We start from the raw sequence: 144,179 nt of genomic DNA, 5'->3' as shown, positions 1-144,179 counted from the left end.
AAAAAAAAATTATTAGGACATCTGGACCTTGAATAATTGATTCACCCCCTCTCTTAGTTATTCCAAAGAATTTCTAACAATTGGTATTAGAGCTATCTATTGATTGAACTAGTTTGAAGGTACTAGTAGCATAAAGATCAAGATGTCTAAGAGAGAAGTTCCCAAGCTCAATAGAGACAACTTCACTGCATGAAAAATTCTAACATAGTTGCACCTTGGAGGAATAGGTGACCATGCACAAACCTCAATTATAGTAGAACATGTTGATCTAACTAGTGTGTGTACTATTGAAGATATGGAAAAAAAGAAAGATGTGGGATGCCTTGTTAACTATTGATGGAGGAGATAAAAATATCCAAAGAGCCAAGGCAAAGAGTCTCAGAGGTAAATTTGATGATATGAGAATGGAAGAAGGTGAGAATGTTGCTCAATATGTTTTTAGAATAAAAGAGGTTGTAAGTGTAATAAGAAGTTCCATCAGTCATTTAGATGATGATACTATTCTAAGAAAAGTCTTAAGAACTTTACTACCTGTCTATGCTATTAGACTCTTAGAAATCCAAGAATTAAGATGTATTCCAAGGAACAAACTAACTCTTGAAGGTCTAGTAGGAAGATTTACTACTTTTGAGTTATCCAACTTTGACAACTACAAACTTGAAAGTCTTGAATCTTTTTTCAAGGCCAAACTATTATTGAAAGACACTGAAGAAGTGAAACCAAAGAAGAAGAAGAGAAAGATAAAATATGCATCTAGTGACAGCAACACAGATGAAGAAGATGTTGAATAATTGGAAGCATTGCTAGCTAGAAGGTTTCACAAAGGCAAAGATAATTTCAAAATTAAGTTGCCTATCATTTGTTTTAATTGTAATGAAGTTGGCCATATTATAGCAAGATGTACACAAAAGAAGAACTATAGAGAAGGGAACAAGTACAAAAATAGAAGAGAAGATAATAGTCGAGATTATAAAGATAAAGGCAAGAAGTGCTACATTGTTGAAGAAGATGATTCAAATGAACATGATGATGAGGTGGTCTATGTTGCAATGAAGTATGAGTCTATTAAAGATGAGGCAATTGCAGTTGTGACCTATGTGAACAAAAACAATAGATGGATCATTAATAGTGGATGCTCACATTGCATGACAGGAGACAAAAGTAAGTTTGTCGCCTTAACTCAGTATGATGGAAATAGTGTTAGATTTGGAAATGATGCTCCATGTCTAATAAAAGGAAAAGGTTCCATCAAGCTTACAAAAAATATCTTATGTGATAATGCATATTATGTTGAAGGAATGAATTACAATTTGTTGAGTGTGTCATGGTTGAGAAATGTAGGATGCAAAGTAGAGTTTGGAATCAAAATTGCCAAGATATATGACACAAATGGAAATCTGATAGGAAAAAGAGACTAAACTAGAAGTAATCTATTTTACCTAGATAAATAGGATGTTGCCTGTCTTAGTGTAAAATTTTATGATGTATGGTTATGACATAAAAGGCTATGTCATGTCAACTTTGATAATTTGATCAACATCAATAACCAGAAGAAAGTAAGAGGTTTGCCTAAACTAAAGAAGCCTAACAATGTAATGTGCAAACAATGCTAGCTAGGCAAGATGACCAAGTCAAGTTTCAAAAGTGAAACCTATACTTCTAAAGAAGTATTAAAGATTGTTCATACTGAGTTGTGTGGACCCGTAGAAGTACAAAGTTACAAAAGAGATAGATACATAATTTTGTTTGTGGATGACTACTCTAGAATGATGAGTGTCATGTTTCTAAAGAAAAATTATGACACCTTTCAAATGTTTAAGTGGTTTTTGGCAAGAGTTGAAAAATAAATAGGTAAGAGTTTGAAATGTTTAAGGTCAAACAGAGGAGGAGAGTTCACATCAAGAGAATTTGAAGTATTTTGCAATGATAAAGGAATCAAAAGGTAGACTTCTACACCAAGAACTCCTCCAAAGAATGGAATAGTAGAAAGGAGAAATAGATTAGTGATGGATTGTTCTAGAACACTCTTGATGATGAAGAATGTTTCTCTAAAGTACTAGAGAGAAGCTGTTAGTACAATTATCTATACCCTAAATCAAAAGAAAGGTACAAATGCAACACTTTTTGAATTATGGTATGGTCACTCACCTAATGTGAAACATTTCAAAGTATTTGGTAGCAAATGCCTATATTCTTAAGGATTCTAGAAATGGTAAATTTGATGCAAAAAGTGATCAAGGCATATTCCTTGGTTACTCCACAAGAAGGCATAGAAGTGTTTAAATACTAACACTAACAAAATTGTGAAAAGTTCAAATGTAAATTTTGATGAATACATAGAAGTTCATGATGATGAATCCATAAAAATACTAGAGGAATACAAATCATTTGTATACTTTATGAGGGAATGATTGCTGAAGAAGAATCTGCCAACCAAGTGGAGATCCGATAACAAGTTTCAATAACTACCGAATCACAACCAGTCAGTGCATAACAAAATTTAGGAGCCAAGTTGCATTTGGATGCCAAGTTGCTAAATGAGGATAATATTCTAATTTGAAGTTAGTACACATGAAAGAGATGCTAATTTACTTGAAAGAAATACACATAGCAACTTAGAAGCAGAAAGGCCAAATGTCAAAACAAGGACTAAACCAAGATTATCCAAGTATGTTCGAAGACACCACCCTACTGAACAAATCATTGGAAATAAAGATGCTAGACTAATGACAAGGAATAGACTAAGGAATAAGACATATCTACTAAGAAAATCATAACCCAAACTAGTGAAAGATGCTTTAGAAAATGATGATTGGTACAAGGTCATGAAAGAAGAAATTGAATAGATAGAGAAAAAAAAACTTCGAGTCTAGTTCCAAGATGAGCTAATAAAAATGTGATTGGTACTAAGTGGGTGTTCAGGAAAAAATAAAATGAAAATGGTGAGATCACAAGGAACAAAGCAAGACTAGTTTGCAAAGGATATGCACAAGAAGAAGGAATAGACTATGGGGAAACATTTGCCCCTATTGCAAGGATGGAGGGAGTAAGAACACTACATGCATATGTTGCCTACAAAGGATACAAGGTCTACCAAATGGATGTTAAGTTTGCATTTCTGAATGGCATATTGGATGAAGAAGTCTACATAAAATAGCCATAAGGATTTGTGGATGACAACAACAAGGATATGGTGTGTAAACTACATAAAGCACTTTATGGTTTGAAGCAAGCACCAAATGCATGGTATGAGAGGCTTCACAAGTATCTTGTGAAGATTGGATTTGAGAGAACTAATGATAATAGCAATTTGTACATCAAAATAGAAAAAGGGAAAGACATACTTTTCTCTAAAATATTTGTTGATGATATAATATTTTGGTGGAAAATATGCTCTATGCAAGAATTTTGCTAACCAAATGAAGCATGAGTTTGAGATGTCAATGTTTGGTAAAATCAAGTTCTTTGTTGGCCTACAAGTTTATCAATTGAAGTATGGCATATTTGTTACCCAGTCAAAGTACATCAAGGAGATACCAAAAACATTTGGACTGGAAGATTCAAAACCAATGTGTACACCCATGATATTAGGACATAAATTATCAAAGAATGATGAATTAGCTGAAGTGAATTAGACACTATATAGGTCAATGATTGGTAAGTTATAATATGTTGTACATAGCAAACCTGATATTGCATTGTCTATTGGAATAATTGCAAGATTTTTTGCAAACCGAAGAGAAAATTATCTTATGGCAGTCAAAAGGATAATGAGGTATTTAAAAGGAACAAATGACTTTGGCTTATAGTACAAGAAGAATGAAAAGTTTGAATCAAGAGCTTACACTGATGCAGATTGGGGAGGAAATATAGATGACAAAAAAAGCACCAGTGGAGGAGCACTCTTTTTAGGCAAAAAACTAGTGACATGGACTAGCAAAAAGAAAAGTTGCACCTCACAATCCATAGCTAAAGCAGAATATGTTGTTGCTGCCATAAACTATACAAACATTGTATGGATCAAGCATCTACTAAAAGCTATGCGAGAAGAGATAAAAAAAAACCTATGATACTTTATTGTGACAATACTAGTGCCATCAACATTTCAAATAATCTTGTGATGCATGCAAAAACAAAGCACATTGCAATTAAGTATCATTATGTAAGAGAGCAAGTGGAAGACATAGAGGTAAAGATGGAGTATGCCAATTCAAAAGATAAAATTGCTGACATCTTCACAAAACTATTATCTAAAGATGCATATGAATACCTGAGAGGTAAATTGGGGGTGATACCCCTATCAAATGCTACTTAAGAAACATGGGGACTGCCCTACAACAAATGGGTTGATTGTTGAATCACATAAATTGATGCAAAGGATATTACTTTAGGTATTACCTAAAGTAATCAAAGTGCTAAAATATCAAATTAGTCGCAAGCAAGGTGATAGAGGGAGAAAGAAGAAGTCACTGCAAGTTATATATCTACATATTAAGATGTTATATCTTTGGCATTATTGTCGAAGAGGGAGAAATTGCAAAAATTGATCAAATCTACAGAGTCAAAGGAACAATAAAAGAAGAGAGGGAGAAATAGCGAGAAGTTGATCACAAGATGAAGAGAAAAAGAAGAAATAAAGGGATAAATTACAAAAATTGATCAGGATATGAAATAGCAAAATTGAAGCTCAACTCTAATCAAAGAAAATGAAAAGAGAAATCAAAGAAGCTAAGAGGGAGTAGATCAAAAACTCAGAGGGAGTTAGTAGAAACAAGTCCAAGATGATAGATCAAAGAAGGGGAAAAGAGATGGTGTATCAACAAAAGAGATAATTACACTAATACTTTGAAAGAGGGACCTATAAGAAAAGAAATCTAGAGGGAGTCATAAGAAGCTGGAAACTATTGATAGAAAGAATGGTGAATAGAAAGAACAAGATTACTTTTTGGCATTTGCCTTACTATTTTAACCTAGTTAGCCTTGGTTACACAAAATGCTTAGGTGACTTGGTTGATTAGTTTGGTTTTTCATCAATGCCAAAGAGGGAGATTGTTAAAATCTGATTAAAAAGATCATTGTTGAGAAAGGGAGATTGTTGAAGAAGAATGTTTTCAATCATTGTTTTGTCACTGATGTTAGACCTGCAATTTTCTAGAGAGACAATTTCTTATAAGATCCAAGTACTATGACTTAGTTGATTGTTGAAGAGGATTTAATCAATAAGATGTAACAATAGTAACTAGAGGAAAGACTGAGTTATGATTATGTAATGAGTACAAGGATCAATTAATACAATGGTGAAATGATGTATTGATAATCTACTTGAAGGTACAAAGGTTAGATACACTTAGAAACTTTAGAAGGAAAAGTTATAAAAAAACTGTCTGCAAAGCTCAACTAAATTCAATAGTGGGTGTTGAGAAAAGTTAGTTCATGCCGAGCAAAAAATTAGTTGGTGCTGAGAAAGTTTAGGTGCTAAGCCAAAAAAAATATAATAGGTTATGAGCATCAGTAAAACTTAGTTAATGCCAAGTAAATTTTTTGTTGATGTCGAGCTATGTAGTATGTACCGAGCATCAGAAGGTTAATAGTGCCGAATTGCACATTATTTGAAAAGTCAAAGATTCACCAAATCTGAGCTAATAATTTTGATATCTTGAATTTTGCAAACTAGGTGGAAGATAAGGACAATGAGCTGGTGGTACAGAATTTGAGGTTAACCATTTTTAGCAATTTCGAGTGGATTCTACATGAAGTTTCTAGAAGAAACTAGATAAGGGGTAGATACATTGCATCTTACCTAATTCATTCAAACCCTAATTTGGAAGAGGGAAAATAAAGCAGGAAAAGTATTCTAATTTCCTATTAAAAGGAATGACTTGTCAAGAAGTACATGGGTTGTGTGTTAGAGTGTGTGGTGTCAAGGAGAAGACATTGAGAAGAAAGAATAGAGTATAGAGACTCTACTTCATCAAGTAACCATAAAAATGATTGCATTGGTACAACAAGAAAGAAGGCTTAAGGAGATAGAAGCTTGAAAGGAGAACAAGTTATTAGAGATGTAGAGACTGAAAGCCAAGCAAAAATTTGAACTGAATTAAGATCTAAAATTTGCAAGATATGTTGTAAGTTGTATTAGATCAAAAGCCCTTATTGTTACTCTGTAGCAATTGTATCAGTTAGGGAAAAATCTTGTAGACTAATGTTGACTTAACAATCATTAAAAAATTCTTTAATAGGGTGGCATTCCATGTGAATGACCTAAAGTCCTTTAATTGGGCTCACTTCTAATAGTGTGATTGAAATCCCTTAACCAAGTCACATTTAATAGTGTGCGTTGTAACCTTTAATAGGGTTGGCCTTTCATGGGGCATCACTTTAGAGGAGTGAGAATGGAGTAGCATGTTACTGGTGGTTTTTCCTAAATTGGGTTTCCACATAAATCACTATGTTTTTGATAAGAAAAATAGGTTTTAAGGGATCCTAAAACCCATAAGTTTTACATAAACAAGGCTGATAATAAGCCAAAGAAGCCTAGCCAAAACAGAGGTCCAACAACTGAAAAAAGACCAAAAGGCCCAGCCCAAAACAAAGGCCCACAGAAAGGCTAGAAAATAAAAAAACTAAAATAGACTACAGAAAGCCTGTCGAAAAGCCAAAAGCCAGGGAGACAAAAAGACAAAAGAAAAAAGACAAGAAAACTAGTCTTCAGTTATCTTCTCCATTTCCTGCACAGTCTGAGCTACCTTGATTATCTTTTGCTACTCCTTTGCCATTTGATCCTGGACCTTCTCAATGCCTTGATCCATACTATTGAGAGTACTGATTATGGCCTTGTCATCATCCGACTTGGCCTTATCCCTGTTCTGTCCTCCCTCCTCCTCTAGCAAGCCCCTATCCTTAAGTTTATTAGCAAGGGATTGCATGTTGTCATTCATTGAACTCAGGAGAGAAATCATCTAACTTGCCAGGTTGTGGTTATAGTTTTCAATATTTCTTATTCTCCTTTCATTTAAGCTTTCTCTATTTTCCTGATCCTCCTGGCTGTCATTACCTATCTTATTCTTAATACTTTCCATTTGGGATACCCTTTCTCTAACTTCCTCCAGCTCATGGAAGAGCCATTTGATTGATCTAAAGTTGTCAATCATACTACTACGGGCATTATTCAAAAGGTTCATTCCAGTCTCCCTTGCGTTGTCCGAGATGGCTAGGATAGATGGGTCTATGAGGTCATTGAGCCTAGGCTACTCCAGGTTGTCCACCATCCAAGGTTTCATAGCTTCCCTAAAAATCCCCATAGTATCAGTCCTCACATTGAAATTTTTCAAAGCCTTTATCCTATTTTTGACCTACACTTCCCCCTTGTTCTCGCCAATGATGACATTCACTTTTTCCTCCGAAGGAGGCTGAGACTGGATAGGGGAGAGGGGAAGAGGAATAACATCTATCCTCTGATTTCTAGTCTCCTCAACTCTCACAACCTCCCTCTTCCATTCTTTCCTAGGTTTATCTTCTTCCACCTCCTCCTTCGACACTTTGTCAGAATCTTCCGTATCCATTTCCTCCTCCTCCTCAGCATAATCCTCTTTTGCATGAGCTTGTTCGTGATCCCTAGGGCTTTTCCTGCTAGGAGTTGTAGTAGTGGACAGTTTCCTAGCTTGACCTTTTTTCTTCTTTCCTGAGGAAACATTCTGCTCCTCTGAGCTAATGCTCTCAATGTCATCAGAGTTAGAAGAAAAGTTGGAACTGCCTTCGTCAACATCCTCAACATGAGGATGGTTCTTGCATATAGACTAAGCTTTGAAATGGTCATGGATGAGGAGCAATAATCCCTCATGCAAAGCAAGGGTTAACAATGGCTTTCTTCTTGAAACTAGAGATTTCCTTGTTCATAGAAGTGAGAAGGTAAAAGGGTATGGAAATTCTTTTCTTATGGCGAAAATGATTTAAAATCAAAAAATGGTGAGTTCTGACCCGATCAAACCTAGGGTCTAGGGTAACATAATCAATGAGGGCATATAAAACATACCTCCATAACTTCTTTATAGTCTCCATCACATAGAAAGACTCTTTCTTTTCCAGCTTGTTCATCTCTGCAGAATTTTTCAGGAACTCCTTAACTACATTGGATGAAAGTTTCTTGTCCCTATAGAATTTGAAACCCTCCATAGGGATACCAGTGACCTCCACAACCACCTCCTCTATGATTTGGAAGGAAACCCCATTCACCTTGACTTTGTCATTGTTCTATGAGTTCACCATGTTGTTGGTGACCTCAGGGTCAAAACCATGGAGTTTCTCAAAAAAATTTGCAACTCCGCCCTTTTCCAATTTTTTCCAGACTTTGCCCATATTCTTCAACTTCTCTACTTCACCTGCCGGCTCCTTTCTGCTCCATTCTCCAGTCATGATGTTCATTTTTTCTTCAACAATTATCATGAGCCCCAATCTCTGCAAATTTTTTCCAGCCAAGATTTTGGCTCTGTTTCTATTATTGAGTTCGTGATCGTTCGCCTCTCTGATACAATAGTGAGTGAAAATGATAATGATCCTCCAAACATGTCAAAAAGATGAAGAAAATCCCTTGATAATATGAAAACCAAGAAACATATTATTGCTCATACCAACATCCATTCTTTCTTTATTAAACATGATTACAGTTAGATTGACCCGTACTTCCATGGATTTTCTCCAGCTCGATTAGTGACTTAGCTTACATTAGAATATCTTTTCTAGAATGCCAGATCATCTCTTTATCTACTCCCACCCCTTTGTTAGCAAACCAGTCAGCAACTGGGTTTGCCTCTCTAAATGCATGAGTAACGTGGACCTTCTCAAATTTTGTGAGAGTGGCACATGTCTCATCAATTATATTTGCAATTGACCACGAGGGAGGGGAGATACCATTAATATTGTTAACTATGTTTTTGGAGTCCCCTTCAAGCCAAAGTTTGGAAACTCTAGCTTGAAAAGCCAGCTTAACCACACTGCACGTGGCTCTGGCTTCAGCCAAATGGTTGGTCTGGGTTCCAAGTGGGAGAGCAAAGGCCACAATACCCTCCCCAAAAATATTTCTTATAATTCCACCACTTCCAAAGGGGCTAGGGTTTCCTTTAGAAGTGCCATTGAAGTTGTCTTTTGACCATCCTTTCGAGGGTAGAATCCATCTGGCATCCTATCTTTTGGGATCCCTGTCTTTTTATTTGACCGTCTTCCTATCCCCTATATCAACTTCTCCCTCCTTCATCACTTGAAGGTTTTCTTTTGTGTTTTTCAAAATCTTCCTTCCCAGAATTATAGCCAACTCCCACTCTATCCCTAAAGATTCTATTGTTCCTTTCCTTCCAGATACTCCAGCTGAAGTGAGGCAAAAACTAGGCATAATTATCCTGTCGGCTTGCAATTTTACAGAGGCTTTTCCAGTGACTGAAAAAGTTGATGAGGTTATCTAGCCAACACTAGAGAATCTCCATATCTTGATTAAGAGAATTCCACACCTCCCTAGCAAAGTCACATTGAATGAAGATATGATTTCCCAAATCAGACTGGTTTTTACAGAGCGGGCATCTGTTGGGCATAACATGGCCTCTCTTCATGAGGTTATCTTGCATTAGAATTTTGTTCTGAAGGGCTAGCCAATAAAATATGTTGATCTTAGGAGTGAGACCCCAAGGGGGTTTCTCCTTTAAACCCCAGAGAGAGTTGTAGCTAGAAGCAATAGAATAACTTCCATTGGGATTATCCCTCCAGATCATCTCATCCTTATTATTACTAGGGATCAAAGCATTAAGCATAGTCATTATTGGTTTCAAGTCCTCAGAAATGAGGGAAAGGTCTCTCCATTCCTGACCAACCCTATAATTTCTTACTTTAAACCCATATAGCTCCGTGCATTCTTGCACCCATCTCTCAAAAATTGGGTTGCTAGAAAGTGGGCTTTGACATAACCACCTGTCAGACCAAAACTGAATATCCTCCCCATTGCCTAGTTTCCAAGAGACCCTAGCCTTAGCCAAGTCCCTGGCCTTTAGGATACCATTCCAAATAGTTGACCCTTTAGGGATGTCCTCATTGAATAAATTAAAATGGAGAGAGGGTCTTCTGAGGTATTTATTTTCCAGAATGTCTCTCCATTCACCAGTGTTATTGATGATACGTCAGATTTGTTTTGCAAGAAGCACCTTATTGAGATGGGTAAGCTTTTTGATGCCCAGACCTCCATACCTCTTGGGGAGGTAGACCTTCTCCTAGGTAGCAAGAGGGTACCCTTTCTTTCCTTCTAGTCCGGTCCATAGAAAGTCTCTTTGGATTTTCTCCATTTTCTCTGCAAATTTCACAGGAATTCCAAAAAGGCTCAAAGCATAAATGGGAAGGTTTTGAAGAGTGGATTTGACTAGTTGACATTTCCCAGCCTGGCTGAGAGAGGCACCCTTCCATCCAACTATCTTCTTGTTGAATCTGTACAGAATACCATTCCAGAAAGAGTAAGGGGGAGAAGAGCCCAAGGGACTCCAAGATAGGATGAAGGGAGAGAGCCCACCCCACAACCAAGGATTCTGGTAATTTTCCTTTGTCTTACTTCAAGGGTGTTAACAAAGAAGGTCGATCTTTTGTTCCAATTAATCAGCTAACTAGTCCCTCTGGAGTAAGTATCAAGAACCTCTTTCAAAGTCTTAGCTTCTTTCACAGAAGCTTCCCGCCCCATAATAGTGTCATCCGAAAATTGCTGGTGAGTGAAGGGGTCATTTCTCAAAGAAGGCTTAATCCCTATAAGACTTCCATTAGACTTTTTACATTCAATAAGCCTCCCAATGCAGTCAGCTAAAATAATGAAGAGGATAGGTGATAGGGGGTCTCCCTGCCTGAGACATCTAGAAGTTTTGAAGAACTCAGAGGGAGCTCCATTAATCAGAACAATAAGAGAGATGGTAGACACCAATTGAGAAATGAGGTTACACACTTTATTGTCAAAACCAAAGGCCTAAAGGACCTTTCCAAGAAAGGACCAATCCACCCGATCATAGGCTTTTGAAAGATCCAGTTTGAGCAACATTCCTTCCTGCTTGGAAGCTTCTAAAGAATGAATAACCTCATAAACCATCAGCACCGAGTCCAAGATTTGTCTCCCAGGAACAAAGCCCGATTGTTGCTATGAAATTATCAGATGCAAGATTTTAAGCATTCTGGAAGTGAGAACTTTAGAGATAATCTTGTAGAAAGAGTTGCACAAACTGATGGGCCTGAATTGGTCAAAAGAGTCAGCCCCTGGGGATTTAGGGATGAGAACCAAGAAGGTAGAATTAATCTCTTTAAGAATACTTCTAGCTCTGAAGAACTCTTGAACGGCCTTTACCACATCCCCCATAACCACCGACTAGTACATTTGGAAGAAAAAGGTGGGAAATCCATCCAGACCAATTGATTTATCACCAAGTAGGGAGAAAAGGGCCTCTCTAACTTCCAACGCATTAGGAATAGCATAGAGAAGATTATTATGGTGGGGTTAAATAATCTGAGGAATACAAGAGGTGATATCCTCTTGATCCACCTTGGAAAGTAGGGGGTCCTTAGAGAGAAGAGAAGAGAAGAAGGAGATCACTTCAGCCAAGATAACAAAATCTTCAGACAACACCACCTACCCCTTCCTGATTCCAGAGATCCTATTGTTAGCCCTATGTTTTAGGGTGGAGAGATGAAAGAACTTTGTGTTCTGATCTCCATCCTTAAGCCAATAGATCTGAGATTTTTTCCTCTAGAAATTTTCCTCCCTATTGATGATGTTATGAAGATCAGACAGGATCAACAACTTAGCCTCCCTGTTACTCTCATTGTAGAACCAGAATCAGTATGCAAAGAACATTAACAAATGAAGTAAACATTCACAAACCAAAAACTAAATTCACATATATGCTTAGACTAAGAAAGAAAATAAGAAGTGCAAACCTCACAAGAGAAAACACTCCATGCTTTCTTGATTCTGTAGATGTGTCCTTTTGCTGTGGATGTATGCTCAAGATGCTCAAAAGCTTCTTCAATGGAGATGGGTAATGGCAAATTGGTAGCTTTGTGAGCTCTCAATTTGGCATTATAAGGGTATGGTTGATGACTTTGGTTCTCAAAATAGCATGGTAACTTTAGCTCAAAGATTGTTGATGAAATGGCTTGGGATGGGATTCAATTTATAGGCTAAGGGGTAGAGGGATGGAGGGCTTAGATGCAAGGATGGATGAAGGCTTAAGGAGGGCTAAGATGCACTCAAAGGGGAGCACATGGATTGTGCTTTTTTAGCACCAATGGGAAGGTGACACTTGTCACAAGGAGGATGAGTGTGAGAGGGTAGGGTTAAGAGTTGGTTAAAGTCATGATGAGTGGGGTTGAGTATGTAAGAGGGATGTAAGAGGAATGAGTGTGGAAGAGGGAAGAGTGTGGAAGATGGGTGTAAGAGTCATGAATGGGCTTGTAAGAGTCTTTATGTTTTGTAAGAGCACTCATGACTTAGTGGTTGGGTTTTTTGAGGGAAGGCTTTGGTTTGGTTTAGGAAAGTCTTAAACTTGTTTAAGGAATGTGACAACATTAGGGGGTGGATTAGGCTTGGTTTTAGGATTAGATTAGGGATGTTAGAGATGTGCAAGTGGATGGCATTAATGAGGGTGGGTGAGTTAGTGGCTAAGCTTGGTTAGCATGGGTGGATGGGGTGGATTAGGCTAAATGGAGGATTAGAGATAGGTTAGGGGTTTTTGAATTTGAGGATTTCATTTATCAAATAGATTTATTTGATAAATGGGGATTTTTGGAATTAGATAGAAGAATAGGATTTAATTGATAAATAATAGATTATTTGATTTATCAATTAGGACTATAGATGATTAATTAAATTAATCAACTAGGGGATGACAAAGGATTAATTAAATAGAAATTTAATTAATAATGCCTTTTTAGATAACTAAATAGGATTACTAAAATAGTGTAATCAAATTTAGGTGTCTACACTCATTATATCCTTCCTTCTGAATACTATCTTGGATGACAGATAGATTGTCTGGCAACTCCTCCTTGTCATGGAATATATGGCCAAAATAAGACTTGTTCCAAATTTTTACCATCCTGTTCACATTTCTAAGCTTTTTGGTGACTCTAGACATGGCTAAGCCATCAACACCAATCCCCCACCATCTTTTAACATAAATCACTATGTTATATGTGTTGATATCTCATGTTTTATTACTACATATTGATTTATCAGTAACATGAAAGTTTAAGTGATTAAGGTTGAATGCATGAATAGTGAAAAAAAAATTATTGGGACATCTGGACCTTGAATAACTCATTCACCCCCCCTCTTAGTTATTCTAAAGAATTTCTAACAAGAATATCAAAATATTTGATTGATATTGATACTAGCATTTTGAAATCAATGCTTGACAAGATTAGCAAGCATACTTGTCAAATAAAAATTAATCATGTCTAGAGATTATTCTTTGAAGAATTAAATATTGCAAGTCAATGCCAATTATTTGGTGAAATGATGAAGAATTTGAAATTTAGGCCAATCATGAAGATTCTTGGGCTAAGAATGATGGATGATTCAAATGAAAAAAAATATTGTAAATAATATAATGAGTGCATATTAAAAAGTGGATTCTAAATCATGCACCAAATATAGTAATGTCAAAAGACACATACTTACATTGAAAATAGTAAGTACTCAAATAAAGAACGCTTGACTCATGAGAAAGATAAGAAAATCATTGAAAATCAGTAGAGGTACTCTAAGGAGAGCCATGGTAAGGCATGAGAGATTGGAAGATCCAACAAAAATGAGTTATGGACATTTTGCAGTAGACTACTACAAAAGGATAAAGAAATTAGTGAAGCTTTGAAATCATTGATTGAAGATTTTTGGACAAATAACATGTGGGTTTCCCTTAATCAAAGAAATGTTGTAGGAAGAAGGATTGGTAGCCGAAATCACAATCCACATGTGAAACATTTTTGGATTCAACTTAGGCACATTTTTTTGCAAAATTTATTGGTATGTATCCTCAAATTTGAATAAGTCAAATATTTATTGAGATGGGTAAACTTTTTTATGTGAAGATAAATCACGCATGCACAAATTTTTGTTGTAGGATACATATTGAATTTTTTAACCATTTTGATGTTTTTAGGCATACATGTGTGTTTTCACATTCTAAATTTCTTTTGTAGGATTGTTACATGAATGAGCCACCTAGATCTTTAAGGGAATTCATATCCAACATTTTATGTGAAATAGGGGATGATAAATTGTTTTACAAGACATCATGCTTAGATGGTACATGCTTATTTTTTGGTTCTTTGTAGTTTTAATCAACTTGTGAACATATGGATAGTACACATGTAATTGGAAATGAAGTAGTAGATCATGAAAAATATAAGACAATAAAATATTCTCTAAAAGATGGAAAATAGGGTAAGAGATGTGATTTAGTCATTAAAGATTCCAATGTATGAGGTCATGAAGATTTTTTATGAAAATATTATATATGAGTATGTAAGGCACACACGTATGTTAGAAATAGATAATATTGAGTGGGGGAGTGAATTAGTATTCTAGAAAATTTTGCCAACAACTAAATATTGTTAATTACTTTATAACTTGCATATGAAAGTAAACCAACAATGTTGAACAATAAATATAACCATACACATAAAAACTCATTACACCATTATTTGTGTTGGTACACATATAGATCTAGTATTTAAAATTTTAGTTACATCTTGAACATCTTTGAACTAAGTTCAGAAGTGGTTTGAAGTAGTTCAAAGTGGTTTAATGTGTTAAAGTAGGTTTAAGTGGTTTATTCTAAGACATCTCAGTTCGAGGTTCAATCTAGTTTAGATCAAGAGCTCTAATTCAAGGTTGAACCAAATTGCATATTCTTTATCTAAATTGTGTGGTTTAATTTATGTAGTAGGAACTCCCAAGTTCTAGATCCAAGTTTAGATGTTCAATCCACCGGTAGTAGCTAAAAAGGGTACAATATCATTTATCACTCAAGAAATGGTTAATAAAGATTCATTGGGCTTATAATACCTAGTCAGTAGATCCAAAGTGTTTCTAATGGGCTCATGGTGGTTCATTTATTTCAACATGAGGGCATATCAGATTTTAGACCACATTAATAATATTAAGTTTGGCTTAGTATTGACTCAATTTAGTGGGCACTTAGAATTCACTAGCAAGTTTTTTTTATGAGTTACTTTTAAAAATGTCTTAGCCACTAAGAAGCTAAGAGAGGTCATGTCCTATAGTTCCTTTTTATATAATGAAATCCCATATCTTTCCAAATCTTGATTAAATCATGTAAAAATTTATATGTACAAATGACTTAAAGTATCATTCACAATGCTCAAAGAAACTTAGTCATTCTATAATAAAGTTCAAATAGGATTATAGAAAACAATTTAATGATTGAAGTAGCGTATGAAAGAAGAATGTGTCCCATATTTTTCTGAAATATCAGTAATAGATTTGAACCTCGTGGATGCATATAGGAATTCTTTTAGTTGGTTTATCAAATAGGTCAAGTAATACAAATGGTCTCTCATGGCTTTGAAGGTACCTAGTTTGAGCTTTGTATCGAGACATGTGCAATGGAAATAGTTGATGTCATGTATAGTGGTAGCATCCTCTACATTTTAGGAGCATATTTGCAATCTAGCATAGAATGAGATGAACCCACAAAGCTTGAAGGCAGAAAACCATTTAGCCAAATGTCTAGATATTAGGTTGCAAAAAGAAAATTCTTTATTTTATGTAAAACTTACCAAGATACATTGAATTCATATTTTGTGATCAACTATTGCATGCTCGAGCCCATCTAAAGCTCCAAGTAGTTCTAAAAGATCAATTAAATGATAATATATAGGAAATTTGATGCATTGATGATGGTCACATCATATAGGGGATACATATCATGATTAGGTAGCTTCAAGTTATGTCTTTTTAAGAATTATTGTGCCTAATCCCAATGCAAAGGAAAGGATCTCAAACAGTATAATGACAAGCACTGAAAAACTATTTAATAGAATGTTAGGCTTGGACAAGAATAGAGATATAGATATAGAGAAATGTTCAAAGGTGACACTATTTGCATGATATGCATAAAGAGGTAAAATCTCATGTTGATTACATGGTTGAAGAAGCACACAAATAATTTAACAAAATGATTGAAGATAGATTGCACTCAGAGCATGTAGATCATCTCTACACATGATCAATAAGCATTAAGCATTCAATGAATTTTTAGGATTCATCATAAACATTTGTGAAGAATTAGAATGCACATAGAATTTTATGTAATCTATTACATAGACAAAATGATAAAATTTGAGGAATAGGGGGTCCATGTCATCAAAATCAACTCTTATGCTATTGCCAAGTATGGAGAATATATACTAAAGGTTCACTAGAATATTCAAATTAGACAAACATGTGGAATGATGCAAATGAGAAAGCCTTTAAGGACGATAAGTATTGCTAGCTTCTTGGAATCATTTGAGCGCTTCTAGATCCATATGTAGTAACCCACATTTGTTAACAAAATACTCTATGAGCAATTCCATGTCTAATAATCTTGATGACATTTTTCAATTATCACCTATCAATTAAATATGTATGACCATTGGAGATATATGTGGTAAAGTATAGGTATCTAAACATTTAGTTAGAAATGTTGTCAATATGACCAATCAGTCAAATAAGATGAGATATGTGGTTTTCACTTATGGAAACATGTGTTTTATAGGATAATTATGATTATTTGAGATGGAAATTTGTCTAAGTACTGGACAAGGATAAAACAACATGATGAGTTCTATTGAAAGAGGAATATTTCTTAAGAATATTCTCTTGTGCAGTTGACTAGTGATGCATGACATCATCCTAATGATGTATACAATGTGTGTATGTATGTACGAACAACCAAGTTCAAGTTATGAAGGAATATCAATGTAGATACTTTACAGTACAGAACAAAGAAAGTCAACAAATTGAGTTGTATGACTTAAAGAATTATTTTGATTATTAAGTCTTGATGAGCCGACTCTAAGGATGATATGTGAGCCAATTAAGGAAGGATTTATTGATATGATTTATATAAGTAAACACCTTCATTTATGAAGTTAGATGTAATTTAATGTGATGTGATGTGACATGAGAAGATATGATATGATAATGCAAGATATGATGCAAGTTGACATATGTGAAGTTACTCCTTGTTTATGACATTGAGTGAACTAGAGGGAAGATTTTCAATAGTTTACTAAAGGCTTGTATGAAGATCTAACAATCAAAAGAATTGTGAAGTACAACAAGTGATCCAGTATTGTATGTATATCTACTCTTTTGAAGAACTTAATTGTATATTTGCATGTTCAGGTAGTGGGCTCTTCTTGTACACATTTGTATATGATCCACCAACTCCTAATAGGGTCAATATCCTTAATCAAATTCTTTATAAATTGAATCATCTTGTGGGTTTCATCTCCACTAGGGTTCTCCCTTGTCTAGGGTTTCCCTAGTTAACAAAATATGGCATTATGAAATCTCTTTATGTATGGTTGTTTATACTATTCATCATTATTGGTTTACTTTCTTAAGAATGTGGAAAAGTAATTAATAATATCCAATTGTGGGCAAAAAGATTGAAAATATTGATTCAACCCCCCACTCATATTATCTATTTCTAGCAATTGGTATTAGAGATTAGTTATTCAAAAGAAGCTTAACAACTTGAATAAAATCCCTATGGATACAAAACAATTGAAGAAGAATCTTGAAGAAGCTCTTGAGGAAATTGATCTCCTTATTGATGAAAGAAATGACCTAAAGGATAGATATGAAGATGCAAAATCTTATAATGGTAAACTAAAGGACAAGATAGATAACCTAAAGCAAAAAGGACCTAGTGAGCAGACTAATGATGATGATATTAAAGATCTAAAGAAAGAAAATGATATTTTAAAACATGAGTTAAAAATAGTAGAACTTAAGCTAAGTCTTAAGAAAAATGGAGGTAAGAATGATTCTAAAATAAAAGCTAAAAATGTAGATCTAAGATCCTAGTTAAGAAAAGTAATATCTAAGTTAGAATCTATCAAGTTGGAACATGTATAATTAGAGAAATACAATACTATTATGAAAAGTGAATTGGTTCAAACTAAACAATAGCTTGAGAAATTGTATACTAGCAGTGAAAAGATTGAAGAACAAATGTATGTACAAATACCTAGTCATCATAAGACTAGACTTGGATTATTTCTTGGATAATCTACTAAGAAATCTATTGAGAGAAAAGGCCCTGGTCCTCTTGAAGTCAAGAAAGATCTAAACATGAACAATTTTGATGATACATCCAAAGACAAAGAGAATATTATTCACTCTAAGAAATTGAAGGAATCTGATCAAGATGGGAAAAATAAAGAAGCAAGAACAAAATCTCATGTTAAATGCTTTACATGTCATGAACCTAAACATATTGGAAATGATTGCAAAGGTAAGTCTTTTAAACCTATTTCAAATTTTTATTATCATAATTGCCATGGATATGGACATTATGTAGTAGATTGTAGGAAACTTAAATTTGATAATGATAATGCAAATAGTATAATGTTTAGGAACACTAATTGTGAAGGTAATAGAAGAAGATCTCACAGAAATGAGAGTGGAGAAGGAAGACAAATTATTTATTATAGATGTAATAATATTAGACACATTGCAAGGAATTGTAGAGCACTTGACAACTAGTATAATGAACAAAGAAGGAATGTACCTATATGTTAGTTATGTAATAACTTTGGACACACAAAAAATTTCTACAAAATGGATAGAAGAAACCTAAATAAGAATCAAAATTACAAAAGGAACAATAGAAGAAATGATGATAGTATAAAGGAAGAAATGTTCCTCATGTTGAGGACATAACAAGTTATATTCACTGTAAGATAGAAAGCATAGGAGATACTAAGATCCATAAAGAATTAGACAAAATGTGCAACAAAGATTTATCATTGAAACCAAAATATGCATACCTAGAACAACTTAACCTAGTTAAGTACATGTTCTATATGGACTTTTAAAACCACAAGTGGAAATGAATCATTTTGAGTAGAGTTCATGATGACCTTCTATGGTTAGGAGATTCACTTATATACATTGAAAATTACTTAATTCACAAGGTCATTGGTTTGAGAAATGAGGGATGCAATCTCATGAATATAAAGAATGTGTGCAGAATAGTTGAAACAAATCTCAACACAAGGTTTGATGGCATAAACATGAAGATTAACAACATTCAAGATGATGGAGTAAGACTTCTCAGTAAAATTTTGTGTTATAAATTCAACCATGGATCTAGCTTAGATTCAATCCCAACCAAATTTCTTCACATAGCTTATGTGATGGTAGTAAAAGGTGAAAAAGTTAATCTATGTAATATTATCCAACCCATTTTTTAGATAACATAACAGAGATCAAGAAGTCTAAGAGTGTAGTGTTTAGGTTTGAATCTCTATTGACTCATATATTCTTCTATGTAGAAAATAAGTTTCCTGGTATTTCAAATTGGAATAGAAGTAAGTGCACAATGAAAATTATCACTTGATTTTATAGATCTAAATCAAAAATAGTTAGGGACAATGATATTGATAGAATGATGAAATTATTCCGAGCTAGAATGAAGCAGAGGTATAGGATACCATGTGCACTGATAGGGAAATATAAGGATGAACTATGTTTCATGGTAGAAATTGATTTCACATGCATGGAGGTAGTAGTTCCTCAAGTAAAGTTCATTGAACCTATAGGTTATGAAATGAGCATTGAACTAATTGAAGGCTATGTACAAATAATTCTACACTCTAAAGTAGATTCTAGATGTCCTAGTTGAGTTACATATACTAAAAAGATGAAAGAGGTTCAAACAAATCTAATGGATAAGGACATAAAGAAAAAGGTAAATAAATTAATCAATTCTATCATAAAGGAATCAGGGATTTCAAGTAAAGAATTTGAAGAGGTGAAAGGGATAACCTTGGAGATGAAGGCTAGTTGTCAAACTAAACTACTAACTCCTACACCTATTGCAATGGTCAGACCTACTATAGAGGTCATAGTTACAGAAACAATTGTGCAAGCACCTACAGTGTCATATACAATAGTTGTGTAGCAACAACCCTTGAGGAACCAAAAGAAAATAGAGGAAGCATTAGTGCCAAGAAAGTTTACAAGATTTGAGAAAATAAAACCCGTGTAGATACCCTCTCATGAGAAGAGAACTAAGAAAACAACAAGTGGACTGAGTAAGAGGAGGAAACCTCATAGACTAGTTCCTTAGAATCTGATGAAGAGACTAGTGATAGACCAGTAGAGCCTATAGAATAGGAAGTAAAGACTTTAGCAAGAAGGAAGGCATGGAAATCAAAGGTAGAAAATCTTAATATGCAAATTATTAATGAAAAAAAAATCATGCAATTGAATAAGTATTATGACTTGTACAATAGTATAGATAGGAGAGAGCTAGAAAATGTTGTAGTTAGAAATATGATTCTAAAAGATAAAAGTTTTGATAGCATAAAATGTCAAATCTAGGAAGATTTGTATAATAGACTGAGAAATTGAAAGAGTAGAGTAATTGAGGAAGAAAAACAAATAAGGATAAATATGGTGAAAAAGCTATGTATAGTAAACAAGGAAGAAGAGTTAAAGGAAATTTTGAAAGGTATAGCACCCTTGTTGAGAAATAAGAAGAGATCCATTCTTCTTATGGGAGGAAATAATGAAGAAGTGAATATGGAAAATGAATAGGCAATAGTCACATACATCTCTACTTTTCCTAAGGAGACTAAAAAGAGTCCATAGTTAGGGGATACAAGCCCTACTATGGTAGTAGTCAATCCTTCTCATAGTTCTAAGAAACTAGCAAAAGCTTCAATTCCAAGTAATTCACCACACATTACCATTGATAGTGATGTAATAGTAGATAGAAGTGAAGATCCATTCAAAGATTTTGGCTCTGACATTGCTGATGATATTGTTGACTATAAAAGCTCTACTAATGAAGAGGAAGAGTAGGAGCAAAAGAAAGAAGATGTATCTTCTGAGAAAAAAATTGAAGTTGTGTCAATCAATACCAAGGTAGCTACTACAAGTGCACCCATAGCCACAGTAATGTTAAAACCCTCTATACCACATACACAACCAGCAATGGTTGCCATAGCAATACAGTCAGATGATGAAGATGAAGAACAAAACCATATATCTTCTTTAAGTAAATTCCTTGAAAAGAAGAAATTAGTTAACTCAATTTAGAAGACTTTAACTTCAGTTTTGGATAGATTAGAGAACACAGCAAGTTTTGTAGATACATCTGTAGATAGTCAATAGAGAGCATAAATTTTGTGTAAAACTTTTGACAATGAGTTTACAATGCTTACTAATGTTGCTAGAGTGCAAGAACAGATTAAGCATAATACTAGTCTTCTTAATACTATATGTACAAATATAAGGAATGGTATAGAAACATTAAATATATATATTAAGCTATTGAGGCAGAGTATGGAGGAAGGGAAGTAGATTTATGCTAAGTGCAACTTGGCATACCTTTACCTTCATAGTTATAATGAACAGAACAAAGGAAAGAAAACTAAGCTACAAACACTTACTAATAACCTTCTGAAATAAGATCAAAAGTTAGATAACTTTGAGCATACAATGGAAACAATTCATGATAGCATCTAGGGTATACAAGAATAAAAAGAGAAAGCCATAAAAAGATTTATGTTTTTGAGAGACCATTTATCTCCACAGATTACATTGTTATAGAATCAATTGGAGGAATTATCAGAAGCTAAAACTTCATATGAAAAGTTTATGGTTACAAGGTTGAATGTAGAAGAGTTAGCCACATATGCCCTATGTGTGCTAATAAGTGTATCAGATGCACTAAAAGATAGGTTGAAGAAAAACCTTGCATAGTTGAAAACTAACTTCAATGATTATTTTTCTAGATTTTGATGTAGTTTTCAGATTTTGATAGGATTTTTCCTTTTGTTGACACCTTTTTCATTGATGTCAAAGGGGGAGAAATAAGGAAAATTTTAATTGTAAGTTGTATAGTTGTATTTTGAAGTATAGTAGTAAGCTTTACTTCAAGCAAGCTTTATAATTGGAGTTATAAGGGATGTAATCTTTTTGATATAATATTTCTAGGATATACTATGTTGTGTATGTTTATTTATTCTGATTGGTATGACAACATTTTTTTGGGAACTTAGCCAATTTTCCCAAAATGTTGCCATCAATGCCAAAAGGGAGATTATTGGCAATATGACCAATCAGTCAAATAATATGAGATATGTGGTTGTCATTTATGGATACATATGTTTTACAGTATAGTTATAATTATTTGAGATGGAAAATTGTCTAAGTATTAGACAAGGATACAATAGCATGATGAGTTCTATTGATAGCAAAATATTCCTTAAGAATATTCCCTTGCATAGTTGACTAGTGATGCATGACATCATCCTAATGATGTATACCATTGTACATGTATGTACAGACAACCAAGTTCAAGTTATGAAGGAAATATCAATGCAGATATTTTACATTACACAATAGATCAAGTCATCAAATTGAGTTTTAAAACTTAAAGAATTATTTTGATTATTATTTTTTTGATGAGCCAACTCTAAGTATGATATGTGAGTTGACTAAGGAAGGATTTATTACTATGATTGATATAAGTAAAGAACTTCATTTGTGAAGTTAGATGTAATGTTATGTGATGTGATGTGATGTAATGTAGTGTGACATGACAAGATATGATATGATAATGCAAGATATGATGCAAGTTGATATATGGAAAGTTACTCCTTGTTTATGACATTGAGAAAACAAGAGGGAAGATTGTCTATAGTCTACTAAAGACTTGTATGAAGATCTAACAATCAAAAGAGTTCTAAAGTAAAACAAGTGATCCATTATTATATGTATATCTATTCTTTTGAAGAACTTAACTCTATAGTTTCATGTTAGGGCAGTGGCCTCTTCTTGCACACATTTGTATATAATCCACCATCTCCTAATAGTGTTGAAGCAACTCCTAATAGGGTTGAAGCAACTCCTAATAGGGTTGAGGCTTCTAACAAGGCCTAGTCTTCTAACAAGAACTTGAGACACTATAAATTCTTCATAGACTCATAATAGGTTCAATATCCTTAACCAAATTTTTTATATAGTGAATCATCTTTTGGGTTTCATCCCCACTAGGATTTTCCCTTGGCTAGGGTTTACCTAGTTAAAAAAATGTGCATGGTATTATGAGCTCTCTTTATGTATGGCTTTTTATACTATTCAGCATTATTAGTTTAGTTTCTTATGTATGTGGTGAAGTAATTAATAATATCTAGTTGTGGGTAAAAAGATTGAAATTATTGATTCAACCCCCCACCCTTAGTATTATTTATTTCTAACAAGAAATCATAAAATCATTAAGATTAGTGAAATAATGTGTGGAGAGATAGTCAAAAGAAAGGATAATTATGCTTTTCAAGATTTAGTTATTATAACTAATGAATATCACTAGATAGAGAAAAGGTAATATAAAGAAGGAAAAAATATAGTTTTGGTGGTTTTGATTATGGGGAAAGACTACCTTTTTCTACAAACTTTGGGCTTCTTAGAGGGGGAGTTTTTTGCTCTATGTTTTTCTAATTATAATGTAAAGGAAGGGGATTGTATTTTTTTGTGGACTTCATGCTACATGAGGTATGATATTTTTCTAAATAAGTGATTTTTGTTTGCCAAGGAATAGATCTTTCTTTTTTTTATTGTGTTTAGAGGAGGAAAGTATTAGTATATCCAAACTTTGGGTTTGTGTGTTATCTTTCTAGTCAATGTTATTCTTTGAATTATCTTGATTTCCTCTAAATGTAGTTTTGACACATATGATTATCACCATGATTATTATTAAGACTTTGGGCTTAGTTATTCATGTGTTTGAAGAGAACAATTTGTATTCCTTTTTGTATTTCTCCTATAATGTAATAATTGGGTAAATGAGCATTGTATCATTTACTTATTGTTTTCTTTTGATTAATTAGTTTCTCCACATCTATGTCATGTTTACAAGTGGTTGGTTGTCTACCTTTCATGCTTTTTGGTTAAAAGCATTTGTGTTTGTAGTTTTGTAAATTGATTATAAATCATATACAGGGAATTGTACTCAGATAAATTCAAAGGCCACTTATGTCTTAAATAGAAAAGTAACCCAACTATTAGTATTGACTTAGTCTTCATATCTAGGAATTTTGGAGTTAATTTTTATATATTTCTTCAGAGTATAATCTATTCACTAAGAATTTGTTAACTAGGGAAACCCTAGCCAAGGGAAAACCTCAATGGGGATGATACCCACTAGATGATTCACTAAACAATAGGATCTAGTTAAGGATATTGACTCTGTTAGGAGTCCATGAAGTACATATAATGTCTCAAGTCCTTGTTAAAGGATTAGCCCTTGTTAAATCCTCAACCCTATTAAGATTTGGTAGATCAATTACGTATGTAGGAAGCCCACTATCGTAACATTCAATTATACAATTTAGTTCCTTCATAGAATAGATATGCATACAATATTTTCTTGCTACTATAACTCACACTTTCTCTAATCTTTACATCAAATTTCACATCCAATAAGCCTTACAAATGGTTCTCACAATAGTTTGCATGTCACATCTAATCATGCAACTTTTGAAATATTTGCGCATCACACCTAGTTATTGTGCAACACACTTACACATTACTTATGAAACATAATATCTTTACTTATACCTTGTTCATTCATTTGAAATCAAAATAATTCCTAAAGTTGTACAACTTTGTTTTCTACTATGCTTTGTTCTACACTATTAACTACTAGCATAGTTAAACTTACTATAACTTGCATCGTACTAGTCATACACACATGTGCACTGGTACACATCATCATGAAAATTTTACAAACCTTCCTTAGCTACACATCATCTATACTAATAAGATTTTTACACTATACTCTTGAAAATTGTCTAATACTTAGACAATGTTCTCTCTTTGAATGCATAAATGAAATGTTGAGTATGTGTTGCCATAAATGAAAACCACCAATACATCTAACTAACTATATTACCAAAAATACCCTCCTTTAGCATTGATAGAAACATTTGGGAAAAGGCTAAGTCCCAAAATGATGTCATATGAAATAAAAAATAAAATAAAATAACTATACTCAAATTGCCTTCAAAACATAACAATTTTATTCATGCTTTGATGGATCATTACATTCCTTATTACTAATTTACATTGATACATACATAAGCTCACACTTAGATATATATTTACATTTATACAATTTTCTCTACATAATACTTTGGAATTGACATTAATGGGAAATTTGTCGAAAACTATATCATAAAAACTTGCTACCTATGTTTGATCAATTAATTTTTCTAGATATGCAATCTGCAAAATCAATCTTTAGCCTATAAAAGTCCTTCTTCTAGTTCCCTTTGACTATATCTAATATTCTGATGAGTGTAGAAAGTGCATAAGATGCTACTTCAACTATGCTCAAATTAGCGTAGGCAAATTTGTCATAGGAATTCTTTGGTGAAAGGCATTCCTCCAATTGCCTCTACAAAATTATAGCCTTGGATGCTAAATATTCTATAAGAATAAAGAATCTTCTTATTGCTTTCTCCTTGTCAAATTCAATGCTTTTGACAACATTGTGGATCTTCTCAATCTCATTCTTAGAATCTTCAATTCTAATCTCAGTTTGTTGTAATCTTGTAGTGAGTGACTGAAGCTCACTCATATCACCTTTGATCTTTGCATCAAAATTAGATAAATAAGTATAGGAAATTACACACTATCTGTACAACTTCTTACCTTTAGCAATACACTATCTCAATTCCTTGATGTTTCCATCAAGTTCCTTCAAATCATTATGCACATTGGTGCACACTATGTTGAATAATGTTGCATCATCATTGCTCTATGCTTTTGTTGTTGCTACTTTAGCTAAGGTTGTGAATTCCTCATCAAAGGTCTTCATCAACTCTTTTTCCTTAGCTTGCAAGTCTTGATTATCTCTAGCTATAGAAGCTATCTTTTGTATGTGCTCCAAGACTTCAACAAGAGTCTTCTCCAAAGACTTTACAAATTTTTTTTTCTCAAACAAATTGCCCAAAGTACCCAATATCTCTTTCTAGTCTTCATCATTAGATGGAATAGGTACTAGTACTAATGTTCTAGCTACTAATATTACTAAAGATATAGTAGTCTTTCTCATCTATTCCTCTACACTCTTCTTTTCCTTAGCTTCTTTCTTCTTCTTCTCTTCTTCCTCTAACTTTTTCTTTTCTTTTCTTTTTTTTCTGCTTCTTCTCCTATTCTTCTTTCCTCTTCTTTTCCTATTCTAATTTCATCTTATTTTCTTCATCTTCCTTCCTTTTCTTTTCTTCAAATTATATTCTCTCCTTCTCTTCTTCTTCCTTATTCTTTTTCTCTTCTTCTTCATCATCAGAACTAGTCTAGGCAGTGATATTGCCAACAATATTTTCTCCATATGCTACAAATGGATTCTTCTTCATTTCCATAGTTATGTGCATACTATCCACATGAATAGATATAGTGCCAATAAAAAATGTGAGGCAAAGATAGTGCTTTATGTGTTCCTTCTTCCTCTTCCTCTTCCCTAGAAGGTACACCTGCCTATACATACATTGGACTATCAGCCTTTGCTTCTGCACTCCCCTTAGTATTAAGGACATATATTTCATTATGACCTCCTCTATTTCTTTCTTGACATCCTCATAATTCCCTCTCATTAGAAGAATTGCTCTTCTTTTGTTCCTCGGCAAGGAATCAATATCCTTCAAAATTGTCACAGATTCCTCTTTTGATCCAACATCACATAAGTTGTATATGGATGAGATCCTTATATTTATATCTTCTTCTACTACCCTTCTCTTCCTATTGATTAGATTATTGTATAGGTCTTTTGGAATCTTATTGTGAATATTATCAATTCCTTTATTCCTCATAATCATATTTCTAATTAAAGAATTCTCTAATTGCATCCTATCCATATTGTTTTACATACTATAAAAGTTATTCAACTTAAAAAAATTATCATCATTTATAATCTACACATTCAGATTATCTACCTTAGATTTTATGTTTTTTTTGTTTGTGGTTATCTTGGCTTCCTACACATCTTGATCAATAGGTTTATCTTCATCATCATCCTCTAACCTTTTAGAATTGCTGACTTTCTTGGTTTTCCTTCTTTTGCTAGGCCCACTACTAATTTGCTTCACTAGTTTCTTTGCTTGGGAAGCAGGTTCTTTCTTAACCTTAACTAGTCTTTGTAACTTCCTTTGTGTAGTAGGTGCTTCCACCTTTGATTGCCTCATTGGTTACTCATAGCTTTCTCTTATAGGTTGCACTTGCACAACTGGAGCATATGCTGTAATGGGAGCTTATGCACATGGTTGTGCCACTATTACACCTTATGAATGTCCTACCACTACAATATTTGTTGCTTCTAACACTTTTGTCTGTTCACTCGTATTCATTTCCAAAGCATTCCCTTTATCTGATTAAATTCCTATTTGGTCATGCCAAATTCCTTGAGTATGGAATCTATCTCCTTGTTGTTGAGCTCAGACTCTACAATTCTTGACTTTCATCATATGTCCCCCATCTAGGATATTTTATATCCTGCTCAAACTTGAGTATGATCTATATGTACCCTTCAATAAGTTTTGCACTCATCTCATAGCTCAATGACTCAATGAACTTAACTCTAGGTATTACTACATCCATGCATGTGTTTTTAGTTTCCACCATGAAGCAAAAATCATCCTTTTATTTCTCTACCATAGAGAGAGGTATCCTATACCTCAATTTCATCTCAAATTAAAAATGCTTCATCATTCTATCAATATCAGTGCCTCTAGCATTCTCAGGTTTAGATCTGTAGCTTTAAGTTACAAACTTCATTACACACTCGTTGCTATCTAAATTGATTACTCCAAGAAAATTCTTAGTTAAATAAAAGAATAAATGAGTCAATAGAGACTCAAATCTAAATACTACACTATTAGTTTTCTTTATCTTAGCAATATTGTCCAAAAGATACACTCTATCAAAGTTGTACAAATTTACCTTTCTCCTTTCAATGACCATCACATGTGTTGTATGAATGAATTCAGCTAGTATAGAGTTTACCCTTGATCCATGGTTCAACTTGTACCCTAATATGTTAGTCAACAACCTATCTACTTTTTCATGAATAGGATCAACCCTCATATTTCTTCCATCAAACTTGGTTTTCAATTTTTTCTCCACTAATCTCTTAACACTTTTCTTATTAATAAGATTGCAACCATCATTTTTGAATTCTATGACCTTGTGGATTAGGTCATTATCAATGACAATTTTCACATCACTTACATAACATATCATCATGAGCTATACTCAATATAATTTGTATCCACTCATGATTGCTGAATTTTGTGTAGAACATATACTTTACCAAATTCAAATCTTGAAGGTGCACATCCTTTGACTTTAGGGATAAGTCATTATTACACATGACTCCTAAGTCCTTGTGAATCTCATCATCACCTATACTCTCAATTTTGCAATTTATATAATTCCTTATATCCTCTACACTTAACACATTTTTTGGAACTTGCAAAAATGAGCCTATAGGGTCATCTAGTAAAGAAACAAATAGGTATTTCTTGAACTCATACCTTGGTCTATCACTAACATCATGGACTCTTTGATTAGCCATTCTTCAATAACTATAAATACTTCAATAAATTGGATTCAATATTTCATAAAATACCTCAAATTCATGATTTTAGGGGTTCTACAACTTTTGACTTCACAAACTTGCTTCATACTATAGTTGCTATCAAATTTCTCTTCAATTTTCTCAACACATTTCACATGAACAAATGGTACATAAAATCTTGTTTGCGATCCTTAAATCATTTCAAATTGCACTAGACAATAAATGCATATCTATCACAAAATTAGAATACTATCTGTATTTACCAGTAACATTGATCTTGCAATTCACACTTACTACGATCACATCAAGACTTGCACACTAAAACATAGCTTTCTATCTTTTTCTTCTGCCTATTTTTAACTATGTAATCACTAACTCACTTTCTAACATCAATTACAACCGCTAGTGCTCTATTGCATACTATAATAGCTTACTTTAGGTAGGTTGAGTCACAAACAATTTGTGACATCTACTTTCCATTAGGTGCATCAAAGAATTTTGTGTCCAATATTATATGTGAACTCTCTAGTTTACAATCCTTTACAAATGCTTTTTTGAATTCCTCAACATGTTCCTTGACTATTTCTTTCTTACAATTCTTGCCTCCATTTCATTCCTTCTATCATTCCTATTGTTCTTTCTATGATTAGGGTTCATGTTAAACTTCCCTCTGTCCATTCTATAGAATCTTGTTGTGTGTCCAAAGTTGTTGCATAATGGACATACACGTGCATTCCTCCTTTGATTGTTTCCATTTTGACTCTCGAGTGCTTTGTAATTCCTTGTAATATGTCTAGGATTGTTAAATTTGTAACAAACAAACTGCTTCATTTCACCATTAGGCTTCTCTCCACCATTAGATCTACTCTATGTTCTAATTCTTCCATTACTTGTAGGGTTAGTATTTCTAAACATTATACTATTCTTATTATCATCAACAAACTTGGGTCTCTTACATTCTACTACCTTATGTCCATAACCATGACAATTATAACAATAGAACTTAGTAATGGGTTTAAAAGACTTGCCTATACAATCTCTCTTCACTTGTCCAAATTCATTGCATGTGAAACATCTACATTTGAATTCATGTCTTACATCTTTGGATGAATCATCTCTCTTAGATTCTTCAACTTGCTCTATTATTCTAAGCTCATCAAATTATTTATCAATTTAGTTTTCTCAACTTCATTAGACCACTTAAACTTTTCTTTAGGGATTTCTGCTATAGAATCTACTTCTATTCTAATGTCATCTTTTTTTGTTGACTTCTCTCCAAGAAGATATCTATGGCCTATCTTTTCATAAGAATGTCTTTGATGAAATATTTTCTCATCAATTTTCTTAGAACTCATGTAAAGTTTCTCTAATTGTTATTTTTCTTCTGTCAATTCTCCTTTCATGATGATGTTTTATTTTTCCAACTCTACATGCTCTATCTAAATAGAATCTAATTTATATGTCACTTGACTTAACTAGATCTAAGGTCTGCATTCTCATATTTTAGATCAGGTTCACTCTTATTGTCACTAGTCTTAAGACACAACTAAAGTTCAACAATTTTCAACCCATGTTTCATGATCTCATTTTCTTTCTTGATACTTTTTGTATCATCATTAATACTAGTCTACAAAAATGATTCCTTTCCATATTTTAGATCATTAATATCATCTTTTAGTTTTCCAATGTAAACTTTTGCATCTTTGTATCTATCTTTTAAGTTGTCTCTCTCTTTTATAAAAAGGTTAATATGTTCAAGAGCTTCTTCAAGATTCTTCTTTAACTATTTCATATTCATTGGGATCTTACTTAAGTTGTTAAGCCTCTTCAAAGTAACTATTTTTTGATACCAACTAAGAGGGGGTTTCCGAGGGGGCAGGGGGGGGGGGAGGTTGAATCAATATTCTACAAAGTTTTGCCCACAACTGAATATTATTGTTAACTACTTTATAGCTTGCATATGAAAGTAAACCAACAATTCTGAAAGGTAAATATAACCATACACATTGAGAACTCATAACACCATTATTTGTTAACTAGGAAACCATGGCCAAGGGAAAACCCCACTGTGGATAATACCCACTAAATGATTCACTAAATAATAGGATCTAGCTAAGGATATTGACCCTATTAGGAGTCTATGAAGTACATATAGTGTCTCGATTCCTTGTTACAAACCTCAAATTTTTTAGCATTTGCTACAATCCTATTATGAGTAGGTAGATTGATTACAATGTATGCAAGAAGAGCCTATTTCTGTAATATGCAATTATATAGTTTAGTTCCTTTACAAAATAGATATACATACAATACTTGCTTGCTATTGTAACTCACACTTGATTTGACCTTTACATCAAATTTTCCATAACATAAGACTTGCAAATGGCTCTCATAATAGTTCCCATATCACATCTAATCATGCAACTTCCACAATATCTGCACATTACATCTATTAGCTACACAACACACTTTTTACACACTATTTGTGCAACATAAGATCTTTACTTATACCTTGCGCATTCAAAAATTATTTCTCAATCAGCTTCCATGTCTTCATACACTTAGAATAATATAAAATAATATCCACATAGTCAGCTTAACATGACTTAGTAACTATTTTGAAATCATAATAATTCCTAAGTTGTACAACTCTATTTTCTACTATGCTCTATTATGTACTATTAACTACTAGCACAGTTAAACTTACTATAACTTGTACCATAATGATTGCACACACATGTGCACTAGTACATGTCATCATGAAAATTTTATGAACCTTCATTAGCTTTTCATAAGCTTAACTCTCTATGCATCATCCATACTGATAAGATCTGTACATTGTACTCATATAAATTGTGTAATACATAGACAATTTTCTCTCTTTGAATGCATAAATGAAATGTTGAGTATGTTTTTCCATAAATGATAACCATCAATACATCTAACTGACTATATTGCTAACAACATAGAGCTTGACAGCTAGATTTACAATTCAAGTTGTGGAAGGGTACATTTCCATTGGATACCATTATTTCGGTTGTAGACTTTACAAAGGACTAAAAACTACAATAATTCATCATGGGATCAAACTATCTATTTCATTAGCAATTTTGAGTGCTATAAGATCATATTTTTGACACCTACAATAACCTCTCTCTCTTTTTAGAGATTAGATTCCATTTTGACTTTTCTAGCTAGTACAAAATCGCCAACTAGTGAATCTCTCTAACCATTTGTCATGGGATCAAATTATCTATTCCATTAGCTTTGGGTGGCTAGGTAAACCATAATTCCAAGCTCATCCCATCTATTTGACCATTTGAACATTCTTAGGCATTCCCAACTGAATTGATCCTAAGAGTCGTTAAATGACATAGAGTAGCAACCTTTGACAAGGCATATCTTGGAGCTCATGTAAGGTATGGATGCAATTCTAGATGTTATAGGATCATGTTGCCAACACCTACAATAACCTCTCTATTTTAGAGATTAGATTCTATTTTGATTTTGCAGCCTCATTTTGGGTGATGCTAAAACATGTAGTGTTGGCCAATACAAAGTCACCAATTGGTGAATCTCTCTACAAATTTTCCAACTGATGAATCTCTCTAACCATTTGTTGCAAGATCAAACTATCTGTTCTATTAGCTCTAAGTGGTTGTGTAAACCCTAGTTCCAAGCTCATCCCATCTTGTTGACTACTCAAATGATAGAAGGTAAAGGGGTGATCATACACCTTATTTTTAACATGTTATTTTGTTATGGTAATAAGGCAATCCCTTTTTGTAAGGTCATGGAACTTAAGGTCACCTATAAAACCAAGTTGCCTTAGTCCTAAGGATTTTTTTTCTATTTTCTTGTTAATTAGTTGACTCAAGAAGTTTTTTGAGAGTCATTACACTTTATATAGGTCCTATGTGTTATGAAAAACTACTTGGTTAAGTTTGTGGAGGAGTTAGTGCAAAAATCGTATTTTGCAATAAAAGTTGCTAACACTAGCCCAACCCAATTAGTCCTTTCCCTTGCCCTTGTAAATAGAGGGAGAGGGAGAGGAAGAGGAGAGGGAGAGGGAATAGGTTACATAAATGAATAATAAAATGATAGGCTCTAGGCTCCTCTAACAAGGTGTATGCATCAGCTTGGGGGCCAGGCTACATAGCTACATTCAACCCTAGTCCATCTCCTTTATGCTATGTAGTTATTGATGGAGATACTCCCTCATGAAAATCATTATTAAAGAGGGAGAAGACCAAAGTGATGGATGTAGAGGTCTCAATCACTCATCATTTAGGGGTACCAGGCTCATTCATTGATTCCAGGTATCCCTGACCATAGAAAAGAAGCATTCCCCTTGAGCCTGGGGGAATAAGCACTATTGTGTCTAAGAATCCACTGAAACTAACCTTTTAACCAATCAAACAAACTAGTAATTTGTTGGAATGGATGTCAAATGTTAAAAATACCCTCTATGAAGTTAGAGGAGGTATAAGGTGTACGTTCAACAAATTCTTTTAATACCAAATATACAAATTTTATAAGTAATTACCTACTGTATGGACTAGGAAGCCAAATCTAGTTGGATTTTTTGAACAAATTTTTTGTCTAGATCACAATGCATTTTTTTTTATGGTTGATTAATTAAGTTTCAAGCAACTTAGAGCATTTTCTTTCTAAATAGGTTTCAAAACCCTTAAATTAAGGGTTTCAAGAAATATGTGGCCCTAACCTACATTTATATGGTTGGTTTTCAATGGCCTCTTGGGATTTCAAGGTTAGGGTAGGTAAATTAATATTCCTAAGTTTCATAATTTTCTTAGATGATCTAAGGGGTTAATGAACTTGCCCTAGTTTGAAAATATAGTGTTTTTAGTCCTTAAAAAGCTAATTTTGTGGACATGGCTTGGATATGGATTATGAAACTTGGAAAATAGTCATTCCATGTTGGGAAAGCTGTAATAAGACCCTTTATAATATAAAACCAATCATAAGAACCCATTCTTGCACATTCCAAGTGCTTTTGTCTTGATTTGGCCAATTAGGCCTATGAGGCTTCCATAGGTTTAGGAGTGATGGAATAGGTTGGGGAGTTGAAGATTTGGGGTTTTGTGTAACTTCAAAAATGGTATCCAAATTCTTTTTTTTTTTACTAGGTTCAATGGAGAAAAACAAAGTTTCTATCCCAAAACCACAAAAAGGGCTACAAGGGCAATTAGGCCTATTGAGAGTAATTTTGCAAAATACATGTTAGGAGAGTAAACCAACTATTGAAACCTCATCATCAAGTGTTCATTGATGTTTCTAAGGTGTTATTTTAAAGAAAGAAGTTGATTAGGATCCATTTCCCAAATTTTCTCATTTTTCCCTTATTGCTTCACAAGTCTTGAATAGGGAAAGTGATCAAGTAGTTTTGTGATGTTTGGTAGAAGTTTTTTTAGTGTTGTAACCAAGTTGGAAAGAATCTTTTAAGATAGTTGGGAAGGTGGGAAAGGTAGTTTTCCTTAAAAAAATTCTTGTTGGGAATCCACTAGCTTTTGGTATTAGCATTCTGCATCATTTTGGATGCAAATTACATTAAAATAAAATACATGAAATACTTGAAATGTAAACAAGAAAAACAAGATATATATTATGATAACCAATAATTTCACACATGAAAAAACTTATAAAAATATATGAAAATAATTTCATAAGTCTAATAATCTCATGCATCAAATATATGTCATACATCAAATATAAAATGTCATATATACATTGAATGCATGTTGAATATGTCCACTAACATAAAATCCAAGATATATGTCTACTAATTCCTATACATGTGTGTCTATCTCTATACCTTCTCCTTCTAACAAGGGGAAGGAAACAAATCCCTAGAGGTCTTCATTCATTGCATGGAGGGGGATGATGGGGATGATGGGGTCTTCCTCACATGCTTGCTCATCCTCTTGTTTAGGCTCCTCTCTAATTGGAGCTGATACAAACAAAGTATATATGAATCAATAATTATTAATCATTGAAATCAAAAATATATATACACAAAATTAATTATTTTCTTACCACCATTAAATAGTCACTCTGTACATCCACCTCAAAGGCTTGCCGATGATTAAGAATAACAAGGCCCTACAACAATTCAATTGACATAATAACTTAATCATACTTAAATACCATTTGAAATTTCAATACTATCTATTATAAATAAAAACTAAAAATATGGAAACTCTATTATACCTTAGTCAATGGATCTAAACTAGCCATCGTAGAAGAAACTCCATGATTTATTGACTGGCAAAGTTGAGGAGGAGTCTTGGACATCAATAACTACAAATCATATAATACAATTTACATGTAACATAAAACATGAACCAAATATAATCAAATGAATTAAATTAACATGAAACAAATGTACCTCTACAAAGCTCATATCATGCATAGGCTCAGAGTCCTTTGTGAATTTCAATGGTCCATTAGAGAACTAATGCACATGTTTATTTATTTTTATGTCAATCCTTCATATGACTACTTAATAAATATATGTATTAATATAAATTATTAAATCAACACATACCTCTTGACTGATTGATGGGACATAAAATGGGACTGAGAAATCTGTACTAGGTCATCAACACTCTTACCTTGAATTTATAATGTCAAGACATGCTAATTAATTAGTCATTCACTATACATACAAAATGTGATCAAATTAGCTTATTATAATTTTAATTTACCTATGTGTCAATGCCAATTGTGTCACGTAGGAACTCGTCAATGACTAGCCCATCATCCATAGTTTCCCTAACATGACTATCAAACATGCATAAGGATTCACATGATGTGCACACATGACCATTATGGAAAGAAGGCTCATCATTAACTAATGGACTTGCACAACGAATGAGGGTCTATGTCAAAGCATTAATAGTCCCTAGAGTAATAGTCTCTACATGTTCCTTCACAACTGAAGGAATAATCACATGCTCACCCTGTGGCTTGTTAGAAACAATATTTCACTAAGATAACTGAGAAGGGGGTTGAATCAATTATCCAAAAATTAATACATGTGTCTTCTTTAAAAAAACTTAACCAGACAACCAAAATAAAAAACAACCATACAAAGATACACATAGACAACTACACTAGATATGTTGACTAGGGAAAACCTTGATCAAAGGGAAAACCCTGATGGGAATGATGACCACAAGATGATGTAGTAATATACATATTTCTTGTTAGAGGAGGGACCCTATTAGGAGTCTATTACAACATTGAGTATAATGAGTCTCTATTAGGAGACTTTGAATCTCTATTAGGAGATTCCAACAATGTTAGGAGTTGTGTTACTATGTATGCAAGATGAGCCCACTATCCAAACATGCAATTTCAACTATAAGAAGAGCTCACTGCTCAAACAAGTAATTTATCATTATCTTCTTCTTTCCCCTATCCTATCCTCTATCCTATAAACTAGACCAATTACTATTAGGCCTTGTAGATCAGGTCATGAACCTCAGATCCAAATACTAAACCTCAAATCACTTAGCAAAACCTCGACAATGAAGTTTCCTTCACTTCCACACTACTCTACTCAACTTCGCATTCCATATTCTTTGCTACTTATTGAACGTTCATAATTTGCATTCTATACATTCCATGATAAAGGAAAATGTCCTTCCTTTATATTGAATCCATAAAATAATTCCTTGAGTCAGTTGTTAGTCCTTTTCAATTAATTATTATAGGACCACATTAAGAATATGTTACACTTAGTGATAGCACAAATCTTACACCTTTCAACTTGAATAACTTTCCATACATGTAATATTCTGATGAGCGAGCTTAGCCACATCATCCTCAACATGTCTTCTCCATTTCCTCAACCTTGGTCCTCAAGATATCAAATATGGTAAGAGATATAACAAGTTTACTAGAACATGCCTTTGTAAACTCTATCTTAGAACAAACACCACCAAAGCTTACATAACTTCTTCTAGACTTATCCTTTCTACTTCTAACATTAACCACATATGCCAAATACTTAGAAGGATCTCCAATAACCTCAGGTGGTTATCATGCTCAACTAGCCATCCGTACCAACTTGATCTTTCAGTTGTTCTTGATCCTAGGGATAAAAATATGTAAAATTTGAAATGTCCCCAAAGCTCCAATAATTAACATTATTACAAAGTGTTCACAATTCTGACTCTAGCACAACTTAAATGAGTGAAATTGGAGTTTGGATGCAAAAGTTATGACCAGTCAAAGTTTAGAAAAACCAAGAATAAAGGTTATCAAAAGGTGAAAAAATAATCATCTCCAAAATGGTCAAAAATGGAATTCAAATTAAAGACCTCACCAAGAACTTTCTAATAACATTCATTTCATCAAAATTAGAGTTTGTATGTGAAAGTTGTGACATTTTGAATTTGACAGAAAAATGGCACCTTGATGACTTCAACATGACATCATCATGCTAACATGATAGCTGGAAGTCAGTTGGAAAAAAGGACTCCTATGAGGTTTGAACCCACAATCAAGTATCACCAAAAATATTTCTTTAACCACTAAACCACACAAGCATTTTAAAATATTTTGGAGGGAATTTGTTTTTAAATGTTTACAAGTCCACCAAGGGAGTACAAATGCATTGATGGGAGTTGATCCCTTAACCACTGACCACCCAAAATTGCATGCACCCACTGCACTATTAATAGAACTCACTATTACACTTGGGCTATCTATATTTAGAGTATATGAAATCCACCTTATCTTAGTTAAATAAGTGTATATGGTTAAAACAACCTCTATTTAGGGAGAAAAATCAAATCCACAAATTGGTAAACCCTTTATTATGAAGATTTAAGAAGATTAAAGAGATTATTTTTGTAATTAGTGGTTTTAGCCTAAACATGGTTAATTTCATGTATTTAAGCAAGGATCATAGGCATTTGGAAGGCATCTAGGTGATGAGGAGATTATGATTTTGGAGACATGGTGATTATTCCTGTACATTGGAGAATAATGTTGCAATTGTGCTTGAAGGGAATTATATCAAAACATTTGTAATTCATTTGGAGCTAATCAAACCAGTCCCTCTTTTGGATTATGACTCGAAGACGTAGTCTGACCCACGAAAAAATTATTTTATCAATTGTGTTTTGTCTTCTATCTATCTTCTCTCTTTCTTTCAGTCATTGCCTTATTATTCTTTGTTCATTAAGAATTTAATTTATGTTAGTTCATGAAATAATGATTTGAATTAACTTTATTTAATTATGTAAAGCATTCCTTTGTAATAGTCCAAGATCCTAATCAGATCAAATTTGGTATCATAGCTCTTGTGTGACTATTATTGGAGATTTGAAAGCTAACAAGATCTAGGATTGAGAAAGGAAAAGGAAAGATTGAGGAATACACTCCTAAGATCGAAAAGCAAAGGACTAATCCACCATCACAAATGGAAGACAAAGGTGGTGGCCAATTTTCTAAGGAATCAAGTATCCAGAAGACTCCTCAAAATTTGCAAACAATGGTAGAAGTTTTGGTACAAGAAAGAGAAGAAAAGATGTGAAGAGGTGCAACTTAGAAGGGAAAAGAGAAAAAGAAAGGAGGCAATCGTGATCCTCCAAACACACCTCCCTCTTCTCCTTATTTTGCCTCATCTCCTTCTTCCCCCTCTTCTCCTTCTTCTACCTATTTTGAGTCTTGTAATATTTTTAAGGGTAGACTTAAGCCTTGAATCAAGTTGCTTGTAAAATTTTACTTGCCAAAGTATTATGGGGAGTTAAATGCCAAGAAATTAGATAACTAGATTCACTAAGTAGAAATCTACTATAGAGTTCAAAACCTTGTAGATGATGCTAATAGAATTTAGTTAGCCACACTTTGGTTAGGTGGTATAGCTCTAACCTAGTGGGAGAGTAGGAATTGGGATGAAACTTCACAACATGGTAAGTTCAAATTGTCTTGGTCAAAATTTGGTAGTGCTTTAAAGAAGGAATTCTATCCCCTAGGCCATATGCAGTAGTTAATGATGAACTAGAAACATTTTAGGCAAGGGAAGGGTTAGACTATCCAAGAGTACACCCATGAATTTTGCAAAAAGGCTATTTCTCTAAATGTTCCATTGTACACCCAAGATACTTTACTCAAGTACATAGGTGGTCTTTAGTCTCACCTTAGACATTCTATTTTGGTTTTGAGTCCATGTAATTTGGATGAAGTATGTGTATAGGCTACACATTTAGAGTCAAGGGGTAAGGTTACTTTCATTGATAGGGTTGAAAAGAAGCCATCTAAGTTTGAAGGTAAATCTAAAGATAAAGTGAAGGGGGAAATGATAGCTACAGTAAGGAAAGAGGGTGAAAAACCCACATGCTCATGTTATAGGAAAGAAGGGCATGATGATTCTAAGTGCTGGAAGTTGCACCCAAAAAAGAGGCCCAGGAGATATGGTGAAAACAAAGGAAAATAAAAGACAACTATTGTAATTCAATAGAATCTTGGATCTGACTCTGGTGATGAGACAAAGATTTTTCCTATCAGAATCCAAGGTAAAGGAAAAGGTATATCTCTTTCTCCAGCAACAAGTTCTTCAAATATAAGTGCAAATACAATTAAAGAATCTTCTCCTAAGAATGAAAATCAAAGGAATGAATTATTTCATATTTGAGTTGTTATCAAACATACTAAGGTTGATACTTTGTTTGATATGGGTTCTCAAGTTAATTTGATATCTAAAGAGGTTGTTAAAATGCTTAACTTGACTACAACACCTCATCCAAAACCATATTCTCCTGGATGGGTTTGCAATGATGCATAGTTACAAGTAACTAAGTAATGTAAATCGAGATTTTCTATCACTACAAACTTTGTAGATGAGGTATAATCTGATGTAGTCCCTTTAGATACTTGCAATCTTGTGCTTGGGAGTCCATACCTATATGATTGACAAGCTATATTTTATAGGGGAGAGAACAAGTATCATCTTTTTAAAGATAAGGTTGAATACACTATATGGGCACATAAAATAAAAAGTAATCTTGCACTAGTTAATGTTGGTTAGATGAAAAGGTTAGTCTAGTAAGAACTTTGTATTAATGCTTGTAAAAGCCAAAGAATATGAAACATCTAAGGCATTCAAGAAATGTGATCCTAATCATAAATCCAAAATGGTCAAGATTATTTTTGCTTATGATGACTTGTTTTAGGAACTAAAAGGGTTACCTCCTAAGAAAGAGATTCAACATGAAATTTAGTTATAGAAGGATGTGCCACTTCCTAATAACAACATGTATCATTTATCAGTTCTACAAAATGAAGAAATTAAAAAGCAAGTTTAGGAGCTCATTGAGAAAGGAGTTATTCATCCAAGTACTTCACCTTGTGGTTCTCCTATTGTGTTGGTTCCAAAGAAGATAAGACTTGGAGAATGTACATTGTCTATAGGGCTCTAAAAAAGATAATAGTAAAGAATAGTTACCCTCTTCCTAGAATAGATGATTTACTTGATCAATTGAAATATGTAATTTATTTCACTACGATAGACTTATGTAGTGGATTTTTGGTCTTAGATTAGTTTTGACAACTAAGTGTCAACACACTTAACCACTTTTTCATATAGATGCCAAGTACACTATATATGTCGAGCTATAGTATGTGTCAAGCTAGAGTTCCAACAAGTGTTGAGTGATCTTCAGGTGTCGAGTGAAGATCAAGTGTTGAGTGACTTCAAGTGTTGAGTGAACCATATGAGCTGAGTGATATATAGCTGCTGAGTCACAGTTGAATCGAGAAAGTTAGAGTTTTATAGGTGCTGAGCAAAGTAGAATAATACATGTGTCAAGCACTAGTAATCCAGTATGTGCCAAGTAACACAAAATCAACATGTGAGTTTGTGCCTTCACAAACTTAGATGTAAACTATTTTTTGAGCTGACATAGAAGGATCTTGAAGGATAGTAAGGATAAGAATGAATATTTTCTATTTCCTATGCAATCAGCATGCATCCAATAAAAAAAATTGAGAAGGCATGCAACCATTGAAAAAAGTTCAAGGAATGAGTGGGAATTAAAGATTCAATATGGATGATATATCCATACCTAACTGTAAGTCTTCAAAAATTTTAAAAGGAGGATGAGAACCCATTGTATGTGTGAATGAGAATAGTGAATGGATAAACTATAGTGAAATTTAGTGGGAAGTGTGAAAGATTTAGAGGAATAAAGCAGTATTGCAGTATCTAGTTGATTAGAACAAAGTAAGGGATATGATCTTAGAGGATCAAGATTAGAATGAGGAAAACTAGTGCTTGAAATCAGAAATTTGAGATTGTAAGCAATTAGGTTTATGAATCTAATACTCTCTAGCAATTGTATTAGAAAAGGAAAATCGTATGTTGATAGGTTAGCTTAACAACTAGGTTGTAGATCCTTTGAAGAGGTGATAAAATCCTTTAATAAGGTGACACTTCATGTAAATTATTTGTAAATGCTTTAACCAGGTCACTATTGACATAGTGTAAAGCCTTTAACAAGGCAAGCCTTTCATCAGGTAGACCATCAGAAGTGGTCAAACATTATTGCTGCAGTAATTTTGTGGGTATCATCCCCACCCCAGTTTTACCTTCTCATTTTGGAGGGTTTCTGGGTTACCAAAATTTGGTGTTATGTGTTGTTGATGGATGTGTTTACTTTATGCATATTTGATATGTTTACTTGGATGAAATTAATTTTTAGTTAAATTTTTTTTAAGTTAAAAGTGTGATACTTCTAATTCACCCCCCCTCTCAGAAGTATACTCCCCATTTGATTATTCCAACAATTGGTATTAGAGCATGGTTCTCACAAGGAGAAGCCTAATAGATTAGAGAAAATATCTAAAGATGGAAGTCTTCAAACTTGGGAAGATAATAGAGAATCAGGTGATTGATGTACAACTTGCTCTACACAACATGGAAGAAGCCAAAGAAGAATTGAGAAAATCCTTGAAAAGAAGAAAGGATATAGCCATAGTTGAGAATGACATACACTACAAGGAGATTGATACCAAAAAAGTGTTTTCCAATGGAGATTCCAAAGAGTTTGATGCAACAATAGTAGAATTGATGGAGAAGAAAAGAGCTCAAGCAAAAGAAATTAGAATATTCAAGCTTGAACAAGAATCAAAAGACATAATGCTTTGTGAAATAACTAAACAAAAGAAGAGAGCCATTGAAGATAAGGTTATGCCAGAAGATGACAAGAGAAATCTTACAAATAGACTAGAGGAAAAGACAATTGAGTTTGAAATAATCTCAAACATGCAATTTGACACCCTAAGTCAGATGATGAATGCACATCATGAGCTAAATATTAAGGACATTGAAATCTCTACACTAAAGTATAGAATGAACAACTACAAAATGACTTGAAAAGAGAGAAGGAAGTTTTAGAAAGCTTCAACAAACCCAATGAGGCAATCAAATATTTTGAGCAATTATTAAAATCACCAAGGGCTAGCAATGACACTTCAGGACTTGGTTACATCAGCACTGAACAAAAAGAATCTTCGAAGACTACAGAAGAAAGGAGCAACAAAGGTAAGAACACTAAACCTACTTGAAATTTCTGTGGCAAAAAGGGACACACTACTAATATATGTATGAGTAAGAAGAATAATCAGCATGATAAGCCTAAGAATGGAAGCTATTGGAATACAAGAGCTAGAAGCGAGGACATCAAACACATGAATGCAAGACTAGGACTATCAGGACACCAAAATTTGATGGTCACTGCTACAACTACAAGAAATATGGACATAGAGAATTTGAGTGTAGATCAAAGCCTATGTGGACATTAAACAAGTCAACAAGAGAAGGTAACCATGGTCATCACTACAATTGGGACTATAACAACAGGTATAGTTGTCACTGCTGTTAGGAATATGGACACATTCCTAAAAATTGCATAAAGACACATTTTAGAGGGAACTAAAGCAATTATTTAAGTCAAACTACATGTTTTAATTTCTTGAAGACTGGTCATATCAGCAGGAATTGCCCAAAAAAGTCAAAGGCACCCAAGTCAAAAGTCAATAAAGGAAAACAAAAGGTTGATATTGAACACATCAGAGGGAAAATGAACAAAACTTGGAAAAAGAAAGATGACTGTAGTTCATCAAATGGAAGGATCACTTCACCTAATAGGTCAAGTGACCACACCTCATCCAACTAAGTAAAAGAAGGCTTATGGGACTGATACACAAAGCTATATCAAAAATTAGTCTCAAGACAAACAAGCACTACAAAGAAGAAATCAGCATGATTAGAGATGCAAATTTAAAACTTAAAATTTTTGCAAATGTTGACAAGTTGTCCTTAGTTGTCGAGTAAATGTCAATATATGTTGAGTTGCTAGTAGCAATCGAGTTGTCAGTTAGTGTCGAGTAATGGAAAACCAATGGAAGCTAAGTCATGTTGAAACCTTCAAGAGCATAGTGTACTATTGTATGCACTAAGCATTTAATGCTAGGTTTTGAAAGGTATAAGATTGATTTTTGATCATTTCACACCATTCAAATGCAGAGCAAAGACAAGAAGAGTGCAGAAGAGATCGAATAGTATTGAAGCCATTTTCATGGATTTCAACAGTGATCAAGCACAAAATTCATCAATCTAAGGTATTCTTTAAGTGCTAAGTTACATAGTGTTAAAGTTTAAATCTTTTAAAACCCTAGATTAGAAAAATGGCTTCTAGTTCTAAAAACCTAAAGGATAAGGAAGGTCATGAGGTCCAATTGGTTAGTAATGAGGTCAAACAATCCAAGTTTAGGCCAATCCCAGAAGTTGCCTATAAAAAAAACCCTGCTGGTGCACTCTCCATTATTCTGCCCAAAGTTGTTATGGTATAGGATGTGAGGAAATATTAAAACTATAAGATAGGTGTAGTTGGAGACCTTGAAATTTTTCAAGCATATGAAAAACTGTGTGATAATGGAATTTTGAAGGATGAATTTCAAATAGTCAAGAAAAAGGGTTTAATCCATGCCCTAGTTTACCCCACAAGTTTTAAAACTAAGTGGATTAGCATTGTTCTCAGTAGAATACACAATGGATGTTTGTGGTTGGAAGGAGGACCCATCAAAATAACAAAGAGGATAGTGCATAGGGTTACAGGCTTTCCAACCCTAGATTGGCCCAAGACCCTACATAGTGACTCAAAAGAAGTTATTGAAAGAAACACAGGGGCTAAATGGAATAAAAGGGGCATGACCATTGACACAATCATAGATCCCCTTCTAGATTTTGTAATGAGAGTCATTTCGCAAAAGTTTTATCAATCTAGTAGATTAAATAGTGTACCATGTATTGTTGTGGATGTAGCCTACTAGCTTATCAAGAAAGATTATACATATGATCTATCAGAATTGATGCTGCAACAAGTCATGGAGAATCTTGGAGCAATAAGAAGATCTAAAGGTGCCCAATGTAAGTTTGGTTCAGTTCTTGTCTACACATTTTTCTACAATTTGGAAGAATTCCCATCTTTTGGTAAAATTAACTAGAGATTAGACAAATCAGCCATTACTCAAATCAATGAGTATATTGAACAAATGGGACACAATTTTGACTCTCTTATGACAAGTTATTTTGAGGATTTTAAGAAATGCATGAAAAAAAGATTGAGAATACATGTTTCCCTAGTGGAACAACATGTCAATGACATCTTCTTTTTAGTTGATATTGATTACACCTACATCCAAGTAGTAGTTCCAAGAGTTAGATGGCTAAGGCCATTAGGTTATGAAATAAACATTGATGAAGCTTCAGGAGCAATCACAACATTGCTTGCAGAAGAAATTGATGAGGCACCTCACTTTGGAACATATGATGTTGTGCATTCCAAGATAGATATGGAACTAAAAATAACCTCCACCTTAAAGAAGAAGGATAAACTAGTGAAGAAGATAAAGAAGAATTTTGGTGTAGAAATTGAAGGGGTAGCAGGTGCAAAGGATGAAGATGAAGAGGAAGGTGCAAAGGAAGAAGAGGTTAAGGAAGCACCAACACAAGCTAAGTCTAAGAAAAGAAAGGTTAAAATTTAAACTCGAGCTCAGCCTAAAGCAAAGAAGGCTACAAAAACCGCTCAAGCCAGGCCAATGCTAGTAACAAGAGCTACCAAAAGGGCCTCTACTCAAAAGGCCAAGGAGAAAGTGAAAGAGAAGAAAAAGGCTATTGAGGAGACTGGTTCAGTGTAGAAGAAGAAAAGGAGAAAGTATGTAGCACAACCAGATTTTGATGATGAAGAAAGGATAGAATTAGAAGACATTAGCCAATTCAAAGTGGTAAGCAATGTTCCTAGGTCTAACATTGATAAAATATGTGATAATGTTAAGAAGAATATAGATTTTTCCGATTTGAAAAATGTTGATTTTAAGAAATTAAGTGGAGAGAATCATAATAAAGTAAAGTAGTCAGTGTATGCCATGATGGTAGAATATAAGAATACACCTCTTGAGTTAGAAAATACTATTCCTAGGGAGTTATATGAGAATATTGAAAAAAAAATTCATTATTGTTTGAAAATGGAGAAGAAAATAAGAGAATCAACATTGGCACAAGTGATGCCTAATTTGACTAGAGGTCAAATAACTAAGGCTAACAAGAAACATGGTGGAAAATTTGTACCAAAGTATAGAGCCTTTAGTGTCCTACAAAACAAAATTAAAGAAGTTGTCCAAAAATCAATAAGATTATGAAAATCAATATACAAATTGACTGATGACAAAGATGAAAAAGGAGAAGGAGAGAAGGATGAAAAAGAAAGTAAGGCTAAGGCCAATGAGAAGGAGAAGGAAAAGAAAAAAAAAAGAGGAAAAGGAAACATAAAAGAAAGAATAAGAGAAGAAAGATGAAGAGGAGAAAGAAAAAGGTGAGGAGGAGGAGACACAAAAGGAAGATCAAATGGCAACAGCTAAGCAAGAGTAGCAACAAGACTAGAGTGTGCAAGACAGACAATTGGCACCCCCTAGCCCTCCTCATGTAACCATCACTCATGCAGACATTATTACTATAAAGGATGTTATTGAAAAATCATGTTAGAACATCAATCCACTAACTGCAGAGGATCTCAAGAATATCTTTCACCAATCAACTTTATAGGCACAATTATGTACAAATCCTATATTGGTGAGTGTAGATGAGCTATAGAAGGTACTAGAAAAACCAATAAGAGACAAGGTGAAACCACAAGAACCACCTTCCATCTTTATAGATACTAGAACTAAACTCCTAATTCTTCCACCACCATCATAGATAGTAATAGTTGATACATCTATAATAGTTGTTACCATAGTGTAAAAGCCAAGTGTAGAGGTAGAGAAAGACATAGAGAAAATAGGATAGATTGCTACATTTGATCCTCAACAAGTATACCCCCACTAATTGTTGTCATTGATCAAGGGAAATTTGAAGAAGACAAGGAGGACACATCAAAAGAAGAGGAGTAGGCTGAAATACAAATACTAGTAGAGTTACCCAAAATAGGCACTCCTAGAAAAACTCTTTAGAAGCTGAGCACTAATGCAATACCTTTGCAAATCTCTACACCAGGCTCAAGCTCAACCAAAGTGACTAGGGTACTTTTCTATGGAGACCTTGAGTTAGATGAATACATTATCATACCTACCTATGACTCCAAGACAATTAGCATTGAGCATATCATAGAGATGTAGGATGCATTGAATAGGAGAAAGAGGCAGGAAATACCCAGGAAGGAGTATAAACATAAGCAAGCATTGCATAAGATTAAGGACATCTTTATGGATCCTTCAACTTGCAGTCACTAGATGAGTCAAAGACTATAATGGAACAATTGTTAGATATTGTTGACCAGGTGACAAGTGAAGACTAGTAAACAAATGTAAAACTCATCGAATGGTCTAAAAGGAAGTTTCAATGAAAAGTAAACAAGAAAATATCTAGTGCCATAGCACTTCAATAAGTTGAATTGGCCAAGAACATTGAAAAGGTCAAAACTGTACTTGAGAATATTTTCTCATTGTATAAAAAGTTGTGTGAATTTTCTAATTTCACACAAGAGATAGGTCAAAGACTACTAAGCATGGAGAGAAATCTAAAGATTTCTAGCATGCAGCTACCAAAAGATCCAACTCAGAGTGAGAAACACTTTTTCCAATCGCTTCACACACAAAAGGAGTTAGCTACACTTACAAGTGAAGAGGCCAATATAAAGGCCAAATTAATGTAGATTCAATCATCCATAACCCCACATTTGGAAATACTCCATAAAGAGAAAGTCTATGCTAAAACTATTGTAAAGAAAGATCCTAATCTTTCTACATTAGATAGACTTATACATCTTGCTGTAGAGACTACCATCCAGCATAAGTCACTAGAAATTGCTTTAGAAAATTGAGATACAACTCTAAAAATGATTATGGAGGTAAACAACACATTTTTTGGAAAAATATGGTATTACTCCTTAGTACCCTTTGACATAAGTGTCAAAAAAGGGGAGAAATAAAAGAAAGGGGGAGATATATAATTAGTGAGATCTAACAAATGGGGAGAATACTAAATATTTCATTCTTTCTTTTGGAGAATAAAAAGGAAAAATTGTAGATAGCCAAAAAGGGGTGATATAATGTTTTGGGAATTCTATGGAAGATAACATAGGTACAGAGTACAAAAACAGGGAAAAGGTAAAGAGTATCAAACAAATTTAGCACAGAATTTTGGTTACAAGAATGAAATGGCACATAAACTCAGGGGGAGTTATAAGAATTTTAAGGTATATTGTTCTTTACAAAATTTTGAACAAGTTTTTTGAAATTTTGTATATATGTCGAACTAATTCGATAATATACTCAAAAGGTTAGATAAATAATGCTTAGTTAAGTTTTTTTGACACTCATGTCAAAGGGGGAGATTGTTGGTCTCAGATTGGTTTAGACAACTCAATGTCAACACACTTAACCACTTTTCATATAGAAGTTGAGTACACTATATATGTCAAGCTATAATATGTGTTGAGCTAGAGTTCCAATGGGTGCTAAGTGATCTTCAAGTGCCAAGTGAAGATCAAGTCCCAAGTGACTTTAGGTGCTAAGTGAACCATATGAGTTGAGTGATATATAGGTGTCGAGTCATAGTTGATGCTGAGCAAGTCAGAATGCTATAGGTGTCAAGCACCAGTAATCCAATATTTGTCAAGTAACATAGCATCAACAAATGAGGTTGTTGCTTCACAAACTCATATGTAAACCATTTTTTGAGCTGACATAAAAGGATCTCAAAGGATAATAAGGATAAGAATGAATATTTTCTATTTCCTATGCAATAATCATGCAACCAATAAGAAAAATGGAGAAGGCATGCAACTAGTGAAGAAAGTGCAAGGAATGTGCGAGAATTAAAGATTCAATATGGATTGTATATCGATACCTAACTCTAAGTCTTCAAATCTTTAAAAGGAGGATGAGAGCCCATTGTATGTGTGGATGAGAACAATGAATGGGTAAACTATAGAAAAATTCAGTGGGAAGTGTGAAAGATTTAGAGGAGCAGAGTAGTATTGAAGTATCTAGTTGATCAGAATAGAGCAAGGGATATGAATAGATGTCAAATCTAAGAAGATCAAGATAAGAATGTGTAGAACTAGTGCCTAAAATCAGCAATTTGAGATTGTAAGCAATCAGGTTTATGAATCTAATACTCTCTAATAGTTGTATTAGAAAATGAAAATCCTATGTTGATAGTTTAGCTTAACTGCTAGGTTGTAGATCCTTTGAAGAGGTGATAAAATCCTTTAACAGGGTGACACTTCATGTAAAGTATTTGTAAATTCTTTAACCAAGTCACTATTGACATAGTGTAAAGCCTTTAACAAGGTAGGCCTTTCACAGGGTAGACCATCAAAGTGGTCAAACATTATTCTTGTAGTGATTTTGTGGGTATCATCCCCACCCCAGTTTTACCTTCTCATTTTGGAGGGTTTTTGGGTTACCAAAATTTGGTTGTTGATGCATGTGTTTACTTTATGCATATTTGATATGTTTACTTGCATGCAATTTATTTTCAATTAAAAGTTTTTAACGTTAAAAGTGTGATACTTCTAATTCAACACCAACCCCCCCCCACCCCCCCCACCCTCTCAAAAGTATACTTCCCATTTGATTATTCTGCCATGGATATCATGAAATTTGAATTGCAGATAATGATATCTAGAAAACTACTTGCAAGAAAAAATAGGGGCTTTTTGAATGGTTGGTCATGCCTTTTGGGCTTTGTAATGCACCAGCTACATTTATGAGAGTCATGAATGATGTCCTGCATCCCTTTATTGATGATTTTGTCATAGTCTATTTAGATGATATTCTTGTATTCAGTAAGTCTTGGGATGATCATGTAACTCATGTTAAAATATTCTTGGATGTATTGAGAAAAGAAAAAAATTATGTAAAGATGTCTAAGTGTGAATTTTCTAACACATCATTAGCATACTTAGGTTATGTTGTAGGGGATGTTCAATTGAAAGCAGACCCTACAAAGGTTCAATGTATTGTAAAGTGGCCTAAGCCAAGTATAGTTACAGAAGTTAGGAGCTTCTTAGGTGTAGTTCAATAATGGAGGAATTTCATTGAAAACTTCTCTTACATTGCATCACCATTGCATGCATTAACTAGTATGAAGGTAACCTTTTAGTGGGAAGGTCTGCAATAGAAGACTTTCAAAAATTTTAAGGAAAAGTTGAGTACTGCACCAGTTTTGGCTCTACCTAATTTACATCAACCATTCAAAATTGAGATAGACATGAGTGGGCTTTCCATGGGAGTTATATTAATGCAAGGAGGTAAACCAATCTACTACCACTCTAAAAAAATTTCAAGAGAAGTAAGTAACTATCCCACTTATGATAAGGAATGTTATGCTTTATTTTAGAGTGCTAAGAAATGGAAACGCTACTTAGTGGGAAAATAAAATGTAATCCACATTGATTACCAACCACTTCAATATTAGCACTCACAATCTAAGTTGCAACAAAGTAGGCACTTTAGGTGGATGGGTTTTCTACAATAGTTTTATTTGGTAATTAAGTATAAGAAGGTTGTCCATAATACAGTAGCAGATATGCTCTCCAAGCCCCCTATTATGAATGCTTTGATAATCATTCAAAATAGTTTTATGGTTCATGAAATTTTTTAGGAACAATATGCTAATAATGAGAACTTTAAGGATATCTATGTAGTTTTAATCCAAGGTAAACATGTAGAAGAGAAAGATTACTATGTGCAGAACAATTATTTGTACCACTTGGGAAAACTTTGCATTCCTAAAGATGAACTGGAACATGTAATCTGGGAAGCACATACCTCTTTGATTGCAAGACATTTTGGGGTAAGTAATACATTGGCTTAATTAGAGAAGTATTGTTACTGGCCTTGTATGCAAGAAATTGTCACTAAGTATATAAAAGGATGTGTAATGTGTGCAACTAGCAAACCAAGTAATAGAAAATTTGGTTTGTACACACCATTACCTGTACCATCCCATCCATGGGAAAGTATGTCTATGGACTTTTTGGGGGGTTTACTTATGTTTAGGAAGGGCCATGATTAATTTTTGTATGTAGTAGTTGACCAGTTCAACAAAATGTATATTTTAATGCCTTGTAAAAAGTAGGTCACTACTAAACTAAAAACTCATTTGTACTTTCAATTTGTATGGGTTTATTTTGGGTTACCTAATTCTATTTTATCAAATCAAGATTCCCAATTCTTGGGGGAATTTTGGTCATCTTTATGGGGACTCATAGACATCAAGCTGAAGAGGAGTACAACCTTCAATCCATAGATCAATGGATAGATAGAGGTAGTCAACAAGTTAATTTTCCATCTACTTAATGGTTATTGAAAAAAGCATCCTAAGTTGTGGGATGAAAGTCTTGACTATGTGCAATTTTCTTACAACCATGTAGCACACTCTTCTACAAAGAGGTCTCCTTTTGAGACTTGCTTTGCTTACTTGCCTAAGACACCAGTGAATTTTTCTTTTGTGAAGGATAGTGTTGTAGATGGGTGACATGATGTAGAAAAGGCTTTAAAGTTCATCTAGAAGGTCCAAGAAATTCACCAGGTAGTAGAAGCATAGCTGGAGCAAAGCCAAGCAAAATACAAGGCTCACCATGATAAGCATCGCATCGATCACCATTTTCAAGTTGGTGATAGAGTTTGGTTACATATCAGTAAGGAAAGAATGCAAGGTGAAGGAAGGAAGCTCAAGCCTATCCAGTATGGTCCTTTTGAGATCTTAGAAAAGATTGGTAGCAATACCTTCCACCTTAATCTTCCTCCATACATAAAAAATTTACTCAGTTGTCAATGTTGAGAATCTAAAGTTGTATGAGCCTCCAATGATCTTGGATGAAGACATAGACATTTAGGTTCCATTAGTTGATGATCTTTTACTAGATTACATGTTAGAGTTTCTAGAAGATGTCATCCTTGACAAGAACATCAGGACATCATGAAGAGGACCAGTTGAATATGTCCAAGTGGGATTGAAAGGGATGCATCTAAGCAAGGCAAGATGGATGGAGATTGGTAATGTGAGGGAACTATACCCTCACTTACTTTCTAAGTAATCAAAATTTTGGAGGTCCAAAAGTACTTTAGTGGAGAGGCTTGATCTGGGGGATAAAAATTAGTAAAATTTGAAATATCCCCAAAGCTCCAAGAATTAACATTATTACAAAGTGTTCACAATTCTGACTCTAGTGCAACTTAAATAGGTGAAATTGGAGTTTGGATACAAAATTTATGGCTAGTCAAAGTTTGATCAAACTGAGAATAAAGGTCATCAAAAGGTGAAACAATAATTATCTCAAAAATGGTCAACAATGGCATTCAAATTAAACACCACACTAAGAACTTTCCAACGATGTTCATTTCGTCAAAATCAGAGTCCATATGTGATTGTATGTGAAAGTTGCAATAGTTTGAATTTGACAGAAAAATGGGACCCTGATGACATTAGCATGACATCATCATGCTGATGCAACATCTAGAAGTTGGTTGAAAAAAATGACTCATGTGAGGTTTGAACCCACAACCAAGTATCACCAACAATATTGCTTCAACTACTAGACCACCTGAGCATTTTGAAATGTTTTGGAGGGAGTTTGTTTTTAAATGTTTATAGGTCCACCAAGGGAGTACAAACATATTGGTGGGAGTTGAACGCTTAACCACCAACCACCCAAAATTATATGAACCTGTTGCACTATTGATAGTACTTGTTATTACATTTGGGTTGTCTATATTTAGAGATATGGAATCCTACCTTCCCTTAGTTAAATAAGGGTATATGGTTAAAAAAACCTCTATTTATGGAGAAAAATCAAATCCATAAATTGGTAAACCCTTTATTATGAATATTTAATTAGATGAAAGAGATTATTTTTGTAATTAGTGGTTTTAGGCTAAACATGGTTAATTTCATGTATTTAAGCAGGGGTTGTAGGCCTTTGGGAGGCATCTAGGTGATGAGAAGAAGATTATGATTTTGGAGACTTGGTGATTATTCCTACACATTGGAGAATAATGTTGTAATTGTGCTTGAAGGGAATAAACACATCTAATTGATTTTGGAGCTAATCAGATCGGTCCCTCTTTTGGAGTAGGACTCGGTCCAACCCACGGACTAACTTCGTTATCAATTTTGTTTGTCTTCTATCTCTCTTCTCTCTTTCTTTCAGCCATTACCTTATTATGATTTGTTCATTAAGAATTTAATTTATGATAGTCCATGAAATAATGCTTTGATTTAACTTTATGCAGTTATGTAAAGAATTCCTCAATAATAGTCCTAGATCCTAATCAGATCATTTCTTCTATTAGATACCACAGAAAATATCAAACATGCTATGTTGACATTAATGAAAAACTCAGTCATGAATGTAACATATCATCTCAAACCAATCTTCTAACAATCTCCCCCTTTGGAATTAATGGCAACATAGATGAAAAAATTATAGTTCCAAGAATACCAATAGAATATTGTTCATCTTGAAATCCTCTTCATCAATCATACTCCCCCATTGATCTACCTCACTGTGCTCAATACCAAACTATTATTCTACATACTATACTTATACCAAACATCTTCCTCAGAATATTGCCAAACTTCTCTCCTTAGCATAATGTTTTCTTGCAATACTTCTCCCCCATTTAACATAATGTTGGTCATGCCAAACTTCTCCCCCATTGACATCAATGTCAAAGGTTCCTACAACTAATATCTCTATATCAAACTCTACAATGAATGAATACTTATTTAGATAAAAAGACACTATTCACAACAATATCAACAAGATTCCTAGATGACTTTGTCCATCACAAATACTCCCCCATATAGGAAGTATCAGCATCTAGTCCAGACAAACAATGGTACTCTGTTACCCTAGACTAATGCATTCTTGCATCTTCTACTCTAATATAGGTGTAGAAACCTAAATTTGATTACACTACTAGGTAATCATATTTAGTTATCTCCTAGGACATTATTTATTCAATATTTATTATCTAATTACTTGACCAGCATCCCCTAGTTAATTAATTAATTTACTTAAACTATAGTCCAATTGATAAAATCAAATGATAACCCAAAATAAATTTACCAATTAAATCCCTATTCCTCTATTAAATTAAATAAATCCTCAAATCTATTTAATTTAATATCACATCCCTTATTTATTAAATAAATCATTTAATAAATTATAGAAATCCCTAACACTTACCTTTACCCCCAATCTAGTCAATTCACCCATACTGACCTCACTTAGCCTCCTAACTAACCCATCCCATCAAAGCTAAGCCACTTGCCCCCTAACCCCCTTTCTAAACTAACTCTAATTCCCCTCCTAAACATGTGCACAACTTTAAGCAAGGGTTAAGACTTCCTAACCCAAGTCAAAGTCAACAAGTCTCCCTTATCCTCTTTTATTCCTATCCAAGAGCATTAATGACTCTTACATGCCATTAATGCCTCTTATATCCCTCTTAATGTCTCTTATATCCCTCTTACACACTAATTCTACCTCATTACTTCCCTTGACCCTCCCTTTTGATCACCCAATCCCTTTGTGAGACTTTTCAAAAGGCTAGATCATTGAACAAGCACAATCCATGTGCTTCTATTTCAAAGCATCTTAGCCCTCCCTCATCATTCTTCCATCCTTGCATCTTGACCCTCCATTTCACTACCCCTTAGCATATAAATAAATCCCTTCCCTTTCACAATCCATCATCAACTTTTATGAAAACTTATAATGCCCCATTGACCACTACATCATAGCCATTTTACACTATCACCATGCTAAAATACATCCGCACCTCTATTGTTGAAACCCTCACCCATCTACACACTTGGTAAAAAAAATAACTACCCATTGGAATATTGAGCACATCGTGAGCATACATCCCATGTCCATTTGAGACATATCTATGTCATCATAGGTTACACTTGTTAGGACTCGAAATTGAAGCCTCAATTTTGAGTACCATTGTAAAAATCAAGCCCTTAAATGTTTTTGATGCATGTGTACCCAGTTGTACTTGTGAGGCCTAAGAGGTGTTTAATGTTTCTAACACCTTGCACTCAGTGTGTCTATCTATTTCATGATGATAAATTTCCATTCTGAGCCATTTTGTGAAGTCCTATTCTGAGCAATGTCCAATTCTACATTTTCACCTAAGTGTCAAATAGCAATAAGAGGCTATGTTTGCAATTGAATATCTCACACCCAGTAATGTTTCATGACTTGCTGCTTTGGGAGTGTTTAGTGTTCATACCAAGAGCCTATGTTTTAGATTTCAAGTCATTTTAGATCTGTTTAACTAGGTTTTGAATCCCTCAAAGTTGGTCATTTATTGTTATTATGCTAATGCAATTTGTTCTGAATTCTGGGAAACCCTGTTTGACTTGTTATAACTTTGAACTAGTTGACCAAAATGATGAGATTCCTTTTGCATTGCATTTTAGAGATTAGAGGCTTGTTATGTTTCAATTTTGAGCTTATGATGAATTTTTTTGATCAATTTTCAAATGCAATTCCACATGCAATTTATAAAGTTTTACTGGTGTCAAGAAGTGCAGATTTGTCAGAATCCCTATTTGTGATGTTATATCTTGAAATCCATGATAGGTGAGATCAAATGGATTTTACCACTACATTTTTCTCTAAAAATACTTTAAGTGTGTCAATTTTTCAAGTCTTGACAAATCTATCTGCGCACTTTCCCAGGTCTATTCCATTCACAAGAAATGCTTTTATGCCAGTGCTTTCAATCTGCAAATTCTGAGTAGCCCACTTTGACTGCTTGCCATTTGCACCCAATTATTTATCAAGAACCCTAATCCTAGATTTATATTTTCCTCATGATAGTGAAGCAATGCCCCAGTTTTTGTCTCCCCAAGTATCAATTTACCTAGTTTTCAAAGCCAAATCCGAACACAATTTATTGTTTTCTAACTTGTTTTATTGTAGCTAGTTCTATAAGGGTAGCTTTGATGGTTAATATCTTTTGACCCCAAATTTTTCATGGCACCAAATTTTATAGGGTAAGAATGTGTGGAACAAAGAATCAATGTGTCAGATTTTAGGGCCTAGTTATCCATTTAGGTCAATTTTTAAAGCTAGTCAAAGGACCTCCTATCACAAAGTTAACATTTTGTAGATTAATGGTAAAATGAGTTTTAATTGATTATTCAGCTGTCAAACTTCATTCTAATCAATATCAGGTAATCGGTGGACTAGTTTGAGACATCAAGCATTTGAAAAAAAATAAAAATAAAAATTAGTTGGACCACTTTGGGGCCCGACTAATTTGCATCAGATTGTGAAGTAGTACTTATAGAATAAAGTTTTCTTGATAAGACATAATGTTGATAATGGACAAGAGGTTCAAGAAGAGGTGAAAGGTCAAGTAATTTTGGAGAGCACCTTATGCAAGATCAAGGCCTTGAGTGGTTATGCAAATAGAAAAGACTGTCACCTTTTCATCTAACATTAGAGTAGATATTCCTCTTTATGAACTTCCTCAAGGAAGAATTATAAAAAAAATGTGTAGCAGCATTGCAAGATGGCTTGCTTTTAAAGTCCAAGGATATGGATGCTACAAAAGAGGCATTAGGGAAAGCATTTTTAGAAGCTAATAGATAGATCATGTCTTGGATTGAAGAAATGGGTGATGATGTTGAATCTAGTTGAATGGAAACTGTTATTTTTTTGGGATGTGATAGATTAATAGTTTCCCTTATGGTAAAGATTCTAAATTTAAAGCTTAAACCTTCTAGTGTTTCAGCTTCAATACCAGTCTCCATAATAGCAAGTGATAATTTGTTTGAGTGTCATTGTGTATTACGATTAGATTCATCGTCTAGGGATTATAGCAAGAAAATAGCTCTCACATTAGTGTCAATGAAAAAATTTAACAAAACCAACTATTGTAGATGTTTGTACATGACTATCAAATTTGTGAAACAACAAAGTCCTTTGAAAGGAGCATAAATTTACTTGAAGACCCATTGAAGAGGAGAAACCATTGGACAAGGAAATGCCACAATAACCAAAACATCCATGCAAGTAGAGGAACACATGCATAAAGAAAAAAATGACAGCAATCAAAAACATGGAAGCCAATTCAGAGAAGGAAAAAATGTAGAGAAGCACAGTAGCTAAGAAGCAGAGGTAGCCCACACGATTGAAGAAAAGAGGGATAGTGGTGAATTTGTCATTAGGATGGGATCAATTTGCTGCCTTATAGTAGAGTCCCAAAGCTTGAAGGTAATGTAGGAATCATTAACATGAATGATGAGCAGGCCGATAATGTAAAGGGATAAAGTACCTATGTTGAGGTTGGGGATAAGTTTTCACTATCCCCTCACTTCTTCACATTAAAAAGGAGTGTCAAAAAAGATTTCAAGGAGGAGAGCAGCTTGTACATAGAAGCCTACAGGAAGTCCATAGTAGGAAATCCCCAAGAAAAAGAAGAACCTGTGAGTAAGAAGATAGGAGAGGAAGCTATACTGAGTAGGGTTATAAGAAAATATCCCACATTGAGTAGGAGACTACTCTCAAATTTTTTTAAATACTAAAACACACTCTATACATTGTGTCTTAAAGAGACACACCTTTTGGAAAGGCAGCAACTCAAATGGTGGGCCCATGGATGGCTAGCTAGCCAGATGGAAACCTAAAATTTTAACCAAACATGTGGAGACTCAAGGATGATGTCAGCATGATCAAAAAGTCATCAGAAAAGTTGAAGAATCTGGTGGTTGCTATGTCACCACTAGAAAATGGTGAGGTTTTCCAGTAGCAATATGGTGACCTATTGGAAAACCTTGAAATTTGGTGAGAAGGATGTCAAACCCAGCTGTAGATGTGACTATGAATAACAATCTGACAATTGGAAGTGTTGGAAAATAGGAAGGTGACAAGTGGTAGCATGTAGTGATGGATTGATGAATCAAGGTACTGACATGGCAGTCTAAGATCACAGAAGCATAGGATGGTGACATGTGGTGAATTTGACAGTGGTCACCATGTCATCAAAGGAAAGTTGCAAGGAGGTTAACATAGTGACATGGCGACTAGCCAGCTAGCAGTTAGGTGGACTGATGATGTGGCTTAAATATGACCAATCAAATGATGACATGTGGTGAGGGTAGTCAATAAGGTTTGACCAAGAGGAAAAATGGAGGGAATTTTCAAAAGGTTTAAAAAATTATTATTTTTAAATATTTTTTCTTCTAAACATGAAGGGTCATACTTTAAATAAAGTTTGAATTATTCTATAGTTTAAAACCTTATAAAAAGGTCAATTTTTTGTAAATTGCTATGCAAGGCCATAAAAGGAGCCCAATTTTCAAATGGTTGCCAAAGGAGTTGTTTTTATCCAAAATATCAAGTATCATATACTATTGGAAAGGTCTCAAGACGTGGAATCCAAATATGAAATTAGATTTTAAGTAGGTCTTCACTTGTTCAAGTTATAGGCAGAAATGTAAAATTTGGGCTTTCTTAGTGAAATGGGCAAAATTTGAAAATGCAGTTATAGGCTTGGTAAAAACACATAGTAAAATTTCTATTGGATTAATTTTGAGGATATTATACCATTCTGGTATAATTTGGTTCCAATTTTCAATTAGGAAGCTAAACTGATTGAAGATTTGATTTACTAGTTATAGAGACAGATTAAAAAAATTCTTTTCACTACTAGGAGATGTTTTCCAAGTGGACACATGATGTCAAATGCAAAATAGATCCAAGAATTCATTCCTCCTATATCATTCTCTTTCTTTCTCCATTGTTAGGGTTCCAATTTTTTTTGATAAAAACTTCTCACTATTTTCATACCATTCCTTTTAGCAATTTGTCTTGTAATGAACAACAAGGAATGAGAATATAGATAGTTCTGATCTATTAGGTAGTTTTACATTTCAATTTCATGCATCTTATTGTATTTGTTTCAAAGAAATGAATGAATAGGTAGTAGCAAGTTAGTCTTCATTCTGATATCTTGTCTCCCATTCATGTTGTTTTTGATCTTTTATGTTGTGTAAACAAAGATTATGACACTTAGTTAAAATCTATTGGTTGTAAATATTGATTTATTTTGCTTATGACTCAAAGAGTTATGTAAATGCTTGATTCATCATCATAGGATTTTAGATCTCATGAAGGGATAGGTCAAGTATGAAATTTAGAAAGATGCATATCTCTAATTCACAAAATGGATAGATAGATTAGGAAGTCCTAATATATGGCATATGTCAATGACTTTCATGGATGTGTGTTAGGATTTTGTGTAACTGCCCAATAGATAAGGCATTGATCATTTTGAAGGATCATAAGGTTATGTTGTTCATGTCATGTTTTTCTGAAATCAACATCATTAATCAAACTTCTTTTCCTTTCATGTCAAAGAATTGAAAAGGATTCCCTCACTCAACTTATGAGTTACATTGTCTTGCATCTAGCTATCGCAAATCTATGTTATCTCATGAGTCATTAAGAGAAATAAGGGTTAAATCTGCTATTAATAGATTCAAGAATATGTTTAGCACTGGTACCATACAAATTGAATCTAAGGTCAACCTGTATACGAGGATTAGTAATGCAAAGAACACTAAATATCAAATCAAAAGTATTCACAAAACTAAATAAACGTAACTTCAAGATAGACTAAGATGAGCTCTCAATTGAGAATATGAGCCATTAATGGGCTCTCTCAATGAGAAGCTCTCTTGTTGAGAAGATTTTTCTAATTAGATAGGATGTATGCTTGATTCTCTAAAGGCTTCAAAGGTGTTCTTGATGGATTTTGGCTTGGGTGAATGGATTTGATGTAAAATGGCTTCTCAAATATGGCGTTATGGCTTTACTTCATGATCAAAATGGCATTACTTTGTTACTATGGGTGATTGTGTTAAAATGTCTTGGGAGAGGATTCCTTAAATAGGCAAAGGGCTTGAGGGATCAAGAGCTAGGATGCAAGGATGGGAGAAAGGTTATGGAAGGTTTAGATTGAATGAGAGGAAAGCACATGGATTGCGCTTCTTTATAGCCAATTAGGGAGTGACACATGTCATAGGGTCATTGGTTAGAGCAAGAGGGGTTGAGGGGTCAACAAAGGAGGCTCAAAGCTCATAAAGACCCTCATAATGGCTTGTAAGAGCAATGAATGGGCTTGTAAGAGTCATTTATGGCCTTGTGGGCTTCATAAAGTTTTATAGTTGGGATATTTGTGAGAGAGTTGAGATATTTTGACTTGGGTTGGATTAAGAAAGTCTTAAGCTTGACTTAGGAATGTGCAAATGATTAAGGCTTGGATTAGGCTTGAGTTAAGATTAGATTAAGCTTGTTAGAGATGGGAAAGTGGATGGCATTTAATGAGGGTGGGTGAAGGAGGAGATATTTGTTGGCTTTGGCTTGGGTTAGCAAGTCTTAACCCATGTTTAGGGAATGTGACAAGGTTAGGGGGGATTAGGATTAGGGTCAAAGATAAGGATTGACATCTTTTAGAAGAGTCTAGGCTTTGGATGAGGATGAAGACTTTCTAGAAGAGTCTAGAACTTCCTAGGATGAGGATAAATAAAGTTTTTAGGAAATAAATAAAGTTTTATTTATTTCAAGGGTTTGGGTTGAGGAGATATTTATTAAAATATTTTTAATAAACATGAGGATTAATATTTAATCTTAATTAAATATTTTGAGTTGGGATTAGGGGTAAGAAATGATGGGATTAGCCTTTAATCAAAATTAAGGAAGGATTAGAAGATTTTGGAAGAGGTTAGTGGTCTTAAGGAAATTGGCCAAGTTTTGGACAAAAAATAAATAAATTATTTATTTTGGGATTTTTGGTCAATTTATTAATTAAATAATTAATAAATAAAGAAATAATGTTTAAATAAGATTTAAACATTTTTGGGAGGGATTCCTTAATTAAATATTTTTAATTAAGATAAAGGGATTTAATGGCATAAAAATAAATAAATAAATTAAATAATTAATTAATTAATAAATGATGATGTCATCAAAGAATTTTTTAGAAAAAAAAAAAACTTTATTTTCTAAAGGATTTAGGTGTCTACACAACCCACTTAGGTTTTGCAAAGGTTAAAGTAGAAGAAGGGTCTAGCCTTATAGTTGGCCTAATGTCTGAAAGGGTATGTCAATGATGGGAAGTAACTGCTCCTAGATGTTTCTTGTTCTCATCAGGGTAATTTGAAACCTGTAGTGTTTCAAAACACCAACAACACCCAAGGAGCTTACCATTCTTGGTTTTCCTTCCTTTTGGTGATAATCTTGTCCTATTATAAGTGTTAAGTGCTTTAGTTTTGTATATGATTTTTTTAGGATTAGTATTCAATATTACACTACTAAATTAGGTGATAAATTTTGGCACACCCAGTGGGATCCTACATCTAGGTCATTCTTGTAGACACCTAAAAATCCTTTAGAAAATAAAGTATTTTTATTTTCTGAAAAATTCCCGATGACATCATCATTTATTAATTAATTAATTAATTTTTATGCCATTAAATCCTTTTATCTTAATTAAAAATATTTAATTAAGGAATCCCTCCCAAAAATGTTTAAATCTTATTTAAACATTATTTCCTTATTTATTAATTATTTAATTAATAAATTGACCAAAAATCCTAAAATAAATAAAAAATTTATTTTTTTCCCAAAAGTTGGCCAATTTCCTTATGACCAATAACCTCTTCCAAAATCTTCTAATCCTTCTTTAATTTTGATTAAAGGCTAATCCCATCATTTCCTACCCCTAACCCCAACTCAAAATATTTAATTAAAATTAAATATTAATCCTCATGTTTATTAAAAAAGTTTTAATAAATATCTCCTCAACCCAAACCCTTGAAATAAATAAAACTTTATTTATTTCCTAAAAATCTATTTTATCCTCATCCTAAGAAGTTCTAGACTCTTCTAGAAAGTCTTCATCCTCATCCTAGGAAATTCTAGACTATTCTAGAAAGTCTTTATCCTCATCCAAAGTCTAGACTCTTCTAGAAGATGTCTTTAAACCTAATCCTAATCCCCTCCTAACCTTGTCACATTCCCTAAACATGGGTTAAAACTTACTAACCCAAGCCAAAGTTAACAAATATCTCCTCCTTCACCCACCCTCATTAAATGCCATCCACTTGCCTATCCCTAAGCTAATCCTAAACCATCCTAATCCATCCTCTAATCATTTGCACAAGCCTAAGCAAGCTTAAAACCTTCCTAATCAAGTCCAAGTCGAATTTTCTCTCATCACCCTCAAAATATCTCAACCATAAAACTTTATGAAGTCCACTAGGTCATAAATGACTCTTACAAGCCCTTTTATTGCTCTTACAAGTCATTATGAGGGTCTTTATGAAGATTTTATCCCTTGAGCCTCCTTTGTTGACTCATCCTTCCCCTTTCCTCCATCCTCTCACCATGTGACATGTGTCACTCTTTGATTGGTTGTAAGGAAGCACAATCCATGTGCTCTCCTCTCATGCAATCTAAGCCCTCCATGAGCTTTTTCCCATCCTTGCATCTTAGCCCTCAATCCCTCAAGCCTCTTGTCTATAAATTGGATCCTTCCCCTTTGCAAAATAACACAATCCATGAAGTAAAGTTATAATGCTATTTTGAGAGCCAAATCCATACTAAAGCCATCTATCCACACCAAAAATCCACAATCATCCATTGAAGCCCTTTTTGAAGCATAAAGCTTGAGCATACATCCTATCTATTTAGACAAAGCTACTCAACAAGAGAGCTTCTTATTGAGAGAGCCCATTAATGGCTCATATTCTCAATTAAGAGCTCATCTTAGTCTATCTTGAAGTTTATGAATTTTGTTTAGTTTGTAGAAGCTTTATTTAAATTTGGTTTCTATTAGCATACTAACATTGCTCATATACATTTTGGCACGCCCGGTGGGACCCCGCATGGGTCATCTTCATTAGCTTTTTTAGTCAAGTTTTGTATGTCATTTGCTGATTTTGGCTAATTTTTCTTGTTTTTGTGATTGGTAGGATTGTATAAATTGGTTTTGTAGGTCTACATGAGCATGAAGAAGACAAAGGAACTCATAGTCAATCTCATAGTGTTTGCAGATTTTTCAAGCTTATAGGTGGAGAAAGCACTTGGGATTATTCTTCCTCTTCTTGTCTATATTCTTCTTATTCCATCTACTTCTTCTTCTTCTTCTTGTGGGAGATTTTGGCCATTTTTTTTTTTGTTAAGGAAGCAAAATCATACACACTTCTTTTTAGTGCTTAAAATGAACCCCCAAATCATACTTAAATCCATTGAAAAACTAACAATTTGCAAAAAAAGAAAAAATCTTTTAACAAGTGAAACTAAACCAATCTAATCATTTTCATCCTTGCAACATCAAGGTTTTAGATGCATTCATGAAAAATTAGGAACACTTCATTTTTGGAAATTTAAAAAGAACTTCAAGTTTCTATTTCAAAAGGTTCAAAATCAACACTAAGTGCACACTAAAGTTCTTTTAAAAAATCTCATGAAAACTAAGAGTCCTAAATGGTTGCCAAAAATTGTCCTAAAAGCTTTGTTATTTGTTCCAAAAAAATGTCTTATTGCAAAATCTTGAATGTTTCTTAGGATTTTCATGCATCAAAACAATCTAGGAATATCATTTTTGGGCTTAAAACATGCAAACTAGAACACAAAATCTTGAATGAAAAGCAAAGTCCAAAGAGTCATTTTCACTTTTGAGTTCAAAACAATCTTGAATGATCTAAGGTTAAAACAAAGCACTTCAAAGTTCTTAAAACAACACACAAAATCTCAATCTTGAATGCTCAAAGGAAAAAACTTGAATGTTTAATCACTTGTCTTTGAATGCATGTTGCTAAAATCACTCTTGAGTGCCATGGATTAAAATCAAGTTTGTTTTTTTTATGAATGCATGATTAAAACAAAAAAATCCAATCTTGAATGTCATAGATCAAATAATCATCTTTTGGAGCATAAAAAGAATCCACATTTTTAAAATCTTCTAAGTTATAAAAACTAATAAAGACGCTTTGAGTAAGTTTGTAGTTGGACTCACCCTCTTTAATCACCCATCAATTTAACCATTGGTTGCAATCTCAATGCCATCTATGGGGATGGGTCCACCTAAGAGGGTGTTAAGTGCTCCTCGCAAATCAAACTCCACTCACTTGGGTTTTTAGTGGTTTTTCTAAGTTAGAAAATTCCTTGAATGTGCATTAATCTCGCTCACACTTCATTTGGGCATAAAAATTGGACAAATCTTGATGTGAAGGGCCTTTGGGCGCACGCTTGACAAATCGAGTCTCACACATCTTTGTTTTGGGCTTAAAACAAACTCACACTCAATCTTGAATGCCTAACAATCAATGAACATCGCATGGTCTTGACGCATTTTCAATGGCACTCGCATTTCTTATGTTGACGATCTCTCGACTTCCATTATGCTGACGACGCTATCAAGTTGGAACAAACATTGTATGCCATAATCACAAGTGTCTTCAATCATAGCTTACAAAATCTAAATCATCAATTGGAAAAGAACTCTGCTTTTTAGCCCAAGGTCATCTGAATCTTCTCTCCCCTTGTCGCCTTTGCAGGCCATCTTGGGTGCATAAGACTAGGATCCAAAACCTTGTTTTTAGTTTTAGGAGGCCTGCTTGGGGATTTCATCACCCCTTGGGACGACCTCAACTCCAGCATTCCGGCGGAGTATAAAGATCGGGAGGTGAATCCAAAGACACCTCTCTTGGGATCAAAATTTTGTCACTCGGGCTAAGCCTCAAGGAACTTTATACCCTTGAGAAGTGAAAGAGGAGAAGTGGGTTACCGCTCCTCTCGGCTGTGTGACATATTTTTGGTTTCATCTATGGATTTGGGCCTCACGTACCTTGCGTATATCGAGGACTCCCTAGCTAAACCAAATTTCATCCTTGTAGAAAGCTTCCTAAGATGTTGGTGTGTTTGATGTGCTTGGTCAAAACTTTTGTCTGCTTGTTTGTTCATAGCTTTTGAATGAATGTTTGCCAATTTTGGTCGAAATCCCAGAAAAGCAAAAATCTCCCAACTCAAGGCATACTTAGCGTAGTCACTGCCTTATCAGAAAATCATCCAAGCTTCCCCGATGCAACCAAATCTATCTAGTTCTTTGCCTTAGAACAATCCCAAATCCAAAGTCCATCCAAATCATCCCCCCAGCCAGCTAGCAACCTAGTCCAAAATCACCCAAGCCTTTAAAGAGTTGTTGTCACTTTGCTAGATTTTGCTATCCAATCAATCCGACCAATCCACCAGCCTCACCAAGGTTATCCCTTTGATAGAGCATTGTCTAGGGTAATCCAGCTTTGTCATTTGTATCCCTCATCACCTTGAGCTAAAGGTTGGGATCCACAAGTGGTCAATCTCGTGTCATGCCCATAGGATCATTAGTCTATCCTTAAGTTGACACAATCTTCACCAATCCAGTGCATAGGAAAGCAAAACTCTCACTTTTTGATAGCATGCCCTTGAAGTCTTCCATCCACAGGAAAGCCAAAAATCTCCATCCAATCCTCCTTAGGTCTGTCATACAGCTTTGACTCTCCCTAGGAAATCTTTCATCAGCCAATCCAAAATTTGTACTTAACCCAAATCCAACCATGAGCTTCCGTGTTCATCCATACGCAAGACCCCATCCCCATCAAACTCATCATCAAAGCATGAAGTACCAATCCTATCATGATGTGTTTGGTCGCATTGTCCTTGCTCCCGCCACCTCCTATTCCAATGATGATGAAAATCTTGTTGACTATGACGGGTATATTGAAAGCCTTAGAAATATTCCCCCAAGCATCCCCCAAAATCCAAGAGTTATTCCAAACTATCTAGTCATGCCATCTGATATTCCAACTTCCCCTCCATCACCCCATCAACCAAGCTTCCAATCTTCCACCCCCATCACACTAGCTATTCCTGTCAATCTACCTCCACCTTTAACACACGAGTCTCCAAGGAATCTCCTAGAGAAAATACAAGAAAAGTTGCCTCCAAAAGTCGATAAGCCATGTCATTTAATCCAACCATGTGAAGTAGTCAGTGATGAAGCTCCCCCATCTATAATATCACCTCCATCTCCCATAGCTATCATCCCCATGCCATCCATCAAATTGCTTAAAATCCTTCCACTTCCCGCAAGCATCAAAATCCCACCACCTATCAAATCCCTCCAAATCCTATCCACATCGCCTCCAAGAATTTCCCAAATCTCTCATAATGACCCTTATGCATCCATCTTCTACTCACCCATCTCCACTACTGAATCTCCCATCTATCCATCTGCTGCCTTTGAAGAATCCATCCCTTCACCTCCTATCGCACCATCCACTCCAAACCAATCCTATCAAGATTCTGCCCAAAAGCATGTTGACATCCCTCAAAGCATAAATGAAGATATCATCGTACCATGTCTTCCATCCATAGTGCAGTCACCATCTCCTCCATCTCCAAAACCTCAAGCCATATCTCCTCCACTACAAGATATCTTGTCATCCCACCAGCTACATCAAGATCCTATCCTTCCATCTCCCCCGCTCCATGCTTCCATCTTACCACCTATCCAAGCTATTCCACCATCTATAATCTACCCTCTTGGTTCACTTACATTCATCCACAGTGGCCCTCTCTCAGCAGAAGAATTAAGAACAGTATCTCCCCATTGCAATACACCTAATAAATCACTTCTACCATTTTCTGCAAGAAAAAAATTTCCTCAGCTTGTTCAAATGCTCAATCGATGGCATTATCAAGGTCAAGGTTTAGGACCACAAGAGCAAGGAATCAAAGAGCCTATTATTGCACAAAAAAATATAGGATTTCATGGTCTTGGATATGTATCCAAAGGTTCACCATCTAAAGGTGTTGGTACACCACACCCCCAAACCAAGCCTATCTCCAAGCCCACCATGCTAGCCTCCCATCACTCCTTCAAGAAATCTTATGTCATCCCCCCTCCACCATCTTTGCAACCCAAAACAACCTACCATATCCCCCCTTCATCCGCTAAATCCATTTTGGGTCCTTATGTCCCAAAATCTACCATCCTCCATCCTCCTATTAGCCATCATAAAAATCCTATTCCATCCATTCCTATGCAAGATCAACAAAGGCACATATCAGGGCACATCATCCATCATCATCCCCCTACATGCTCTTTCATATCCTCTCCATCTCACAAAGCTTCTCCTAACCATCTTCCCAAAGCTTACCACAGCAATGTGAATGCCAACTTCAAAATGCATAAAGCTAAAAATCCACATCCTAGGCAATCATATGTCTATTCTAAAAGACATACTCCAAAAAGGAAAAATCCAATCAAAGAATGCAAAACAATGCAAAAGCCTATGAAAAGAAAATCCAAAACCATGTGGATCCCCAAGAAAAAAGTTGAAACCCAATGCATAATGGCATCCACCATTTCTAATCCCCCATCTAGTGACTCATGTCCCCCATCTCCTAACTCCATCTTGGGTGCCTATATCCCCAAGCACGCTTCCACAAATCCTCCATCACGCCCGCATCTACCATCTATCCCCCATATGCTCTTTTCACACCCGTCCCAACATGTGCCAATGTTGCTCTTGCAAGCATCCCCATCTCATGCTCCTTTCCAGCATTTTCATCCCTCCATCTCCTACCATCAATCCCATCTAATCCAATCTATTGCATAAATCACACATCCGGTGTACCAACAACTAGCAACAAAATTGAACATTCCGAACAGCTAGTGAAAAATCCCAAAAAAGCCAAAATAGCTGAAGAAAGCCAAAATCATTTCAGCTAAGTCCAAAGTCAAAAAGTCAAAAAAAAAGTAAAGAAAAATAAAGCGTCCACTGGTGAAAACTTGGCAATTCAAGCACCTTGGACAAGTACCATGATGAAAACTTGGCAAACAAGCGTCATGCGTAATCCCACCATCCCCAGCTTAGCCTATCACCCTCATGCTTTTGGTCATCTCTTGACATCCAACTCCATCTTCCAATCTATCCACCTATCCTCCACCCTCCATCTTCCATCTCACACTGTCCACTAATCTCCTGCAACTTCAGCCAATCATCCTAGCTATCATCCATCTCCCTAGCCCCTTCAGCTTTTTCCATCCTAGCTTCAATCCTATCACATCCATCATAAGACCTCCTTCCACATGTTATCTTCTGATTGGGGGCACTATATTCCTTGGAGATCTTGTCTTGTCCATCCTCCCTTGTCATTGATATCTAGCTCTAGGCTATCCTCATGCAAACCCAATGTCATCTCCTTATATCCATCATAATCCTAGCTATCTACCATCCTATCCAGCCATCTCATCTTGCTCCTCTAGCTATCCTTGGTCACAAAATCTCTCATCATCATTGGATGCATCCTGCCAAATCCATATCTTTCGCTATCACCCCACCCTTAGCTTTCGCATCTTGCACAACATCGAACCATCCCGCTATCCTCTCATCCTGAGCTTTTTATCCATCTGTATCATACCTATCATTGGTCTGTTAGCTTGTACCATATCTTGATTAGCTCACTTGTACATATCTTGGTCCATCAGCTTGTACATCCTCTTTAGCTTAGTACCATTGTATCTATCCTGCGTTCGTGTCAGTTCGTCCTTGATCAGAATCTTGCACCCATCGCACATCTTGGTTAGCTATTCCAACGCATCCTTTAGCTAGATTTCCTATCACCAAAGTGTTATCTTTCTTAGTTCAGCTTGCCAGATGCATCACTCATCCAAATCCACAAGCTTCGGTGCTCTCCGATAGGTCCTTGCAGGATATAGCTTTCCTCATGTCTGATCTTGGTCCGTTAGTACCTTGTCCTACCCATCTCGTTGGCAAACGGCTCTCTTTTGGATTTTCACTTTCTTTTGATTTAGGATCTTCCCTTTTGGGTCTTGAAGTATCTTTTCCAAGCAATCTCCTTGTTCCCTCCTCAAGGTTGCCACGATCTTCCATATCATGGTATGCTGTGAATGGGGCAATTAGAGCGTAAGGTCTTGATCAAGTCTTTCGTTTGTTTTTCTTTTCTGCTTGTGGGTTCTCCAGTGTCGTTTCCATGCTACTTCCTCTAGGATTCATGTGTGATGCTGGGGCAATCCTTGTGTGTTTGTTTTGAGTTAGTTTGTCAGTCCTTTGGATGGTTGGTGAAAAGGCCTTGATGTTCTTGGTAACCTTGGCAATTAACCAACAGTCCTATAGCAAATCTAGTGCTCAACTACATGGTGGTACTTCTCTTTGAAGTATCCCCCCGCTCAAAAAGCTTCAATGGTTTTCCTTCATCTCCATTATCCCCCATCCATATCCAGCATCCATCTCTCCTACCCCAGCTTATGCATCAGTATCTCTTTGAATTGCTCATCACTCTTAGCTTTAGGGATCCACAATCCTAGTCTTAGGGATCCACCAATCCAAATCAATCCACCAAGCCTCATCTTTTGAGATCCACAATCCTAGTCCTAGGGATCTCCGAAACCCATCTTCCACTAATCTAACTCTTTGAAATCCTGTTGCATCAGCTTTATAATCCCCTCATCCATCTCCCTATCTTGGATTCCTTTTTTTAGCACTCTGCTCCTTCATCCTCCACCTTCCCTAAAGTCTTAAGCTTGCTTCCTCTTGTGCATCTGATTTTCCTTTATCATTCTCCCATAGTGAGAGTTTGAGCTAATTCAGCCCCTTCTCTTTGCCAATCTGAGTCTCCTTTCTCATCCCAGATTCTTGTATTTTTCAAGAAGCCACCAAGCCTCGCTTTCTCTCCCCGCTGCCTTCTTGAGGGGGCATCTCATAGTCCATTCTCTCCTCTTCTACTCTAGCCTTGGGCATCTTATTTTCTTATCTTTGATGTCATGCCACTTGCGGCATCACATCAAAGAGGGGCAAAATGTAGACACCTAAAAATCCTTTAGAAAATAAAGTATTTTTATTTTCTGAAAAATTCCCAATGACATCATCATTTATTAATTAATTAATTAATTAATTAATTAATTAATTATTTAATTAATTATTTAATTAATTAATTAATTAATTTTTATGCCATTAAATCCTTTTATCTTAATTAAAAATATTTAATTAAGGAATCCCTCCCAAAAATGTTTAAATCTTATTTAAACATTATTTCCTTATTTATTAATTATTTAATTAATAAATTGACCAAAAATCCTAAAATAAATAAAAAATTTATTTTTTTCCCAAAAGTTGGCCAATTTCCTTATGACCAATAACCTCTTCCAAAATCTTCTAATCCTTCTTTAATTTTGATTAAAGGCTAATCCCATCATTTCCTACCCCTAACCCCAACTCAAAATATTTAATTAAAATTAAATATTAATCCTCATGTTTATTAAAAAAGTTTTAATAAATATCTCCTCAACCCAAACCCTTGAAATAAATAAAACTTTATTTATTTCCTAAAAATCTATTTTATCCTCATCCTAAGAAGTTCTAGACTCTTCTAGAAAGTCTTCATCCTCATCCTAGGAAATTCTAGACTATTCTAGAAAGTCTTTATCCTCATCCAAAGTCTAGACTCTTCTAGAAGATGTCTTTAAACCTAATCCTAATCCCCTCCTAACCTTGTCACATTCCCTAAACATGGGTTAAAACTTACTAACCCAAGCCAAAGTTAACAAATATCTCCTCCTTCACCCACCCTCATTAAATGCCATCCACTTGCCTATCCCTAAGCTAATCCTAAACCATCCTAATCCATCCTCTAATCATTTGCACAAGCCTAAGCAAGCTTAAAACCTTCCTAATCAAGTCCAAGTCGAATTTGCTCTCATCACCCTCAAAATATCTCAACCATAAAACTTTATGAAGTCCACTAGGTCATAAATGACTCTTACAAGCCCTTTTATTGCTCTTACAAGTCATTATGAGGGTCTTTATGAAGATTTTATCCCTTGAGCCTCCTTTGTTGACTCATCCTTCCCCTTTCCTCCATCCTCTCACCATGTGACATGTGTCACTCTTTGATTGGTTGTAAGGAAGCACAATCCATGTGCTCTCCTCTCATGCAATCTAAGCCCTCCATGAGCTTTTTCCCATCCTTGCATCTTAGCCCTCAATCCCTCAAGCCTCTTGTCTATAAATTGGATCCTTCCCCTTTGCAAAATAACACAATCCATGAAGTAAAGTTATAATGCTATTTTGAGAGCCAAATCCATACTAAAGCCATCTATCCACACCAAAAATCCACAATCATCCATTGAAGCCCTTTTTGAAGCATAAAGCTTGAGCATACATCCTATCTATTTAGACAAAGCTACTCAACAAGAGAGCTTCTTATTGAGAGAGCCCATTAATGGCTCATATTCTCAATTAAGAGCTCATCTTAGTCTATCTTGAAGTTTATGAATTTTGTTTAGTTTGTAGAAGCTTTATTTAAATTTGGTTTCTATTAGCATTCTAACATTGCTCATCACTCTTAGCTTTAGGGATCCACAATCCTAGTCTTAGGGATCCACCAATCCAAATCAATCCACCAAGCCTCATCTTTTGAGATCCACAATCCTAGTCCTAGGGATCTCCGAAACCCATCTTCCACTAATCTAACTCTTTGAAATCCTGTTGCATCAGCTTTATAATCCCCTCATCCATCTCCCTATCTTGGATTCCTTTTTTTAGCACTCTGCTCCTTCATCCTCCACCTTCCCTAAAGTCTTAAGCTTGCTTCCTCTTGTGCATCTGATTTTCCTTTATCATTCTCCCATAGTGAGAGTTTGAGCTAATTCAGCCCCTTCTCTTTGCCAATCTGAGTCTCCTTTCTCATCCCAAATTCTTGTATTTTTCAAGAAGCCACCAAGCCTCGCTTTCTCTCTCCGCTGCCTTCTTGAGGGGGCATCTCATAGTCCATTCTCTCCTCTTCTGCTCTAGCCTTGGGCATCTTATTTTCTTATCTTTGATGTCATGCCACTTGCGGCATCACATCAAAGAGGGGCAAAATGTAGACACCTAAAAATCCTTTAGAAAATAAAGTATTTTTATTTTCTGAAAAATTCCTGATGACATCATCATTTATTAATTAATTAATTATTTAATTAATTAATTAATTAATTTTTATGCCATTAAATCCTTTTATCTTAATTAAAAATATTTAATTAAGGAATCCCTCCCAAAAATGTTTAAATCTTATTTAAACATTATTTCCTTATTTATTAATTATTTAATTAATAAATTGACCAAAAATCCTAAAATAAATAAAAAATTAATTTTTTTCCCAAAAGTTGGCCAATTTCCTTATGACCAATAACCTCTTCCAAAATCTTCTAATCCTTCTTTAATTTTGATTAAAGGCTAATCCCATCATTTCCTACCCCTAACCCCAACTCAAAATATTTAATTAAAATTAAATATTAATCCTCATGTTTATTAAAAAAGTTTTAATAAATATCTCCTCAACCCAAACCCTTGAAATAAATAAAACTTTATTTATTTCCTAAAAATCTATTTTATCCTCATCCTAAGAAGTTCTAGACTCTTCTAGAAAGTCTTCATCCTCATCCTAGGAAATTCTAGACTATTCTAGAAAGTCTTTATCCTCATCCAAAGTCTAGACTCTTCTAGAAGATGTCTTTAAACCTAATCCTAATCCCCTCCTAACCTTGTCACATTCCCTAAACATGGGTTAAAACTTACTAACCCAAGCCAAAGTTAACAAATATCTCCTCCTTCACCCACCCTCATTAAATGCCATCCACTTGCCTATCCCTAAGCTAATCCTAAACCATCCTAATCCATCCTCTAATCATTTGCACAAGCCTAAGCAAGCTTAAAACCTTCCTAATCAAGTCCAAGTCGAATTTTCTCTCATCACCCTCAAAATATCTCAACCATAAAACTTTATGAAGTCCACTAGGTCATAAATGACTCTTACAAGCCCTTTTATTGCTCTTACAAGTCATTATGAGGGTCTTTATGAAGATTTTATCCCTTGAGCCTCCTTTGTTGACTCATCCTTCCCCTTTCCTCCATCCTCTCACCATGTGACATGTGTCACTCTTTGATTGGTTGTAAGGAAGCACAATCCATGTGCTCTCCTCTCATGCAATCTAAGCCCTCCATGAGCTTTTTCCCATCCTTGCATCTTAGCCCTCAATCCCTCAAGCCTCTTGTCTATAAATTGGATCCTTCCCCTTTGCAAAATAACACAATCCATGAAGTAAAGTTATAATGCTATTTTGAGAGCCAAATCCATACTAAAGCCATCTATCCACACCAAAAATCCACAATCATCCATTGAAGCCCTTTTTGAAGCATAAAGCTTGAGCATACATCCTATCTATTTAGACAAAGCTACTCAACAAGAGAGCTTCTTATTGAGAGAGCCCATTAATGGCTCATATTCTCAATTAAAAGCTCATCTTAGTCTATCTTGAAGTTTATGAATTTTGTTTAGTTTGTAGAAGCTTTATTTAAATTTGGTTTCTATTAGCATACTAACATTGCTCATATACAATTCTAATCATGCTTTTGCACTTATTTTGTTAACTAACCAAACTAACATATTGCACTTTTTTTCATATGTAGTTTGTTTCGTAATATTGTTTGTAGGTACCAAAATCCCCAACCAAGAAGCACTCTCCTAGCCATTCAATCAAGAAAACACTCTATATTCTTGATCTTGCAATCGTAAAATTGTGAACCCACAACCACAAAATTGTGATATTTTATTCATAGGAAAGCGAACCTCCAAGGGTGGTTCATGATTTGTTGGTAAAATTCCACCCCATCAATCTCATTGACTAATCCTCCCATGGGAATGTGAGTTTTTGCTATTGATATTGCTATAAAAACTAGTGAGAACATTTAACCAAAATAGTCAAGCCCAAAAACTAGTTTTATATATTTTCCCTCAATCACACAAATACACTCGCTAGGAAGAACGTGTTCCATAAATCTATAGGATTTATCTTTCATGGGATCACACTATGAGTATATTTCACACAACCCACTTTTTCACTTCACTAGTCTTTGTACCATGATCATGCGCTATTTGAGTGCATTCACACACTATTGGATCGTAGTTTGATTTGCAAAATAGGAGTTATTCTAAGAATTTTCACACTTATTAAAAGAACAAAGAAAAGTTAAATTTTTTTCTTCCATAGCCAAGCTTCCATTTTGGAAAAAATTTTGGTGACTAATCACATTGATTTTTTTTTGTAGCATTGCAGATTGGAGCATCTTGAAAACTTGACCATGTTTTTTGTAGGTTTTTCTTAGAATCAACTTGAATGTTTAAAAAATTTTCATTGAATTATTGTTGCTAAAATCAGTCTTGAGTACCGTGGACTAAAATCAAGTTTTTCATTGGAATGCATGATTTGAACAACAAACACAATCTTGAATGCCAAGGATCAAATAATCATTGCTATGCATCACACTTCAACTTTGGGACTTAAAAATATATCACTCAATCTTGAATGCATAAATGAATTTCCTCTTTTTTTATCAAATTTATTTATGTTGATAGATTCTTGATTTACTTATGTTGATGAACTCTTGACCTTTATCATGGTGATGATGCTTTCAAGTTGGAAAGAACATTGTATGTCATAAATACGTCTATCTTCAATAGTAGATTACAAAATCTAAATAATAAATTGGAAACAAATAAGTGTCTTATAAATCCAAGATCACTTATGTAGTCTTTTTTTACACTCTTTAGGAGGCCTACTTGGGGAATTCATCACCCCTTGGGATGACCTCAAATCTAGCATTCTAGTGGAGTATAAATATCAAGAGGTGAATTGAAAGACACCTCTCTTGGAAGCATAATCTTGCCACTCTTGGCTAAGCCCCAAAGAACATTATACCTTTGGGAAGTGAAGGTGGAGATTTGGGTTACCATCTCCTCCTGGATGTGTGACATTATTTTCTTTCATCTACAAATTTGAGCCTCATGTACCTTGTGTATATCAAGGACACCCCTAGCTGAGCTTGTATATCCTAGTAAAGCCTTATAGGGTTATTAATGTGTTTGATATGTTTAAGTGTTCCAAAACCCTGCCTATATTTTAGCAAAATTCATGTCCTTTTTTCTCTAGATATCACTTATATGTCATTTGAGATGGTTGTTAGCAAGTCCATTCACAACAACACTATGTCTAGTTTTATCTACTTTATCCATTGGTAAATTATTCAACCAAAATTAAAGGCATACTTAGCATAGGCACACCCTCATCAGTGATTCATCTAAACTTCCCAAAACATTGTCATCCTAATCACATCCTTTCTTATGTCATTCTAGTCTTCCATTAAGTCTTCCTTATCCTAAGCTAGCTCTATCTTCTTAGTCATTCCCTACTCTATTTCCATATCCTCTAGAGTTAGCCATTCCTTCTATTACAAGCCTAATCCACATCCAAATCCTAATTTGCATTTTCATATTCATCCTTCATCCCTAAAACAACATGTCACAATCCTATGATGATGAGCTTATTCATCCCACCTTTTCTCCCATTCCATCCTATTCCAATGATGATTATGATCTTGTCGACTATGACAGGTATATTGAAAGCCTTAGAAATATTGCTCCCAACATTCTCCAAAATCCAAACATTCCTCTGAACTACTCCATCATTCCTCTATGCATACACACTAGTACTCCTTACCATGAATTTGACAAGGGAAATCCATTATTATCCTCATCCTTACCTTCTTCGTATATTGTGCCCACATATTCCTCTTTTACATGAGTCATATCTCCATCTTCCTCTAGCTTCATATCCTAATCTCCACCCTTCCAGAACAATGCTAGTAGCTACATCCCTAGTCCAATCCCACCATCCCAAACTCCTTCAAACCAAATTCCAAATCCTCCAACCAATATTATTTATAGAATGCATCACCCTAATCCCCTTACTCTTCCTAGTCCAACACACACATTCCAAGGAATTTTACAAGGAAACCCAAAGAAAATCCATCTCCCATGCCCATTATTCCTCTTACATCATCCTATCACTATCATCCCTATTTCCTCCACCCCACTTATCAAACCCCTTCCATATCCTCCCTCCCATCCATCAAATCCCTCCAAAGCCCATCCACATCTCCTCCTCCTAACATTACCCAAATCTCATAAAATGAACCCAATGATTCCCTCCACCATCAGTTCATCCTCATTGAAGAATCTCCCACCCATCCATCTACCTCACTTAAAGAAACCATCCATACTTCTCTTATCATACCATTGAATCCCATCCATTACTATCAAGATCTTGTCTAGAAGCATGTTGAAATATCTCATAGCACAAAAGAAGATCCCACCATCCCACTTATTCCCCTACATGATCCACTTTTACCATCCCCTCCATATCTGCATCCTACCATCTTACCTACTACATCTCAAGATCCATTCCCATCAACCCATCAAAATCAAGATTCTTTCCTATCAACCTTTCAAAATCAAGATTCTATCCTTCCATCCCCTATATTTAATGATCATAAACACCCTATAATCCATGATTGTAGATCCATATAAGAAGAACTAACTATCATATCCAAAGCTTTGACTCCTTCAGCTAGTAATGGACTCACATCTTGTGTTCCAAATAATGAACATCATGTTGAAGAAAGAAATAAAAGTGTATTTCTAGATTTTGGTATCCCTTCTATCTCCATATGGTCCCAAGTCCTTCCATCTTCACCCAAAATTTCCCTCCATCTTATTCTACATCTATTTTGGGCCCTTATTTGACTACTTCTTTCCCACCCTCCATTTTGGGTCTATATATCTCTTATCCAAATCCCCCATCCTTTCCATCCATTTTGGGTCCTTATATACCTAATATGAATCCTTTATCTCCTCCATCTATCTTGGGACCTACTTCTTCCTCATTTCCATCTATTTTAGGCCCATATCCCTCATTCCCTCCATCCATTTTGGGCAATTATATGCATCAATATCATGTATTCCAATCCATCATTCCATCCCCTCAAATCCACAAGCTAGATCATTGAAGGCACTCATCCTTGAATCCTTCCAACCTTCAACCTATATCACTCCATCCATAATCCCTCCATATCATTCATTCTTTTATTCCCATACCAGGGCTAATAGAAGCAAATTGGATGCCAAAATTAAAAACCATAAATCTAAAAATTGACAAAAATCCAAGTTTCGACATGTCCCTTTTAAAATACATGTTCTAAAAGTGAAACATTTAATCCAAATATAAGAAAAAGTCAACAAGCTACAAAGGCCCAAGCTACAAAAGTCAAAAATCATGTGGATACCTAGGATGCTCATAAAAAGAAATATGAAAAATCTCAATTGGCATCCATTCATGCTACTCAAAACACCTCATCCCTTCATACTCTATCTAAATCTCCATTTATACATCCTTCATCCCCCCAATCCACTCTTAGTAAATATGCTTCTTATCCTAAAATTCCCATCCTCCATCTTTCAACTTCACTTGTAGTCCTTATATTTGTCTTTCTCCATTTTCTCCTTAAAATCATTCAACATTATCTTTCCTGCTACTTCATCACCTAGCAAGGTGTGCCCCAATGATGATCTTTCCATTTTCCTCATCTATTTACCCATAAGTCCTATGTCTTCCCATCCCTTATCTACCAACTCCCACCCACTATTCCACTCATTTAATCCAATCTTTCTCCACCCATCATACCAACATCTATGAGTAAAAATGCATATAATTTTTTTTTTTTAAAACAATGTCCAATGGTGAAAACTTGAGAATACCTTGGAGAAGTACCATGATGAAAACTTGGCAAATAAGCATCATGAATAATCCCTCCATCCAAATACTCTGCATGCTTGGGGGCAAGTTTCCTCACCAAACATACCCATCTCATCCCACCATACCAACTACATATTATCCATTTCACTTTCCATCCTCCTTCAAATCTTGAAAAAAAGAAAGCCCTCAAATAGATACATGCTTTTTATAATCCTTTTGACATCCATTTCCAATCAATGTTTGTCTCCACCTATCCTTTATCCACCCACTCTTTCTTCCAGATAATCCCTCCATCAGCCTCTCCACCCATGCTACTTACCCTCTACCTCATTCACCTTTTGCATCCTAGCTTCCATCTATCTCCCTCATATTCTTGTTTAGAAATCTTCCATCCTATCACACCCCTTATCAAACTTCCTCATCAATAACATATGATAACTGGGGGCACTATATTCCTTGGAGACTATGTCATGTCCATCTTTCCATTCCCCCCATTCTATCCCTATTTTCATCTTGTCAGCCCCATACGCATTCATCTCCCAGTCCCTATCTTTTTGCATTCCTCCACCTGAACCTTCTAGTAATCATACCCTTTTCTTCTATCCTTCAACTTGCCACCATTTCTACATCTTTCCATCACCTAGTATAGCCCTTGTCATTAGTATCTAGCTCTTGGTCATCCCCATATACCCCACTACTATCCATTCATATCCTAATGTTCCTAGAAATATACCATCCACTACACCATCCCATTGCACATCTTTCAACTCATCTAATCACATTCTTAATCTTCTACCTAGCCTTGGATGTGTCCTTTCCACTCCTTGTCTTTGGGTATATCATTCCCTTATCCCCATTACCCTACCCACCCTCCACTAACTATCTTCTCATCCCAATATTTTCATCCTGTCTATCCTTTCATCCCACTCTTTTCATCCCCTCTATCTACTTATCCCACACTTTTCCCTTGTATCTCCTTATCCTACACTTTCCTGCTATCTCCTCATCCTGAGCTTTTCACCTCTACTATCTCCTCATCTTGATTTTTTTAATTCCACTATCTTTTCATCCTAAGCTTTCCATCTTCTATCTTAAGCTTTTCACCCACTATCTCCTCATCTTGAGCTTTTTACTTATGCTATCTTTTCATTTGCCATATTAAGATTTTCATGCATTATCTTTTCATCCTGAGCCTTTTCCCCCCATTATATCCTCATCCTAAGCTTTTTTACTTCCACTATATTTTCATCCTAAGCTTTTCACCCACTATCTCCTCATCCTAATCTTTTGACTCTTACTATCTCCTCATCTTGAACTTTTGACTCTCACTATATCCTCATCCTAAGCTTTTCACCCACTATCTCCTCATCCTAAGCTTTTGACTCCCACTATCTCCTCATTCTAAGCTTTTAACTCTCACTATCTCCTCATCTTGAGCTGTTGACTCCTGCTATCTCCTCAACCTGAGCTGTTGACTCTCATTATCTCCTCATATTAAGATTTTCACTTGCTATCTCCTCATCCTAAGATTTTGACTCTCACTATCTCCTCATCCTAATCTTTCCACCTATTATCTCCTCATCCTAAAATTTTGACTCCTACTATCTCCTCGTCTTGAGTTTTTGACTCTTTCTATCTCATGATCCTAAGCTTTTCACCTACTATCTCCTCATCTTGATATTTTGACTCCCACTATCTTCTCATCCTAAGCTTTTGACTTCCACTATCTCCTCATCCTGATATTTTGACTCCTAATATCTCCTCATTCTAAGATTTTCACCTACTATCTCCTCATCCTGAGCTTTTGACTCCCACTATCTCCTCATCATGAGCTTTTGACTCCCACTATCTCCTCATCCTGAGCTTTTTATGTCCACTATCTCCTCATCTTGAGGTTTTCCTCTATATCCTCATCCTAAGCTTTTCATTTACTATCTTCTCATTCCAAATTTTGCATACCCTTTATCTACTCATCTCAAGCTTTCTATCTGCTAATCTTCTCATCCCAAATCTTTCATCCACTATCTTCTCATCTTTATCTTTCCCACTGCTATCCTATCATGTTGAGCTTTTGTACAGTGATCCCTTGAAAATTCTTTGTCCTTTCAACTATATATTCCTTGCACATTAGTCCTTAGCTTGGTACCATTGTATATCTCTCATCTCTTCATGTCAGTTCATGTTTGATCATAAATTGTAGTTCTCTTAGTCAGGTGCTTTAACAAATTCTCATATGAGATCCCTTATCATCAAAATGTTTTTTGAAAGAGCTCTAATTGCCCGAATCATCCTAGTCCTTAATATTACCAATAGATTTTTATAGGATGCATTTTTCCTCTCGACTGATCTTGGTCTGTCAATATCTAGTCCTACTAATATCTTTGGTAAAAGGTTACATTTTCATGGATTTACATTTTCTTTCAATTTATTTTCTTTTTTGGATTTCTGGTTTGGTTCTTAAGGTATCTCTTCGAAGTGATTTAGGTTTTTCCCTCCTCAAAATCACCATGATATTTTATATCATGGTGTTCTATCAATGGAGCAATTAGAGAGCAAGGTTTTGATTAGGTCTCTTTCATCTTCTTTTCTCTACTTGTGAGTCAGTCGAATATGACCCTTGCATATTACAAACATGTGATCACTTGTGGTTGCATGGTGCCTTTGAGAAATATAATTTTCTTGTGGGTTACCTAGTGTCATTTCCACTTTGATTCTTTCAATATTCATGTGCGATGTTGGGGTAATTCTTGCATCTTTGTTTCACATCAGTCCTATGTAATATTGGTACAAAGGTCTTGATGTTCTTTGTAACCTTGGCATATCCCCAATATTTCTATATCAAAATAAGTGTTCAACTATATAGTGGTTCTCCCCTTTGGAACACCCCCATGCTTAAGCTTTAATGGATTCCTTCACACTTCCATCCTATTCAAGAATCCCATCTAATCAATCCTACAATCATGATCCAACCAATCTATCAATCATCTAGTATCTAATCCTAAATTAATCATAATCATAGTTTCTGCATCAATCATAATCATAGCTCCTACATCAATCATAAGCATAGCTCCTACATCCATCATAATCTTAGTCATCACCAATCATAATCCTAGAATCATAATCTCCCCAACCCTACCATCTTCCACATCACTTTCTTGGGTTCAATTTAAACTAGCCAATTACCCTCCCCCCTGTAACCAGTGTTCTTAACCCTTGGTTATCCAAGATTTTCCTTTCTATTATTCTCATATAGTGAGAGTATGATCTTCCTTTGACTCCCCCCTCTTAACCACTCTAAGTCCTCCTGCTCGCCCCAAATTCTTGTAATTTTCAAGAAGCTATCAGGCCTCGCATTCTCTCCCTGCCACCTTCTTGAGGGGGCATCACACAGTCCATTCTGTCCTCTTCTACTTGAAACTAGGGAAACCATGTTTCTTTAAAAGGTCTTCTTCATGTCATTTATATTAGAACTTCTTTGAAATAATGTTGCTCTAACACTATGTCAAAGAGGGGCAAAATGTAGACACCTAAATTTGATTACAATACTTGGTAATCAAATTTAGTCATCTCCTAGGAAATTATTGGTTAAATATTTATTATTTAATTAATTAATCATAATCCCCTAATTAATTAATTAATTTACTTAAACTATAGTCCAATTGATAAAATCAAATGATAACCCAAAATCAATTTATCAATTAAATCCCTTTTCCTCTATTAAATTAAATAAATCCTCAAATTTATTTAATTTAATCTCACATCCCTTATTTATTAAATAAATCATTTAATAGATTATCCAAATCCTTGAGACCTACCTTTACCCCTAATCCAACCCATTCACCCATACTAACCTCACTTAGCCTCCTAGCCAAGCCATCCCATCAAAGCTAAGCCACCTTCCCCCTAACCCCCTTTCTAAACTAAGTCTGATCCCCCTCCTAAACATGTGCACAACTTTAATTAGGGGTTAAGACTTGCTAACCCAAGCCAAAATCAACAATTCTCCCTTATCCTCTTCCATCCCTATCCAAGAGCATTAATGGCTCTTACATGCCACTAATGCCTCTTACATCCCTCTTAATGTCTCTTACATCCCTCTTACACACTCATCGTCCCTCATCACTCCCTTTGACCCTCCCTTTTGACCACTCAATCCCCTTGTGACACTTTTCACAAGGCTAGAGCCCTGAACAAGCACAATCCATGTGCTTCCCTTTCAAGGCATCTTTTCCCTCCCTCGCCATTCTTCCATCCTTGCATCCTAACCCTCCATTTCTTCACCCCTTAGCCTATAAATAAAGCCCTTCCCTCTCATAATACATCATAAAATTTTATGCAAACTTATAATTCCCCACTAACTACTACATCACATCTATTTTACACCATCACCATGCTAAAATGCATCCACACCTCCATTGTTGAAAGCCTCACCCATCTATACCCTTGGTATAAAAAAACCCACCCATTGGAACCTTGAGCACACTATGAGCATACATCCCCTATCCATCTAGGACATATCTATGTCATCATAGGTTATAGCTAAGGCGCTTACCACTCTTAGTTTTCCTTCCTTTTGGTGATAACCTCATCCTATCATAAGTTTTAACTAATTTAGTTTTGTATATGTTATTGTTAGTATAAGTATTCAATATTATAGTACTAAATTGGGTGATAAAATAGGAAGGGGCATAACCCCAAGCATACCTCATAGATACTCAAAAGTCTCTTTTAGAAGAGGCTTAGAAAATATATCTTCAATCTACTCTTTTTCACTCATATACTCCAATTTGATTTCTTTTTCTACAACTTTTTCTCTCAGGATATGATACTTAATAGAAATGTGCTTAGTCCTCAAATGCAACATTGGATTCTTAGACATATTTATCATGCTTCTATTGTCACAATGTATAACAATAGGTTCACTAATTTCTATCCTTATATCCATCAACATCTGCTTCATCCAAATAACTTCATTATAATTATTTACCATTGCAACATACTCTTCTTTTGCTATACTTTGAGATGCACAATCCTTCTTCTTTCTTAACTAAGAAACTAATCTTCCTCCAAGAAAGAGAGCTCCTCCATTGGTTCTCTTTCTATCATCCATACTGCTTGCCCAATCTGCATCAGTATAAGCACTAGAGTAAAATCATTAGATCTTCATACCATAATCAAAGTTTTATGTTCCTTTCAGATATCTATTTATCATTTTCACTGTTGCATAATGTGCTTCTCTAGGATTAGCTTGGAATCTTGCAACTATTCCAATTGTATTTTCTGTATCCAGCCTTGTGTGAGTTAGATATTGTAATCCTTCGATCATAGATTAGTACTTCTTTTTCTCAACATTAGGTGCCTCATCCTTTATAGATAACTTGTTTCTAGTTACCATAGATGTTCCAATGGGTTTACATGTTTCCAAACCAAACCTTTTTAGTAAATCCTTTAAGTACTTGGTCTAAGAAATATGGATTCCTTCTGTATTCTATACAATCTAGAGCCTTAGGAATATTTCATCTCTCCTACGACACTCATTTCAATTTCTTTCTTCATCACTTTTGCAAACTTCTTACTTTCTTCATCATTTCCTCCAAATAAAATGTCATCAATAAATAATACCAAAATCATCAAACCATCATCTATTTTTTTCCAATATAGATTACTATCTACCATGACTTTTCTATATCCAAGCTTTGTCAAATGCTTTTCCAACCTCACATACCAAGCTTTGGGTACTTGATTCAATTTGTAAAATGCTTTCCTTAGTCTGCACACTATGTCCCTATCATTTTTCAAAGGACATCCTTCAGGATGCTCAATGTATACCTCTTCTTCAATTTCTCCATTTAAAAATGTTGACTTGACATCCATTTAATATACTTTGAATTTATTTTGTGCTACATAGGTTAAGAATAGTCTTACTACTTCTATTGTAGCCATTGGAGCATATGTCTTTTCATAATCTATTCCTTCTTGCTATGAGTAACCTTTACATACTAGTCTTTCTTTGTTTCTTACAAATTCTCCTTGCTCATTCATCTTGTTCATGGATACCCACAAAGTTCCTATCCCATTCTTATCTACTAGTTTGGGGACCAATTCCCATGTCTCATTCTTTATTGTCTAATCTAATTCCTCTTTCATATCTTTCTTCCAATAGTCATCTTTACATGGTTCATCTACATTCATTGGCTCAACTTGAGATATCAATCATAGTTCTTCATTCATTCTACTCCTTGTCATCACATCTTTGTCTTTGATGCCAATGATTTGTTCAAATGGGTGATTCTTTGTCATCTCAACTCTTGGCTCTACTAAAGATTATGAGCTTTGTTCCTATCTTGGATTTCTTTCATTTTGCAAATCATTATTAGTCTTAAGAAATACCTCATCATTCCTTGGCTTAGTAACAACATCATCATCAGAATTGTAATCAACTATTCTTTCCTAGATCTTGAATTTTTCATCAATCCTCACATTTGTACTTTCCATAATAGTCTTAGTTCTTTGATTATAACATCTATAAGCCTTTCTTTTCAATGAATAACCAAGAAATATACCTTCATCACTTCTAGCATCAAACTTACCAATGTCATCATCTCACTTTATGTAACACTTACTTCCAAATATTCTTAAATATTTAACTATAGGTGAGTGACCAAACCATAATTCATAAGGTGTCTTGTTTGTGTCCTTCCTTTCTTGTGCTCTATTTATAGTTTAGACTATTGTATTCAAAGATTCTCTCCAAAATTTATTGGATACATCATTCTATGCTAACATAGCCATTGCAACTTCTATAACAAACTTGTTCCTTCTCTCTGTAATTCCATTTTGTTCAAGGGTTCTCAGAGTTGATAGATTTCTTTTAATTCCATTTTCCTCATAGAAAATATTAAACTTATTTGAATTAAATTATCTTCCTCTATCTAATCTTAAACATTTAATGTTTACACCACATTCATTCTCAACTCTAATCTTGAATATCTTTAACTTGTCAAATGCCTCAAATTTCTCTTTAAGAAATGCAACCCACATCATTCTAGAAAAATAATTGACTAAAATCATAAAATATCTTTCACCATAGAACCCTCTAGTCTTTGTAGGATGGCTAAGATCTATGTGTACAATCTCCAACTTTGCTATAGTTGTAAACTTCTTGCTGGAAAAAGAAGTTCTATTATGCTTTGCTAAAACACACTACTTGCAAATTGTGTTAGTAGGCTTCACAATATTTGGAAAATCACTAACAAAAATCACTTTACTAGTCCTCAAAATACTATCAAAGTTTATATGATAGAATCTCTTATGCCATAACCAAATATCATCTAACTTTGTAACCAAACATGTCATTTTAGTAGGATTCAACTGAAATACATTCCCTCTAGATCTAGATCTGGTTCATGTTCCAATTACCTTTCCATCTTTATCTTTGATCTTGCATGTTTTTTTGTGACTTGCAACTGATAACCTTTTTCTACTAGTTGTCTAACACTCAAAAGATTTTTCTTTATACCATCAACAAAGTATACATCCTTAGTATTAGTTTTACCATCAAGAGTTGTGGATCCAATACCTTTAACTTGGCATGCTACAATGTTTCCAACTTTGAAAATTTCTCCATCCTAACTTTTGAAGTAAAATTTTTTTTTCATATCACCAGTGATATGATGTGAAAAAACACTGTTAATTATCTAATTAAATTTCTTCTCAACCTATGATAGCAAAGCTACCTTATTTGGAATTTCTTCTTTAATTTCCAAAAATCCAATTTCAACATCACTAGCACTTAATGTTTATTCCTCAGAATTATCATCTTCATTTGCATACAAACATTTTCTATCCCTTTTAGTATTATAACTTGCCTTATACTTTTTCTCTCTTTTAGGACACTTAGATGCATAGTGACCATATTCATCACAAGTCCAACACTTAAAGATTTTCTTATCTCCCTTTTTCTCTTCTTACTAGAAGGGCTACTACTTCTTCAATCTTCCTATCTTCCTTAGATCTACTGTTGCTAGAAAAATATCCTCTAGAACTGGTGCTCCTTGATAGGTTGGATCAAATATTCAAGGTACTAAAAGCTACCTTTATTCTGGTCAATTCTCTAAACTATCTAAGTTCATTTTCAACTGCTTCAAGTCTTCTAAGCAATGTCTCCTTAGTGAAATCTTTGGTACAATATATCAACAACTGTATCATTTGAACTACTAATTTGAATGTTGGAGTAAGAGTCTTCAATATATTACATATAACTTCATCATCATCTTTGGTTCCTTGAGATTTAATACCTACAATAATTTCTAATATCCTACCTAAATATGTTCTTAAAGATTCATTTTCCATCATCTTAGCATCTTGAAACACACAAATCCAACTTTGTAGCCTCAATTTCTTAGAATGTTCATCACCTTCAAACTATTTTCCAAATCTTTCCAAATCAAATGTGAAGTAGAAAGTGATTTTACTGATTGCACTTAATTCTAGGAAGTACAGTCAATAGTTCTTCCCTAGCTCTCATGTCACACATGAAAAGATCTCTTTCTACCTTGGACCAACTTTCCAAATCCTTTTCTTCAATAATTGTCTTCACTAATTTTTTCAAGATCCAATGTCCCAAACCTATGCACAACAAATGTGTCTTCATCTTTTCCTTCCAGTTGTCATAGTTTGTTCCATCAAACTTCAGATTATCTTTCATGAACATGTTTGCCATGGATCTCCCAAAGCTAGTAGATTTTTTCTTCAAGGACCTGATGCTTTGATACCAATTTTTAGAAACAATAATCCACCAAGATAATTGAGGGGGGGGGGGGGGGGGAGGGGGAATCAGTTATCCAATAACTAAAGAGTAAAAGTACAAAGTTGTGTCACCTTTCAAGGTGACTTATTAGAATGACTAAGTTTGTGTATTTCTATCTAAAAATCAATTTTGTTTGTAACGCCCCACCAAGGGATCCAAAAGAATTAACCTAAAGTTTTATTAAGTTTTCCAAACATTTATTTTTTAAAGTTAAATATAATAACTTAAGAACAATAGTTATAAAATAGTGGAAGCAATAACATACAATCATACATAAGCAAACATAACAAATTACATTCCTTAAGGATCTCAAGATGTTGAGTCACATTTTAATTTTAATTAATACTAAGTCTAAAAAATACCACATCCACATGAAAGAATAATTAAAAGTCCAAAGTCCATTTAAATAATATACATTTTTTCTGAATGCCACTTGGCAATAAAATTTGGAATGCCCAATCATCCACTGTACATGTCACAGGGAATTAAAGGCTAAAAGAATATGCATTTATAACAGTAGGTTACATCATCCCTTTTAGATCTATGAAACAAAGTACAATACAATAAGTGAAACCATCCATCATAAAGACATAACTATCCATCATAAAGATACAACCATCCATCATAATGAAAAAAGATAGAATGGAAGGAAATGCATACAAGGAACTCTAGCCCCTTGGTAACTTTTTGTGGTACCAATATCTTATTAATTCATCTTAAGCCATTTCAATTAAATATTATCACTTATGAAACTACTTACAATGGGTTACCCTAGCAGCCACTTTGGGCCCCAAGCTCCATTGTAAGCTTAAAATATAGATTACCTACCCTAGGCTCATAAAAGTACAAATCAAAGAATCATAGTATATTACCTCAGTCCTATACAAGTTACTAGAAAATATCAAATGATAATTCACAATAACACATCAATTCTCTACGAGCAATTGGAAAGCATCCCAAAAATACTGATCGAAAACTCAAAATGGTTAAGTCAAACATGTCATAACATGAAATCACCAAGAAAAAATCATACAAACACCTCTGTCCTATAAAAGCAACTGGAAAGCAATCCAAATACAACTGATCAAAGACTCAAAAGTTATATCAAATAGTTCACACCATACACCATAGTTTCACACAAGAACATTAGAAAGCAATTAAAATCAATATATCAAAACACTTTATAGAGCATACAAGACACATTACCATGGTTGAGTATAAGAGATCATATACAAATATCATCATATGACATCATAGAACAAACCCCCAAGCCTCTAGTAAATATCTTGACTAGTCAAAGCTAAGACAAACTCAAAAACCCCAACATCAGTAAATCACATGTCACATAAAGCACATACAAAAGTATATTCCATAATTCATTAGGTTTTGAAAACCCTAAAGTTCAATATTTTACTAAAAAAAATAGATTAAATCACAAACAATTCTAGAATGGAAATTAATTTTCTCAAACTAGAGTTTCAACTCAAAGAACTTTTGAAAACAGAAACACAACAGACACAAAGAAGATAGGAATTCAAAAAATGAGCAACTACTGCACAAACCCACAAGATCCTACCTAGATCTGATGCTAAAACAATGAATGCACAAACAACAAGAATCTTCTTTTTCCTTTGAAAACCCTCTTTTTAGAAATTACCTCCTTGAAACCTATGCATCTAGAAATGAGCTCTAGTTTCCTCAATAAAGAGTTTTGCCCCCAAATCAAGGCTTTGATCATGCAATCATGCGAAAACTCTTTGTCTTTAATTATTATATTTTAATTTTCATGCACACACTTTATGTACTTTAATTAAAATAAACTTTATTAAATTAAAACTTCCTCTCCCTTATTCATTTTCGAAGCATTTTTAATAAAATATTTATTAATTTAATTAATAATATTATTTAGAGTTTATTATTTAAATAAAACTCCTAAATAATAATTATTAAATTAAATGATTAAAAATACATCAATTTTTTTTCTTTAATTAATTCATGAGACGTTTTAATAATATATTTATTAATTCAACTAATAATATTATTTAGAGTTTATTATTTAAAATAAAACTCCTAAATAATAATTATTAAATTAAATAATTATAAATATGTCAAAAATAGAAATTTAATATAATCTTTTAAATTTAATTTTGATATTTTATTAATTTCTCAATTAATTAAATATAATTAAATATCAATTTTTTTTATAAATCTTCTATCAAATTAAATCATTAAATTATCCTTTAAGTTGATTTAATTATAACAAAAAATCACAACAAACCCACAAAACCAAATATGACAACTCATCATACAAAACATAAAACTAAATCAAATAGCAAGGTCAAAATCACAAATTCATGTCACTTGACGAATTCAGAAAGGTGAAACTAACTCAAGTACGTGTCCTATTTTCTAGGACAATTAGCTTAGGTTAGGATTTGGACTTACAAATTTATCGCCCCTCTCTTACTATTGAGATAATGCAATAGGGTATGCTCATCCTAGCAATTCAAGGAAGTCGATACTCAGTACCTACAATCTACATAAAATCCACACATGTGTAAATACAAGCATAAACTTCCACATACACATGTACCTATTTAGTTTAGCATATGTGTGTTTTTACATGTGTGGATTTTATAGATATTGCTACTAATCAACAAGCATAAACTGGCCTAAAAGAGTTTGGAAATAATAATAAAATGAAAACTAGGGGCAGGCACTACATTGTTCAAACATATGATCTTGATAAATTTATATTTTCTAAGTTATATATGATCTTACACTTTTCCAATTGAAAATATCTATTAAACTCATTTTTTATACTAGTTTGTATCCAATTACTAAAGAAATAAAATTATTTTAGAAAACTAGCATTTCAATAGCTCTTACTATTTTTTATGATATTATTTTAATAACATATAAATACCATTTTATAGAGCTCAATATCTAGAATAATTTCATATAGATTTCATAGTGTTTTAATTAGATATAGTATATTTTAATCAAAAAAATTCTACAAGTACGCATTTTAACACTCGAGAAGACATAATTTTGAGAAAGAAAAAATATTAAATTATATTAAAAAAATAAAAATTATATAACATTCTAGAGGAAAGAGTCATTTTTAATAATGTATAATTTTTCTTTTGGTTGGAATAGATTTATTTTGAAAAATGTGGTGGGAGATGGAAACTATCAATTTCAAATAAGTTGAAATTTGAAACAATATAAAAGAGAAAATATAGGTCTAAAGCCAATTTTTATTTTTGATTGTTCTAGATACATATATTATCTATAACATAATTTAAGATCAAAGGGAAATAAGTTTATTTTCATATAGTCTTGTGGTGGGAACTAGACCCTTAATTTTCAGCATTTTTCAGCAACTAAAAAGTTATCTTTAAAAAATAGAAAAATTTGTCAAATCTTATTCCAAATAATTATTGAAAATTATAATCCTAAACTTCATCCATTTCTACATATTTCATTAGTTTACTTCATTTTAAAATTTTAAATGATAATATTAGTTTTATGTCATTGAAGGTGAACAACTATACTTTTGTTAGCCTTTTCCTCTGTAAAAGGATGACACAGGTTTGTACTTTTACCCTAAAACACTTATCTTCTTTAAAGAAACTTAACCATTCAACCAAAGTAAACAACAACCATACAAAGATGCACATAGACAACTACACCAAATATGTTGACTAGGTAAACCCTTGATCAGAGGGAAAACCTCAGTGGGAATTATGCCCACAAGATGATGTACTAATACAAATATTCCTTATTAGAGGATGAACCATATTATGAGTCTATTACAACATTTGGTACAATAAGTCACTATTAGGACACTTTGAATCCCTGTTAGGAGATTCCAACCCTATTATGAGTTATGCCAACCCTATTAGGAGTTGTGGTACAATGTATGCAAGATGAGCCCACTACCCAAATATGCAATTTTAACTACAAGAAGAGATCACTGGTCAAAAAAGTAATTTATTGTTATCTTCTTCTTTCCTCTATCCTTTCCTTTGTCCTATCAACCAAACCAATTACTATCAAACCTTGTAGACTAGGTCATAAACCTTAGATCCAAATACCAAACCTCGGATCACTCAGCAAAACCTCAACAATGAAGTTTCCATCACTTCCACACTTCTCTGCTCAATTTCACATTCCATACACTTTTCTACTTATCAAACATTCACAATTCACATTTCATGATAAAGGAAAATGTCCTTGCTTTACATCAAGTCCATAAAATAATTCTTTGAGTTGATTGTTAGTCCTTTTCAATTAATTATTATAAGACTACATTAAGAACATGTTACACTTAGTGATAACATAAATCTTCCACCTTGCAACTTGAATAAATTTCTATATATACAATATTATGATGAGCAAGCTTAGCCACATAATCCTCAACATGTCTTCTCTGTATCCTCACCCTTGATCCTCAAGATATCAATTCTACTAAGAGATATAACAAGTTTACTAGAACATGCCTCTGTAAACTCTATCTTAGAATAAACATCACCAAAACTTACATAAATTTTTCTAGACTTATCCTTTCTGGCTCTAATGTTAACTATATATGTCAGATACTCAGAAGTATCTTCCATAACCTCAAGTGGTTATCATGCTCAACTAGCCATCTATACCAACTTGATCTTTTTCACTATTCTTCTATTAGATACCACAAAAAACATCAAACATGCTATGTTGAAATCAATAAAAAACTCAGTCATGAATGTAACATATCATCATCAAATCAATCTTCCAACAATCTATACATTTCTTTCACAATTGGAGGAATAATCACATGCTCATCTTGTGGTTTGACAATAGGCACCCTAATTGCATTAGGGCTATGATGTGCATCAAACCTCATTATTATTGTAGGGAGGGGCATCAAAGACCATCCACCATCTATCTCAAAAGTTATTTCTAATATCATCATGTATCCACCAATGGATGGGGAACCTTTTAGTTGTATGTTTAATAGTGTCTTATTCTCCAAGATTTTTAAATAATGTACTTATTCTACATTTTCATATGTCATTTTTTTATTACATTTTTATAGGATAATTTTTTTTCATAATATCTTCTTTATTCTTCTCTCTTAACACACCAAATATCCAACTAACCACTAACAAAAGCTACATGGTCTTTAATGGACTCAAGGGAGGATCCCAATTATGCTCTCATAGGATTAGTTTTCCCTCAATCTTTTAACCTACCAATGATTTCTTCTAATTAATTTTTTCCCCTTTCTATTTCATTCATTATATTGTCTTGGGTGCTAGGAGGAGGTCTTTTAATCGGTGGAGGTTGCATAATTTCTTGTTCTTCTTGTGGAGGATTTTGATTTTGATTGTTTTGATCAAGATGGGGATTTGGTGGTTGATTATTCACATTTCTTGATAAGAAACCAATTGCATTTTAAATAAATAAAAAAAATTGAAGAAAAACTTAAAAAAATACAAAATAATGTAAAAATATAAAAAACAATGCAAAAGGAAGAGTAGAAAACATACATGACAATCCTGATCTTGATCTCCGGTGACAAGGAGGCATTTTGAGGAGAAGAGTGACCAAATTCTTCAAATTCCACAAACTACATGTGCACCATTGAGGGTAAAGAATAAACTAGCACAAAGAAACAAGGGAAAATGGAATGGGTTGTAGTTTTACAACCCATTTATAGAATTTTCTAAATACGCACAAATGCTTTTTCTTGGGCCCAAGCCAAAGCACATGCACACTTTTATAAATTTTGAAATTTTAGTTGTGTGTCATCTTTTTGACACCACAAGTTGGTGAATTCTCCCATAAGTCATGCTGATGAGTGTTTTTTGTGATTGAAAAGGAGGAGATATCACTATAGAATATAGAGAAATCTTCTATTGCAATATAGAGAAGGCCTAAACTTGACATAGCAATGAGTGATGAGGAAAGTATATCACTATGACATATAGATCCCTTTTATTGCTATGAAAATAAACTACAAAAAAAATATAGAAATGAGTGATAAAGGATGCTTATTGTTATAACATATAGCAATCATCGAGAAAAAAAAAACAAATATAATCATTACAACAATGAGCGGTAGAGATATTGTATCACTATAAGTCATGGCGATGAGTGTTTTTGGTGATAAAAAATGAGGAGATATCACTATAGAATATAGAAAACTCTTCTATCACTATATGGAGAAGGCCTAATCTTGACATAGCAATGAGCGATGAGGAAAGTATATCATTATGACATATAGTGATCCCTTTTATTGGTATGCAAAGAAACTACAAAAACAATATAGCAATGAGAGATAAATGAGGCTTATCACTATAACATATAGTGATCATCAGAAAAAAAAACAAATGTAATCATTGTAGTGATGAGAAATAAAGATGTTGTATCACTATAATTCATGCTGATGAGTATTTTTGGTGATCGAAAAGGAGGAGATATTGCTATAGAATATAGCAAACTCTTATATCATTGTATGAAGAAGGCCTAATCTTGACATAGCAATGAGCAATAAGGAAAGTATATTGCTATGACATATAGTGAACCACTTTATCACTATGCAAAGAAACTACAAAAATAATATAGTGATGAGCGATAAAGGAGGCTTATCGCTATAACATATAGTGATCATTGAAAAACAAAAAAATAAATATAATCATTATAGTGATGAGTGATAGAGATGTTGTATCGCTATAAGTTATGTAGATGAGTGTTTTCAATGATAAAAAGGAAGGAGATATCACTATAGAATATAGAAAACTCTTCTATCAAAAAGGAGGAGATATTTCTATAAGTCATGGTGATGAGTGTTTTTGGTGATTGAAAAGGAGGAGATATTGCTATAGAATATAGTGAACTCTTCTATCAAAAAGGAGAAGATATCACTATGAGTCATGGTGCTAGTTGTTTTTGGTGATTGAAAAGGAGATATGACTATAGAATATAGCAAAATCTTCTCTTGAAAAGGAGATATCACTATAAGTCATGGTGATGAGTGTCTTTGGTGATCAAAAAGGAGGAGATAGCACTATAGAATAAAGTGCACACTTCTATCAAAAAGGAGGAGATATCACCATAGGTAATGGAAATGAGAATTTTTAGTGAGTGATAAAGGAGGATTATCACTATAACATAAAGCAATCATTGGTAATTTGGTCAAAATTTTGAGCAAAGAAAAAATTGGTCAAATTTGTTGACAAAAATAGCGACAAAATAGTTTGTCAAAAATTGACCAATTTTTTTTTCAAAAAATGAGTGAAAACATACTAGTGATATCTATAATTTTTTTCCCTTTGTACTCAGTCCAGGTGTATTTGATGTATCCTCTTGTTGAGTTGATATAACCTATTAAACAAGTGTAACAATTGGTGCCTTAGTAGATATGGCACTTGATAGCTGTATAAGAGCTTGAATAGCCTCTTGCTCTTTTTGCTTCTTGATCTCTATCAATTATATATTATTTTCTACCATTGTGGTGTCTTGAGTAGATTGTTCTACTTAACTTTTCTCATTTATTTTCTCACTGACATCATATGTGGTCTATGGGAGCATAATAATGGCCTTGTCTTGTGTTTCCAAGTTTTAGTCTTCCCCTTTTTAAGCTTGAGGTTATTGGTTAAAGTGAGGAAGATGTGTCTAAGTCTATCTTAGATTACTTACTTCTCATCTTTTCCAAAGCACTTTATTATCTTCATTTTCCAAGTCTTACTTTGTTATACATTTTCCTAACCTTTCTGTGTGGGTTTCCTATTTTTCTAATGCACATATGATTTAGGTGATTTAAGTATGGTTGGGGTGTGATATTGTGTCCTCAAAATGAGGAGTAAATGCTATGAATTTAATTCTCTACTATCTTTCCCTAACAATTCATATCTCATGAATTTTGAGCTCCCAAGTTGATTCTCACATCAAGTGAACTACACCAACTATGAATCTGAAGGTTGGAACCATGGAAAGTGATTAAAGAGGCTATGAATATGCTTTTCCCAAATGACCAAGGATTTATGATTCTATGGATAGAGGCCAGGGTGTTTCTTATTTAGATCTATGAGGAGTAAGTGTTATGAATTTCATTCTCTACTATCTTGCCCTAACATTTCATATCTCATGAATTTTGAGCTCCCAAGTTGATTCTCACATCAAGTGAACTACACAAACTCTAAATCTAAAGGTTGGAGAGATGGAAAGTGATTAAAGGTGATATGAATATGCTTTTACCAAATGACCAAGGATTTACAATGCTATGGATAGAGGCTAGGGTGTTTCTTATTTAGATCTATGGAGATAAGGTAAAATATTGCTAAGGAATATGGGTTTATGGTTTGTTGTTGCATATTCATGGAAATGCAACTATTTTATTCAATTTATGAAGCCTTATGAACTTGAGCCAAATCTCAATTTAAAATAATAAAAAATTGTGAGCATAATGATTTAATGGCTCATAACTAGTAAGGCATTCTCAAGATCTTTCTTTAGGGTCATCAGGTTGAAGTTAAATGTTGAATGTTGTTTGATGTGCCTCATTCTAGAAAATGCTACTAAGAAAGGATTTTTCCACCCAAAGGTAACAAAAAAAGCTACTTTTCTAAAAGATTTGATAATACAAAGCTAAGTTTCCATAAAATTCTAATATTCTTCAAAGATCCTCAAAAGATACTTTCGTAGAAGTGAGTTTTGGAGATATGAACCCATTATGAAGAAAAAACAATGTTAAATGTCTTAGGTAGAAAATGGAAGAATGAAATGTGTAAGATAGTAAAAGGATCACTCCCCATGCTATGATTCTAAATAAAAGGAAAATGGGTTTGTGGAAATGCTAATATTGTTAAGAACATCTTCATTTTAGATTCTAAAGAAAAATAAGACACTTACCACAAAACTATGTATTTATGTTGTTTAATGACTTTTAGTCATATCACTTTTCTTTAAGTAAAGTAAGAGTGCTTTTGGGAACTTAATATTTTAAGTGCAAATAAATGAAATGTTTAAATAGTTGTTACTCATGGAATTAAATGCAAATCTAGCTATTATAATCATTGGCCAAAATTAATTTTGTTCATGTGGAACCAATGTTCTAATTCCTTAAGGCTATTTCATCAAATTTGCAAGAAATTGGTTTCTATAAGTTTATTTAATGACTATTTATCAAAAATTACATCCTATGTAGTGATAGAAAATGGAAATCAGAGCTACTAGTTACAAAAGATTAATTAGCTTGGAAAGCAAGTTAAAAGATAATACAAACACATTCTTCAAGTTCTATGACTTGTATGATCTACATAGGAGGTTAAATTCCCAACCCAATCACCCAATCACTCTAAAACTCAAAGATAGTGGATTGGTAGAGGCATCTAGCTTTCTAATGGTAGTTCATGCACCTAAGATAGTAAAGGAGTGCATAGAGAGATACAATCCAAAAATGAGGCAAATTTTATTTCTAGATCAATCCATTCTCTTGTCAATTAACAAGGTGCTAATGTAATTAGTATTTGGCATCCCTACACATGACCAGTATTGTGACATTGATTTTGGGTCCTCTATTTCCATGTTTAATGAGAAAAAGAGTAAAATGCCAAAACCTCTATTTGGCACCAATCTAAAGTGAGATATCATGGATATCATTGCATTCCTCCTCAGACTAAAGGGAAAAGAGGAGATTTTGTAGTTCACCAAGCACCATTTCTTCCTAGTTCAAGCAATCTATGCTGATGATATGAAGATCAATTGGGCACATATCATTTTTCACGAGCTCACTTCGTGGTTGAATTATGCCAAAGGATTCAAGAAATTATATATGTCCTCCTATTTTTTTTATGCTTTGACAATGCACCATTTATGGCTTGGTCTCCTAAGTATCTTGAACTATGATGAGCTTACCAAGATCTATGAGTTCTATTCACATCTACAGCTGCAAAGGAGCTATGAGGAGCATGTAGCTATCCTTGACACCTTTACAATGAGTTTGTGCCAATAATCACAAGGTTTCCCTAAGAGGAGATTCTCACTTGAGGAAATTTAATCTATAAGTTAGTTTGGATGCTCGTTCATCCAATTTCTAGGCTTCTCCTATTTGTAAATAGGATTCAATGATTGATTACCCAAAAAAATCCCAAATATCCAGAGGACAAGGTATTTCTAATCAAGCTGTGTCGACCAATTCTATAGTTGAACACCCTATGTTCAAATGTGAAGAAAATTTTTGGGATTCCATTCCCTATTTTGTTAGGCCCATATTCATGTGCCTCTAAATTAGATGCTAGGAACTTGGTAAATAATTTTGAAAGAAAGATCAATTTGATAGACTATGAGGTGCTTAGGCCTCAATATGATCTAGTGAATCTTGTAAGGGATCATCTGAAGTTGGGGTATGCCTATAGCATGTCCCTAATATTGAAGATTTCTAGTTTGGGTGTCTTAATGAGTACCAAACTCAGGATATATTTTGGTCAAGACTAACTATTGAAGAGATAAAATTCTATAAATGTCTTTGATCTTATAGATGATGGAGCCTACATACATCCTACATCTTATGAGAAGATCAAGAACACACCAATTTAGTCTACTCGACCTACTGAGCTAGTCATTGATACAATGGAGGTTCTCCTACAAGGGATAATTAAAATAATTGACAAATAGGTGGAGTGGACTTGGGCAAGGAAGAAAAGGACTGGAGCTTCTAGTTTAATAGACAGAGTATTGCCTAGAGCTACCCAGTTAGTTGTAGCTATGAATAAAATGACCACTACAACAACATTTGTTAGGCCATCACAATCCATTGGCCAAGAAGGAGACTAGCCTCAAAAAAAGAATGTGCCACTTACTCCCACCTATGGAGTTGGCCCTCTACAAAATAGTGGGAAGATGGGAGAGAAGGAAGATGATGAGAAGAAGGGGAAGGAACAAGACAAAACTGTGACGATGCTACCTTCCCCTATTCAAGTCATTAATTCGGATGGAAACACCAACCCTATGGATGGTCAAGATCAGGATGCATCCTAGCAAGGGGATACATTAGCCCTTTTGGTGACCAAGGTAGCTACCTTCCCTATTGTTTTCCAAAGCAAGCCAACTCTATTGATTTTGAGGAAGCTATTTGACCCATCTATACTACAATATGCTATCAATGTGCTCTTTATAGAGTCTTGGCTCAAAGAGACCATTGATAGGAAAAAGAGGAGCTATGATGATGCAACCCAATCAAAGGACTTGATCACCCATGTCACCTCCTCTTAGCCACTAAAGAAGACTAAGAAGTAGAAGACAATTGTTGCATTCTCTACAAATTTGGAAACTAACCATATGCTAGTTGAGATTGTAGAACCTCAAAAGGAGGTAAGACTTCATGAGATGTCAAAAGATGATTTCAAAATCAAAATAATAGATCTTGGTATTCCAATTCATGATTCCATGTGAACATGTGGGAGTCAATCAATGAAAAGATTGAGTATGAGTTGGAGGAGCTAAGAGCAGAGAAGGAAATATTGAAGGCCTTTAGCAAGGAGTTGGTAGAGTACATAAAGTTTACACTTGGGAGTATTTATTCTAGTCAATTAAACCCCAAGTATGGAAGAAAATAAGAACTTAATACTCAAGCCACATCAAAAAAGACAATTTGGGCAAGTAGGTCAAGCATGGATGCATCAAATAAAGGACCAAGGCTCCCCACTAGTTGAGAATCTAGGGAGCTTGGTATTGGACACTCGCAAGCTTAGAGAGGCTACCTTAGATCATCAAACAATCATATAGAAGACAGTAGACAATCTAATAGAGAAATTCTCCTTTATGTAGGAAGTGATAGATATGAAGACCAATGTGGCCATTGCTCATGGGATTCTAAAGACTGGTCAGGAGTCACTATTTCACTAGAAGCAATCCTTGGAGGTTTCAATATTTCTTTGTGAGATTTGCAAATGAGATTACACATGTGCACAACCTTGTACAAAAGATCATTGACAAGTTGTTTCAATACTTCAAGATCTTGCATACAGAGTCCTTTATGTCTACTAATGGTAAGTTGGTGGACATCAAAAGAATGAAGTCCAAATTCTTAGCATTTTTTGATGAAGACTTTGAGCTGCTCAACTTCCAAGCAGTTAAGATCCAAGAACTGTCAGTAGTGGACATGGTCATCAGAAGAGAAATGGATAAGTTCTAATTGAGGGAGGCTAGAATTGATGAACTTATAGAAATTCATGATTACTAGATGATTAGAGCTGACAATATCCTTATTCTAGGTGTCAAAGAGCTAGATAAAATAACCAAAGCTATGAATGAATATAGAGCTAAATCTATTAATTCTAAGAAGGCATGATGATTCTGATACTTCTCCAAACATCTATCATTCTTCCATGCTTCCTTCTTTTGTCACCATTTTTAGCATTTTGCTAAATCTCTATAATAAGCAATGATTTGAGCTTGTCCTATTTTTAGATTATTTTGTTTAGAGATGCTCTATTGAGAAATCATCCAATGTAACTAACCATTTTGAGAAGACCTATAAATGTAATCTTTAAAGATGTAAATAATATTAGCAAAATTTACTTTGGGAAACTCATGTAGCTAGGACTATTGTGTGAGACTCTAATTTCATTTTTAGCTTTTTTGTTCAATTAGTTTAAGTGAAGTTTATGGAATGTATCTGTTAATGTTGAAAATTGAATGAATGTGAATGAACTTGGCTATATTCACTTCATTTAATATATTGTATGCTTTACTCTTTTTAGCATAAACATGTCTTCTGTTCATTGTAATCTATGTGTGGATGGTCAAGATCAAGATGCATCTTAGCAAGGGGATACATTATCCCTTTTGGTGACCAAGGCAGCTACCTTCCCTACTATTTTCCAAAGCAAGCCAACTTTGTTGATTCTAAGGAAGTTGTTTGACCCATCTATACTAAAATCTACTATCAATGTGCTCTTTAAAAAGTCTTGGCTCAAAGAGACCATTGATAGGAAGAGGAGGAGCTATGATGATGAAACCCCATGAAAGGAATTGATCACGTAAGTCACCTTCTCTTATCCATCAAAGAAGACTAAGAAGTAGAAGACAATCATTGCATTCTCTACAAATTTGGCAACTAACCATATGCTAGTTGAGATCATAGAACCTCAAAAGGAGGGAAGATTTCACAAGATTTCAAAAGATGATTTCAAAATCAAAATAATAGATCTTGGAATTCTAGTTCATGACTCCATGGTTAACATGCAGAGTCAACTAATGAAAAGATTGAGGATGAGTTGGAGGAGCTAAGAGTAGAGAAGGAACTATTGAAGGCCTCCAGCAAGGAGCTGGTAGAGTACATAAAGTCCACACTTGGGAGTATTTATTCTAGTCAATTAAACCCAAATGTGGAAGAAAAAAAGAACTTACTACTCAAGCCACATCAAGAAAGACAATTCAAGCAAGTAGGTCAAGCATGGGTACATCAAATAAAGGCCAAATATCTCTCACTGGTTGAGAATCTAGGGAGCTTGGTATTGGATACTCACAAGCTTAGAGAGGCTACCTCAAATCATCAAACAACTATATAGAAGGCAATAGAAAATCTAACAGAGCAATTTTCCTCTATGTAGGAAGTGATAGATATGGAGACCAATGTGGCCAGTACTCATGGGTTCTAAAGATTGGTCAAGAGTTACTATTTCACTAGAAGCAATCCTTGGATGTTTCAAAATTTCTCTATAAAATCTACAAATGATCTTGCACATATGCACAACCTTGTGCAAAATATCATTGACAAGTTGTTTCAATACTTCAAGATCTTACATATAGAGTCTTTTGTGTCTACTAATGGTAAGCTGGTGGACATCAAAAGAATGAAGTCCAAATTATTAGCATTTTTTGATGAATAATTTGATCCACTCAACTTTGATATGGCCAATATCCAAGAACTATTAGTAGTAGATGTGGTCATCATAAGAGAAAATGGATAAGTTCCAATTGAGGGAGGCTAGAGTCAATGAACTTACAAAAATTCATGATTATTGGATTATTAGAGCTCACAATATCCTCATTCCAAGTGTTGAAGAGTTAGATAAAGTAACAAAAGCTATGAAAGAATATAGGGCTAAATCTATTACTTCTAAGAAGGCATGATGATTTTGATGCTTCTCTAGAAATCTATCATTCTTCCCTACTTCCTTCTTTTGTCGCCATTTTTGACATTTTGTTGCTTGTCCTATTTTTAGATTATTCTATTCAGAGATGCTCTATTGAGAAATCATCCAATGTAACTAAAAATTTTGAGAATGCCTATAAATGTAATCTTTTAAGATGAAAATAATATTAGCAAAATTTACTTTGGGCAAACTCTTATAGTTGGGACTATTGTTTGAGACACTAATTTTATTTTAAGCTTTTTTGTTCATTTAGTTTAAGTGAATTTTATGGAATGTATATGTTAATGTTGAAATTTGAATGAATGTGAATGAACTTGGCTTTATTCACTTCATTTGATAGATTGTATGCTTTACTCTTTTCAGCATAAGCATGTCTTATGTTAATTGTAATCTATGTGTTTAGTTTAGCTCTCTATATGAGGAAGTTGGAAATTGGTGTGGGAGTGATTGAGGAATAAAAAATCCAAGTTTTTTCAAAACATTGGCTAACTCTAAAATCTAGGAATTATTTATTTTCACTATCCTTCCTTTCTTCTTGCTATCATAGTTAGTCTAGCATGTTTCCATTTCTCGAAATTGTTAGTTTGAGTAGATTGCACATTGTGAGATGATCCACCTTCTTTTACTTGGTTGTTTAAAGTGTTGATTAACTTGGTTTTTGCCTCTTATGCTCTCTAGTCAAGAGCATGCCCCAAAAACTTGAAAGACAAATTCATTGCATATCTTGCACTTATAAGGGAGTTGTATCTTTAAATTCAGGGGTCTTTGATAGATTACTGCACTAACCCATTTTGTTGTTAACTTTTTGTTTTCCATAAGCCTTTGGGAAAGTAAAGAGTCAAGTTATAAATGAATATATCAAGAAAGACAAATTGTGAACCAACACCTTGTTGCTTGGAACGCATGTCTAAAATAACTATAACTGGTGTAACTTGTATAGCATCATTTTTTGCACTATCAATCCATGGATACTCTTGTATCTATAAAAAAAAACTAGATTGGTGCATGGAAGAGAGGTATCTAAGGTATTTGATTCAACATTTTTCAAATCTTCCTCAGTTAATATATTATGATTCTATGGTGATGAATCAAGAACATCCTCTATAGTAACAACATCCTATCGTTCACTCTCCTCTAACTTCCTCACTTCTTTTTCAATTTTGTAAAGTTCATCATCATCTTGAATCTCCAAGTCTAGAACATCTCCACTCTCTTCCTCTTTCTTTTCTTCTTCTAATGGAACTAGCAAACCAAATTCTTTCTTCCGTATCACAATGCTCTCCTTTTCAATGTCACCTATTTTATTCTTCAAGAATTTATATGCCCTCTTTTTTGGAAAGAATTTCTTGGTAAAATATTTTAGGGTTATAGACATATATGTTTTCCTTAAATCAGATATTGTATGTGCCAATGTTGCCTCCCTTATTTGCTTCTCAGTGGATAATGCTCACTTCCATTTAGGATTTCTTGGTAAAATATTTTAGGGTTATAGACATATATGTTTTCCTTAAATCAGATATTGTATGTGCCAATGTTGCCTCCCTTATTTGCCTCTCAGTGGATAATGCTCACTTCCATTTAGCATCTGATTTTTTATACAAATGTTCAGGAATACCTTCTACTAATAATATAGGTGTTTATCTAAATTTTATCATCATTTCCATAATTTCTATTTCAATATTTTATTGATCATCTTTATTCAAAGAATCATACTTAATCTACTTAAGTCCTGATATATCATTTGAGTTTCTAATCTTTTCACATACCTAATCAATGGTTATGGAAGGCGGTTTAGGTACAAGCTAAAGTTTTCTTAGATCATCAAATTTGGTTTCCTCTTCATCTTCCTCCTCCTCATTAGGTGTAACAACCAATTTTCTTTTCGGCCTCTTTGGTAGGTTCTACTCAGTTCCTTTAGTCTTTTTCCTTTTCCTTGGGCTTCTTTTTGTCTTTGTAGCTAGGGACTGGGTTTCCTTGGATGTAGTTACTATCCTCCTCTTTGGCTCAGGTTCAAGGGATTGTTCTTTAGTATAAAATTGTAATTACTATCTCCAATTTCTACAATTTTATACATGTGGCATGATTGAACATCATGAACCATCAATAATCTTGGTGGAATCGATGATGGGATGCCAGATGCATCTCCAGTCATCACAATATTAGGGTACATTTCAAATTGGGTGGAGGACATTGATCATTCCTCACAATCTATGCATTACTCTCTTTGAATATTTACTTCATAGATATAGATGCAATGGATGTCATTTCAAAACTAGGGTTTAATCAATTTTACTTCAACACTTTTGAAATCAACTTAACTCGGAACCATAAACCTTACTTACTTAATTCTCCAAATCTTTATTGATGGCATGTTGTGAGGTTTAATCAATTTTACTTCAACACTTTTGAAATCAACTTAACTCGGCACCATAAACCTTACTTACTTAATTCTCCAAATCTTTATTGATGGCATGTTGTGAATGAATTTTTCTTTTGCTGAAATTTCCCTGATCGCCTTTGAATAGCATGTGTGCACTAAAATTGCTTGGTAAATAAAAAATGAATTTCAAAATTTGATATGTACCTTCAATCTATCAATGTAGATCTATAATAAATGTATTGTACTAAAGTATGTATAGAAAAATTGTCTCAACATTCAAATAAAAAATGTGTTCACACTTCTTTCAATTCAAATACTCGATCGCTATTACTTGGATTGGTCAATGTCATTTAGTTCAGCCAACACATCAACTTAGTCATTATAAAAATTTAGTCCATATTGTAGTGCTTGGTCAATATAGACAGCAGTAATATTGTTCGACATTGGATAGTGTAATTGATTCCATTGCCCAATTCTTCTCTCAAATCTATTCTAGTGCATCTTGATTCATGCTAACATGGACTTTTAGCCACATCTCTTATTAGGAAATAGTTTGTAATATATCATTTAAGTGTATAATTCCTTAGATACCTCCTTTTCTTAGTTGGATGCTGTCTGATCACCAGATCAATTGAATTGGGTGATCTCAACTTCACTTGATCCACTACCTCTAGCTTAAACTATCTTTTTCCACGCAAGATTCATCTCCTTCCTTTTTTTTCCATACCAATTTTTCCTTTTCCTTTGATGTGTTCATTTCTTGGTGTTGATGCTCAGGTCTTGTGGTTCTTACTAACATATCCAACCTTGAGAACCCTAAAAAATCTTGGCTTCCATTTAACCATTTCTTGTAATTTCCTTTGAAATGTGTCTTAATGCAAATTTTTGGAATGTTTCCATACTCTCCACTATAATGACAATCATACCATGTGTTGTAATCCCAATAGTAAGAGTTACCTTACTTAGGTACATGTACTTACTTTTTAGATGTCCTGTTGGATTTTCTTTGGATCTGCATTCTTGAGCTCTGTGTCCATATTTCTGATAGATGTGACAATGTCCTTCAAATCTAGGTGTAGTACATGTATTACTTTCCTTTGATCTTCATTCATGTGCTTTGTGTCCTTGTTTCTTATAATTATAACAATTTCTAGTATTAAACTTAGGTTTAAGTTTTTACATACCATTCTTACTTCTGCAAATGTTTTCTATATGTCCTACTTTTCTACAATAAAGACATGTTTTTCCTTTAGGTTTTGCATTTATTTTCTCTCCACTCTTTGATGACTCTCCTTCCTCAGTAGATGAAGAGTACTTGATATGTCCTAGACCAAAAGTATAACTAAATGACCTTGGTGATCTCATCAGTTCTTCAAAGTATCTTATAGCTTCACTTGGTTTATTCATTCTTTCTAGAAGTTCTTTCTTAGATATCAACTCATTCCTTAGTTGGTCACTATATGATCTTAGATTTATAATCTCCATTTCCTTTCTATTCAACTCCTAATTTTCAAGTAACAATTGATTCATCATGTCTAGCTAATTATTTGTAATATTTTGCACATCTAATGTCCTTTCTTTAAGTTTTGTAGCCAATTGTCTTTTATCTTCTTCAACCTTGATTTTTTCTTCTTCAACTTTCTTCTTTTGTTTAGTTACTTCACATAATGTTACTAATTGAATTTCATGCTCTCTTTTCAACCCTCAAACTTCTTCACTCATAATGTTGTTCTTCTCCAATAGATCTGCTATTGTTGCATCACTTTCACTAGAATTCATACTACTAAGCAATTCTTTGATATCAACCTCTTGATATAGAGTATCATTCGATTGAATGTCCATATCTTTCCTTTTCTTTAAGGATTTTCTTAACTCTTCTTTTTCTCCATCAATTTTCTATAGTATAATTTGGATCTCCGTCATATGATTCTAAATAAGATTTCCCAATTTGTAATCATTCATCCCCTAGGTGTGAACACTCAAGTGTTTAGACTCCTTTCAAGAGAACTAGGCTCTGATACCAATTGTCAAAAATCTTATTGGGAAACAAGATATTGAGAGTGGGGTGAATCATGATCTATAAAAAATTTCACTTCTTGAACAAAATAATATATTGATTACATTCACTCCTAATCCAACTCATATCCTATATTAGATATCATATACTCATAAAGTGTAAAACTAAAATCTATTAGGAAATTTAACAAGGTCTATTAAAACCACTTTATTAGGAGATTTATCAAGGTTTATTAAAACCCCTCCATTAAGATATTTAAGGTCTTAATCTGATATCCTTATCTCAATGTCTTAATCTGATCTCCATAAGGATTAAGCGGTGTGATCATAAGTACAAAATTTAAATTCTTAAAAAGGACTATAATTAGGATTAAAATTTAAGATGATGGCAGATAAGTAATGATCATTAAAGCATTTGAAGTTAAAAAATAAAAAACTCATGTACTTGAGTCATTAATCATGAATTGATGGTTGTTAGTTATTATTAGTATAGTGAGATCGGGAGGTATGGTGATGTGTCATAGTGAATGAAGATATCATAAGGTGAAAATTGGTGATAAAAGTGTATATGATGAGATGATTTTAGAAGAAGTTTAATGGTCAAACATATTTTGACTATTCTTAAATAATTCCTATATAAACCCTAATATAAATTAATGTTGTCCATGAAAATGTAATATGGAATTGAAATATGAGTAAAAGCACAAAGTTGGGTAAAAATCAATTTTGTTCAAAGATATGATCTAGATAAATTCATTCTAGCTATTATATGTATGCTTTTGGGTGAGATTGTGTGTTATTTTGGTAGCATCAATGTTTTAGACCATACTCAATGATCCGTCATCAAGACGAGAGAGCTAAGAATGAAGATACATATAGGAATTCACAATAAAGATTCATTTTCTCTTAGCTAAAAAATGAGTATATCAATAGGGATTCCATATAGGGATCATACTCAATGATACATATAGGTATTCACAAAAAAGATTCATTTTTATCATCTACGATCATAAAAAAATCCTTAAGCTGGCTAAAAAAAGTTTTACATAAAAGTTTGTGTCATTACAAACAACTATGTCAAAATTGTCTTACTCTGCACTTGAAGTCCCTAATGCTTGGTATCAACTACAAATTCAATGTTGTAACTCAACCTCTAAATGACTCAACATCCATTGGTCACTTGGCATCTAATAGCTCGGCATATACTATTTTCTCAACACTTGAGTGTTTTGGCACTTACTAGTTACTCAACACATACTAAATATTTGTTTCTCTACATATACTATCTGACAACTTATGCTCAATATGTATTACTCATTTAGCATGAACTAAGTAAATAACTTAAGTATATTGTCATTGATATGTCTAAACTAATCTAAGATTAAGAATCTCTCCTTTTGACATGAGTTGCAAAATACTTGGTCATGTGTGAATAACCTTAAGCCTTTCAAACATAACTCAGTTAATATCCATTTATATACAAAATTGAAAAACTTCAAAATTTTGCAAAGATTTATGACTCATCAGTAATACCTCAAAATTCAATAACTCCCCTTGAGTTGATTTTGTTGTTCTTTGTCTGAACCAAAATTATTCCTCCCACTAAGTAGATTTGCACAAGCTGATCTATGTACTCTATTTTTTGTCATTGACTCCCCCAAAAATAGTAGCTCCCCCAAAAATATTATCTCCCCCATACTTATTTTTGTCTTATTTCTCCCCCATTTTGACACTTATGTCAAAGGGTTATACACTTGAGTGTGCTTGTCCAAAAAAATTTTATGGACCTCAAGAAAAAATTTCAAAGCAGCATCCCAACTGTCACAAGATACTTCTAATGATTTTATTTGGATATCCAGCTTAGCAACAAGGTGTACTAAGCCTTCATGAGTAGAAAGATGTAGATCTTTCTTCATGAGTGTTTCAATAGAGGCTACTTCCTTGTGCAATATTTCCATATGTGGATTCAGGATAGATTGGATGCTAATCAATTTAGCCCTTATGTTTGCTTAATTTGCATGTAGCACTACTAATTGACTCTAGGAGTTCAGGAAATTCCTAAAATGTTTCTTGTTTTGGGTTAGAGATTTTGGTAGAGTTATGCCAGTTGACTGTGTATGACTCTTCAAATTTATTATGTGGTTCCTAACTTCCTATGTGAAAAGTGTTGAATTTCATAATTTGGTGTATAAAGAGAAAATGTTCTCTAGTACCTTCTTCATGTTGTCAATTTTGGTTGCTAACTCAACCTGTGATAGTGCAATAACACTTGATATATTTTCATCAACCTTATTTTGAAAATTTCTTTTAGACCATTCAAGTAATTTCACTTTTGTATCCATGTCTATGTCATTAACATTCTCAACTAAGCTAGTTAAATGCTCTATGATAGGCTTGGTGTCCTAGTGTTGGCAGGGTGAATGCATCAAGAAAAATTTCCTTGATATATTGTAATGCCTTCTTCTACCTAAGCTCCCTTCCAAATAGTTTGTGTTCCTTCTTCTTTGCAAGATCATCCTATAGTTTGCCCATTTGTTCAATAATGACAGTTTCAAGATCAAACTTTGGTAACTCAATCACTTTATCCAAGTTCTCATCACCAAATGATGTAACTTCATCTACCTTGGATATGCTTGGACTCAACCTTGATGATTGTAAATGCATAGCTTCAATACTTGGACTATGAAAATCTTGACCTGGAGGAGTAGTAGTTTCTGGCAAGGTTACCAGCATTTGTATTGTCAATTGCTTGTCAGAATTGTAATCAATCCTAGATCTCCAGTCCTATCCTATGCTTTCTCTACATTCTTAGTTGCACCTTGATCTTGTGATGTAGGTGTAGGAGTAGCATCGTTTCCTATTTTTGTTGTGTTCCTTCATTCTCTCCATTTTCATCTTTTTTCTCTCCATTTGTCTCATCCTTTTCATTTTCTTTTCCCTTTACATTGACTGAGACTGGAGTACTTTGTACCAATATACTGATAGTAGAAGTTGGTGTCTCCTTCCTTCGATAAACTACAATAGGTAATGTAGCTTGTATTATGGTGAATTTAAGAGGGGCTATAGATGTCTCTTATGTCTGAATTCTCTCCCCTACAGATGTCTTGTTTACCTTCTCAATATCATCAACACTTACCAGTATAGGATCTTCACAAAGTTTTGCCTAAGCAATGGATTCTATTAGTATCTTCGTCAAGTCTTCCTCTATAAGGGAGTTGATGTTCTGAGTGATAGTATTAGAAATAACCTTAATCTTTATAGTGTTAGTGTCTCTATTCAACTCATGTTGAAGATTGGTACTTGACACTAGTGTACCTAATACACTCTATTCTATCTGCTACTCAACTTGCCTATTTGTCTATGTTTATTTTAATGATTTCCACAACTGTTTTTTGTTCAATGTCTTTTTTGGTAACCTCAATTACTTTTGTTATTCACCTTTTTCTTCACCTACCTTAATAGGTATCTTCTCTATTTCCTTAGGTGTTGTCAAACCATATAATGACTTCCACAACTAGGTGATCTTCTATACAAGATCCTCAATATTATTCTGCAATATGTTGAATGCCCTGTATTTAGGTGCAAATTTCCCTACATGCTTCTTTATTGCCTTTGTTATTGATGCCCTATCTAATTTTGGCATCACTTGTGCAAGTGTAGTCTCTAATTTTTCTTTCTATATTGAGACAATATTGTGACTTTTGCTTAACTCTATCATATAGGTCTTTTGGTAATGAGTTGACAATCTCAATCGAAGTTTGTTTGAATGTTGCCATCATTACATAGATTGAGTTCTCTACTTCATTCATCTCAATTTTTCCAATTTTATCGAATTCAATATGTGTGAAACTAGATAAGTCAGCATTATTCTTTATGTTTTCAAATATATTGTCTAAATCTAAGGAAGGACTACGACTTGCCACTTGGAATTGGTTTTTCTCATCAAATTTTGTCTTCTCTTTGTTAGACTTAGTTGGATCTATATACTTTCTCCTCTATTTCTTCTTAGAATCTTATTCTTTACTAGCTAATCTAGATCTCTTTTCTTTTGGTTTTTTTCTTTCTTGATCCCTTTAATAGTAGCTCTTATGCTCACTCTAGCAATAGGAACTCTAGGCTTAGGATGTGTGTGTATATGAGAAAATGTTAGTATGCTAATAGAAACCAAATTTAAATAAAGCTTCTACAAACTAAACAAAATTCATAAACTTCAAGATAGACTAAGATGAGCTCTCAATTGAAAATATGAGCCATTAATGGGCTCTCTCAATGAGAAGCTCTCTTGTTGAGTAGCTTTGTCTAAATAGATAGGATGTATGCTCAATATGCTTCCAAAGGCTTCAATGGATGATTGTGGATTTTTGGTGTGGATAGATGGCTTTAGAATGGATTTGGCTCTCAAAATAGCATTATAACTTTACTTCATGGATTGTGTTAAAATGGCTTGGGAGAGGATTCCTTAAATAGGCAAAGGGCTTGAGGGTTTGAGGGCTAAGATGCAAGGATGGGAAAAAGCTTATGGAGGGCTCAGATTGCATGAGAGGAGAGCACATGGATTGTGCTTCCTTATAGCCAATCAAGGAGTGACACATGTCACATGGTGAGAGGATGGAGGAAAGGGGAAGGATGAGTCAACAAAAGAGGCTCAAGAGATAAAATCTTCATAAAGACCCTCATAATGACTTGTAAGAGCAATAAAAGGGCTTGTAAGAGTCATTTATGACCTAGTGGACTTCATAAAGTTTTATGGTTGAGATATTTTGAGGGTGATGAGAGCAAATTCGACTTGGACTTGATTAGGAAGGTTCTAAGCTTGTTTAGGCTTGTGCAAATGATTAGAGGATGGATTAGGATGGTTTAGGATTAGCTTAAAGATAGGCAAGTGGATGGCATTTAATGAGGGTGGGTGAAGGAAGAGATATTTGTTAACTTTGGCTTGGGTTAGTAAGTTTTAACCCATGTTTAGGGAATGTGACAAGGTTAGGAGGGGATTAGGATTAGGTTTAAAGACATCTTCTAGAAGAGTCTAGATTTTGGATGAGGATAAAGACTTTCTAGAATAGTCTAGAATTTCCTAGGATGAGGATGAAGACTTTCTAGAAGAGTCTAGAACTTCTTAGGATGAGGATAAATTAGATTTTTAGGAAATAAATAAAGTTTTATTTATTTCAAGGGTTTGGGTTGAGGAGATATTTATTAAAACTTTTTTAATAAACATGAGGATTAATATTTAATCTTAATTAAATATTTTGAGTTGGGATTAGGGGTAGGAAATGATGGGATTAGCCTTTAATTAAAATTAAAGAAGGATTAGAAGATTTTGGAAGAGGTTATTGTTCATAAGGAAATTGGCCAAGTTTTGGGCAAAAAATAAATTTTTTATTTATTTTAAGATTTTTGGTCAATTTATTAATTAAATAATTAATAAATAAGGAAATAATGTTTAAATAAGATTTAAACATTTTTGGGAGGGATTTCTTAATTAAATATTTTTAATTAAGATAAAGGGATTTAATGGCATAAAAATTAATTAATTAATTAAATAATTAATTAATTAATAAATGATGATGTCATCGGGAATTTTTCAGAAAATAAAAATACTTTATTTTCTAAAGGTTTTTTAGGTGTCTACATTTTGCCCCTCTTTGATGTGATGCCGCAAGTGGCATGACATCAAAGATAAGAAAATAAGATGCCCAAGGCTAGAGCAGAAGAGGAGAGAATGGACTATGAGATGCCCCCTCAAGAAGGCAACGGGGAGAGAAAGCGAGGCTTGGTGGCTTCTTGAAAAATACAAGAATCTGGGATGAGCAAGGAGACTCAAATTGGATTAAGAGAAGAGGTTTAGTTAGCTCAAACGCTTACTATGAGAGAATGATAAAGGGAGAATCAGAGGCACAAGAGGAAGCAGGCTTAAGATCTTAGGGATTATGGAGGATGAAGGAGCAGAGCGCTATAAAAAGGAATCCAGGATAGGGAGATGGATGAGGGGATTATAAAGCTAATGCAACAGGATTTCAAAGAGTCAGATTGGTGGAAGATGGGTTTCGGAGATCCCTAGGACTAGGATTGTGGATCTCGAAAGATGAGGCTTGGTGGATTGATTTGGATTGGTGGATCCCTAAGACTAGGATTGTGGATCCCTAAAGCTAAGATGATGAGTGATTCAAAGAGATACTGATGCATAAGCTAGGGTAGGAGAGACGGATGCTGGATATGGATGGGGGATAATGGAGATGAAGGAAAACCATTGAAGCTTTTTGAGCGGGGGGATACTTCAAAGAGAAGTACCACCATGTAGTTGAGCACTAGATTTGCTATAGGACTATTGGTTAATTTCCAAGGTTACCAAGAACATCAAGGCCTTTTCACCAACCATCCAAAGGACTGACAAACTAACTCAAAACAAACACGCAAGGATTGCCCCAGCATCACACATGAATCCTAGAGGAAGCAGCGTGGAAATGACACTGGAGAACCCACAAGCAGAAAAGAAAAACAAACGAAAGACTTGATCAAGACCTTATGCTCTAATTGCCCCATTCGCAGCATACCATGATATGGAAGATCGTGGCAACCTTGAGGAGGGAACAAGGAGATTGCTTGGAAAAGATACTTCAAGACCCAAAAGGGAAGATCCCAAATCAAAAGAAAGTGAAAATCCAAAAGAGAACCGTTTGCCAACGAGATGGGTAGGACGAGGTACTAACGGACCAAGATCAGACATGAGGAAAGCTATATCCTGCAAGGACCTATCGGAGAGCACCTAAGCTGGTGGATTTGGATGATTGATGCGTCTGGCAAGCTGAACTAAGAAAGATAACACTTTGGTGACAGGAAATCTGGCTAAAGGATACATTGGAATAGCTAACCAAGATGTGAGATGGGTGCAAGATGCTGATCAAGGATGAACTGACACGAACGCTGGATAGATACAATGGTACTAAGCTAAAGAGGATGTACAAGCTGATGGACCAAGATATTTACAAGTGAGCTAATCAAGATATGGTACAAGCTAACGAACCAAGATAGTTACAAGCAGGCAAAAGCTCAGGATGATAGGATAGCGGGATGGTTTGATGTTGTGCAAGATGCGAAAGCTAAGGGTGGGGTGATAACAAAAGATATGGATTTGGCAGGATGCATCCAATGATGATGAGAGATTTTGTGACCAAGGATAGCTAGAGGAGCAGGATGAGATGGCTGGATAGGATGGTAGATAGCTAGGATTATGATGGATATAAAGAGATGACATTGGGTTTGCATGAGGATAGCATAGAGCTAGATACCAATGACAAGGGAGGATGGACAAGTCAAGATCTCCAAGGAATATAGTGCCCCCAATCAAAAGATAACATGCGGAAGGAGGTCTTATGATGGATGTGATAGGATTGAAGCTAGGATGGAAAAAGCTGAAGGGGTTAGGGAGATGGATGATAGCTGAGATGATTGGCTGAAGCTGCATAAGATTAGTGGATGGTGTGAGATGGAAGCTGGAGGATAGGTGGATAGATTGGAAGATGGAGTTGGATGTCAAGAGATGACCAAAAGCATGAGGGTGATAGGCTAAGCTAGGGATGGTGGGATTACGCATGACGCTTGTTTGCCAAGTTTTCATCATGGTACTTGTCCAAGGCGCTTGAATTGCCAAGTTTTCACCAGTGGATGCTTTATTTTTCTTTAGTTTTTTGACTTTTTGACTTTGGACTTAGCTGGAATGATTTTGGCTTTCTTCAGCTATTTTGGCTTTTTTGGGATTTTTCACTAGCTGTTGGAATGTTCAATTTTGTTGCTAGCTGTTGGTACACCGGATGTGTGATTTATGCAATAGATCAGATTAGATGGGATTGATGGTAGGAGATGGAGGGATGAAAATGCTGGAAAGGAGCATGAGATGGGGATGCTTGCAAGAGCAACATTGGCACATGTTGGAACGGGTGTGAAAAGAGCATATGGGGGATAGATGGTAGATGCGAGCATGATGGAGGATTTGTGGAAGCGTGCTTGGGGATATAGGCACCCAAGATGGAGTTAGTAGATGGGGGACATGAGTCACTAGATGGGGGATTAGCAATGGTGGATGCCATTATGCATTGGGTTTCAACTTTTTTCTTGGGGATCCACATGGTTTTGGATTTTCTTTTCATAGGCTTTTGCATTGTTTTGCATTCTTTGATTGGATTTTGCCTTTTTGGAGTATGTCTTTTAGAATAGACATATGATTGCCTAGGATGTGGATTTTTAGCTTTATGCATTTTGAAGTTGGCATTCACATTGCTGTGGTAAGCTTTGGGAAGATGGTTAGGAGAAGCTTTGTGAGATGGAGAGGATATGAAAGAGCATGTAGGGGGATGATGATGGATGATGTGCCCTGATATGTGCCTTTGTTGATCTTGCATAGGAATGGATGGAATAGGATTTTTATGATGGCTAATAGGAGGATGGAGGATGGTAGATTTTGGGACATAGGGACCCAAAATGGATTTAGCGGATGAAGGGGGGATATGGTAGGTTGTTCTGGGTTGCAAAGATGGTGGAGGGGGGATGACATAAGATTTCTTGAAGGAGTGATGGGAGGCTGGCATGGTGGGCTTGGAGATAGGCTTGGTTTGGGGGTGTGGTGTACCAACACCTTTAGATGGTGAGCCTTTGGATACATATCCAAGACCATGAAATCCTAGATTTTTTTTTGCAATAATAGGCTCTCTGATTCCTTGCTCTTGTGGTCCTAAACCTTGACCTTGATAATGCCATCGATTGAGCATTTGAACAAGCTGAGGAAACTTTTTGCTTGCAGGAAATGGTAGAAGTGATTTATTAGGTGTATTGCAATGGGGAGATACTGTTCTTAATTCTTCTGCTAAGAGAGGGCCACCGTGGATGAATGTAAGTCAACCAAGAGGGTAGATTATAGATGGTGGAATAGCTTGGATAGGTGGTAAGATGGAAGCATGGAGCGGGGGAGATGGAAGGATAGGATCTTGATGTAGCTGGTGGGATGACAAGATATCTTGTAGTGGAGGAGATATGGCTTGAGGTTTTGGAGATGGAGGAGATGGTGACTGCACTATGGATGGAAGACATGGTACGATGATATCTTCATTTATGCTTTGGGGGATGTCAACATGCTTTTGGGCAGGATCTTGATAGGATTGGTTTGGAGTGGATGGTGTGATAGGAGGTGAAGGGATGGATTCTTCAAAGGTAGCGGATGGATAGATGGGAGATTCAGTAGTGGAGATGGGTGAGTAGAAGATGGATGCATAAGGGTCATTACGAGAGATTTGGGAAATGCTTGGAGATGATGTGGATAGGATTTGGAGGGATTTGACAGGTGGTGGGATTTTGATGCTTGCGAGAATTGGAAGGATTTTAAGCAATTTGATGGATGGTATGGGGATGATAGCTATGGGAGATGGAGGTGATATTATAGATGGGGAAGCTTCATCACTGACTACTTCACATGGTTGGATTAGATGACATGGCTTATCGACTGTTGGAGGCGACTTGTCTTGTATTTCCTCTAGGAGATTTCTTGGAGACTCATGTGTCGAAGGTGGAGGTGGATTGACAGGAATAGCTAGTGTGATGGGGGTGGAAGATTGGAAGCTTGGTTGATGGGGTGATGGAGGGGAAGCTAGAATATCGGATGGCATGACTAGATAGTTTGGAATAACTCTTGGATTTTGGGGGATGCTTGGGGGAATGTTTCTAAGGCTTTCAATATACCCGTCATAGTCAACAAGATTTTCATCATCATTGGAATAGGAGGTGGCAGGAGCAAGGACAATGCGACCAAACACATCATGATAGGATTGGTACTTCATGCTTTGATGATGAGTTTGATGGGGATGGGGTCTTGCATATGGATGAACACGGAAGCTCATGGTTGGATTTGGATTAAGCACAGATTTTGGATTGGCTGATGAAAGATTTCCTAGGGAGAGTCAAAGCTGCACGACAGACCTAAGGAGGATTGGCTGGAGATTTTTGGCTTTCTTGTGGATGGAAGACTTCAAGGGCATGTTGTCAAAAGGTGAGAGTTTTGCTTTCCTATGCGCTAGATTTGGTGGTGGTTGTGTCAACTTGAGGATAGACTAATGATCCTATGGGCATGACATGAGATTGACCACTTGTGGATCCCAACCTTTAGCTCAAGGTGATGAGGGATGCAAGTGACAAAGCTAGATTACCCTAGACAATGCTCTGTTAGAGGGATAACCTTGGTGAGGCTGGTGGATTGGTTGGATTGATTGGATAGCAAAATCTAGCAAAGTGACAACAACTCTTTAAAGGCTTGGGTGATTTTGGATTGGGTTTCTAGCTAGCTAGGGGGATGATTTGGATGGACTTTGGATTTGGGATTGTTCTAAAGCAAGGAACTAGATAGATTTGGTTGCAGCGGGGGAGCTTGGATAATTTTCTGATGAGGCAGTGACTACGCTAAGTATGCCTTGAGCTGGGAGATTTTTGCTTTTTTGGAATTTTGAACAAAGTTGGCAAACATTCATTCAAAAGCTATGAACAAATAAGAAGACAAAAGTTTTGATCAAGCACGTCAAACACACCAACATCCTAGGAAGCTTTCTACAAGGATGAAATTTGTTATAGCTAGGGAGTCCTCGATATACGCAAGGTACGTGAGGCCCAAATCCGTAGATGAAACCAAAAAGATGTCACACAGCCGAGAGGAGCGGTAACCCACTTCTCCTCTTTCACTTCTCAAGGGTATAAAGTTCCTTGAGGCTTAGCCCGAATGACAAAATTTTGATCCCAAGAGAGGTGTCTTTGGATTCACCTCCCGATCTTTATACTCCATCGAAACGCTAGAGTTGAGGTCGTCCCAAGGGGTGATGAAATCCCCAAGCAGGCCTCCTAAAAATCTAAGACAAGATTTTGGATCCTAATCTTATGCACCCAAGATGGCCTCGAAAGACGACAAGGAGAGAGAAGACTTGGATGATCTTGGGCTAAAACACGCGCTTGTTCTTTTACCAACTGACGCTTAAGTTTTCTGATCTAGACTTTGCAAGCACTCATGTTTAAGATACAATGTTTATTCCAACTTTGAAGCGTCAAAAAAAATAAAATTGATCGAAGAATGCGAACAATAAGAAGAGTTAGGGTCAACAAGAAGGTAAACCCGTGCGCTCGGAGGCCCTCCACGTCAAGTATCGATTGATTTTTCTTTAAGGCACTCAAGATTGAGTGTGAGTTTATTTTAAGCCCAAAACAAAGGTGTGTGAGATTCAATTTCAAGCATGTGCCTGGAGGCCCTCCACGTCAAGATTTGTCCAATTTTTATGCCCAAATGAAGTGTGAGCGAGATTAATGTGCATTCAAGGAATTTTCTAACTTAGAAAAACCACTAAAAACCCAAGTGAGTGGAGTTTGATTTGCGTGGAGCACTTAACACCCTCTTAGGTGGACCATCCCCATAGATGGCACTGAGATTGCAACCAATGGTTAAATTGATGGGTGATTAAAGAGGGTGAGTCCAACGACAAACTCACTCAAAGCATTTTTATTTGTTTTTATAACTTAAAAGATTACAAAAATGTAGATTCTTTTTATGCTCCAAAAGATGATTATTTGATCTATGGCATTCAAGATTGGATTTGTTGTTTTAATCATGCATTCATAAAAAAAAAAAACTTTGATTTTAATCCATGGCACTCAAGAGTGATTTTAGCAACATGCATTCAAAGACAAGTGATTAAACATTCAAGTTTTTTCCTTTGAGCATTCAAGATTGAGATTTTGTGTGTTGTTTTAAGAACTTTGAAGTGCTTTGTTTTAACCTTAGATCATTCAAGATTGTTTTTGGACTCAAAAGTGAAAATGACTCTTTGGACTTTGCTTTTCATTCAAGATTTTGTGTTCTAGTTTGCATGTTTTAAGTCCAAAAATTATATTCCTAGATTGTTTTGATGCATAAAAAACCAAAGAAACATTCAAGATTTTGCAACAAGACATTTATTTGGAACAAATAACAAAGCTTTTTAGGACAATTTTGGCACCATTTAGGACTCTTAGTTTTCATGAGATTTTTAAAAGAACTTTAACATATTTGCAAATGAGGTTCATTTTATCCTTGATTGATGCTTTGAGTTTGATTTAGATTTTAGTGTGCACTTAGTGTTGATTTTGAACCTTTTGAAATGGAAACTTGAAGTTCTTTTTAAATTCCCAAAAATGAAGTGTTCCTAACTTTGCATGAATGCATCTAAAACCTTGATGTTGCAAGGATGCAAATAATTAGATTGGTTTAGTTTCACTTGTTAAAATATTTTTTCTTTTTTGCAAATTTTTAATTTTTTAATGGATTTAAGTATGATTTGGGGGTTCATTTTAAGCACTGAAAAGAAGCATGTATGATTTTGCTTCCTTAAAAAAAAAAAAAAGTGGCCAAGATCTCCCACAAGAAGAAGAAGAAGAAGTAGATGGAATAAGAAGAATATAGACAAGAAGAGGAAGAAGAATTCCAAGTGCTTTGTCCACCTATAAGCTTGAAAAATATGCAAATACTATGAGATAGAGTATGAGTTCCTTTGTCTTCTTCATGCTCATGTGGACCTACAAAACCAATTTATACAATCCTACCAATCACAAAAATAAGCAAAATTAGCCAAAATCAGCAAATGACATACAAAACTTGACTAAAAAAGCTAATGAAGATGACCCATGCGGGGTCCCACCGGGCGTACCAAAATGTATATGAGAAAATGTTAGTATGCTAATAGAAACCAAATTTAAATAAAGCTTCTACAAACTAAACAAAATTCATAAACTTCAAGATAGACTAAGATGAGCTCTCAATTGAAAATATGAGCCATTAATGGGCTCTCTCAATGAGAAGCTCTCTTGTTGAGTAGCTTTGTCTAAATAGATAGGATGTATGCTCAATATGCTTCCAAAGGCTTCAATGGATGATTGTGGATTTTTGGTGTGGATAGATGGCTTTAGAATGGATTTGGCTCTCAAAATAGCATTATAACTTTACTTCATGGATTGTGTTAAAATGGCTTGGGAGAGGATTCCTTAAATAGGAAAAGGGCTTGAGGGTTTGAGGGCTAAGATGCAAGGATGGGAAAAAGCTTATGGAGGGCTCAGATTGCATGAGAGGAGAGCACATGGATTGTGCTTCCTTATAGCCAATCAAGGAGTGACACATGTCACATGGTGAGAGGATGGAGGAAAGGGGAAGGATGAGTCAACAAAAGAGGCTCAAGAGATAAAATCTTCATAAAGACCCTCATAATGACTTGTAAGAGCAATAAAAGGGCTTGTAAGAGTCATTTATGACCTAGTGGACTTCATAAAGTTTTATGGTTGAGATATTTTGAGGGTGATGAGAGCAAATTCGACTTGGACTTGATTAGGAAGGTTCTAAGCTTGTTTAGGCTTGTGCAAATGATTAGAGGATGGATTAGGATGGTTTAGGATTAGCTTAAAGATAGGCAAGTGGATGGCATTTAATGAGGGTGGGTGAAGGAAGAGATATTTGTTAACTTTGGCTTGGGTTAGTAAGTTTTAACCCATGTTTAGGGAATGTGACAAGGTTAGGAGGGGATTAGGATTAGGTTTAAAGACATCTTCTAAAAGAGTCTAGATTTTGGATGAGGATAAAGACTTTCTAGAATAGTCTAGAATTTCCTAGGATGAGGATGAAGACTTTCTAGAAGAGTCTAGAACTTCTTAGGATGAGGATAAATTAGATTTTTAGGAAATAAATAAAGTTTTATTTATTTCAAGGGTTTGGGTTGAGGAGATATTTATTAAAACTTTTTTAATAAACATGAGGATTAATATTTAATCTTAATTAAATATTTTGAGTTGGGATTAGGGGTAGGAAATGATGGGATTAGCCTTTAATTAAAATTAAAGAAGGATTAGAAGATTTTGGAAGAGGTTATTGGTCATAAGGAAATTGGCCAAGTTTTGGGCAAAAAATAAATTTTTTATTTATTTTAGGATTTTTGGTCAATTTATTAATTAAATAATTAATAAATAAGGAAATAATGTTTAAATAAGATTTAAACATTTTTGGGAGGGATTTCTTAATTAAATATTTTTAATTAAGATAAAGGGATTTAATGGCATAAAAATTAATTAATTAATTAATTAAATAATTAATTAATTAATAAATGATGATGTCATCGGGAATTTTTCAGAAAATAAAAATACTTTATTTTCTAAAGGTTTTTTAGGTGTCTACAGTGTGTGTTTTGTAACCTTCTTTTTCTTTCTCACTATTGGAGTCTTAACATTTCTTTTCTTATTTTCAATGGTTGTAGGTTCTTCACTAGCTTCTTCTCCCTCAGTACCTTCTTCAATTTCTACCTCTTCTCCTTAATCTGCCCCTTGAGCTTAAGTAATGGACAATGGTGCTTGAGCTGGTACATCTTCACTTTCTTCATCATCATCATCTTCTTCTTCTTTTGCTCCTTCACCAAATTTCTCCTTGAGTTTCTTGACCATTTTATTCTTCTTTCTCATAATTGAGGTGGTCTTTAAATCCATTATAATTTTAGATTTAGCCACATCATAATTTCCAAAGGCAATAGCCTTAGGATCTACATCTTCTACAAGCAAGGTTTTAATTGTTGCAGAGGCTTCATCCACATTTATCGCATATCATAATGGCCTTAACCATCTTACCCTTGTAACAACAGCTTGAATAGATGTGAAATTAGTATCAAGTAGAAAGGAAACATCAATTAAATATTTCTCAACTAGTGAAACTTGTGTCCTCAATCTTTTCTTTATTTCCTACTTAAAATCTTCAAAGTAGCTAGTCATTACATACTAAAAATTCTCTCCAAGTTGCTTTATAAATTCACCTATTTACACTGCAATGGATCTATTTTTTTTCATGCAACTTTACCAAAAGTAGAGAATGTATTTTGTACATACAAGAATTAACCAAATTTTCATTTTGCACTCTTGGTCTTTATTATTGCTTCCAATTTTTTTTTCAATTGTTGCAACTACAACTCAACAAGATCATAAGTATGATCCTTCTTAACTATCTTGTAGCCTACATCAATAGAAATACAAGGTATGCTATTGAGCCTATTGGATTGATAGAATTTGTGTGCTATAATTCTTACTAGAAAAGCAATAAGGGGATCTAAGATAGTGTCAATTTTCATTCCTCTTTTGTTCCACACTGCCCCTATATTCTTCTCAATAACTTATTTTGCTTCACTCCTCTTGGTTTTAGGTTGGTCTAGGGTTGGAAATACTATTACTATATGTACAATATTCTTTGTGGTCTTCACCTATCCATTCTCTAACCATATAGAATTATCATGAATTCTACTCAAAACTATCTTTATCCATTATATTTTGAAGATATTGGGGAAATCTAGGGCATTGGTTAACCCTTTTCTCTCTATATTCTTGAATTCATCTTTCAATATTTTATTTTCACATAGTTTCCCATAGTTTTCTCTAATATTCGTGTCTCCTATGCCACCCACCTTACATGTGTAGAAATATCTCACATCTTAAATCATCAAAACTTGTGGTGGTATCATCGATAATGCACCTAATGGATCTTTCTTATAAGCAATATTAGGAATAGCTCTAATTTTTGGTTGTTTGATCTTAGTGCTTATTAATTATACAATGAAAACTTATTTACCTTATTTAACCTTAGCAGCTAAAGAACTAGACACCATTACAAAAACTAGGGTTTGTAAAAATTAAAAGTGTGTTGCTTGGCACATGATAAATACCTTTGTAAATCTACTAACATGGTATCAAGAAACTATTGAATCCTATTTGTAAATGCTTGGAATGACCCCTTCAATTTTTCTTTATCTCTTAATTATCTTCTTCAAATTCAAATGATGTCAAATGAGTAGAAATTGATCATATAGACCTTAAAACCTCACATTTAATGTTCAGTGCTTACACAGTTGTAAGCTCAACTTCAATAGAAATTTCAGCACATTCAGCTTCCATGATGTTTCTCAGGCTCAAAAACCACTACGAATTTGGTCAACACTATCACCTTGTGATAGCTCAGCATCAACTAATATTTCACTTGAAAACCATAGTGAAATTTTCATGCTTAGCAGTAACATGAAAATTGACAAAACTTAAAGATTTCTTATATATTCTTAACAACATTTTTTATCTTTCTCCATGCAAATATAATCTTTTTTGAACTAAATCCTTGGAATTGATGTATAGTATATCTTTTAAATATTAGTCCCACACATACCTCTTGATTTCTTAATTGGAGGTGGTGTGATCAGTTGACCCATTGGGTGTAGTGATTCCATCTGAACTTGATGTGCTCCAATCTTCCTTTCTCTTTCATGTCTTTATCATCTCATCTCCGACATTCTCAACATCTACCTTTCCTTTGTTTGTTGAACTCACTTCTCAGTTCTGTTGATCTTGTGGGACAATTCCTTCTTATGTGACTAGTCTTTAAACAACTAAAACATGTGGTTTGATTCAACCATCTTCTACAGTCACTTCTAAAATGTGTTCTTGTGCAATATTTAGCAACATTTCCATACTCTTGACAATAGGGATAACTATTATAATCCCAATTATAAGAGTTGCCATTGTGTTTTACATTTTCCTTCTTGTTTGATGACTATTTAGGCTAGGATCTACACTCATATGCTTGATGTTCATACTTATGAAAGTGATAGTAATATCCTTCAAATCTTTGTGTTCTTATGGTCTTTGTTCTACATTCATGTGCTTGATGTCCTTGTTTGTTGCATTTGTGGAAATGACACATGAACTTCTTCTTAGGATTCTAATTTGTAGTCTTTCTCCTACAAACATTAGTAGTATGACCTATCTTACCACAATTATGACAAGTAGGTTTGGAGTTCTTACCTTTGTTACTTCATTCTTCACCACTTTTGGATTATTCTCCTTCTTCAGTACTAGTGAAACCCAATCTAGTAGTATCACAATTGTATCTAGGAGATCTCATCAATTGCTCAAAGTACTTGATGGCTTCACTAGGTTTGTAGAAGCTTTCAACAAACTCTTTTTCTCTTTTCAGATCATTTCTTAGTTGTTCATTTTTTAGCTTTAGTATTGTGATCTCAATATCTTTTCCATTTAGTTCATGATTTGCAACCACCATTTGATTCAATGTTTCTAATTACATGTGAGAAATCCTATTCATCTCTAATATTTTCTCTTCTAGTCTGTTGGTTAGTATTCTTTTGTCATCTTCAATCATGACTTTATCCTCTTCAGCTTTCTTTTTCTTCCCAGTCACCTCACATAGAAATACTTATTGGACTTCTTCTTCTCTCTTGAGATTTCTGACCTCTTCAGTTAGAGCTCCATTATTTCCATCATATCTGTAACTATTGCATCAAATTCAGTTGTGTATCCATCTACAAATAATTAAGTAGTGTCAATCTTTTGGTAGTGTGTGTCATTCTCTTCAATAGCTATTTCATTCCTTCTCTTCAGTGATCACTTTAACTCATTTCTTGCTTCGTTAAAATGATATAGGGCAAGTTGTGTTTCAATCTTCTGGTTCTCAATAGTCTTTCCCAACTTGAAGACTTCCATCTCTAAGATCTTTCCTCAAAGTTGCAAAGATTTATTTTCAGAGAACTACGCTCTATTATCAATTGTTGGAAATATAAGTAAACTTTGAGGGATGGGGGGGTGAATCAAAACTTAAAACTTCAACCTTAAAATCAGTCACCACACATCCATCTCACAATCTATGCATATAAATTTAAATACCAAATTAGGCATAGAAGCCTAGAGCATGAAAGTAAAAACATTTAACATATGTGTGACACAAGATATTTGGTTACCCAAAACCCTCTAAGGAGAAGGTAAAACTAGGGTGGAGATGACTCCCATAAATCTCCACTACTGCAGTAATAAAGTGTATCCAATGAAGGTTACAATGTTTTGATCATAAACAAGATCTACCCTTTGAAAGGTTTTCGTTGTTAAAGGCTTACAAGATTGTTAGATCTTACCCTGTTAAAGGATTTCAACAATTATTAGAAGTGTTCCTAGTGTAAAAAAAAATTGACTTACACTGAAGTAAGCACCCGATTAAATGATTTACAATGGCCTATTAAGACTCCTCTATTAAGAGATTTAATTGATTCACCTATTAGAATGTCTCAGTAATGATCCTTTGGTTAGCACTCTATTGCTTGATGCAAGATCACCTCTTTCCTTATGTGTACTTCATCATTTCTGATCAAATGTATCTTCTAATTCCTTTCCTCTGATCTCCTCTAACTAATTCTGCTATGTATCTCAAATCACAACTTCTTAGTCACCATGAATGCTCTATTTGCACATGCAAACTTCTCTTGGATTCTCCTTAAGAATTCATAAAAAGTTTAGGGTTTTTCCTCCTTGAGAAGACCTAGGTGACTTAGTGTTAGGTATGAATCAATGATTCCAATTCACCCATATTGTCATTTAATCCTTCCCTTTTTCTAATTCGTTACATGTAATTCATAGGGATTCACAATAAATATTCATTCTTATCATCTAAGATCACAAATAAATCCTTAAATCAGCTCAAAAATGGTTTATATAGAAGTTTGTACCATTACAAACAACTATGTCAAAACTGTCTTACTCAATACTTAAAATGCCTAATGTTCAGCATCAACTACAACTTCAATGTTGTGAGTCTGGGATTCCAATGATCACTCAGCATCTAAATAGCTTGGCACATACTATCTTCTTGACACTTGAGTGACTTGACACTTACTAGTTACTTGGTGCATACTATCTTCTTGACACTTGAGTGACTTGACACTTACTAGTTACTTGGCACATACTAAATATCTGTCACTTGACATATACTATCTAACAAATTATGCTTAGCATGTATTACTCATTTTCCATGAACTAAGTAAATGACTTAAGTATATTGCCACTCATATATCAAAACTAATTTGATATTAACATGAACATGCTGAAAGAATTCCAAGGATGGAATTAGCATGGATGGTAAAGATTAGGTGTCTAAAAAGTGAAGGTATTATAAAGAATTGTTCTTAGTTGTAGAGTAGGAGGTTGTGATATTGTTGGATGAAATTGGTCAACAGTATGCTAGGGTTGAGATTGAAGTAGAGAAAAAATATTGAGAAGAGAGATAAGTTTGAGTACAAAGAATAGATTTGATATGATAGGAAAGGAGTGCTACATCTAGATCGCTTAACTTGTTATTTCCTAATAGTTGTGCGGTAAGGGAAATCCTTTAACTAGGTGGACATTAAAAGGTTTATTTCTATAAATCTTTTAACAAAGTGGAATCTTAGGAGGAATTTTAAATCCTCTAGTGATGTTGATCCTAACATATCTAATTTTAATTGTAATAATGTCCCTATCACTCCTAATAGGGTGAACCCTTAGAAAGGCTATTTGTCGGTCCTAAAATGGAAAACCTTTTTACTGAATTGAAGGACTTGTGGGTATCATATCCACTATGTTTTTCTCTCTCTAGAAAATATTTTCATGTATAAAAATCATAATGTCATATGTGAGAGTCTTTTGGATGTTTAATGTTGTTTACATTTATGGCATTGCACCGGAACTATCTACTTTATATTTTGAAAGTTGTTGTTAATGCTTATTGGACTAGTACTTCAATTAGTAAGCTACCTATTTGTATTGATTCACCTTCACTTAGTACTCCTAAATACAAACAATATTTCTTAATGTAGTAAATAAGGCACATGTCATATGTGGCACGTGCCACTGTAGTATCTTAAATTGGAAGCAATTAAATTTAATGATAGTTTAGCACCCATTTAATCCAATTTCATCATAAATTACAAATTTAACTTGTTTTATCTATTTCTTCTTATTCGTTCTCATTTCTCCTAGACAAAATTAGGATAGGACCTAATAGATCCTCCTTAATATTCATATTTCATGACACAAAATTTGAGATATGACCTATCCACTTGGGTCTTCCCTTTCTCCTCTTCCAACCACTCAAAACCTCTTTTCTACAATGAAATAAGATTTTCTCAAGATCAACGCTTGACTTCACAAAATCATGATCTATTATGGGACCTTGAGGGAATTTTGGGTGTTTCTAGATCCTCGTGAGTTAGGGACATAGTGCATTATTGATGATGTAGTGCATAATCAACGATGAAGTGTATTATTGATGAAAAAGTGTATCCTTGATCAAGATCCATTTTTGGGCCCCCTTCTCAACCCTTGAGTCGGCACTGATTTGAGGATTTTATTTATTGCATTCTAAGTGAATGGGAGAAATTTTATTCCAAATCCTTTATAAGCACATCCATTTTCCTCATTTTTCTATCCATCATATCCTCAATTGATCCATCCTTTTATCTATCATTCTCATGCACAAGAACTCAAGCATTCTTTAAGCATTCAAGGCATGCAATAAAGTTTTCAAGAATAATTCAAGTATTCAAGCAATTGAAGAAGTTTATGAAAAGCCTCCATAACATTATTAACATTCAAGATAACCCTTCATACATTTGGGACCCCATTTTATATTATCTGCATTCATCCCTCCATGATCCAAATTCATTTCTCCTAAGGCAAAATTCAATTCCATTCATTAATATTGTTTTTGATTTACTTTAATTTCATTTCCTCTAGTTTTTTAATGCATCAACATACTTGATTGCATTCTAAATTCAAGACCATATTCATAGATTTACATCACTTCTTGTTAGATCTACTTCTACTACTTGCTAGAATTCTCTATTTTCCAATAATTTCAAGGTTAATTCCTAAACTTGGGTTTGACCAAGGAAAACCTCCTATCAACAAAACAAAACCCAAATTTTTTGCAAGTTATAGATCTTGGAAGGAAAAATAGAGCATGGATTCAAATAATGTTTTCTTAGTATATCATAGATTCAGAAATTATTTCGCAATCAAACACAAAAGTCTAGTGACATAGTGTGACCCATACTTCCCTCTATTTTAACCTTGACCCTCCATTTCAACTTTGACCTAGAGCTGAATTATTTCTGGGTTTTGTAGAACTTGCAATTAGGTTGTGAGTTTTGATCATTTCTGACATCATTTGAAATCCCATTTATAGGTTTATATTTTCCAAGGTGAGTCTTCTTTCCTTTTCTATTTCAATATATATTTCCATTTCCTTACATTTAGATTTACATGTTATATCTACCTACATAAAAGATGTTATATGTGGAGGTAAAGGAGAAGTAAGTCCAAACAATTCATCCTTTTCCATTAGGTTAAAATTTGAAACTTTACCTCATATTAAATCAGGCTTACATTAGGAGGTGAATATTGGTTTTCACCCTTCATCCTTGTATGGGATAGTTGATTTCTTTCCCCCCTACACAACCATATATATGTCAGAATACTACATAATGTTTCATATTTAATATCTCACATTGTTCCATAATTTACATATCATGTGCACTATATAAGTGGTTCTAGGATCTCTTAGAACCAATAAAGCTACTTAAAACTAGGTTATATTAATGTATCATATGACTCCACAAATACATTAATGTATGGTAAGGCATAGTAAGAGATCTTAGGATCACTTATGACCCATAAGGATCCTTTATCATACATTAATAGATCCTAGGACTTCTAGGATACATCAAGATGTTTTGTAAGAGATCCTAAGCAATTATATGTGATCGTAAGGGGTCTTATGATACATTTATGAATATTAGGATCATGTGTTTGTTTGTTTTTGTGTGTGTGTGTGTGTGTGTGTGAGAGAGAGAGAGAGAGAGAGAGAGAGAGAGAGAGAGAGAGAGAGAGAGAGAGAGAGAGAGTATGGCACAAACAATATATTAAGAACTATTGATGGACATAAATATTACATTTTCTTGGCATTCTATATGAATTACACAATATATGGAGTATTATATACACCATATTTGGTTTGCGTCATATTTTATGTGTACTACATTTTCATATGCTATATTTGGCAAATGGAAAATAACATGCTAAACCATATGGTGCATGCCATATAGGGTGCATATCATATGATTTTTTGGAACCATAAAGTTAAGTGGCATCTTTCAATCCTTTATCTTAGTGCAATTTTTTGACAAATGGTTAGCACTCCTATCGAGCTTTATAACAAGGGACTAATCACCTCCTCTTGATTGAATAATTCTAGCAGTTGTATCATTCATTGATATATTAACCTTTTGGTACAATGACAATAACACTTGGAACAAGTGGTATCAAAGTTTTTTTATAGGTTTGAATCCCCTCAAATAATGTTGAAAGGGCGATTGTTGGAAAATGGTCAATGTTCCCCTTGAGGTTCATAACAAGGAACCAACTACCTATTTTTTATTCTATTTAAGTCTAGTGGTTTTATTGGACATTGAAAAGTTGAAATTCTGGTGCAATAAAAACCATATTACATCCTATTTGGGTTGGATGTAAAATAATATCATGTTTTTTGTAACACTCTTTAGGCTTTTGGTCTTAATAGTTGTAATTTTTTTGTGGCTTTTGTATGCATGCCATTAATAGGTTGAGCTCTAGTTTATCTTTTAACATTGTCATAAATCTTTTTTTGTTACAACATTATGTGTAATTGTATACCTAAATGGAGTTTGATTCATTTATGTTTAGTTATTATAAGAAAAACTTATTTGGTTAAGTTAAAATTTCATCATTTTGTTTTGGTTGCAAACTGCAAATCATAATTCTCTTCACCCAAGCTTGGGTATAATGAGCAAATAGTAGTTTTTATTAAAAGTTTTTTATTTGTTAAGAGATACTATATTTGGTGCATGGAAAATAACATACTAAATCATATGGTGTATGCTATATCGAGTGCATATCATATGATTTTTTGGAACCAAAAGGTTAAGTGGCATCTTTTGAGTCCCTTATCTTAGTACATTTTTTTAACAAATGGTTAGCACTCCTACCAAGCTTTGTGACAATGGAATAACCACCTCCTCTTGATTGAATAAGTCTAGTGGTTGTATTAGTCATGATATATTAACCTTTTGGTGCAATGAAAACAACATTTGTAACAAGTGGTATCAAAGCTCTTTATAGGTTTGAATCCCCTTAGATAATGTTGAGGGGGAGATTGTTGGCAGATGGTTCATGTTCCCCTCGACATTCATAACAAGTGACCACCTACCTATTGTTGATTTTATAAGTCTAGTGGTTTTATTAGACATTGAAAAGTTGATATTCTTGTGCAATAAAAACCACATTACCTCTGGCTATTTGGGTTGGATTTAAAATAATATCATGATAAATTTGTAACCCTCTTTAGGCTTTTGGTCTTAATAGTTGTTTTTTTGTGTGGCTTTTGTATGTATGCCATTAATGGGTTGAGCTCTAGTTTATCTTTTAATGTTGTCAAACTATATTTTTAGTTTTGATCCTTCTTAGTTTTGTTAACAATAAATTTTAAATCTTTTTTTGTTACAACATTATGTGTGCATATGTATATATCTAATTGGAGTTTGATTCATTTATATTCATTTATGTAAGAAAAACTTATTTGATTAAGTTAAACTTCTTCGTCATTTTATTCGAGATGAAAACTACAAATCATTTTTATCTTAACCCAAGCTTGGGTCTAATGATCAAATTGTAGTTTTTATTACAATTTCTTTTTTTTTAAGAGAAGCTACATAACAATTATGAAGGAATTAGTTCATTTTTAGTTCATAGATAATAAGCAGTATATATGAGCTATCTTGATTTAATTCTTAATGTGAGTTGATCATAAAGTAAAATCATTTTTGTTTCTTACTCTATACAGACTTTGGTTCTTAGTGATGTAATAGGGCATCATTGTTTATATTCTAGGACTTGAATTTTTCTTGAAAGCATTACCAAGAATGTTAAATTAGTATTTGCAACAATATATAGCAGTTGATTTATACTAAGTTATAGAAAAATCAATATGTTGGTGTGTATACTAAAACTATACATATCAATATATTATATTTAGACTACTTTTGAATGTCAAGTGATGTGATATTAAAAGATGTGGTAAAGAGAAACATGGAGATGATAATTTGTATAGAAGTTCAAAATAATTTTTAGATAGTGATGATGTATAAAAATGAGGCATTGCAAAAAAAACATTTTTAAATAAAGCCAGTAAGGCAATTCTCTGAGTGCTTTTTTCCCCTTTTGTTGTATTTTTCATTGTGTGATCCATTTGCTTTAGTTGTTTGTATGAGCTTATAAGATTTTTCACCATTGTCATGGTTGGACCTTTTCTAATCACTTCAATATGATATAGAAGCCCTATAACAAAATGACCTTACATTTGTATCCCACCTCTCCTATTGTGGAAATGGTCAGAATGACTCGTAATAAACCAAATTTCTCAAAATAATATCAAATAAAGGACATAAAATAAGATACTAAGAGCTTGTTAAAAACATAGAACCATCCTTTTCCATTGCATTTTTGTAAAGGAAAAATTTAGAAATAATGATTAATAGGCCATCATATACATATTCACATCCAAACTCCAATTTCTGTAAACCATTAATGCCCCAATCACAACAAAACCTATATGACTACTTGAAGTCTTCAAATAAAGGAAATTCCTACATTGTTTAGCCTATTTTATTCATTCTCAACAAGATTTAGAATTTAATCATTATGGGGAATAATTCCAAGGTGGAGCAAGGTGTTACCTTGTCTAAAATGCCCTATTATGATTCTCCATTTTTGAAGAAATTTTTGAAATGGTTACACACATTCGAACTATTCTCTAAGACAATATGGCATACTTGCAATAGCAGATCTTACTTTGGTCTTTCACTTCCCCTCTTTGAAAGTGACCCAAAAGACTTAAGAACAACCAAGTCAAAAAAACATCATATATAAACACAAAGATGATAAACGCTTAAATAAAATATACTAAAATCACAACCTAAAAGAAAAAACAGAAAAAAGAAATATCACAAATCCTCTAAATGTAGCAAGAAAACCAAGAAGACCTTTCATCTCTCCTAGCACCATCTGTCTTTTATCCAACAACTTAAACTATAATTTAAATTTTCATCACTCTTGTTTTAAAGAATGCATCGTTAATGTTCCTAAACGTATAATAAAAAGACCAGCAACTGGAAAGGATATACTACACCTATGATCGTATAACACCTTTTGTGGTTGATTTTATTGGACATTCAAAAGATGACAAAAGTTTGTGTTACAAATTTCTAAATAACGCTGAATTCAAATTTTCATATTCATAATGATTAAAAGTTTAATTTTTTCTTGAAAGAATCAAAGATAATTTTACCAATATAATCTAGGTTTGATTTGATTTTATATAAACTTCGAATACTCATTATCTTTATAATAACAAGTCTTTGGTTTAAAAATCAAGATTAATGATCGAGGAAACATTTTCAAGGAAAGTCCCTGAATACCACTGCATCAGTAACTCAGTTCCTTCTGAATAAATTAGAAACTAACCTAGAAATACATCAGCAATTCAGTTACTTCAGTAAATGTAAGATATTCCTTTCCCAACATGTAACATACTTGAAGAACTCTGACTGAGTAGACAGAAGCTGGTTGCTTTTTAAGTTATTTCCATGATTAACTTAATAACAAGTCTCTATATAAAGGAGAGCATCCACAGCTGTTTTTATCTATTACTTTTCACTTCAAACGCCTGTTTTTCTCATTAGTAAGTAAATCAACATGAAGTTGTTTAATACAATTACCATCTCCTTGCTTATTTTTCTTCTAGTTAGCAAATTTGCAAGCTCTACTTTTCTTGCAAATTCATCCACACCCAATTATGGTTTCCCTGCCATGTTCATCTTTGGAGATTCTCTTCTAGATAATGGCAACAATAATCATATTATAAGCCTCATTAAGGCCAACTTCTTGCCTTATGGTATTGATTTCAACTCCACTCCCACAGGGCGTTTCTCCAATGGCAGAAATATTGGTGACATTGTTGGTAATGCTCAATTCTATCTGTTTTTTCTTTTCTTTTCTGATTTGGGTATATATTTCCTTTCAGTTTTTGCATTAGATTGAATATTAGTTTTTAATCAGTGTTTTGACATTGGGTTTCCCAAAATGAGTGTTATAGCTTTGTGTACTTTTGTTGACAGCTGAAGAAATGGGGCTGACACAATCTCCACCACCCTACCTTGCACCTAATTCTACTGGAAATGCCATTCTGCAAGGAGTTAACTATGCTTCTGCTTTAACTGGTATTTTAGAGGAAACGGGCAACTTCTTTTATGGTTTCCTTCCCAATGATATCACTAATGCCTTGCTCAACAATATTCTTTTGACCAACATATCCATGGTATGTATCCCACATCATGAAACTCACTGCAATGCTTCACAAGGCTTGAATTATTACAATAATTCTTAGATATTATAAATATCACAGGGATTAAAGAATGATCCATAGTTAGTAAGATGGTATAAATATGGCAGGACTTTAAGGATTATTTATAGGTGGTAAAAGAGTAGCTAGAGTTTGACATAACACCAAAGTCTTGTTTGTCCATCGAATAAGAATGTATTGTTTAAGTGAAATGTATATATGGATTATATCATCCATTAAACAAATAAGTAATTATTTTATAAACTAAAATAGTTGATTAGGTTTGAATAGAGTATTTGAAGTTTTAATTTGTTTTAGTGGCTCATCTAAAATTACATTAATTTTTCTATTAAAACCCATCTGTTACTGTGATTTCATGTAATCTACATTAACAAATCAAAATTTAGAATGTAATATTTAAGATAAACTCATTGTACAAATAATATTAAAACAAGGTACAGAATTTTGTCTAATAAACTCTGCAAGAATCTTGTATTATGATCAATATAACAATTGGACATTCTTGGTTGTTGATGCAGATAGGAAGGGTGACCCTGCAACAACAAATCCTCTTCTTTGGGGAAACTAAATCTCAATTGATCAACATGTTGGGAGAGAACAAAACCAATGACTTGATTTCCGATTCGTTATTCATTATATCTGCTGGTTCCAATGACTACCTTAACAACTATTTGTTCCCACTTAGCTTTGATCATTTCTACTATCAATCCAAGGCAAAGAGTTTCAGGGATCGTTTGGTCCAAACCTTAAACCATCATATAACGGTAAATTTTTACTTGTTTGAAATTTTGAGACATAATCTTATACCCATTCTTTCTTTTTTGAGACATAATCTTATATCCTTTCTTTCTTTCTTTTCATGTGAATATTGGAATTCTTATAAAAACAATAGAATCTGATCCACATATTCATTGAAAAAAACTTATATTATAAAATGGACTCAAACAAATAGAATTATGTTTTTGCTAGAAACTTTATGAGATGGGGGCAAGAAAGATAGCTGTGGCTGGGATTGGACCCATTGGATGCACTCCATTCCTACGTTCAATACTTGTGGAGTCTGGTAATGAATGTGCATTGGGTCCCAACCTCCTTGTGAAGGATTTCAATGATAGAACAAGGGAGATGATCACCCAACTCAATCAAAATTTGTCTGATTTGTTCATAATCCATGCTGATACCTTCACTATCCTATCTGACATTGTTGCCCATCCTTATAAATATGGTAAGCTAACTTGTTATTCAATATATTGATCTCACAAATATCAAGAAATATAATCATGTTGTATTGTATTTGATGAATTGATTGGTTGTGGTTATGAAGGCTTTACAAATTCTAAAGATGCATGCTGTGGTGTTGGAGGACGTTTTGGTGGTATTTTATCTTGCCTTCCTTTCATGGAGTATTGTGAAGATAGAAGGAAAAGTGTGTTTTGGGATGCTTATCATCCAACGGAAGCTGCCAATGTTGTTATTGCCAACGCTATATTGAGTGGTGATCTTCAGCGAGTTTACCCCATGAATATGCTTCAGTTGGCTAGCCTTTAGCAAGTCTTCTTTCTGTCAATTCATCTCAACTTTTAATGTTCATGTTCTTTACAACGTAATTAATTATCTCCATACAAAATGCTTTGCATAAATATGCCACTCCTATATAAGATATGACGTTTTCCATCTCTTCCAGTGTTATTTGGTCTTCACTTTCTTTTGTTTTCAAACCCAAAATCATGCGATACTTCAGCATTTATAAACATGTGGGATTGCAGATTATTTTGTTCTTCCTTTTTGGGCTCTTGTGATAAAATATGAATAAGATAAAGAGGTGGCTAATCTCGCCTGCCATCATATTAGAGATAGTGATGAACAGTTTTGAGCAAATTGGTCTTTTCAATCTAGGGCAGCAGTCAACTGGAACAACATAATCAATTAAAATGAATTACAATTCCAAATTTATTATTACTGTTTATGGATTTAAGGTAAGTTTTATTTTAATTGGTATGAAAATCGTCTTATTGTTGTATAAATAGTATTCTAAGTTTAAAAGATATTTAATTGTATTTTATTATTTTCATAAAGATAAGATTTTTTAAAATATTTTATTTTAGATTGTGGCAAGTGAGGATATTCTAAAACATTTAAAAGATTATTTTCAATAATTATTATTTTATCATAATTAGATAGTGTGTAATTTAATGTGTGCATTAAAATTCAAAAATAATTTTACTCTAACTTATTTCTAACATTCTCTTTATGGAATCTAGAGCTAATCATCTACATTTAAATATTTTATCACCACTTTTCAAATTCACAAGTGATGATAAAATATTTAAATGTAGATAAGATATGCCACACTTTTCACCTTTTTCAATAGATTTTATGTCACATCAAAATTTCCATGCACTAGCTAATAATACGATTTCATAATAAATACTAGCTTCTAAATCAAAAAGTTTTATGTCATTTTGATTGTTCCATTCTTAAAATTATTTTAATTTAGTTTTAAAATAACTCAAAATACATGTTATTTACAATATTATTCAAAATAATATTATTTTTTTCAAGAAACTACTTTTATCTATATTATTTTATGAAATAAAAAAAATTTAAAAATTAACTTAAGAAATATTCTTAATAATTCAACTAATAAATATCATATTGCAAATACAATTTATAAAATTTGAACAATAACTTGTATGGCTATGTTGATTGGATTTAGGGTTGATATTTAACTTATTTAGGTTAATTTCATATTTGTGTTTAGTTTCCTTTAATATATAATTGTTAAAAGTCCATTTTGTATAACCTAACTAGTATAATATCTTAAATACATCAAAAAAACGTTTAAAATTTAATTTACTACACCCAAAACTATTTATATTCCTTTTTTTTGAGTAACTTAACCATTTTCTTTTAATTTCTAAAAAATGAAATATCTCCAAAGATTATAATTTAAATAAATATTTTATTTGGTATGTATTAAATTATTTTTAATAGTATAATCTATATATAATAAAATTTAAAATTTGACGTGTAGATGATTGTCAAATTTAATCTAGAAAAAAGATTCAGTTGACCTTGTAATTTTTAATTTTTCAAAGTTAATGTTGTTTTTTATTGAACCTTGTGGATAAGTTTAGAGTTTAATGATATTTAAGATTGTATTTTAAAAGTCTTATAATTTTATATAATTATCCTTACTTAGATTTACATCTCTCTTCACTGTCCATCATTCTCTGATATTTTATACCACTTATCTCCCATTTATCTCATCTCCATTTTTTTTATACCCAAATAAAATGATTTTCTTAATTGTCACATACATACATATGTATGTATGTATGTATATATATATATATATATATATAAAATTCTAGTAAGTAGATGCTTTGGGCACTGAATTCTACTTTCTTAGTTCTTATTCTGAAAAAAATTGGGGCTAATCAATTAGATTTTTTTCAACCTATTGGTCTATGTAATGTGGCTTACAAAGAAACTATTATTAAATTGATTGCTGAGAGACTTAAAAAGTGGTTGCCTACTATTATCTTAGAAGAACAAGGAGGTTTTGTTGCAGGAAGACAAATCTTAGATGGAGTGGTTATTGCTACTGAAGCTATCCACTCTATGGCTAACTCAAGGGAGTGATCTATGGTTATTAAGTTTGATATGGCTAAGGCCTATGATAGAGTCAAATGGAGTTTTCTAAGGAATATTCTTCTTGCCTTTGGCTTTAGCACAGAGTGGGTGAATTGGACTATGAGTTTTGTCACTTCTTCCTCATTTTCTCTTCTTAATGGCCAACCTTCCCAGTTATTTGGTGCTTCTAGGGGTCTTCTGTAGGGTGATCCTCTTTCCCCCTATCTTTTCATTATTATGGTTGAGGGTTTGGATAGATTCATTAAGTATCGGGTGTCCCAAAACTCTATCTAGGGGTGGTGATGGGGGAATGGTTTACCTTCCCTTTATCGTCTTCAATTTGTTGATGACTCTACTCATTAGGAAATTTTTCGAGTCAAGGAAGTTGAAACCTTCCTACATACTTGGGTAAGTGCAAGAAGTTGGGTCTCACTTTTGGGCAAAAAATGGAAGTGTTTTTCTATTTTTAAAATTTCTTGTCAATTGATGTCAAAATTTGAGGCATTTAGGGATTGAACATTAAAAAAAATTAGAAGTAAAAATTGTAGTGTTCAAAATCTACTTTTTGAATATGTAATTTATTTGTGTGCACATATGATAGATTTTTTTTGGTATGGATCTTTAAAAACCACTTTCTCAAAATGCATATTTTAGGACCATACCACACGCATGTACGAACACCATAATTTGACACAAATAAATAATTTTTTGTAAATCCTTTTAAAGGAAGTTACCTAACACACCAAGTATTGATGATGATATTTTTCCTTAAGTTTTTATTGAATAATTTTTTTTATTAAATTTTTTATTGGCTATAAACTAAATTAAAAAAACCTCTCGTGTACAAATGCCATAATTTGAACAAAATTTCATTTTTTTTCAAAAAAAAAAATTAACTTCAAAAGAATTGTATGTAGATTGATGATATATAGATTAATTTAAGAAAAATCATAAAATAAAAAAGTTATTAAAGTTTTAGTGAATCTCACTATTTTACATTTAGGTACCACCTTTGATTAAAAATAATGCAAAAATAGAAAATAAAATCATAACACTACAAAATTTATATTTGTGAAATCAGAACAATGAGAACTCTAATGGGTTTTTGTTTCGTAAAAAAATTGATTGGGAAGGCCCTCCAAAAATTATGGCAAAACATGAATTTGTCAATTCAATGCCTTAGCCAAATCTTGAGAGGTCAAGGCATAAGCTTGGTCTCACCAAGCCTATCCCAAACCAAAATCTAAGACAAGAGAAAAAAATCTCGCCCCATGTAAGAAACGGGCACCCATTATTTGAAATTCAAAAAATAGGTGCCCATTTTGAAAAAGTAAAATCAGCATTGAAAATGCATTAAAAATCCCCCAAAAAAATAAATTTTAAATTTTTTTTAAATGGGCACCCATTTTTAAAAGTTAAAAATAGGTACCTGATTTTTTTAAAATGGGTACCTATTTTTTACTTTTTAAAAATAGGTGCCCACTTTTTCTTTTTCTTTTTAAATTATTTTTTCAAAAATGGGTACCCATTTTTTGAAAATAAAAAATGGACACCCAATTTTTAGAGAAATGGATGCCCACTTTTTGAATTTTGGATTAGGCACCCCAGCCTAATATGGGTACCCATTTCTAAAACAACATGATCTCATTCTATGGACTTCTGCAGACTTAAGACCCAACTTCTTGCTCTACCCACTTTTGATATTTATTTGGAGGCAACAAGCCCAAAAGTTAATGAACACAAATCTTCTATATATTTCTTTAACACTCCTGATCCTATTCAGCATAGGATTGCTAATATCCTTAGGTTTCAAATTGATTCACTCCCTTTGACTTATCTTGGTATTCCTATTGCTATTTCTAGGCAACCACAACTCTTCTAGAAGAATCTGATTATCAAGCTTTGGGAGAAGGTAAATAAATGGACCCATAGATGGCTCTCTACTGCTTCTGATGTTACCCTTCTTCAATTAGTTATTCAGGCTCTTCCTATTTATAGAAGCATGGTTTAGGTGGCTCCTGTTTACTTTGTCAAGGAATTTGATTCTCTTTCACAACAATTCCTTTGGAGTGGTAATTTTTGTAACTCTAAATGGAGTTTAATTAGTTGGAAAACTATTTGTAGGCCTAAGAAGGATGGTGGTCTCAACCTCTGATCTACTATCTTGAGTAGAAAATCTTTCGCTTTTAAGCTTTATTGGTGATGGTGCTCTAGACAAAATCATCTCTAGGCTCATATAATTACTCATAAGAATTTTAGAGGTGTTGATCCTTGGTTTGTTTCCACACTTCCCCTTGAAGGTTGTGACTCTATGGTGTGGAATACTCTCAAGATTGGTGCTCAAGTGGTTAAGAGGGGCTTTTTCTAGATATGTAAGGGAGGATCTGAGGCTTTGTTTTGGTCTCATGCTTGAGAAAGAAATCCTCCCATCTTATACATTTACCCTCATCTTCAAACTTTGTGTGATTATTTTCTTTCTACTAGATGGGATAAAGTTGCTCATTATAAGACTTCTTATCAATTGGGTCTTGTTGTCAGATATATATGGAAGTGCTCTTCAAATTGGCTTCCTGGGGGCTCAAAGGTGGACCACCAGGACCTTTCTAGAATTTTTTCTTCTAGGGAGTTCTATTCTTTGCTAGGGTTAGATTTTTTGGCTTGGGGTGGCACCCTATGTGGTAAATATTTTTTTCTTCTAGGTACTAGAAGATTTCTAGACAACTGTTAGGGAATGTTGAGGTCCCTTGGTGGAAACAAGTTCGGAATAAGTTTTCTTGGTCTAAATGTAATTTATTCATGTAGATGGTGGCTCACAACCAGTGTCTTACATGGGATAATATTTATAAACATGGATTCCAAGGCCCATCTTTTTGTGTGTTATGTGGTAATAGAGAGGAGCCTAACTCTCATCTATTGTTCCTTTCTACCTAGTTATGGAATCTTTGGTCGATTTCTTAGGGTTTCTCTTGTTGAAATGCTTCCTCCTTACCCAAGTTTTTGGATCACTTGCGAAGTGTCCCCTCCAAGGCTTTGCCTCTTTAGGCTACATGGATTGTTGGCCCCTTTTTATTCTTTGGCATAACTAGTTGGAGAGGAACCGATGAATCTTTCAGGATGTCTAGATTAGTGTCCTGCATCTTTAGCAGAAGATTTGCCACTCTCTTTAGGAAACTACTTAGGAAAAGTGTGAGGTATATGGAGGTATGGATCCTAGTGATCTTGCTATTTGTAGATGACTTAAATTTAATTTTCAAGATGGGTTGTCAAGGGTTTAAAGCCATTGGTATCATAAAGTTCCCAACCATCCTAGATGTCTAGGGGAGAGACAGGTGAGTTGTGTGGGTCATTGGTCACCTCCTCCACTAAGAGTTCTCAAAGTCAACACTGATGGTTCTTCTTGGGGGATTCCAAGTCCTGTTGGCACTAGGGGTGTGGTGAAGTTCAATTTCTTTTTTTTGTGCATAAGGGTTGTCATATGAATAATCTCATGGAGGCTCTAGTCATTTTACATGTTGTAAAGCAATATTGTGTAAGGGCATGGAACAAAGTTAACTATGAATCTAACTCTAAAGTGGTGGTAAATTTTCTTATTTCATAGTTTCTTAAGGATGTTAGTTGGCAATTGGCTTTAGTTATTAATCAAACTCTTCTCTTTTGTACTTCTCTAGAGTTTGTTAGTTTTAATTACATTCCTCGAGAATGGAATAGAGTTGTTGATTGTTTTCCAAATTGGTATCTAATCGTGCCAAAGATTGGAATATTATAGATAGGGGGCATCTTTCCTTAGATCTATCTCTTGAGTTAGATGACCTTGTTTCTCACAATAGAGTTCCTTGTTGAGCTCTCCTTTTTGTTTCTCATTTTGTCTTTAAAAATGTGTACCCCTCTTTTAGTTGAATATATATTTTATTTTTATGATTTCAAATTAAAAAAGGAATTGTTAGCCAAACCTAAATAATGTGCCATAAGTAATTCCTAACTACAATACCAATTATTTTGACTAGATTTGCTATCATTTTTCTTTTTTAATGAACCAACACTTGAGATGAACATAAAATGCTATCACTTTTCTTTCTTAATGAACCAACACTTGAGATGAACATAGACTATTGCATTAAATGAAACTTTCTCTAAGACTACATTATGAAGTAATTTGGCCAGGACTGTGCATTTCTCTTGCTTTCTTTTTATAAACAATGTGCAAATATTTTGGTTTCATTTTTTTATGACCAACAGTTATGAGATAATTATTTTGTTGTTACACAAAAAAGTAGAAAGATGCAAACTGTTATTTCTTTAACCAAATTGGCCAATGATTAGAGGTAATTTTTCTTGTAAACCACAAATTGTTTGGTCTAATTTTAGCATGTACTTGTGCCTAGAATCTAATATTAAGAATTGATATACAAAACACATACACTAGGCAACAACTGCATCATACATTTTACATCATATTTTCATGAACTTTAGTTGCGCTATGGAAATTTTATCACTGCTTACAATCTTGTAAAAATATTACAAATATAAATTATCGAATTCAATGTGAAAAAGAATTAAGAGGTTTGTGAACTTAAGGAGTTTGAAATTGATTGAATTCCATGTTTATTGATAGTGGATATAGGGGAAAACTAACAATATGGGATCTACTTATGGGTGCAAATCAAAAAGTGATGAAGAAAATATTTGGTATTCAAAATTCTATATTTAATCATTTGACCCTATGGATGGATTCTAATAGAATCTTATTGAGCTCTTTTATAAAGTAGTAAATATTGTAGCTCCTCTGCAATACAATGTTTGGTGACTATTATTGAGATCATTTGCATGCTTAACAATGAGTTCATGTGTATTAAAGAGACATATAATACATTATGTGTGTTCATTACTATTGATCTTCAAAGCTATCAGGTGATGTAGAGGCATCTGAGGTTCTTGAAGATTCAAGAATTTTGAAAGGGCTTAGTGGAGAAGCTTGATGCTCAATCGAAGAAGAGGTGCGATTGATCTTCATTGAGTTGTCATGTTGACTAAGGAGCTCGGTCATTGAAGGATCTTGGCATATACTATGTGTTGAAAACATTTATGTAATTGTATTTTGTCTATGATGTTACACAAAATATCAAGCCTTAGCAATAAATCAGTGATAGTCAAGCTTACTCAGGCATCAAAGGTAGTTTCTTGTGTATGTTGAGTATTTTATGTTAACCAATTTCAGAGACAGTATTGACTGAGCTCAATTTGTTAATGAAGCAGATCTTGTATTGACTAAGCTTAGTTTGTTAATGAAGCAGATCATGTATTGATCAAGCTTAGTTGGTTAATGAAGCTGATCTTGTATTGACCGAGCTTAATTGGTCAATGAAGTAGGTCCTGTATTAACCGAGTTCACTTAGTTACCAAAGGAAAGTTAGCATGAAGTTAGTATTGATTGAGTCGGGTTGGTTAACATTAAAACTCTTGTTCTAATTTAGTTGGGTCAGTTAACAAAGGATTCTCGGTGTTGATTGAGTATTTAGTTTTATATTATCCAACTGTCAATATATTAAGTTTGATAAATTTATTGGTTAATACAAATCAACTTAAGGGTTAATACTTGATTGAGTAAAATATTATTCAAGCCAACTTGACAAGGTGAATCATATATATGAAATGTCAATTTGAGGATTGAATGTGGAAAATGAAGAAGATGAATAAAGGAAGTGAATTAGAAGGATATTTGATGTAGGGAAGGGGTGAATAACTAGGTCCAATGGCACACCTAGCTCTTTGAACCACCCTGCAAGATTTAACACAATGAAAGCAAACACAAAGAATAGAAACCCAAGGAGGAAGAAGAGAAACAATTTCATTGATTCTTCAAATATTCAATATACATGTCTAGCTATGAGGCCTTTTGGGTTGTGGCCAAATGCAAATACATTCACATTCTAAGATCCAACTACAAATCCACACTTTCTAGTTCTGCTCTACAATCTTCCTCCAAAAAAATTCCTAACTCTAAGCCTGAACACTCTATATATACTTACTAAAATAGCTTATAGATCATTCTAGAACATTACATAAGAGGAAGGTTGACCCAACAATGGTCTAGACACATCCCAAGAAAAGATCTTAATATAAATATCGTGATTGAAATAAATCTTGAAAGTTAGCTCACAAAAATCGCATCCAAATGCTAACACTTTACATAAATAGGAAAACTCAACACATGAAGGATCACTCAGCATACACTAGGTAAATTGGCACATGAAGAGTCACTTGGCATACACTAGGTAACTTGGTAGCAACTAGAACTTGGTAAAAATTGGAACTTGATAGCAACTGGAACTCGGTAGCAACTAGTACTTGGTAGCAACTAGAACTCGATAGAAACCAGAACTCGATAATAACTAGCACTCGACAGAAACTAAAACTCAGCAACAACTGGCACTCGACACTAACTGGAACTTGGCAATAACTGGTAGAATGAGAAAAAAAGTGCAAGATTACAAGGAACTCAGGATGCTCCTGCATTAGAGAACCAAGGCTGGAAGAAATTATTCTCTTGAATCATTGAGATGTCATAACTTGAGTTGAATCCAACTTAGATTGAGAAATCCATGAAGCATCTTCAATAGGTTTGTTCTTCCACTTCACCAAATATTCATAGTAATCTTTTCCTCTTGTGCTCTTGCCAACTCTCTAATCCAATATCTGTTCAACTTCTTCAATTTTATTCTTAGGATAATCTTTTGATACAAAAATTTCATCATCTAACTCATGATACTTATATAATTTAGCAACATTGAGTATAGGAGATATATCCATGTCATCAAATAACTCAACTTCATAAGCATTACCACAATCAAACTTCTTCAAGATCTTATAGGGTCCAATTTTTTTCATCTTCAGCTTACTGTATGTTCCAACAGGAAATCTTCCTTTCTTTAAATGAACCATCACCTTATCACCAACTTCAAAATCATGATGTCTTCTAGACTTATCAGCATTCTCATTATACTTCTGATTACTTTGTTCCAACCTCAACTTCACTTCTTTATGCAAAGACTCCATATAATCAACAAATTCTTCTCCTACAATGCTTCTCTTTTCTTTAGCAGCAATATCTCTCAAATCTGATATACCTCTAGGCTACATTCTAGTAACAATCTCAAAAGGTTTTTTTTCCTATACTCCTATTCATAGACTTATTATATGTAAACTCAGCTTGTGCTAACACTATTTTCCAATTGGTTGGCTTATCTCCCACTAAAAATCTTAGCAAATTATCCAAGCTTCTATTCACAACCTCTGTTTGTCCATCTATTTGTGGATGGAATGTAGAACTAGACTTCAATTTAGTACCCATCTTCTTCCACAAATTCTTCCAAAAATAACCAACAAACTTACTATCTCTTTCAGAAATAATGCTTCTTGGTAATCCATGCAATCTCATAATCTCTTTAAAGAAAAGTTTAGCAACATGCTCAGCATCTGATGTCTTCTTACGTGGTATAAAATGAGCCATCTTAGAAAAATTTTCCACTACAACAAATATGGAATCATACCCTTTCATTGTCTTAGGTAATCCAAGAACAAAATCCATACTGATGTCACTCCAAGGTTTCTCAGGAACAGTAATAGGTGTATACAAACTAGTATTTTGACTTACTCCTTTTGCAACTTGACAAAATCCACAATTTTTTACAAATTTTTGAACATCTTTATACATTTGTGGCCAATAATACTTCTCTTTCAGCAAATTTAATGTCTTATCAATTCCAAAAAGTCCAGCCAATCCACCACTATGCTTTTCCTTAATCAGATTCAACCTCATAGAACTTCTAGGAATACACAACTGAATGCCTTTGAACAAAATACCTTCTTGAATGAAATACTCATCATAGTTACTTATGTGATCTATCAGATTTGGTGCACTATACTCTTCCCATGCCTCAGAAAAATCAAGATCAACATCATACAACTCTTTCATTTCATCAAAACCAAGAACTTCAACCTTCATTTTAGTCAACAAAGAACATCTTCTACTCGATGCATTAGTAACTTTGTTAGTAACTCCACTCTTATGCTTAATAACAAATGTAAAATTCTACAAGTACTCAACCCACTTCATGTGTCTCTGATTCAATTTATGTTAACTTCCCAAGTATTGTAAAGCTTTATGATTAGTATACAACACAAACTCCTTAGGAATCAAATAATGTCTCCACTTCTTCAAGGCTTGAACAATAGCATAAAACTCTTGATCTTACATAGAATACTTCATTTTAGCATCATTCAACTTCTCCCTAAAGAAAGCAATAGGCTTACCTTCTTGACTTAATATAGCTCATATTGCACTACCAATTACATCACATTCAACTTGAAATACTTTGTTGAAATCAAGCAAAGCCAATACAGGTAATTCAATAACATTTTGTTTCAAATTCTCAAATCTCTTATCAACTCCATATGTCCACTTGAATTCCTTTTTATCTCCCCTCGTTGTTTTAGTCATAGCATTAGAAACAACAACGAAATTCTTTATAAACTTTCTATAAAAACTAGCCAAACCATGAAATGATCTTACCTCACCCACATTCTCAAGTGTAGGCCTTTCCAAAATTACTTTAACCTTTTTAGGATCATGTAGACACTTAAAATCATCCCTAAACACTATATTAATTAATTTTAAAATTGCCCATAACATTGTAATTAATTATTAATTAATTAATTATATTGCTCACATTCCTCTACTTATTTAATTAAATTATTTTAATTAAATGAGTTCATTCTTTTAAGTATTTAAATTTAATTTAAATACTTCTAGCCTTAATGTGTTAAATTAATTTAACACATGATCCTCCATCTTTTCCCCTTTTTAAATAAATTTTATTTATTTAAATCCTTACATCCTATTAATTCCTCTAAACCCATGATTAAATTTAATTTAATTTAATTTAATCTTAAGGCTAACCTAGAGCCTAGCCTATAACCATCATTTTCATCCTCTTAAGCCTACTCCTTCTCTAATCCCATTTAATCATTCCTAATCTTCTCCCTAATCCCCCCTCATTAGCCTAAGAGTGTGCTCACACATGTGTGAGATGGCATGCCTACACACTCTTGTATCCCACTCTTCTTCTCAAGTTTGCTCACACATGTGTGAGCAAACTTTGAATTTTTGACCATTTGCATGGCTTGCATGTCACCTTATGTGGCATCTACATGGATGCCACCTCACCAAGCCCTCCCTCAAGCCTATAAATAGAGGGCTTGTCTCAAGCATTGGCATCTCCCATTTTTGCATTATTACCATGCCATTTTGAGTTTTGAGTTCTCATAGTAAGAGTTTACATTGTAGTTTGATTTTCATAGTGATTTTGTAGGTTCATACTAATCATTTGGTAGCTGATTTAGTTTGCATCTTACATTGTTATTTAGTTTTCTTTATGCATTTGCATTTCTATTGCATAGCTTACATTCTTAGTTAGTTTCCTTTATTGCATATCATCTTCATTATTGAATTCTTTCAAGAATGGCTTTCTCCATAACCATTGCTTGAAGTGTTCTTCATCCCACATAGCTTAGGATCTTAGTGCATTTTCATTCACATTTGCATCGGCACTTGCACTCACACACTCAA

The 144,179-nt window shown here is 34.0% G+C and overlaps 1 protein-coding gene across 1 annotated transcript; it reads left to right on the top strand.

Annotated features, from left to right (window-relative positions):
- The first annotated feature begins 97,475 nt into the window (after positions 1–97,475).
- On the top strand, positions 97,476–132,466 carry LOC149570804 (GDSL esterase/lipase At4g16230-like). Its single transcript, XM_089812334.1, has 7 exons — positions 97,476–97,565; positions 128,367–128,421; positions 130,358–130,516; positions 130,674–130,873; positions 131,437–131,682; positions 131,888–132,143; positions 132,243–132,466. Exons 1-7 carry the CDS (start codon positions 97,476–97,478, stop codon positions 132,464–132,466), a joined length of 1,230 nt encoding a protein of 409 aa, XP_089668460.1.
- Positions 132,467–144,179: the final 11,713 nt, after the last annotated feature.

Source organism: Cupressus sempervirens, chromosome 2, assembly GCF_028749045.1.
Source record: "Cupressus sempervirens isolate cs-2001-9-10 chromosome 2, ASM2874904v1, whole genome shotgun sequence".
NCBI lineage: Eukaryota > Viridiplantae > Streptophyta > Pinopsida > Cupressales > Cupressaceae > Cupressus > Cupressus sempervirens.
Note: the sequence above shows the minus strand (reverse complement) of the source record. Positions and strands in the feature narration are given on the sequence as shown.

Excerpts from the sequence above, each read along its gene's own strand:
- LOC149570804 (XM_089812334.1), top strand. The coding sequence starts at position 97,476 with ATGTGGGAGTCAATCAATGAAAAGATTGAGTATGAGTTGGAGGAGCTA. Across the intron at positions 128,422-130,357 it reads CTTGAAAGCATTACCAAGAA|TCCCTGCCATGTTCATCTTT; the intron begins TGTTAAATTAGT and ends CCAATTATGGTT. Across the intron at positions 132,144-132,242 it reads TGCCCATCCTTATAAATATG|GCTTTACAAATTCTAAAGAT; the intron begins GTAAGCTAACTT and ends GTGGTTATGAAG.